The sequence below is a fragment of the Pinus tabuliformis genome, chromosome 8, assembly GCF_031772625.1.
Source record: "Pinus tabuliformis cultivar Carrire ecotype Pingquan chromosome 8, CPIR1, whole genome shotgun sequence".
In the NCBI taxonomy this organism is placed as follows: Eukaryota; Viridiplantae; Streptophyta; class Pinopsida; order Pinales; family Pinaceae; genus Pinus; species Pinus tabuliformis.
In genome coordinates this window covers 1,349,942,616-1,350,086,794 of record NC_142294.1, presented here as the reverse complement: position 1 = coordinate 1,350,086,794, position 144,179 = coordinate 1,349,942,616, and the positions used below count along the sequence as shown (strand labels likewise).

Genomic DNA, 144,179 nt, shown 5'->3' with positions numbered 1-144,179 from the left:
CAGATGCTCTGTCACTGAGTCTCCATCTTTCATCCTCAGGTTATACAGCTTTTTCCACAGGAACAGTTTTTTCACTAGAGACTTAGATTGGTACAAAGTCCCTAACTTGTCCCACAAAGCCTTCGCCGTAGCTTCCCCTGATACATTCAGCGATACTGAATCTGAGACACACAATCATAGTGTGCTCTTTGCCTTCCGATCCAACTTCTTCCATTCTTCATCAATCACTCTCGTTGATTTAGTACCCGAATCTACCACGATCCATTGATCTTTATCCACCAACAGATCCTTCATCTTGAGTTTCCACAACTCAAAACTCTGACCATTAAATTTCTCGATCTCTATCTTTCCACTGCTCGCCATCTTCTTTTACCACTAGAATCGGTCTCGCAGATCTCCCACTGAACATGGTCTACCACAGGGCTGAGCGAAACCCCTCAGCAACAAAGGCGTCCCCTTGAAGCCAAAATAGCTCTGATACCAAATGTAGGTTTTAACCCCGTACAGAACTTACCTGCATACGAATTCTAAAACACATAAAATAAACAATGCGGGAGCATAACACATAAAACACATATACACAGATATTTTCCACTGGATCCCAAAACCGGGACTACCAGCTTGATTTTTCATTATGTTCCTTTCAATGTTACAATACATATTTATACATGCTGAAGCATCCAATACCATGGACCGAAAAACCATCGCGTCCAAAACCATGGACCGAAAACCATAGGTAGGTTCGCCCAACCTAATATAGGGTCCAAAAAAAAATTTCCCAGGGCACTGCCCTAGACTCCGTAGAGGGGAGCTACCCGCCCCCCTCAAACCCCCCAAACAGGGGGGCTACTTCCCCCCTGTGACCCCCCTGCTACGCAATCCGCGCAACGAAGGGGGGGCTCTGCCCCCCCCCCCCCCCCCCCCCCCCAACCCCCTGGTTCACTATGTAGGTTATTCGTGGAAAGAATATAACACATTTCGCATTTATTTTCTTGGCAACAAGTAAAGGCATTACATTCACAAATGCACCAGAATCGACTAAACAATCATGCAAATTATAGTTAAAAATTCAAACATTCACAAAAATAGAGGGCAGAGAGTGTTGTTTTCTAGTGTCATAGCTACATATATAAGGGAACCGGAAGACTTACTTGACACCTTTTGAGAGAGATAATCTTTGTCATCTGGCGAAGGTTTTGAAAAGGCTTGGAGAATCAGCTCAGACTAGCTTGCTATCTTTGCAAGCTCATAGATGGAAATCTTGGCGCGATATCTCTTTAAATCTTCAACAATGTTATAATCAATGGTTTCACTTCTAGAAGGTTATGTTGAAGTGTCTGAAGGAGTAGCTTTGTTTGACACTTCTGAAGTGATTGAATTTCTTTTGCCCTTGGAGGAAGTGCTCTTGGAAGTGGTTGTATTTCCATACTTATTTTGTGCATTCTGAGAAGGGTTGACCTGTTGTGAGATCCTTCTTAAAATTTTCTCCTTTAATTTTTGTCTTGTCACCTCCTATTCAAAAATGAGCCCTTTTCTCCTTGAACTATATCGACCATTTTTCTTATGAGGGGGAATTTACTTTGTGGTGGTTCTTTAGAACTCTTCTTGTCATTGTTATAGATACAATAAAAAGTATTCACTACATGTCCAATACCAGTACTTTCTTCAACCATAGTAGGTTCTTTTGTTTCTTATGTTTGTTCCATCTGCTCATATGCTAATAAGGAATTGACAATGTGTTCAGTTGGAGCGTTTATGTTGTGGTTCCACTGTGGGCATGTCTTTTCTAAATGATATTCTTGATGGAAAGAACAATAGTTGTCCATACCTGTACTTTCTATATTCATCACAACATTCGAACTTTGGGCAAACTTGGCAGGCTTATTGTTGTTGTTATTATTACTATTCCTTTGAAAAGGGAAGGACTTGGGAGGCTATATGCTAGTAGAAGTCCCATTTGACCTTCTCTTCAATTATGTAATTTCATTGGTAAGCGCTTTCACTATTCGGGTAAATCTTTCAATATGTAATGAGTCCTTATCTTTATCCTTACTCAAAGAAGGCTAAGACTTCCTACTAGTTTCCTTTGATTATTTTGATTCATCGTCATCAGTCGTAACTCCAATAGCATGCAAATCCTTCTAGACGGTGATGGCTTCTATAAATTTTTGTGCCAGTGTTTCCTTTGCAGCTCTTTTAACAAATGAGGAAATGTTAGTGGGAAAGGAAGTTGTGTAATAATCAATAGTAATCAAATCATGTAGTTGCATGCCCAGGGGAAAATTGTTCAATATGCGGTTGAACTTTTGATTAAAATATTTTACTTTCTCCTTTTCCCCCATTTTACTATTTTTGAGCTCTTTCAGTATATGGTGGCAGTGTTGTTGTCAACAAATTTTTCCATAAATAAATTCTTAAACTCCCTCCAAATATGGTCTGAATTAACAGGCACACTATGGTACGATTTTGTTGCTCTAACTTCTAATGAAAAAGGAAAAATTTTGCAAGAAACATCATCGTACCTTACTTCCAACATCCATAGATGCATGTAGAAATCGTTGATGTGATCTTCTTCCTTTGTCTTCTTGTCTGGATCGAACTCTGATAATAGCTTGTTCGGGTGTCTAGGCATCATATGTGTTATTTTTTGTAGAATTGAATGTGTTCTAGCATTGAAATTTTGTGAAGAGGCTAGAATGCAAGATATCTCCAATACCCAGAAACCGTTTCTGGAAATTCCGCCTAGAAATGACTTAATTAATCGGAATTAATTAAGCTAAGGCGTGAATGTTCTAGAAACTAGCTCGAATTCAAGTTAATCCTAGCCATTAATTAAGATCTAATACTGGTCATTGAAGTCTCAATAGAGGATTATAAGAAGAATTCGATGGGGCTTGGATAAATAACTTGTCATGATCGATTTCATGAATAAATCGATTTTCCAGAGTAGCAGTAGTTAGTTGCCAGAGAGAGATTCAGTGAAGCCAGAGGAAGGATTCCAATTCCAATGAGTGCATTTATAGAGAGGCAACTGAGCCACAGTGAGGATGACGCAGAGCAACGTAGTAGCCTCTGGAGTCATTTTCAAAACTGCTGGGGAAAGTTGAGTTTCAGTGCCAAAAGTTGGGAAAAGGTTCCAGAGGACAGGAGATACATTTTCCTAGACAGCAGTAGACCAGACGGCTTGAGGAGAAGCTAGTTCGAGATGAGTGCAGAAGTGACTATGCTAGGGTGACCCAGTGACTGCACAGAGCCAGTTTGGACAGATCAATTTCAGCTAAGGTCAGAGCTTGGATTTTCCTGTGGAGTGAGGAAATTCCTCACTAGATTTTTCTTGCCATTTTTTCTCTGTAGGATTGCTAGTTTCAGCATCTAGTTTTACTCAAATTATTTCACTGTTGCATAATAATAAAACCTTAGTTGTTGCACTGGTTTTTCCAAGTTGGGTTTTTCCAGGGACTTTTGTCCAAAAATAAATGTGTCATTTTATGTGTATGTGTTAGCATTTCTTCCATCTTTTATTATTCCGTGGTTTATTTGTGTAGGTTGTAGTGTGATTGATTTAGTATTTTTTGTCGTAAACAGTAAATAAATTGTTAAAATTAATTGAACAATTAGGAGAATTACTTTCAGTTCCTGCAATAGGATTCAAGTTTTCGAATTTTCTCCTTATGAAGATTATCCAGAAGAGTGAGAGGCCCTTAGGCCATCCAAACTAAGTCCTAGTCGGTCATGTCTTCGTCTCTAGGTTCCTCCTTTTCATAATCTGAGGAGCCTTCTCCTTGAATTCAAAAACTCCGTTAGAAAGAAAAGTGTCTTCCCCGTACCCTTTGTTATGTTGAAAAATGCAACAAGAAAAATCCTAATTTAATTCGTCCTTGAATTAAATTAGGAATTAAATTGTAAACAAATTAAATTAGGAATTAAATTGTAATCATAATTCTCATAGTGACTTGTAATAGTTAACTAAGTTAAGTTGACTTATTTGGCTTAGTAAATTCGATTTGGGAGTCTATCTAGAGTCATGTAGAGTGATTCCTAAATTTTAGGGGCCCAACTTGAGTTCTTTTGAGATGTAATTATTTGATTCATTTTAACTAAGTTAAATTCAGTCTAACTAGTTCCAATTGATGGATGAATTAGTGGGAGATCCAGTAGTGGGGTGTAACCTATAGTAGTGGGGTGTAACCAACACTGCTCAACCAGTGAACTGGAGATTCACTCATAATTAACTCATTCATGTCAGATCATAGAAAAACCCAGTTGAGATTAGAGTTTAGGGATAGTGTACTATCGGTTGTAAATTTATCTAAATTAAACTGATGGTGCACGAAATCAGAGGAAGGCCTATTGATGGATTGCGCAATTATGGATGAGGGATTTCTTAATTAAATGCAGGTTAATTCCCTAGGAAACTGCACAAGGAAATAGGAGCTTGGAAGGTAGCATATTTGGCTAAGTATTGGTTGGAGCTTGTTTATGAAGTAGTGAGATAGATTGTGATAGTGCAGAGTTTGCTCGGGCTTGAGCAAAGCATTGTAATATTCTCTAATGTTTTGATTAATGAAATATACAAATAGCAAGGGTTTTTAGTTGTGGCTTTACCTAGAAAATTATATGTGTGATTGAATTCTTCCTTTTCTGCTTTGTGATTCATCGATCAATTTTTGTTTATATTGATGAGTAGAGTAGATTTGAGTCAATTGTTTTAGCATATTACAATTTGCAATTTGAATCTACAAGAAAATTCTACATGGTATCGGAGTTGAAATCACTATAGAAGAGGAGAATATGAGTTTGTGTTTGTGAGAGAATTAGAATTTGCAGTTCATACTTTAGAGCCAGCAGGATTTCTTTCTACGGATTGAGACTCGAGTATGCCCTTGAGGGTAGCTCAAATTACATTGCTTGGAATGACAAGATGGAGGCAGTGTTGGAAGACAACGGGCTTAAGGAATTCATAGACAATGATATTCCTAAGCCTCCAAAAACTAATACACAGGATCTGGAAGAATGGAGAAAGTGTGTGGGAAAGGTGAGAAGGATTATCCTAGAAGGAATTCGGGATCATATTGACTTGAATATCCACGATAAGGAAACTCCATTTGCAATGTGGAAGGCCTTGACGGACATGTTTCAAAACAAAAATGACCACAGGAAGCTGGCACTGAAGGACAAGTTCAAAAAATATCAAGATGGAGAGGGTGATACAATACCGAATTACTTGACCAAGTTCACCCAATGTCGGGATGAGCTTGGAAGTGTTTGTGTTATAGTTGTTGAAGATGATCTGGTGAGCCTAGCACTTATAGGACTTCCCAAGAGCTGGCACAGCTACCAGGACTCAGTTAATGGGAGGGAGAAACTACCAGAGTGGGAGCAATTGTGGTCCGACTTGGTACAGGAAGAGATTTGACAGAACACTAGAGATGGATCCTCATCTAAGCATGATGAGAAGGAGAATTGTGTGTTGGCTGGAAAGTTAAAGAAAGGGAAGGGTAATTCATCCCATTCCAAATTAGATTCCAGTCAAGGCGGAAAGAAGAAGGACATGTCAAAGATCAAATGTTTTCATTGTCATGAGCTGGCACACTATGCCACAAAGTGTCTACATAAGAAGGTTGGTAAGAAGCCCTCAGGAGGAGTGACAGGTGAAGCTCTTGCTTCACAATTCGAACTGGATTTCACCCTCATCTCTTGCATGGTGACATCGGTGATGGGTAGTGTGTGGTACCTGGATAGTGGAGCATCATTCCATATGACTGACAACAAAGAGTTCTTCAGTGACTTGGAGGAAAAGGACCTCCAAATACACATCGAGATGGGAGATGATGGGAGGTATAGCGTGACCGAAATTGGTACTATTATCTTTTAGAGGGAGTTTGGTTCTCCTCTCACATTAAAAGAAGTCATGTATGTTATGGGTTTAAAGAAGAACTTGGATTTTGTTGCCATGTTGGAAGACCATGGCTACAATGTGATATTTAGTAAGGGAAATGCTTTCCTTCGTCACATAGCCTTGGGATAGGTGAAGCGGATCAGGGTTCGAGTGAAGAACCTCTACAAATTAGATGTAGAATACTGTGTTTCTTTGAGCCCTAAACCTGAGAAGGTGCAGAGTCGAGACATCGGTGAGTTGTGGCATAGAAGATTGGGTCACTTGCACCATGGAGCTTTGAAGATCATGCAGCAAATTTCTACATGACTTCCCAAGGGTACACTAGAGCAGAGAGACACATGCAAAGGGTGTACATTGGTGAAGCACACCAAAGCTTCATTTCATGATAAAAACAGTCGAGCGTGTTGTACTCAAATTGTCACAGTTCCAAGGAAGCAGAAGTACCAACTTTTTCAACAAGGGTCAGATCACATATCAACATTCCATGTGTCATGGTCATCCCATTTTGCAAGTTATATATTGTAAATGATCTTAGTAAACCTTGAGTCTATGTAACAACCTAGGTAAGCCTATAATTTGATGACAAATTCCATCCTAGGAGGTTTTTTAACCTCACTGATTACCTGTATTTTTTGACAAGACTAATTAGAAGAGTTTTTTCCCTCCAACTTAAACCCCCAGATCTAGGGTGAAAATTATTGTCGGATTATTATGTGAATCCTAGTGTTTTAGTCGAGTCTGATGTAAAAGTGGTTTGGGAATAATTTAAGTTAATTGGCTATATTATTTTATTACAAATCACTTGGTTTACTTAGACTAGATCATATTTTGTCGCAGATGGGTTATGTGTCTTGAGTGTCTAAGACAAATGTGTATTCCCTCTTTGAGTCTTGTAAATGAAAAATCATATGTATTAGAGGGTTGAAAAAATAATTAATCCCCTCGTGTAAATTAATTATTTTTCTCGCAAAATAAAATTAAATCATAAGCCGGAAAATTAATTAATTAGAGTCAAGTTAAATTGTCTTAAGAAAATAAATTCTCCAAAAAGAAAAATTCATGGGTCTTAAAAGAATAAATTTTTAAAGATCCTCCACCAATGGAATATTATATTTTTCAAGAAACTTTGGACCCTTGGACCTTGGTGGTTAAGTCAAAGTCAATTTTTTTAGAAAATTAGCTCAAAATAATTAATTTTGAGCTAATTAAAATGGAATTAAATGATAAATTCAAAAATTCCTCAAAAATAAAAAATCAAGAGCCAAGATTAAAAGATCTTGAAGTGTTTATCAATGGCCAAAATTATTTTTACAACGATAAAAAAAAAACTAGCCGTTATTTTTCCATTTGGAGGATTTATCTGTAAATTTGAGAGTCATTTGAGTCTCTAGTCATCTTGATCTCTGACTAGAATTGTTGTTGAAGCATTTTGTAAACAATTGTCCCGTTGCAAACTATTTTTTCTACTATAATAAAATACATTGGGGTGCAACTCGAGTTGTTCTTGTCATTGATCAGTGGTATGTATGGACTACACGCTTCCTATGTGTTATTTTATATTGTTATTTTGAGATAATACATAGTGTGTGCAAGTACTCAATCCTTGGTCTCCAAGTTCACAGATTGTGGACAAGGGTTACTTTGGTTGGATCTGTAGTTTTTATATGGTGGATTAAATCTTTGCTTGGGCTATAGTGAGCATTAATTTTTCTAAAGCATTTTAGCCATTCTTTCAAGGAAAAAATATCATAAAAATTATTTTCTCAAAATCCATTTGAAAACCCATGTATATTTTGTAAATAATTTTGTAAACTTAAATTTGTAAATTATTTTTCTAATTTGGGTTGGGGTTTTAGTTTTATTTTTGTATATATTGGGATTTTGGTGTTTCTATTTTGATTTTTGTAGGTTAGATCGAGAAACCAAGTGGGAGAAGAGCTAGATCTAGGCCCTTGAGGGATTAAGGTCCCAAAATTATTATTTTTCAAGCAGCAAAGTGATCCCAAAGTTTCATCAATTTTCAACGGTGGGATATTCAAGGCCTTGGGCCTAGGTTTGACCTCTAAACCCTTGTTTTTCTTTAGTTTCATTACAACAGTTAAATCATTAATATCTAAGCCCTAAAATCATATTTTAATTAGTCAAAATCAATTAAAATTGCAAAATCTAAATTTTCACAAGTTTTGGCCACTTGGGGATCTCTAATTTGACCTAGATCTAACATTTTAACTTGTTGGAATTTACTACATAACTGTGAAATTCAAGTCTGAAATATTCTTGAAGCATATGCTTGAAAAGGACTAAAAAAATTGAAATTTCCATTTCCGGACAAAAAAAAAAAAAAAAAAAAAACCCCTTACTATTTTTAGACATTTGGGGTAGCATATTCAATATTTTTATCTTTTTGATTCGTGACTAACTTACTTCTATAATAAGTTTATCAGTTCTGAAATTTCTAAATCACATATCCTAAAAGCCCTAAAAATTGAGAATTTTGAGTTTAAGTGCATTTTTACTATTTTTGGGCACATTGACTATCTATTTTTGGCATCTTTAGCTTGTTGATCTGTGATTGTTCACTGCTGTAATTTTAAAATCAAATCTGAAATATCATTGAATACACCATCATAAACTATGCTAAAGAAGTTAATTTACATTGTTAGTCAAATTGTAAATTTTATGTTTCAATGTGTTGGGCAAGTTTCATCATTTGAAGTGGTTTATGCACTATTGTTACACATTGATAAAATCTAATTTTTCTGAAGTGGTATTGTTGGTATAAACTGTTATAAATTTGTGATCATCATCTTGATTGACTATTTTTAGCATTTGGCATCTTTGGTTACTTGCTATCTTTTGGAAAATTGTTGAAATTTGCACTTGTATCTATGTTCATTATTGTTAAGTACTCTTCAAAATATTCTAATTAAGTACTTAAACAACATAAGAAAATCTTAACTCAAGACAAATCTTAATAAGCATACTAAATCTAGACTTGCATTAATAATTCACCTCCTAACATAAGCTAGGTTGATAGAGATATAGGACAACCCTTCTTATCTAGCTTGAGGGGCCTCGACAACTCTTCAGTGGTTAAAACAGTTACATTGCATTCTTCAGAGCCATAGTCTCTACAACATTGGAGGCATCGGGTGATAGAAGACTAATAGAAGGCATCATTAATCATGTCCTAGCTTGTTTCCTAATAGCCTCCTTCCCACAACCTACCTTGGAGCCCAGCTTCAAAATAGTTAAGGGAAGGTTACACTTAGACTAGGCATTTACCTAGAGTTTATCAAGATCAATGCATCTCACATAGGTCCTGGGATTTGCATATCATATAGGTTAGTCAATTATTCAATCAGCGAGTGTCCATCTGGTCATTTGGTTCCAATTTATAAAAATCAAGAATTGTGACTCCATTAAGGGACTAGTCTCATAATAGAAAATCTAATCTAATCAATAATCTTGCTCAAATTTAACCAATTGGCTAAGCCACTCATCCGTGTCTCCCAAGTAAGTTGATTCTCAACTTTTTTTCATTCACTTCATTCCATAGGGACTACCCCCCATAGTCTGTTGTTGGGAGACAGCGAGAACGGAGTGGACAGAGATCAAAGTGACATCCCTTGTCCTGAGCATTGTCGCAGTGCCTGGACAATCTGGGCAAGAACAAAGAGCAAGCGATCTTTGATCGAGTTCACTCAGATGTGTGTGGACCATTCTCGACAGCATCCACAGCCAAGCACAAGTATTATGTAATGTTTGTTTATGGTTTTTCTCATAAATGTTGGATTTTCTTCATGCAAAAGAAATATCAGACGTTTGCTAAATTTTGTGAATTTAAAGCTCTTGTCGAGAAAGGTACTGGCAAGAAAGTTAAATCTCTCAAAAGCGATAACGATGGAGAATATGTGTTGAATGAATTAAAGAACTTTTGTGCTTCAGAAGGCATTCGACAGGAGTTAATAGCACCTCATAACCCACATCATAATGGGGTGGCTAAAAGGAAGAACAAAAGTTTTGTTGGAGCGACACGGGCGATGTTACATGATCAGGGCCTACCGGTGCACTTGTGGGCTGAAGAATGCAACATAGATGTTTATTTGCATAATATAAGCCCTCATCGAAATCTCGAGATGAGTACACTAGAAGAATCTTTTTTAGATAAGAAACTAGATGTGGCACACTTCAGGATCTTTGGTTCACCAGTCTATTGTCATGTTACCAAGGATACATGGAAAAAGCTAGAGCCAATAGCTGAGTTGGGTATATTTGTGGGGTACACTGATACACCTCACAACTATCGGGTGTACCTTCCATACAACAGGATGACAGTGGTTCGTAGAGATGTGAAGTTTGATGAAGAGAAGGCCATGAGATGTTCCCTTGAGAAGGAGCTTCAGTTACATGCAAATAAGGATATTTTAGCTCCAAAGCAGGAACCTTAGGATGATATGGAGTAGCCGCATGCAGAGGATCAAAGAGTGGAATCACCCACTCATTCAGATACTTCCAAAGATGAAAGGAAGTGCACCAGAAAGGTTGAAATATTGATGCATGATGTTAGAGAGAATGTGGGAGCACCCACATCACAGTGTAGGTAGAGGAGGTCACCAGATCGGTACACTAGCTACATGGCTCTAATGAGCGAGAGTGTAGAGGTTGAGCCATCCTCATTCGAGGAAGCAGTGAAACACCTAGTATGGGTTGATGCCATGGTTAAGGAGTATGACTCCATTATCAGAAACAATGTTTGGGAAGTGGTCTCAAGACCAAGAGAAAAGTTTGTGGTGAGTTCCAGACATCTTTACAAGGTAAAGCAAGCAGTAGATGGGATTTTGGTGGAACACAAGGCCAAATTTGTGGCCAGAGGATTCTCTCAGGCTAAGGGAATTGATTATCATGTGACCTTTGCTCCAGTAGCAAGGTACTCATCAATCAGATATATTCTACCACTATTAGTGCAAATGAGGTGAAAGATACATCAGATGGATGTGAAGAAAGCATTCTTCAATGGTATGATTGAGGAAGAGGTGTATATTGAGAAGCCAGAAGGAGTTGAGACCTTCAACAAAGATTCGCATGTGTGTAGACTCAAGTGAGCATTATATGTACTAAAACGATCACCCCATGCTTGGTACACTAGGATTAACAGTTATTTCAATGTGTTGGGCTTCACCAAAAGTGAAGCAGATGCGAACCTTTACCATATTGTGGTTGAAGGTAAATTGTTGATTATAGTATTATATGTCGATGATTTGATTCTAACAGATGATGAGAAACTAATAAAATATTGCAAAGAGGATCTTGTAAGAGAGTTTGAGATGAAGGAACTGGGGCTCATGCATTCTTTTCTTGGTATGGAAGTATGACAAGGAGATGAGAAACATTTTGTCTCTCAGAGCAAGTATGCAAATGAGATACCGAAGAAGTTCCGCATTTCGAGAAGCAAACCCATGGAGACTCCTGTATTAGGTAGCTCGAGGAAGGAGGATGCTACTTCATGTGAAGTAGTGGAGGCTACTATTTATATACAATTTGTGGGTTGACTTATGTATTTGGTGAACACACAACCGAACATGTGTTTTTCATTTTACCAACTTAGTCAAACCATGGTTAATCCAACCAAACTGTATTGGAAGGATGTTAAACATGTGTTGAGATACCTTAGAGGCACCACTCAGTTTGGTCTTTCGTGCAGACGGAAAAAGGGAGTGAAGCTTCAAGGACTCACAGATGCAAATTAGGCAGGGAGTCCATCCAACAGAAAGAGAACATAAGGGGGAATATTCAATATTGGGTTAGCATCAGTTTCTTGGTACAGCAGGAAGCAGATATTAGTTGCACTCAGTTCAGAAGAAGCAGAGTACATGGTTGCTAATCAAATAGCTTGTGATGTCATCTGGATGAGGAAGATCCTTGTTAGTTTATTTGGTCAGTAGATAGATCCTACAATTATTTACTCTGACAATCAGAGTCGTATCAAACTCTCTGAGAATGAAGTTTTTCATGATCAGTCCAAGCATATTGACATTTGGTATCCCCATCTACGAGATTGTGTGCAGAGGAGAATCATGTTGCTGGAATACATTCCTACAAAGGAGCAGGATGCAGATATTCTAACAAAGGCATTGTCAAGATGAAAATTCAAGTTTCATTGAGGCAGGATTCGGGTAGAATATAATCCCTTTCTTGTTGAGAGAGAGTGTTTAAAAATGCAACAAGAAAAATCCTAATTTAATTTGTCCTTGAATTAAATTAGGAATTAAATTGTAATTCCAATTCTCATAGCAAGTTGTAATAGTTAACTAAGTTAAGTTGACTTAGTTGTCTCAGTAAATTTGAGTTGGGAGTTTAGTTGGCTTAGTAAATTTGAGTTGGAGTTTATCTAGAGTCATGTAGAGTGGTTCCTAAATTTTAGGGGCCTAGGTTGAGTTTTTTTTATTTGTAATTATTTAATTCAGTTTAACTAAGTTAAATTCAGTTAAACTAGTTCCAAGTGATGGAGAAATTAGTGGGAGATCCAGTAGTGGGGTGTAACCTGCATTAGTGGGGTGTAACCAACACTGCTCAGTTAGTAAACTAAAGATTCACTCATAATTAACTCATGCATGTCATATCAGAGAAAGACCCAGTTAAGATTAGAGTTCAGGGATAGTGTCCTATCAGTTGTAAAATCATCTAAATTAAACTGATGGTGCATGCAATTAGAGGAAGGCCTATTGATGGGTTGTGCAGTTATGGATGAGGAATCTCCCAATTAAATATGAGTTAATTCCACAAGAAATTATGCAAGGAAATAGGAGCTTGGTAGGTAGCAGATTTGGCTAAGTATTGGTTGGATCTTGTTTGTGAAGCAGTGAGATATATTGTGATAATGCAAAGTTTGCTCGGGCTTGAGAAAAACATTGTAATCTTCTCTAACTTTGTGATTAATGAAATATACAAATAGCAGGGGTTTTTAGTTGTGGCTTTCCCTAGAAAATTATTGTGTTATGTGTGATTGAATTCTTTCTTTTCTGCTTCGTGATTTCATCGATCAATTTTTGTTTTTGCTGACCAGTAGGGTATATTCAAGTCAATTGTTTTAGCATAATACAATCTGTAGTTTGAATCTAAAAGAAAATTATATGTGTTAATGGGTGCAAGTGGATCTTTCCGCATTGTTTCTTCAGAGGATTCTGCTAACTCTTCAAGAGTGGAAAAAAAAACAAATCTTCCACTGTAGAAACTAATATACTGGTACAATTTGTTCATTTCTTCTTCAGGTAATGTGGTAAATTGTGTACAACTAGAAGTAAACCGATTTCCTTAGCGAACCGATGGGTTATAGTTCGAATTACTCAGATTTTTTCGTAGGTAACCTCATATGTCAACTTCAGGCTAGGATGAGAATACCCTCCTACTTCAGGAATAGGAGTTGGAATGGTGCTCAGAATGTTGCTACCTTTTCCAAGAGATGAATGGTTAGTGTGTGTGCATTTATCAGCCATAAAAAAATGGTGGCCCTCCTTCTAGTGCCATAATGTTGACAGTACTAGATACCACTAACATACAGGGGATCTCCCCAATATAAGGTCCCAATTAGACCTCACACCACTTGGTGTGGGAGTACCAATCAGAATACAGTCCGACAGTCATTTACTTAAAGATATTCCTTGGCTTTAGTAGTCAGCATGAGAGAGAAGCACATATGTGCTTTTAAATGAGCAAGTGAGTGTGCCTTGTCACTGTTCGATTGCGGACGTATCAATGTTCTCTTACTGCAAGGCGGGAAATAAAGTAAGCCTCAAACGGAGAAGTAATATCACTACCCTAATGGAGACGCACATTAATAAGAAAGGTTCGTCTAACATCAAGCAAAATAGTTCACATAGATGGGACGATCGTTATAAAAATTACAACACATTTCCAATAAGTTAAGCACTGAAGTCACTGAAATAGTTCAATTATTCCAATACAAGTGAAAGCAAACATGAATCATAAACATTCAAAGAATATTCTTAGAAACATTTACAATCCATGTGTGAAAATCTGTTTCCCTAGAAGGTTTCGATATTAAGAAAAAGCTCCAAGATACATAAATACAATGAACATCATTAGCTCTAATAGTGGAGCGTTAGAGTCACTACTTTCTCCCCAAAAGTATTAACTTTGTCTCTATAATGCCTTATGGGAGAAGCTAAGGCTAGAAGTCATTTACATGAGAAATGAGAATCATTTTATAACTTGAGTCATGACCTTTCACATCCCCATGACTCTTGACTTTCCAACTCCTAATGACCTTTGGACTTCTACAACCTTTTGTTAAAAATAATACTGAGAGGGGAGGGTGAATCAGTATTAGCAAATCAATAACTTTTTCATTTCCATTATCAAATTCATATATGCTACTTCAATTAAGGCAACCCACGTGTATACGCAACTTTGTTTAATGAAACTAGCATATATCCAACAAACTTATGATTCAGTTAGTTGATCTTTAATGAGTGCATCAGAACATTATTAACCATATAAACAGTAAACAGGTGTTGTAAAACAGAACAGATCATCACACATAAGAAGCACACATAAACACCATGATGTAAGGTGGAAACCCAATGCGGGACAAAAACCACCTGCTATTGTTTTCTTTAATATAAGAAAAACTTGTTTACAATCTTGTACCGGCGCAGACTCATACCAGTATGCAGGCACCCACCTGCAGAAGGCTATGACCTTCTCTCGTTCTCTAGCTACCACTAAAAGGGAGCTACAACCCCCTAGCTCTTGTACTAGCCCATATATTTACTAATACGTAGGTGTCGGCCTACAGAATGTTATCACCTTCTATTTTCTTCCATGGACCACGTTTCATAAATTTTCATACTCAATCCATCGATACAAAATCAATCACCATTGCAATACAACCATCAACTACATCTGCATCATCAATCTCTGAATCACCCAACAACTGAATCACTGAAACTTGTCATCAAAACACAGTCACCAAAACACAGAGCAGAACCCAAAACTCTGCAACAACCACTAGAATCAACAACAACCTCAAATATCAAATCTCATAGTGTATACGCTACTCTGATGAACCAAAACCGCGTGTATACGCTCTTTTACCGAAGCAAACCCACGTATAGATCTGCAAATATTTACTCATAACTTTTCAGCTAGCCCAGACATCAGACATACCTAGATATCATATATAAAGGATAAGACATATGTCAATATACAGATCTGAACTATTCATACCATATAAAGATAATGCATTTTAGTCTTCATGATCCTGGTTCATCATCCTTCATTCGCCACATAGCTGCATCCTTAGCAAAGCATCACAAACCCATAGCCTGCAGGTTGGACCTCACACTTCATCAGATATTCATCACTTGCACAGTTGCATTTTGGCCTAATGGTCTTCTCCTCCTTATATAGTTTTAGGCCTCTCTCAATACCATGGTCCAAAACCATGTAGGACCAATACCTTGGACCCAATACCTGGGGTCAATACCTTGGACCAAATACCATGGATCAAAATACCATGGACCAAATACCACGGACCAAAACTTAGTTTTCCAACATGTACGCGCCTTTCCTTTTGTGAAAGTGTGTGTGTATGCTATACGCTTCTTTTGGTCTGCTCACCCGCGTGTATACGCACCTTTGTCACGGTGAACGTGCGTATACCTTTTTCTGATCATTAATTATTTGCTATTGACCTACTGCACTATGATCTGTCATCTGAGTGAGTTGCCATCAAGGACAACACCTATATCATAATGCCAACAATCTCCCCCTTTGGACTTGATGGCAATAACCACACCAAGTCACTCTCCCCCTTTGACATCAAGGGCAAAGGGCGGACCAAGATATTCTCTCCCTTTGATATACATTATGTTGTCCATACTCCCCCTGAGTACATGCTGAAATCTCTGATTGAGCTCTCCCTTTGTACATGCTGAGATGTACCAATCTATCCATGCTCCCCCTAAGCACATGTTGAATTCTCTAATCGAACTCCCCCTTTGTACATGCCAAGATGTACCAATCTGTCCATGCTCCCCCTGAGCACATGCAGAGTCTGCAAAAATATTTTTCAAAAGAATAACATGACTCTACAACTCAACTAAGTGAGTATGACCTTCCTATCACCAATGACTCATACATACATCAATCTCCCAACCAAGTGGGGATACACCATTTTGACTCATCCACCCAACCAAGTGGGGATATACCAAATGTTTATACATGACTGAAATAGACATTATTACATCATCCTTCCCATGCAAAGTGGGGTTACAAATTAGGTCTTTTCATGACCTTTACATCAAATGACTCTTATGACAATGACCAGCAATCTAAACAAGACCATGATAGTCATCAGCAACTATCATACACCATATATGATCTGTACCATAAGCATTTTTCAACAGCATCCGGACCTGTAACCTACAATACCATTCTCTTTACCAACCAAAAATAAGTAGCAAGATGTATCATTTAGCCACATAAGAATCATCACCAAAGACTTCTAACCATAATGCCAACAATGCATTATTCGAAGCATATGCTCCCCCTGAACTTGTGCCAACTGTTCACTTTCAAATCTGATCATGCATATATCAGCAAGAAGTATCAAGGCATCATCATCATCAAGTTAGGATCAAAATAACTTCTAAACAACATCTTATGAGTACCAACACATTTCCACACATCATCAGCAGATATCAAACAGAGAAAATAATTGACTGGATCATAGCAGACCCTTTTTCTTGAGTCTGTCCCACTGCTTTTCCTCAAACCAACATATACACGACTATGCAGCTTCGAACTCTTGTATACACGCGACTTGCCTTTATGAAACTTGCGTATGAGATTTAGAACTCTGAGGTTCCACACTTTCAGCTCCCTCTGAGTCTGTCATGTCTGTATACTCTGCTATGCCACATCTTTCTGGTTGTACTTCCTTCTTCTTCCATATCTTCAATTGTGATGATGTTTTCTCATTTTGGTATGGTGCCCAAAATCTTCTCCTGTATTCCTTTGCTATATGTTCAAGCTTGTTACATGCATAACATCTTACATGTTTCATATTCCTTCTGTATCAATCAACAGCTTTGTGACCAAACATGTTGCAAGAAAAACAATACCCCTTAAAGTACCTGGAATGTGATGCTCTTTCTGTGTGATGGTCTTGAACCATTCTACTTCTGCATCTGGCTGCAACATGTCCAAGATTATGACATACATAACATTCAACATTATTCATCGGAGGAAATAACTGTCTATCACTTCCACAGTTAGGAGCAAAAGGTTTTCTTCGAAGAATTTCTTTCCTTGGTTGTTGATGGGGTTGACCTCTTATCTCCTTGTTGAGCATTTCTAGTTTTGCATTAGAGTCCTTGCCTCACCTTGTGAGCTAGATTCACCTTCAACAGATTCATAAAAACCAAGACCAGTTTTGATAGCAGGGGATCTTTTACTATTAAGAATAACATCCAAAATCTTAGTACTATCTTGAAATCGTAATAGTTTATCCTTTTCTTCTAATTTACCTTTCAAGATATTTACCTCAACTTGATATTGCTCTTCCTTTTCCAGATGTTTCTTCTTCAAGATTTTTGTAGCCTTTCTTCCTTCTTCCACTTGTTGCCTTAGTTTGAGAATCTCATTTTCTTGTTCTTTATCTGCTTCATTCTGCTTATTTTTTTAATGATATCACTTCATCCTACAGCATTTGACGTACTTTTAAGGCACACTCCAGCATAGCTTTTAGTATGGTAACTTCTTCTTTGAGGGCACACTCCCTTTTGTTAGATAGATCTTTTTGATCTATGATTTTATCTAATGCTTCATTCACTTGTTCATCTTGAATTTGAGGTGATTCAGAATCTGAATACTTGCTTCCACCTAATGGCAGGCTGTCACTGTTCCTTTGAGCTGTCTTCTGCTTCTGACGCGCTTTCTTTCCCATTGTTCTACGGATCTCCTTCAAGCGATAAAGCTTCTACCAAAGGACCTCCTCTGATACCAATTGTTGGAAACAATACTGAGAGGGGGGTGTGAATCAGCATTAGCAAATCAATAACTTTTTCATTTCCATTATCAAATTCATATACGCTACTTCAGTTAAGGCAACCTGCGTGTATACGCAACTATGTTTAATGAAACTAGAGTATATCCAGCAAACTTATGATTCAGTTAGTTGATCTTTAATGAGTGCATCAGAACATTATTAACCATATAAAAAGTAAACAGGTGCAGTAAAACAGAACAGATCATCACACATAAGAAGCACACATGAACACCATGATGTAAAGTGGAAACCCAATGCAGGACAAAAACCACCTGTTGTTGTTTTCTTTAATATAAGAAAAACTTGTTTACAATATTGTATTGGTGCAGACTCATACCAGTACGCAGGCACCCACCTGTAGAAGGCTACAACCTTCTCTCGTTCTCCAGCTACCACTGGAAGGGAGCTACAACCCCCTAGCTCTTGTACTAGCCGATATATTTACTAGTACGTAGGCGCCGACCTACAGAAGGCTATGACCTTCTCTTTTCTTCCACGGACCACGTTTCATAAATTTTCATACTGGATCCATCAATACAAAATCAATCACCACTGCAATACAACCATCAACTATATCTGAATCATCAATATTTGAATCACCCAACAACTGAATCACTGAAACATGTCATCAAAACACAGTCACCAGAACACAGAGTAGAACCCAGAACTCTGCAAAAACCACTAGAACCAACAGCAACCTCAAATATCAAATCTCATAGTGTATACGCTACTCTGATGAACCAAACCCGTGTGTATACGCACTTTTACCAAAGCGAACCCGCGTACAGATCTGCAAATATTTACTCATAACTCTGCAGCTACCCCAGACATCAGACATACCCAGATCATCATATATAAAGGATAAGACATACATCAGTATACATATCTGAAATATTCATACCATATAAAGATAATGCATTTTAGTCTTCATGATCCTGGTTCATCATCCTTCATTCGCCACATAGGTGCATCCTTAGCAAAGCATCACAAACCCATAACTTGCATACTGGACCTCACACTTCATCAGATATTCATCACTTGCACACTTGCACTTTGGCCTAATGGTCTTCTTCTCCTTATATAGTTTTAGGCCTCTCTCAATACCATGGTCCAAAACCACGTAGGACCAATACCTTGGACCCAAAACCTGGGGTCAATACCTCGGACCAAATACCATGGACCAATACCATGGATCAAAATACCATGGACCAAATACCACGGACCAAAACTTAGTTTTCCAACGTGTATGCCTCTTTCCTTCTGTGAAAGTGTGTGTACACTATACACTTCTTTTGGTCTGCTAACCCGCGTGTATATGCACCTTTGTTACAGTGAACCTGGGTATACCTCTTTCTGATCATTAATTCTTTGTTATTGACCTGTTGCACTATGATCTATCATCTGAGTGAGTTTCCATCAAGGACAACACCTGTATCATACATGTATCATAATGCTAACACCTTTTGACTTCCAAATGACTTTTGGAATTACATATGGCTTTTTCGTATTTCCATGACTCTTTTGTCCATACATGACTCTTGGACTTCCACTTATTTGTCTTTATAATTATTACAACATTACACCATGACTTCCACATCATTATGTGATGAAGATATGACATGTGTATATCTTTGGTGACTAAAACTAATAGTCACTGATGACGTGGACTTTTTTCAGTGGTGACATGGTTGGCACTTGTATCTTCATTCTTCATGTAACTTCTGATCATTGATGCCTTTACCCTCCAAAGGGTATTTGATCTTAGATTCATTAGGGTGCTTCAATCATCAAGCTTCCAATGTGTTATTAGTTATTCAATCCTTCCTTTGTTTGTATTCTTTGCCTGATCTTCCTCATGCATGCTTGCAATGTTGTTCTTGAGCTACCTGTGGCTACAATCACTCATGACAAGCAAGCATCAACCTAAAAATATCCTAGTTTAACATGTTTTATGCATATCTTTTTTTCATGCCTTTTCAGTGCACTTTGGAAAGAGAAAGATAGATTTTGGGTGCAATGTCACACTTGGAAAGGCTGAAGGGATGAAGGGGGGAGGCATCAGGGCTTCCGCATGCACTCATGCGCTCAAGAGGAAGAGACAATCAAGGCAGGGCGCATGGTGCAAGTCCAAAGGAAAAAGTGGAAGGCTTCGGGCTTCACAAGTGCGTTTTGAGCTCAAGTGAGAGAGGGAGGGTGCAAGGCACACTCCTGAAGGAAAAAGGACGAAGGCTTCAAACCTTCAGGGTGCACTCATGTGCTCAAGAGGCCTAGGAGGGAACATGGCGCAAGTTTGAAGGATGAATCTGCATGCCTTTAGAGTGTGTTCATGTGCTCAAAGGGTAAGGATGGTGAATGGGACATTGTGGAAGGCTAAAGCGTTGAGATTAAGCCCTTCAAGGTGCACTCATTCGCTCAAGGCGGGTGCACTTCTTCGAGTCGAAGGAGTGAGCTCAAAGGAAGACTTGGTTTCTTGAAAGACACAATTAGGAACAAGGAAGGGGAAAGGGCTTAGGGGGTGAACTTTACACTCTTAGAGGGCACATGGCACACTTCCGAACAACGAAGAATTCCAAATCAAGGCTTCAGAGTGCGCTCATGCACTCTTGGCCTTAATGGGTTCACTTTGAAACCAAAAATTGTCTAAGTTTGGAAGATAGGAAAAGGGGTGAACATGATGATTTTTAGACATAAAACCATGTGCGACACATACCAACTCATCGAGAAAAATTAGACAAGATTGAACAATGATAAGTATACATCAAAATGCCACTTTACATGCATTCCCCAAATACAAAGGGTGAAGTGTGTGCGACTGCAACCAAAAATTGTCGTTTTAAAACAAAAGATATCTTGTGACCGTGAAATGCACCAAATATGTTCTACTCAATACGATGACACTTGAGAACACTCAAGAACACTTGAAACATATAGTATTACATGAAATGACACTTGACGACCATTACAACACTTGACATGATGATAAAGCAGGCTGCAAAATTTGAATATAGTGAAATTTTGGAGGGTATTGTAGCAATGACAACACCCTCTTTTTGGGAGAATCTTCGGGCCACGAACCTTGCCTTATACTTTTTGATGCTTCCTTCGCTCCATACTTCTTGATGCTTCCATCACTCCATTTTTTATCTTGAATATCCATTATGAAGACATCATTGATTTTCCATTCTGTCTCAGCACAACATCCCATATGTCATTCTTAAAAATGTATTCATATTCTTTGGTCATATCATCCTTCTAGACTTGTTCTTTCATGGCTTCTTTAAAGTTGTGAGGCTCAACTTGAATCATATTTACTTATTGCTACAACATGTCCTTGATACATGCACTACTTCTTGCTTTCTCTAAAAGTCCCTTTGGCAGTAATGTGTCTCTTGGCATCCTATAATGTGTCAGAAATCCAAATTGGTCTCTTCCTAGTAGGGGGATCACGTGGAGGAGGATCCAAGGGGTCCATGGGCTCCATGGGATCATCAACAATGTCTCTCTCGGTTTCCAACATGGAAGGACCTTCTAGAATGTCCATATCATTACTTTTCTTCTCATAAGGAGGAGGTAGAGGAAGGTCCCTTGCTTTTCCAAGAGCGGCAGCTTCATAGAATGTTACATCCATGAAAACTTCAACCTTCCTTTAACTAGGAATATATATTCTAAATGTTTTGGAATCTTCATAATACCTAGCTAACATACATTTTCTTCCAATGGCTTCCATCTTGTTTCTTTTGTCTTTCAGCGCATGGAAATATATGGGGAATCCAAATATCTGGAGATGACTAACATTGGGCTTGATACCTATGAATACTTCTTTGGGAGTCTTGTTGTCCAATGCTTGATGAGGAACCATGTTTTGAACATATACCGATGCATTAATTGCTTCACCCCAAAAGTAACTTCAACAACTTTTGATCATGGAGCATAGCTCAGGAAGCTTCCACAATAGACCTCTTCTTTCTCTCAGCCTCTACATTTTGTTCGGGATTATAGGGCATAATAGTCTCCTTCTTGATACCTTCCTTATTAAAAAAATCTATGAACTCATTTGAAATGTATTCCCCATTGTTTTCAAACCTGAAGAACTTAATTTTATTCCCTGTTTGATTTTCAATCAAAGACTTAAGTTCCTTGAACATTTCAAAGGCCTCATCTTTGTGCTTCAAGTAATATATCCATGTCTTTCTTGAGAAATCATCGATGAAGGTTATGTAGTAGAGATGGCTACCAAGTGAATGTACAGGCATTGGATCACATATGTCAAAATGAATCAGATGGAGGAGGTCATTAGTCTTATTCTTGCTACAGGGGAATGATCCCCTTGTCTTATTTCCACTGGCACACATTGGACATACTCCATCACGTTGAGCTTGAACACCAGGGATCCCAGAGACCAATTTCTTTAATTTCGAAAGAGCTTCATAATGAATGGTTGTCAATCTTTGATTCCATAGCTCATTTTGATGATCAATGTTGTGTATCATTGCTAGAAGGGGTCTTCCAGTGACTCTATAAACTCCTTCAAATATAAATCCCAATGTGAAAGAATCTCTCATTGAAGATCCCGTAGGCCAAGTAAGTACTTTTCCTTTGATGAAAGTAATCCTCATTCCTTTTTCCTCCAAGACAGATGTAGATACTAAATTATTCTTCAAACTCAACACATATATCACATCATGGAGCAAAACAAATTCCCTAGAGTCCAAATGAAATTCAACATAACCAAAGCCCTTAATAGGACAAGTGGAGTTATCTCCAAGAATAATTTTCAAACTTTAATCCTCTCTACCAAATTAAGAGAGAATTTCCTTATACCTAGAGAAATTATGAGAGGTCCCACTATCAACCAACCAAATATCCCAAGTATCTGGAAGAGAGGAACTAGAAAGTGTAGAAATAAGGATATATTAAGATTGACTAGTAGCAGCATTACTTTCATACCTGAAATTTCTTGAATTCTTTTGAAGACAGTCGTCTTCATCGCGATCATTTGGAGCATCTCTTATTCTCCTTCCATCTCTTCCATTATGATCATTCCTTCGATCATCTCTCCCTCTTTAATTATTGAACCCGCTATTGTTGTTTAAAGTGTTGTATCTTGGAGCATTGTTCTTCTCAAGGAAATCTCAAGCATAGTGACCCTTGTGAAAATTATAGCATTCAATGTGTGATGATTCCTTTTCTCTTACATTCCTCCTATTTGAATTTTGAGGAGTAGGCTTCCTTGAACTTGATGAGCCTCCATTTCCCTTATTTTTCTTGTTATGAGTAATGAAAGCAACGGGCTCTCCTTCTTCATGTTTTTGTAACTTGCCTCTTGAGATCATCATGGATTCTTCTTGAGTGATTTTTTCAATGAGCTCATCAAATGAAGGGAAACTATTCTGGTTGCTTATGGTGATAATGAAGATTTCCCAAATAGGATAGAGACCTCTGATGGTTACCAACACCAACCCCTTGTCAAGCACAATTTCCCCAACTCTCTACAATTGATATCTAAGATGAGATATCCTCATAATATAGGATTGTAGATTCTCCTTTATTCATCTTCATATCTTTGAGTTGATCATTCAATGAGATAATTTCATTCAAATTGGTAACTTCATACATGCCATTCAGCTTATCATTCATGTCCTTAGACTTCTTCAAATTCCTAACATAGGAAAGTAAATGATCTTGTAAACCATCAGCTATAATTTTATTTACTTTTAACTCACCTTTCTTGTACTTGTTCTTGGTGGCAACGGGAGAACTTTTCGGAGGTTCGGAAACTTTTCCTTGTATGTACTCCAAAACATCATTGTCCTCCAATATTATTTCCAACCTAATCTTCCAAGAAGCAAAGTTAAATGAGTCACCTAGCTTCTCATTTCCCTTGAAGTAAGAGGTAGACAGCTTGACTTAATTAGATAGGCTCCTTAAACTTTTTCCAAAGATGATTGCTTTAGCTCTTGCCTCCTTTGGGTTTGTCCTTCACCTTGGCTCTAACACCATGTTAATTTTTGCACTACTTTATCATATATCAATTACGTTAGCCCAATTCAAGTCTTCAATTAGAAATATTTACAACAATTATTAAGTATTCAAATCATTAATAGTAATTGAAGATAAAACAGTAAATGCAATGGCAATAGGAGACAATCAGAACATCATAAAGGGAGACCGATTTGGTCAGCGACCAAGGAAATACCCCACAAAGGGGAAAACCCTGAGAAATTCTTCTTCTATTAGATTATATTCAAATGTTCAGTAGAGAGTATAATGACCCAAATCCATAAACAATAATCAAAGTCAAAATTTGACTTATCAACAAATCAACCAACCAAAATTCCAAAATATGTGCCAATAGTCAAATTTGGTCAACTGTCATAATCTGCAATTTTGTTAAGTCAACAATAGTCAAGGTGTTCCCTAACCAGTCCATCATTCAATGGTCAAAATTCCTTCCAAAATCTTGGTCAACAGTTCTCCAATTCGGCCTCAAATGTTGGTCAAAGTTAGCCCAAAAGAGTCCAAAATTATCCACTCAAAGGAGAGAGAAAATTTTGTGGTCAAGTTTGCGATTTCCCCTATGGTTAACCCAAGGAAAGCACCCAGTTTTTGTGCAAAAAAGTGTGGCCTTCCCAAACAAAAATTCCCTCAAAAGATTGAACCAAAAATCAACCCAGAAAGTCAAATTCAACATTAGTCAAAGTTGCAAAACAACTTCAGGTTTCATCCACTTGTAAATTTTGTCCTCCTTCCCTTTGCATGTGTGAGAGAAACCCTGCAAATTTTAGATGTATCAAACCCAAGAAGAGATGATGTGATGATGGTGTCCAAATGAGGCTCCTTGACTTGTATTTATAGGCATTGGAGGAGGAGCAATTTGTCCTCTAGGCCAACTTGATCAAATGAGATGTTGTGGGCTTCACTTCAAAAATACACTTTCCCTTATCCGAATCCAGTGCTTCAAAGGTAAAATTTGGTCCTCTTGGAAAGAGGAATCCAGTGTAATGATTGGAATTTGTCATTGAGCTATGAAATGAACAATCAGTGCTAATTTTATTGATGAAGTAGAACTAGATGTAATTCCCCTTGATATATGTGGAGTGGTGTTTGGAAGTCCATACATGTACATGTGAGATGTGATGTTTATGTGGAAATCCAACTAGTACCAACTCAGCAAGGATGGAAAATCATTTACCATCAATGCACACAAAGGAAAGCCAAAAAAATTATTGGTAAGTGCCAACCAAAACAAGAAACTAGTCAGTTTAGCAAGAAGTTTGTTGTATTGTTTTTAGGAGAAAATCATTGTGTCGAAGAGTCAGTAAGAGAAAAATAGTCCTTGGAGGTGTGTACTAAGAAACAAAAACAACAACTAGAAGAGTTGCTACAGGAATACATGAATGTTTTCAAGGAGCCTAAAGGGTCACCACCCAAAGAGAAGTGGAGCATGAGATCCAACTCTTTCCAAACTCCCCATTGCTAAACATTGGGTTGTACAAGCAATCTTTTATAGAAGAAAATGACGTGAAGAAACAATTGCAACAACTACTAGAATAGGTTGTCATTCAATCGAGTACATTACCATGTGGATAACCCATCATCATTGTGCCAAATAAGGATGGGAATTTGAGAATGTGTATAAATTACAGGGAGTTGAACACAATTATGCTCAAGAACAAGTACTTCTTGCTCATAACAAATGATGTGTTAAATCAATTGCAAAAAGTGAAATAGTTTACCAAGCTAGACTTAAAGTCTGGATATCACTAGGTTTGAGTTAGAGAAGAAGATCCCTAGAAGACCAACTTCAAAACCACGAAAGGTTTCTATGAGTGGTTAGTCATTTCAAGTGGCCTATGCAATGCACCAACTACATTTATGAGGTTAATGAATGATATATTGTGTCCTTTTATAGATTCCTTTGTAATTGTTTATTTGAATGATATGTTGGTATATAATGCTAACTGGGAGGAGCACATCCCACATTTGACGCAGGTGTTGGAGACATTAAAGAAGCACCAACTGCTAGCAAATCTCAAAAAGTGTGAGTTTTCACATAGTCTTTGGTGTATCTGGGGTATGTGATAGGCGAAGGAGAGCTGAAAATAGATCCTACCAAGATGGAAGCCATCATGAAATTTCCAGTGCCTACTAATGTTTATGAGGTTATGAGTTTCATTAGGGAATCACAATACCTCAGAAAATTCATAGCCTCATTTTTAGCAGTAGTAGCACCACTCCACAACATAACATCAAATGAAAAGAGTTTCCATTAGGGAAAGGATTAGTGGAGGGTCTTTTAGGAGCTAAAGAAGAAGATCAGTCAAACACCAATTCTTGGATTACCAAACTTGCAGCAACCCTTTAGAGTGGAGACAAATGCGAATGGGTATGTTATGAGAGCAGTGCAGGATGGCCTGCGTGCTACCATTTAGAAGTATTTCATGGGAAAGTTCTTAAATACCCTACCTACAACAAGGAGTTATATGCCCTAGTGCAAGCGATGAATAGTTTGAAGCACTGTCTGATGGCGACGGAGACAATAATCCACAAAAAATATCGACTACTATAGTACCTATAGGCCCATGATAATATAAATTAGACCACGAATTACAAGTGGATGGGGTTTCTATAGTTGTTTATTTAGTGATCAAGTATAAGAAGGGAAACACAAACAACTTGGTTGACATGCTTTCAAAGCCACCCACATAAAATATCAAAACTTTGGGAACTGTGATGCATATGGAGCCATTCATCCATGATATATACAAAGAAGCATATTTAGAAGATGAGGACTTGAAGGAGGTGTTTCAACAGTTGCAGATGCAAATTCATGTGCACGATGGTGACAGCATCGTTGATTACCATCTCCAGGACAAGTTACTCTACAAGTTGGATAAGTTATGTGTTCCTAAAGGTGAGCAATTGTAGTTAATCAGAGAGACTCACGCCTCCAAGATTGCAGGGCACTTTGGTGCAAGGAAGATAGTGGCCAACTTATATAGGTATGTGTATTAGCCCAAGATGCAAGAACAGGTAGCTAGGTTCGAAATATGATGCATTACTTTGTTGTACTATCAAACCTAGTAATAGGAAACATGGACTATATAATCCCTTCCATATACCCACGCATCCCTAGGAAAGAATTTCCATGGACTTTGTGGGAGATTTACCAACAACCAATAAGTGACATGACTACATGTTCGTCGAAATTGATAGGTTCAGCAAGGTGTGTATTTTGATGCCCTATAAAAATACCATCAATAGGTAAGAAGAAGTGAACGTATTCTTTGGAGAGGTTTGGGTGCACTTTGGGATACCAAGGAGCATTGTTTCAGACAAGGACACAAGATTTCTCATTGCTTTTTGGACTACATTGAGGGAGAAGAAAGACACAAAGTTAAAAAGGACTACAACATTCCATCATCAGACAAATAGGCAGAGAGCAATAGTCAATAGGACTTTGGTGCAACTTTTGAAGGGTTACAATCAGAAGCATCCAAAGACACGAGACAAAAATATGGTATATATACCACATTCTCATAACAGAGCAATGCACACTTCTATTATTAAGTCCCCATTTGAAACTTGTTTTTGATATTTTCCACCTTCACCTTTGGATATTGCATATGAGCAGCAAAGAGGAGGAAGGGAGGATATTATAGGGGATGCCTTGAGGGCTGAAAATTTTGTATAAATGATCAAGTAAATCCATATAAATATATAAGAGACATTATAGGAGTCACAAGAAAAATACAAGGCCAATCATGACGAACACAAAACAGAGAAGTCAATCAAGGTGGGAGACAGAGTATGGTTACAGTGGAACAAGGAGATGTTAAATTGGAAACTAGGGCCAAACTCCATGTGGGTCGGCTTATTTATGGCAGCTGATATTTTTATTGGATCCCTCTCGTCAAGAGGTGTAGGATTGATCCAAATATCATCCGATTCCGATAAGTATTTATGGAGATATGAATTTATTTTGTTTATGAAATTATTATCAAGCCGACCAACTATTATGTAGGCTCTAGAAGCCCAACCGACGTGTCTATTCATCATCCACCTTTAGTATAAATAAGAGAGGATTTGGAGTCATTAACACAATGCATACTTCAAGTGATCTCCTCTCCACGTCTTGAGTTTTTGGAGAAGGAGATACACACTAAATTACGTCGGCCTAGTATGATGCCCTGACGGAGAACGCAGTCATGAACTTATACGTTGTTCTAAGCAGCCCTAAACGCAGTCAATGGATGCCTTTATATCGCTATACATAGAGGATCATATACGTTGTTCATAAAGGATTATATACGTTGTTTTCAAAGCACAGTTCATAGAGTATCTTACACGCAAATAATGGTGACACGCAGCCATACGCTGGGAACGCAATATACATATGCTTCACGCTGTAGAAATATTATGGAACACAATATATATATATACACAGAGGTCCTGTACACATCGCAGAGGTTATATATATACACGCAGAGGTCCTGTACACATCGCGGAGGTTATATATATACACAGAGGTCCTGTACACATCGCGGAGGTTATATATATACACGCAGAGGTCTTGTACACATCGCAGAGGTTATATATATACATAGAGGTCCTATACACATCGCAGAGGTTATATATACACAGAGGTCCTGTACACATCGCGGAGGTTATATATATACACGCAGAGGTCCTGTACACATCGCAGAGGTTATATATATACACAGAGGTCCTGTACACATCGCAGAGGTTATATATATACACGTAGAGGATGCCAAAGACTCTTATATATACTCACAGATGTCTCTTATGTATATTCGCTGAAGCCGCAGAGGTTTTTCGCTTTGGTATATGGTCTCGCATTCGTCTCTCTAATGTGGTATGGCATTCACATGATATCCCTGGTTATAATGGCATATGATTACATCCCTCAATGGCATATGATCACAATACTGTGATGGTATATGATATTGCTCTGGTGTGAAAACTGATACAAAGATGTATGGCATCAACGTTATATGACAGGGTCTCGATATGTATGATCTTGCTCCAGTTGTATATAGGGTCTTAATATGTATGTGGTCTTGATATGTATGGTCTTTATATATACGTTGGACTGTACATATGATGGGCAGTAATCGCTGGACAATATACGCTACAGTACATAAGTTATATATATATATATATACGTTGGACACATATATATAACGGAGTCTTGGGCAGCAACATGATATATTGTGGATGGGCTGTGCAACGAATACATGGAGCATGGGCAGCAACATGATGGGCAGCGTTATGAGATCATGTGCATGGGTAGCACAACGATACATTAGCAGGGGCAGTAGCGTGATGATGATGCATTATGATGGATAAGATCATGGACATGGGCAACATGATAATCATGATTAGTGCAACATGATGCAGTATGCAGTGGTGTAGCTTGAGAACCTGATGTAGGATGATGATAGGTGAAGGAGTCACCTTGGAGGATCAGTTGAAGCAAAATGTCTTCAACTGATCTCATCGTTATAGAAGATGATCTATGCTCAGATCTAGACAAGTCAAAGTGTTGACTTTTGTTGTAAATGTACTCTCTCTCTCTTTCTCTGCTGAACTTTGAAGATAAAAGAAGAATTGATCAAGGGTTTCCCCACACATTGTGGGGTTTGTCCCTGGCTCGCGCCATATCTTGTGTCCTCTTGTCTTGGCTTGTCTTCTGCGATTTTATATTTATGTTCTATCTGCAGTTTATTGTAATGTTGATGTGATTGCTAACTGTGAAAATTTAAATAAATTTCTCTTGCATAGAACATACCTAAACTTAACATGGTATCAGAGTTGAGGTGAAGACAATGCCCAAGCAAGAGTGAAAGAGAAATCACCGAAGATAGTTGGGACAAGACAGAAGGATCAATGGGTTCCTCATAATTGACCTAGGGTGAAGTCAAAGCAGAGAATGTTATCAGAATGGCGCAGCGGAAGATTCTGATGGTCCATCTTAAGATCACGTCATTGGGAAGTTCGGATCTAAGGGTGGAAGGAAAGGCGGGTGCCTTGTTGAAATAAGTTCGGTTGTTATGTGAAGGAGTGTCCGAATGGTAGAGACACATCTCTTGATGAAGATAACAATCATTCCTGGGACATCTTCAATGATCAAAAGAATCACTGGTAATGCAGGTCATCAAGGAAATGGTCGACTCTTCCACGAAAGCAAGGAACCCCAAAATCTCTTTTATGTACCTGATTGAACCTGATGTCCATCTTGGAAACGGAAGTCAAAGGTTACAGGGTGGCACTTATCGATGGAAATGTACGTGTATGAAAATAGATCTTTTAATGATGTTTTTGAGTTCAGGGTTGTATCAAGTTGCAGGAAGTCCACTGGGGACCATGTCCATTGACTCAACTCCGGAGGTCTTTGAGTCAGATGGTGAATAGGATGCATGAATTCAAAAAGAAGCATGAAGGTACATGTCTGAAATGTGCTGAAGGAAAATATTATAAGGGGACCATTCCCCTCTTGCAGCAGGTCCACGGGCTTGGAACAACCCAAGGAGTTTGAGACTCATGATCAGGAATCTCATGTATATAGGTGGAAGAAATCCCTCTATGGCTTGAAGAAAAACACCTCGGGCATAGTATGAGAGGATTGATAGTTGTCTAATGCAGCTGAGATTCACTAGGAGTGAAACCAATCCAAACCATTACTCGAAGGTTGTGGATGATAAACCTCTCGTACCGGCACCTATGTCTGACAAGTCCAGACCCTCTCATTTATAGGAGACAGAGGGAGTTGGATTCTGAATGTGGGAAGATAAGCTATAAGCTTGTGACTGCCTCGAGGATCTTAACTTTCAGAAGTTATATGGTAATGATGTCGGACCAGATTTGGGAAATGCCTTTGAGTTTCATAAACTCATTCGCGTTGATGTTCTTGGAGAACCTCCGTCCGGACATCTGTGTTACAGTTAGCATGGTGAGCTCATATTTGGTTGAGCCTCACTAGATTGGTGCCAAGAATCTTCTAAGATATCTTTAAGGCACAATCTCTCATGAATTGAGATACACTGCCGGAAATATGAAACCACATGATTATTCGAATGATGAGTGGACAGGCAGTATGGAGGATCACTAGAGCACTTTTCAATGTTTTTTCTCTTTGGAATCTGCCTCGATATCTTGGATGAGCAGGAAGCAGAATTCGGTGACTCTGAGCACCACCAAGGCAGAATACATTGTTGATAGTATGGCCTTCTGTGAGGCAGTCTGGTTGCTGAAGCTCTTCAGTGAGTTGTTTGTACACATGATGAATACCACTGTGATTCTCTGTGACAACCTTAGATGGATTCGATTATTGAGGAGTCCCATATTTGACAATTGCTCCAGTAGATAGACATCAAATACTGCCTTATCTGGGATATGGTAAGTCAATGATCAAGGAGGCTCCATCGCACTGAGATGATGAACAGGATAGAGCCCTGAGGAAAGATCAAATTTGTGATTTTCCCAAACGACTTGGAGTCGTCGAGAGACCTTTGTAAAAGGGTCCTGCATGTTGCATACATTGAGCTCTGGGAGCTTTGGTGGGCTTGCAGTTCTATTGGAGCAACAGACGACCACAGGGTGACTCACCCTCCCCTGGTGGTGCGCACTGGAACAAGATGATTCGCTCTCTTGTGGGACAAGATGATTCGCTCTCTTGTGTAGCAGGATGATTAGTTCTCCTATGAGGCCTGGATTGATGTGTTCTCCATGGTGATTGTAGCAGGATTGGTGTGTTCTCCTGTGAGGACAGGATTGATTAAGGTCTCATGTCGAGGAATCCTACCCATGCAGTCTGGGACTCATCGGAAGTACCTCTCATCTGATCAATGAGCAGGGAAATGAAGTTAGGGACCATAGTAATACCGATGGACGCATCGTTGTATCTACCGTTCTCCCTACGCTAGGATGTCCTCCATTGATCTGGGATCAATGATACTGGTCTGGGACCAGTGGTAGGAGTTGTACATACTATGGCGCTGACTTCGGGTTGGCTGAGACTGGTCTAGGACCAGTGGTACATACTCTGAGACTGACTTCGTGTCAGTGCAGGACTGGTCTGGGACCAGTGAGAGTCGTACATACTATGACGCTGACTTCGGGTCGGTTGACAATGGTCTGGGACCAGTAGTACATTCTCTGAGCCTGTGATACTGGTCTAGGACTAGTGGTAGGAGTTGTACATGCTATGACCTGACTTCAGGTCGGCTGAGACTGGTCTGGGACCAGTGGTACATACTCCGAGACTGACTTCGTGTCAGTGCAGGACTAGTCTGGGACCAGTGAGTGTCGTACATACTATGACGTTGACTTCGAGTTAGTTGAGACTGGTCTAGGACCAGTAGTACACTCTCTGAGCCTGCGATACTGGTCTGGGACCAGTGGTAGGAGTTGTACATACTATGATGCTGACTTCGGGTCGGCTGAGACTGGTCTGGGACCAATGGTACATACTCCGAGACTGACTTTGTGTCAATGCAGTACTGGTCTAGGACCAGTGAGAGTGGTACATTCTATGACGCTGACTTCGGGTCCGTTGAGACTGGTCTGGGACTAGTGGTACACTCTCTGAGACTGCGATACTGGTCTGGGACTAGTAGTAGGAGTGGTACCTACTATGACGCTGACTTTGGGTCGGTTGAGACTGGTCTGGGACCAGTGGTACGCACTCTGAGTCTGACTTCGGGTCAGTGGAGAATGGTATGAGACATTCTCGATCAATTCTTCTTCTTCATAGTTCAGCAGAGCTGAGCAGAGCAAAGCTAACAGAGCCAGCAAAGCTGAGCAGAGCAGAGCTAGCAGAGCCAGCAGCGCTGAGCAGAGCAGAGCAGAGCTAGCAGAGCCAGCAGCGCTAAGCAGAGCAGAGTTAGCTGAGCTGAGCAGAGCTAGCAGAGCCAGCAGAGCTAGCAAAGCCAGCATAGCTTAGCAAAGCAGAGCTAGCAGAGCCAGCAGCGCTGAGCAGAGCAGAGCTAGCAGAGCCAGCAGAGCTGAGCACAGCAGAGCTAGCAGAGCCAGCAGAGCTGAGCAGAGCACAACAGAGCCAGCACAGCTAAGCAGAGCAGAGCAAAGCCAGCAGAGCTGAGCAGAGTAGAGCAGAGCCAGCAGAGTTGGGCAGAATAATGCAGGGCACTGATGGCAGAGATAGTACAGTCGGACTTATGGATCAATGGATGGAGTTCTCCCTAGTTGAGAGGGAGTGTTAAATTGGCAACTAGGGCCAAACTCCATGTGGGTCAGCTTATTTATGGCAGTTGATATTTTTATTGGATCCCTCTCGTCAAGAGGTGTAGGATTGATCCAAAGATCATCCGATTCCGATAAGTATTTATGGAGATATGAATTTATTTTGTTTATGAAATTATTATCAAGCTGACCAACTATTATGTAGGCTCTAGAAGCCCAACCGACGTGTCTATTCATCATCCACCTTTAGTATAAATAAGAGAGGTTTTGGAGTCATTAACACAATGCATACTTCAAGTGATCTCCTCTCCACGTCTTGGGTTTTTGGAGAAGGAGATACACACTAAATTACGCCGGCCTAGTATGATGCCCTGACGGAGAACGCAGTCATGAACTTATACGTTGTTCTAAGCAGCCCTAAACGCAGTCAATGGATGCCTTTATATCGTTGTACATAGAGGATCATATACGTTGTTCATAAAGGATTATATACGCTGTTGTCAAAGCGCAGTTCATAGAGTATCTTACACGCAAATAATGGTGACACGCAGCCATACGCTGGGAACGCAATATACATATGCTTCACGCTGTAGAAATATTATGGAACACAATATATATATATACACAGAGGTCCTGTACACATCGCAGAGGTTATATATATACACGCAGAGGTCTTGTACACATCGCGGAGGTTATATATATACACAGAGGTCCTGTACACATCGCGGAGGTTATATATATACACGCAGAGGTCCTGTACACATCGCAGAGGTTATATATATACACAGAGGTCCTATACACATCGCAGAGGTTATATATATACACAGAGGTCCTGTACACATCGCGGAGGTTATATATATACACGCAGAGGTCTTGTACACATCGCAGAGGTTATATATACATAGAGGTCCTGTACACATCGCAGAGGTTATATATATACACATAGAGGATGCCAAAGACTCTTATATATACTCACAGATGTCTCTTATGTATATTCGCTAAAGTCGCAGAGGTTTTTCGCTTTGGTATATGGTCTCGCATTCGCATGATATCCCTGGTTATAATGGCATATGATTACATCCCTCAATGGCATATGATCACAATACTGTGATGTTATATGATATTGCTCTGGTGTGAAAACTAAGATGTATGGCATCAACGTTATATGACAGGGTCTTGATATGTATGATCTTGCTCCAATTTTATATAGGGTCTTAATATGTATGTGGTCTAGATATGTATGGTCTTTATATATACGCTGGACTGTACATACGATGGGCAGTAATCGCTGGACAATATACGCTACAGTACATAAGTTATATATATACGTTGGACACATATATATAATGGAGTCTTGGGCAGCAACATGATATATTGTGGATGGGTTGTGCAACAAATACATGGAGCATGGGCAGCAGCATGATGGGCAGCGTTATGAGATCATGTGCATGGGTAGCACAACGATACATTAGCAGGGGCAGTAGCGTGATGATGATGCATTATGATGGATAAGATCATGGACATGGGCAGCATGATAATCATGATTAGTGCAACATGATGCAGTATGCAGTGGTGTAGCTTGAGAACCTGATGTAGGATGATGATAGGTGAAGGAGTCACCTTGGAGGATCAGTTGAAGCAGAATGTCTTCAACTAATCTCATCGTTATAGAAGATGATCTATGCTCAGATCTAGACAAGTCAAAGTGTTGACTTCTGTTGTAAATGTACTCTCTCTCTCTCTTTCTCTGCTGAACTTTGAAGATAAAAGAAGAATTGATCAAGGGTTTCCCCACACATTGTGGGGTTTGTCCCTGGCTCGCACCATATCTTGTGTCCTCTTGTCTTGGCTTGTCTTCTACGATTTTATATTTATGTTCTATCTGCAGTTTATTGTAATGTTGATCTGATTGTTAACTGTGAAAATTTAAATAAATTGCTCTAGCATAGAACATACCTAAACTTAACAGGAGAGGATACAGTGTCCTTGTAAGAAAATCAAGGCTCTGCGATATGTTCCCTTTGAGATATAGGAAAAGGTGGGAGATAATGCGTATAGACTCATTATGCCCCCATACATGCGCATTTACTCAGTTGTGAATGTAGAGAATCTGAAACTCTATGAGCTTCCATTCTAGATTAGGAAAAGGAACGGGTCCTACCTTCTATGCAAGATTTGGCACTAGATGCTCAATCAAAGTTGAAAAAAGATACAATTTTGCATAAAAGGTCCAGAACTACAATACAGGGGAAACATAACCTTTGATAGATTGGGTTGAAAGGACAGATACCAAGCAAGGCTAAATGGTACACCCGAGAAAAGGTGGATGAAAAGTTTTCTCACCTCACTCAATAGAAGCTTTTAGGGAGAAAAAACATCCCAAAATGGGGAGTTGTGATCTAGATAGAATCAAGGTATTTTTTTTCATCCATCTTGATACTTTCAAAGAGGAAAAAGTGGAGGAATCATCTCACAGAACCATTTTTACCGATGGGACCCAGTTTGGAAAATTGGTGTCTGAAACCTTCCGGAAACATTTCGAAGCATCAAATATATTTTTTTTAGGGGAAAAAGTTTGTCGCTTTAGTGTAGCACCATTTTCTCCTATTCTAAACATATAGACCTTTCCAATAGCACAAGAATCACCTCAATTGGAATCTATATGAAAAAGTTATTGTTGAAAATAATAGAGAGAAAGCATTCGTTGATTTGTGCCTTAATCAAAGGGGCCACAACGAGTTTTTATTTAACATGCTAAAGTTCCTATAAGTTAGGAACCAATTCCTATAAGGTAGTAGCTAATTCCTATAAGTTAATATGAACTTCTAAAATTTAGGATGAGTTACTACAAATTAGGACAAGTTCCTAAAATTTAGGGTCAGTTCCTAAACATTAGGAGGAGATATGAAGCAGTTAACTGATGTGTTAAAGTGGAAGGTTGAGTTATTAGTCTTCTAGTGTGAGCTAATTGAGGAAAATAATGTATGTTTGAGTCTCAAGTCCTTGATTTGAGATATGATGAGTTGGATGAGTAGTCAACTCATGCTAAATCAATCAATCACAAAAGCAAACTCCTTAATTAGAAACTCACCAAACTTAGCCATTCCAATTTCTTTAAAAGGAAGAACGGATGGAGAATTTGATCATTGTCTTGTGAGCACGAGATGGTGAGAAAGATAATATAGCTCACGAGTTTGTGAGAAGGTTGCACAGGATTATGTGTGGAGCTTGTGAGAGAAAGGTATGCCAAGAGAAGCATGTGCACATAAATCTAGTAGGAAGGGATCAACATTGTTGCAAGGATTTCAAGCATGGTTCAATGCAGGAAAACAAGGTTGTTTTCAGATTGAAACAAGTTTTATTTGTAAGAGATCTATTTCTTAGTTTTTATCAATAATCAAACAGAGGGTTTTCCCAGTTAGGTTCCCTAGACAATTTCGTGTTTTTGAATTGTGTGACTCTGATTTTATTTATGTTCCTATTATGTTGCATCTAGTAGAGAAATTTTGTGTTTATATGAAAAGAAATTTTATTTCAGATTGCTCATATTAGCATATTAGAACTTTGTGGATTTTCTACATGATATCAGAGCATGGATCAGAATGAAGATAGCACATTCAAGAGAAAATTCCTCATAATGAGTGGGCATATGGTCTGCGATAGTTGCAACACTTAAGGAGCTAGTTCAGGTGGAGTGAATAAGAAAGGTAAGACATACCTCTAGCACATAGCTTCTGGATGTAAGAAGCAGATAGGTGTGAGGGTGAAGAATCTCTACAGAGACAGGTGCAGCCTTGCGCCGCAAGGCAGGGAGTGCACAGAGTAGAGAAGTGGAGGTTGAGCGAGATTAAGATAGAGCTCTCAAGATGGAGCCTCAGCCAATATCTCAGTTTGAGTCTAAGCTAGTTGGTCATTGGGCTGATCAGCAGGATGATGAGGACCATATCCCAGGGCGAGTGGAGGCAGCCACTCAGTTAGATACTTCCAGTGTAGTGAGATTTTGAGCCAAGTGGGTAGAGGATTTGGTTAAGGGAGATCATAAGAGAATTGAGTCTCCCAGCATCAAGAAGAAAACATAAAGGTACACAAGGTACATGGCACTTATGACTAAAGAGGTGACTCATAGAGTATGGTGGCAAAGAACAAGTTTTCAAAGCAGGTTCCGCAAAAGAAAGTAGGGAAGCCTTCTAGTTCAGAGGGAGCAGTTGCGGTAGCAGAGAAAATTGTAGTGTTGGAGACAAATCTAAGTGGACGGTGTTCTTCTAGGAACATCTTTCTCGGTAAGAGGGAGTGTTGAAAATAATATCAACATTTCCTTGATTTGTGCCTTAATCAAAGGGACCACAACGAGTTCTTCTTTATCATGTTGAAGTTCTTATAAGTTAGGAGCCAATTCCTAAAAGTTAGGAGCTAATTCCTTAAGTTAGGATGAATTCCTAAGATTTAAGATGAGTCCATACAAATTAGGATGAGCTTTTATGATTTAGGATCAATTCCTAAAAGTTAGGAGGAGTTCTGAAACAGTTCACTGATGTGTTAAAGTGGAAGGTCAAGTTATTAGTCTTATAGGGAGAGTTAATTGAGGAAAAGAACATGTGTTTGAGTCTCAAGTCCTTGAAGTTGCATGAGTAGTTAACTCATGCTAACTCAATCAATCACAAAAGAAAACTCCTTAGAAACTCACTAAGCTTAACCATTCCAATTGCTTTAAAAGGAGGAACAAAGGAACATTTTGATCATTGTCTTGTGAGCATGAATTGGTGAGACAAGATAATAAAGCTCGCGAGTTTCTGAGAAGGTTGCATAGGTTTATGTGTGGAGCTTGTAAGAGAAATCTGTACCAAGAGAAGCTTGTGCACATAAATATAGGAGGAAAGGATCAACATTCTTGCAAGGGTTTCATCCCAGGTTGAAGGTAGGAAAACAAGGTTCTTTTCATATTGAAACAAGTTGTATTTGTAAGACATGTATTGCTCAGTTTCAATTAATAATCAAGTGGAGGATTTTCCCAGTTGGGTTCCCTAGAAAAATTGTGTTGTTCTAGTGTGTGATTGTGTATTTATTTATGTTCCTATTCCACTGCAAATTTTAGTAGAGAATGTTTATATGAAAATAAAATATATTTCAGATTGTTCATATTAGCATATTAGAATTTCGTGGATTTTCTACGGTTATGCCACTCAGAAGTTGACTTTCCTATTTTGTCCACCATAATTCGAGACGATGCCATGTCAACCCCCATTACTCGATGAAATGGGGCTAGTCATGTGATCATGATGAAAAAGAATCTAAAAGCGTCCATCTTGTAACTATGGTTAAGAGTTGGAGTCAAACCTAACCACTAGTAAGATATCGAACTATGTTATAACTGGGCCACTAGGAAGAAAAGGGGTTCCATTCTTTTTGAGTGCATTTGTTCCATAGATGAGAAGAGTAGCTGAGAGGAATAAGGAGAGCACACAGAGAGGATTTGTGCATTGTATTAGCCCACAGGCCACAAGCCTTACTTCTTTGTACTCGTAGCCATTTTCTATTTAGAGAAAGAGAACAAAGCAACCTCTCCTTCTAGCTAGGTTTCTCCCGAAAGGATTTCCCAAGCTATAGCTTGTGTCAAAATCGTGGTTTATGAGTTTTTATTTTATTGCTCCCTATTTTTGCATAATTACAACTTGCATGCATACATAATAAACAGTGATTTAAAAATCCAAAAATCTAAAGAGAAATAAACCCTTATAGTGTAGATTCTAGATTTTTAAGTATAATTTATTATATTGTTGTGATGAACTATCCAATGGAATATCCATGGTATTTTATGGTTAAATAGGTAAAAGGATGACCAAAATGGCGTAGCCCTTCTCGAGGAGTGATAGTAAAGCAACATTAACAATAGTAGTCCAAAACCACAAGCCAACATTTAAAACTAATGTCAATTCAATTTCCAAGATGCCTCCAATCCAATTTATGGTCCCAAATAAAATAAAATTTATGCCAGAAAAAATAGTATGCCCTCGTAAATGCTCACAAGAAACCCTTATGAATATAACCATCGCACATGAGAGAGTAGACCAAGCAATAGAAGCATTTGTGCAATCAATTTCCTCCCACTACCTTGTATTATGGGAGTGAATATTTTCTATGGCTTGATTCATCAAAATTTGACTTCATTTTCACACAAAATAGTGGAGTACTATGAAGGATAAGCTATCTTCGATTCAGACTACTTTCCTTTTGATTTGGCTAAGCTTAAATTTGAAGTCTTAAGTTTCTTCTTGTGTTTTATTAATTGTACCCTACAATGATCACTATGAATTTTGTGAAAATTAAGGAGAATATGAAGTAATGCAATGCATAGTAGTTAATAATCAGCTTTACTTTGCGAGGAAAAGAAGAATGCAAACATCAATAACTATGCTAATGGTATCTCTTAACAAATCCCATGCATTTTCCAACCATTGCATTTTCTTGATGGGTTGGCAATGATTCGTTGCACAAGGATTGTTGGGTCTATGGGTTTTATGTGCTGATAATGAACCAATATGTTGACATGCTCATAAGAACAAAGAAACAAATGTTATGCAAAGATCTCAATTGATGGGTATGAATTATTCATTTACTTGAAATGATGATCCCTCTCTACGATGATCAAGCGGGGTGAGATAAAATGATTTGGGAACAGATCCTAGAGTTATCAAAAATTCACTAATCTCTAATGCCATTAACAAACTAGGGATTGAACAACTCCATGCATTAACATTTTTATTTAGAGAACTAGATATTTATACACAGAGATGACCTTTGGTTTCATCTTCCCATTGGTTAGGTGGTTGTTCCTATTCACGCATGATTCTTGATTTCCTCCTATATCAAATATTTACAATACCATAATCTTGAGGATTAGGTATCTAACAAATTGGAATATTGGAACATGAAAGAAGACAATGGTATTATGTTGACTCTACAAGCTTCTTACCTTTGGGATCTTCTTGATCAACATTGTTTTCTCCATGCTCAGTCTTTGTTGAGTGTCCTTCCTCATTCTTCAACGCCAAAAAATATGTTACTGTCTATATCAAAGCAGTGATACTCTACTCCAATTGACTAAACCTAGCTTTTGATCTTCTTTGTCATGTTCTTCATGAGAAATCCCTGACATTATTGGTTTTATACTCCATCCTAAGCCTTGCAACAATGCTTGTTCATTATCTCGATATCTTATATAGGTGTTTAAAAAATAGGTTCTTCACCAAGTGTTTTTGAACATGTGCTCTGATGCCATATGCTCCATAAACAAGAGGCTTATAACTTGTCTATGTCACCAATATAGATCTTTACTATGAAAATAAAAGTGTAATGACTTTGCAATTCACAAACAAGATGAGATTATACTTCTTATTCTCCATTCATGTTAGGTTTCAATGCTTGATTTTTTCATTTATAATGTTTAGATGAAGGTCCAATAAAGGATTCTAATGTACTCAATCTCTATCTTCACCATTATTAGGTATCTAACAAATTGGAATATTGGAACATAAAAGAAGACAATGGTGTTACGTTGACTCTCCAAGCTTCTTGCCTTTAGGATCTTCTTGATCAACATTGTTTTCTCCATGTTGAGTCTTTTTCGAGTGTCCTTCCTTATTCTTCATCGCCAAAAATTATTTTATTGTCTACATCAATGCAGCGATACTCTACTCCAATTGACTAAACCTAGATTTTGATCTTCTTTGTCATGTTCTTCATGAGAAATCACTGACATTATTGGTTTTATACTCCATCCTAAGCCTTGCAACAATGCTTGTTCAATATCTCGAGATCTTGTATAGGTGTTTAAAAATAGGTTCTTCACCAAGTGTCTTCGACCATGTGCTCTGATACCATCTGCTCCATAAACAAGAGGCTTATAACTTGTCTATGTCACCAACATAGATCTTTGCTATGAAAATAAAAGTGTAATGACTTTGCAATTCACAAACAAGATGAGAATATACTTCTTATTCTCGATTCATGTTAGGTTTCAATGCTTGATTTTTTCATTTATAATGCTTAGATCAAGGTCCAACAAAGGATTCTAATGCACTCAATCTCTATCTTCACCATTATTAGGTATCTAAAAAATTGGAATATTGGAACATAAAAGAAGACAATGGTGTTATGTTGACTCTCCAAGCTTCTTACCTTTGGGATCTTCTTGATCAACATTGTTTTCTCCATGCTCAGCCTTTGTTGAGTGTCCTTCCTTATTCTTCATCGCCAAAAATTATGTTACTGTCTATATCAATGCAGCAATACTCTAATCCAATTGACTAAACCTAGCTTTCGATGTTCTTTCTCATGTTCTTCATGAGAAATCCCTGACATTATTTGTTTTATACTCCATCCTAAGCCTTGCAACAATGCTTGTTCATTATCTCGAGATCTTGTATAGGTGTTTAAAAAATAGGTTCTTCACAAGTGTCTTGGAACATGTGCTTTGATACCATATGCTCCATAAACAAGAGGTTTATAACTTGTCTATGTCACCTGTTAGCGCTTGAAATTTCACCTCAGGCTGAAAAAGGTAAACTCCAAGGCAACATCAAACCACTTAGCCTCGTAGCTAGCCCTATGGGGCAGGAGAGGGCTCTCTCCGGTCTATCTCGGCAAAGATCTTCAACAGGCAGAGATAACCAATAAAGAACACTGATTTTAGGCTAGTAAACTGATAAAAAGGTTTGATTTGGGATTTTTAGGGTTTTGGTGGAAAATTGGGGAAAGGCAATTCTGGGTGCGGGGATTGGACACAGTTTTTGCAGGGGGTTCTTTGGGGCAATGTAGGAGACTGTACTAATGCCTTTGAATTAAGTGAATGGATAGGAATGACCGGTGAGGAGCTAAAGAGAGCAAGAAACCTTCAAGAGTTCTCTTTAGACAGATGAAAACATAAATATTAAGCAAACTTAAAAGCAGAGCATGGCAATCATGAATTCTACGTTAACACTTCATTTGCCTAATTTGCAGAAGGAAAAGTGAGAAAATGAATCACATAACAAACTTACAAGTACAAAGAGAAACACACCATCAATACATGTAACCACAGGAATCCCAAAAATGACTGCAAAACCCTGGTCTTTCTTCCTTTGCCAAAATTGCAGAGATACAATGAGTAATACAATAGAAGCTTTCTCCCTCAAAAGTCCAACCTTCCAACCTCTGAAAATGACTAAGAAAATACATAATATAGGCAAGCTAACACCTTTCCTTGCCTCTAGGGGTCGAGCTCATCCTTCTAGGAGCTGTTTCAACCAATTCTAAACTGAGCACTAAAATCTAGGCAGTCAAAACAACTTGCCTCTACAAGCTAGGAAACCAATTCATTCATTAAATTTTTGCCTATCACATGAATGAATCTTCTATAATAGGTAAATAAGTGTCATGTCAACATGAAAATACATTAATTACATCAAAGATGGTGAAAAATCCCATCACAAGTCAAAACTGGTCAAAGCTGGGCGAATTCCTGAGCTGTAGATGAAAAATTGGCAAACTTTCCCAACAGGTCGCGCCCTGATCCTGAACAGGTCGCGCGCCTTTGGAGCTGCTTTTGAGGCACTTCCGGGTGTCCAAATGAGGCAAAAGTGGGCTTGTTGGAAAGGTCTGGATGTCTACTTTCCAACCCAAGTGGAATTTCTGAATTTGGTGGCCATTTGCCCCTCCAAAATTGCAATCTCCCAAGACTGCTTCCTGTGTGTCAAAAAGGTGGCAGAAAGTCATTTTTTGCATTTTTTTGACCTTCTGGAGGCTCAAAACTTGATGAAATCTCTTGGTAATTGTTGAGCAGGTGTATATTTGCATGAAAAATCCAAAAATGCTGAGTTTTCCCGAAATGGAGTTGCCCATCGAATAGGTCGCGTGCGGCGCGCGACCTGTTGGTGAGGAAAACCTGTGTTTGGCACAAAAAATTCACAATTGACAAAATTTTCTCCAAATTTCTTGAAATTTGGGCTGGGAGTCCCTAATCAAATACCATGCTTAGTCAAAGAGGCTTTGGCCAAAATTTGGAGTGGATCGGGCCTTTTCCGTCGTTTTAGTGCCTTGGCCAACCTCCTTGGATCTGGCGATTGCAATTTTGACATTTCTCTAAAACCATGACACCTGTGCAAAAAGTGAAGGAGGTTTTTCTTCTTTGGCATGTTATGGACAAAAACCTCTCTCAGTTTTCCAAAATTCATCTTTGATTGCTCTGAAACGGCTTTTGAGTGAAACTTATCCCGATGTGTGGAACAAGGGATTTTGTCGAAATGAAGCGAAATGAAGGGGATAAGAGGCTTCTAAATTCTTGGGGAAATTTTTGGAAGTAGGGAGGGATGTTAGGAAGCAGGGGAAAGTGGAATCTCAGAGATTGAGTGAGGGGAAGGGGTCCAAAAGGGCAAAACACAGGCCCAACCTAGAAAATTGTCAGGTTGTAGCTAGAAACTAGGGTTTGTGCAAAAATGAGGATTTTGGGGGATCTCAGTGATGGAAAGTGTTTGATAAGGTACATGAAGGATAGGGGAAGGTGTATGAACATCTGGATACAAGTTTTGCTAATGATTTGACCATCCAAGAGAAATTAGCTTCAAAACCCTAGGAGAGGAAAATGACCTTACCTAGGCGCAACTGAAGCATGGATAAGCTGTAAAATGACCCTATGGAACTTGACATGATAATGACAACCCTCTGAATGATGATACACTCAGCTGAAAGATGACATGGACTGCCATTTGGACAACTTTGAAAAGAGTGAAAACAAACCCTAGACCTAATGCCTAGTGACCAAATTTTGCTTGAAAACTCTTTGAAATGACAAAATTTGACCTTGACACTCTGAGACCACTTTGTAAGAGCATATTTGATCACTGGAGGAAGGCTGGAAAGACTGACACTAACATTGGCTCCAATGGGGATGGTAGCTCCTTGGAGGTGCCAAGAACCTCAGACCTCTGGGAGAGCAGACCAGTGCTTTTAACCATTGGGCGATGGAGTCATTATTTCGGCAAACAACACAAGACTTTGACTCATTTATTGACTGAAACCTGACTCAAGCAGACACAATAATGAAACCAACATGACTAAAAACTGACTCACAAATTACTCATGACTGACTTAACTAAAACAAGAACTTACAAAGCTTATTGAAGGGCAGCAGTCCATCAAGATTTGAAATCATGATGACAACCACCTGTGTTTCTTACAAGATAATATACCATCAAACTATATCAAAATGCCAATGCAACCAATCAAGCAGATGCCTTCTTGATTGATTCGCCTGATTAGATCTTCTGGTCAACAATACAAACCTATCACTGGGCATCCAAAAACATAGTTGACCATGATCTCCTTCATCACTGAACACAACAATAATCACTTGCACTGCTGACTGTAACAAATCTGCCATTGGATCCTGGAAAACATGAAGACTTGACATTGCCACCTCCTGCTGAAAGAACAAGGTATCCTTTGTTTCAAATTCTGATCTGCCTTCATCATGTGCTTCAGTAAAAGTATGCTCATAAGCTTCAAAAAACTCTGAACAGGTAGATGAGCAGATCTCCTCTTGTAAAAACATTTCAACACATGAGACATATGAAGAAGAATCTGAAATGGAATCCTGAATGGTCTGATCTTTTGTAGTTTGAATATATGGTAAGTCAACCTCATATGCTATGATAGCCAAATTCTCATTACATTCATCAATCATGAGAAAAGAAATTTCAGATGTTTCTTGAAACCCAACACTAACATTTCTATCAGCTATCATAGATTCATCCAGAGAAACCTTTTCACTTACTTGAACGAAGATCTTGTCTTGTTTTTCACAGAGACAATGAACTACCTCCTCATGAAGATCTAGTACTGGTGAGATGAGAGCATTTAGGTCTGCTACTCCATTTTCTTCATTTGAGGCAGCCGCGACAATACAACTCTCTTTTATGAGATCCGGAACAACATGTTTTGCCTCATCACAATTTATCTCCCGATCTGATTTATCATCATCACTTTCTGAGATTGGAACATTACTTTCCTACGTTACCTGCATGCTGTCTTCTTCTATGGACAGATCTGAAACAACATTTGTTCTTTCCTCATTTTCAACCACATGGAAATCTTCAGCCTGCTGATCTTGACAAGTATCCTCTAAGATTTTTGTGTGCTGCTGAAATGGATTCTCATACAGAGCCTCCATAATCTCAACGTCCATAAAATTATCATCTTCATAAAACTTCTCAAGGCTTTCAATAAAAGTTGAAGCATGTTTGCAACAGTCATGAACCAAATTTAATGATGGATAAGAGTCCTTATATCGTTCAATGAACATAGCATGAAAATCCTTTAAATAGTAAATACAAGCAGGCGGCAAACTTTCATACCATGATTGGGCTTTACCTTCCAGAATGGCCAGGAATATCTTCATCAAGCAATCTTCAGGAAAATCAACCTTCAACTTGCGAATATGCATGTGAAATCTAACCAGATGTAGAGCAACATCCTTCTTACCATCATCTTTAAATGTAGGCAGATTCCTTGACCAATCTACCTTCGGAATTTTATTTGGAAAACCAGGGATGTGATCTCGGCTCAAGGGAGCATATCTTCTTGCAATCCGATCCATCTTGAAAATCTCAAAGCTACTAATCTCTCTGCAGTGAAGTCACCATGAAGCATTGATCTCTGGAGTTTTCAGTGAAGGAGTCACTAGTGAATGATTTCAGCCTTGAAAATCCTTTAAATAGTAAATACAAGCAAGCGGCAAACTTTCATACCATGATTGGGCTTTACCTTCCAGAGTGGCCAGGAATATCTTCATCAAGCAATCTTCAGGAAAATCAACCTTCAACTTGCGAATATGCATGTGAAATCTAACCAGATGTAGAGCAGCATCCTTCTTACCATCATCTTTAAATGTAGGCAGATTCCTTGACCAATCTACCTTCGGAATTTTATTTGGAAAACCAGGGATGTGATCTCGGCTCAAGGGAGCATATCTTCTTGCAATCCGATCCATCTTGAAAATCTCAAAGCTACTAATCTCTCTGCAGTGAAGTCACCATGAAGCATTGATCTCTGGAGTTTTCAGTGAAGGAGTCACTAGTGAATGATTTCAGCCTTGAAAACTCTCAACTTATCATCGAAAGTTTCAGAGTTTACAAATGTACTGAGGTAGAATGCAAATGAAGTGCTATATTTCACAAGCTCACGGAGATAGACTGAAGCAGCGTTTATCTACTTCCGCTTATGCAAAGCAAAAGCGTTTCGAAGGCTACCTGGCATAACTTCAGGCTCCGTCTAAGACTTATGAAACAAACACATCAATCCACAGAGAAATTTTTTCTCCCCAGTATGGTCGCCAATATGTTAGCGCTTGAAATTTCACCTCAGGCTGAGAAAGGCAAACTTCAAGGCAACATCAAACCACTTAGACTCGTAGCTAGCCCTACGGGGCAGGAGAGAGCTCTCTCCGATCTATCTCGGTAAAGATCTTCAATGGGCGAGATAACCAATAAGGAAACACTGATTTTAGGCTAGTAAACTGATAAAAAGGTTTGATTTGGGATTTTTAGGGTTTTGGTGGAAAATTGGGGAAAGGCAATTCTAGGTGCGGGGATTGGACACAGTTTTTGCAGGGGGTTCTTTGGGGCAAGGTAGGAGACTGTACTGATGCCTTTGAATTAAGTGAATGGATAGGAATGACCGGTGAGAAGCTAAAGAGAGCAAGAAACCTTCAAGAGTTCTCTTTAGACAGATGAAAACATAAATATTAAGCAAACTTAAAAGCAGAGCATGGCAATCATGAATTCTACTTTAACACTTCATTTGCCTAATTTGCAGAAGGAAAAGTGAGAAGATGAATCACATAACAAACTTACAAGTACAAAGAGAAACACACCATCAATACATGTAACCACAAGAATCCCAAAAAGGACTGCAAAACCCTGGTCTTTCTTCCTTTGCCAAAATTGCAGAGATACAATGAGTAATACAATAGAAGCTTTCTCCCTCAAAAGTCCAACCTTCCAACCTCTGAAAATGACTAAGAAAATACATAATATAGGCAAGCTAACACCTTTCCTTGCCTCTAGGGGTCGAGCTCATCCTTCTAGGAGCTATTTCAACCAATTCTAAACTGAGCACTAAAATCTAGGCAGTCAAAACAACTTGCCTCTATAAGCTAGGAAACCAATTCATTCATTAAATTTTTGCCTATCACATGAATGAATCTTCTAGAATAGGTAAATAAATGTCATGTCAACATGAAAATACATTAATTACATCAAAGAGGGTGAAAAATCCCATCACAAGTCAAAACTGGTCAAAGCTGGGCGAATTCCTGAGCTGTAGATGAAAAATTGGCAAACTTTCCCAACAGGTCGCGCCCTGATCCTGAACAGGTCGCGCGCCTTTGGAGCTGCTTTTGAGGCACTTCCAGGTGTCCAAATGAGGCAAAAGTGGGCTTGTTGGAAAGGTCTAGATGTCTACTTTCCAACCCAAGTGGAATTTCTGAATTTGGTGGTCATTTGCCCCTCCAAAATTGCAATCTCCCAAGACTGCTTCCTGTGTGTCAAAAAGGTGGCAGAAAGTCATTTTTTGCATTTTTTTGACCTTCTGGAGGCTCAAAACTTGATGAAATCTCTTGGTAATTGTTGAGCAGGTGTATATTTGCATGAAAAATCCAAAAATGCTGAGTTTTCCCGAAATGGAGTTGCCCATCGAATAGGTCGCGCGCGGCGCGCGACCTGTTGGTGAGGAAAACCTGTGTTTGGCACAAAAAATTCACAATTGACAAAATTTTCTCCAAATTTCTTGAAATTTGGGCTGGGAGTCCCTAATCAAATACCATGCTTAGTCAAAGAGGCTTTGGCCAAAATTTGGAGTGGATCGGGCCTTTTCCGTCGTTTTAGTGCCTTGGCCAACCTCCTTGGATCTGGCGATTGCAATTTTGACATTTCTCTAAAACCATGACACCTGTGCAAAAAGTGAAGGAGGTTTTTCTTCTTTGGCATGTTATGGACAAAAACCTCTCTCAGTTTTCCAAAATTCATCTTTGATTGCTCTGAAACGGCTTTTGAGTGAAACTTATCCCGATGTGTGGAACAAGGGATTTTGTCGAAATGAAGGGGATAAGAGGCTTCTAAATTCTTGGGGAAATTTTTGGAAGTAGGGAGGGATGTTAGGAAGCAGGGGAAAGTGGAATCTCAGAGATTGAGTGAGGGGAAGGGGTCCAAAAAGGCAAAACACAGGCCCAACCTAGAAAATTGCCAGGTTGTAGCTAGAAACTAGGGTTTGTGCAAAAATGAGGATTTTGGGGGATCTCAGTGATGGAAAGTGTTTGATAAGGTACATGAAGGATAGGGGAAGGTGTATGAACATCTGGATACAAGTTTTGCTAATGATTTGACCATCCAAGAGAAATTAGCTTCAAAACCCTAGGAGAGGAAAATGACCTTACCTAGGCGCAACTGCAGCATGGATAAGCTGTAAAATGACCCTATGGAACTTGACATGATGATGACAACCCTCTGAATGATGATACACTCAGCTGAAAGATGACATGGACTGCCATTTGGACAATTTTGAAAAGAGTGAAAACAAACCCTAGACCTAATGCCTAGTGACCAAATTTTGCTTGAAAACTCTTTGAAATGACAACATTTGACCTTGACACTCTGAGACCACTTTGTAAGAGAATATTTGATCACTGGAGGAAGGTTGGAAAGACTGACACTAACATCACCAACATAGATCTTTACTATGAAAATAAAAGTGTAATGACTCTGCAATTCACAAACAAGATGAGATTATACTTCTTATTCTCCATTCATGTTAGGTTTCAACTTGATTTTTTCATTTATAATGTTTAGATCAAGATCCAACAAAGGATTCCCTGCAAGGAAAGATGGGTGGAGAAATATGGGTGGGTAAAGCCAGCCACCGAAGGTCGTGGGTGAAGGTCTGGTGGGGCCGGTCTGGTTGGAATATGATCTGTAATTACTAGCAGGAAGGATTTTGTATACTACTTCACTTGACCGAAGGGCTAAAGGAGATGTTACTGGAAAGAGAGTTGACAAGCCATCACTGGCTGGAAAGAGAGTGATTATCAGTGGGCCATAAACAGGAAAGAGATTCTTTTCGGGCCTGCGCTGGTGACCGAAGATAAGGGAGCAGGGGTGTTGCCACTCAATCTCTATCTTCACCATTCTACCTCCACAATTTTGGTATGCCAATGACAAAACTTACTCCACATATCTAAATTATTCAACCCAACACATGAGAATTCAACTAACCTTCAATGCATATATACATATGCAATGCCCCACACCATCAAGCACACACTAAATCATATATATACGCATTCCCAATTTAATTAAGCAATGAACAAAGTACCTCATATTGTTCTTGTTATGCTTTCACAATAGCATGAGATGTTAAATATAAATATAAATATGAGATTTCATAACCATTACACATAAATATATGTACGAGATTTCATAACCATTCCATATGTGTAGCTATAAGGGATCCCACACATTGAATGGAGAGTATGATGCAACACCAAGTGAAGGGAGATAGACACAAAGTACAAGGGATCCCACACATTGAATGGAGAGTATGATGCAACACCAAGTGAAGGGAGATAAACACAAAGTACAAATAGTGCATTCCAGCTAGTTTATAAATAAAGAAATGGTAAAGTTGTAGTTTGTCCATGATGCACCAAAGGGAGAGAGTTAATGTTGAGTTAATACATAGATCAAATAGAGTTCACAATGTAAATATAAAGTTGTATCAATGTAAATATAAATTTGTATCATGTGGTTGATAGGGCAATTGAACACACAAAACATTAGCTGCAAATTTACATTAGAGAAATTGTGAAGGCTTAACAAGTCAACTAAGGTAAACAATAAAAAAAAGCAAATTCACATTAGAGAAATTGTGAACGCTTAACAAGTCAACTAAGGTAAACAATAAAAACAATAAAACATTAGCAAATTTACATTAGAGAAATTGTGAAGGCTTAACAAGTCAACTAAGGTAAACAATAAAAAAAACCAAATTCACATTAGAGAAATTGTGAACGCTTAACAAGTCAACTAAGGTAAACAATAAAAACAATAAAAAAAGAGATGTGAATTTTCAAAGAAAGAAAGTTATTTTTTTGTTGTATTTTTGATATATTTTCTTTTATGTTTACTCAAATTTAAAGTATAGGAACTCATTTCATCCAAATGAAAACCAACTTCACATTGTTTTTATGGACCCTATCTCACGTTTTTTCCATGTATTTCTAGTTCATTGGGCCTATAAAAAACATGCAGTGTAAACGCATTGGATGCAAAATTTAACTTTGCATCCAATAAATGCTTACATTTGAAATTTGAATAAAATTGGACAAGTCAAAAAAGTGATTAAAAAAAGTTTTCTTTCATTCCCCCAAAACTATTCACCTTCTTGTTAAGATCATCTTCTTGTTAAGAGCATGCACTTGAATCCTCTTAGTTCTTTTCAAGTTGTTGTTGAGAGCACATTTTCTAAGCCTATTTTTAACCTCAAAATTTTTCCCCAATGTGAGGAACCAAGCAATCAATCGACACATCTTTGAATTCCACCCAAATATCTTTGTAAGCAAGGTTGTAGGTAATCGATTGGCTAAAACAATTGTAAAGGTGCTTTATAGAATTAAAATCCAAATGAATTGCTAAAGCGGTGTTATAAACAAATAAAAATCATGTTAATACATAGGAAGAGAAATGTGTATGTTTTTTCTCCAAGCTTCAACTAGTATAGGGGATCGCATGTTGATTTCCAAGAACCAAAACTAGAGATTCAATCCAAGTTAGCCACCATAGAAAAAAAATACTTTAATTGTAGCCATTGATTTCCTCAATCGGTTGTTCTAAGGTAGCTCGTTGTTGTGTCGTGGCCAACACAATGTGGCAAATTCGATTTCATGTAGTGATTGACATCACTACACTATAATTTCCAAAAAAAATACACTTGAACAAAAACACACAACCAAAAAAAACAAAGATTACCCTAGAGAGAACCCAAAGGTAAAACTTCAGCATTGAATAGTATTGAAAAAACTTATAGGGAAAATTGACTTGTAGTGCCTAGCAAGACTGCAAGGCATTCCCAACTCTTCATCTCCCCAAACTCCAATGTTTCCCTCTCCTTTGTCCTTTTGTTATCTCCCCAAACTCCAATGTTTCCCTCTCCTTTGTCCTTTTGTTGAGAGCATTTTATTGCATTGAGGAGCTCAAGGACATATTCTGTCTAGGTCAAAAACCCTGGAATATAACTTTTAAGGCTCATAATCAAAGGATTTTTTATTCTAGTCTATTATTGTGTTATTGTGGTTTTAAGGATATGACACAAAGTTCCACTATAAGTCTTCTTCATTCCCATGCATTAATAAAACCATATAAAGCAATTCAACAACTATGCATATCCTTTTGAATTAGGATGGATGAGGATCAATCACTGCACTTTAACATTAACCAAAGTTTTATCAAGTTATTTTTAAAGACATGGATCCTAAGCTAATCTCAAGGTACAAGTCTATCACCTTGTTAAATACATCTTACAAAATTATGGCCAAGGCATTATTCCCATACATTAAGCATATATTTTGCAAAATAATTCTATAAGAGTAGATGAGGTTTTATCCAGGATTGATAAATTCTTGATAACGTCATTACTATCTCAAACGATAAATTCTTGATAACGTCATTACTATCTCAAAGGTTATGGAATGGGATCATACAGTGGGTCTAAATTCTCTATTTACCAATAATGACTTTGAAAAAGCATGATGGGATCATACAGTGGGTCTAAATGCTCTATTTACCAATAATGACTTTGAAAAAACATAGCACAAATTTGGGGCACTTGAACATTGTTGACTAATATATGTGTTTCCTTGTCCATAAAGTAAATTTACCATTGAGTAGGTTGGTCTTTTCCATTCCATTAACTAGGAGTGCACATTTGCAACTACATTACATGTGAGGATTGTTGAAGCCTTGGGCTAGTTACTAAGAAACTACTAAGAAACAGAATGGATTGGGCCTTATCAAGTGTGTTTCCCTCCCAGAACTCAGGTTGATCTTTTCCATTCCATCAACAACCGGTGCTAAAATATTTTCCAATCCATCAACAAGGGGTGCACATTAGCACCTACACTGCATGTGAGGATTGTTGAAGCCTTAGGCTAATTGCTAAGAAACAAAATGAGATTGAGGGTTGTTGAAGCCTTAGTTACTAAAAACACAAAGAAAAATATTGATAAATGGGTTATGAAGCCCTTGGCCATAGCATCTAAGCTCCAAATTTGTACCCAGGTGAGTTGTATCTATCTGAATCTCCTCGCTGCAAATAGGCTAAATAAGGTTTAAGCACATATCAGCCTGAAATTCAAAACCAATATCGAGACGGAAGAAGTGTTTGTCCTTGCAAAGTATAAAATTGAAGTATTATTAAGACTAACAAAAATTCATTTAAATTGAACATGCATGTGCAAAACTGCAGAGGCCATACCTGAAAATGGCAAGATGAAAGAGAAGATACAAATCCATCTAAATTGGGCAATATGAACATATGCCATATAGCCAAGAAAACAACTTGGAAATAGCAAGTGCCAGAAAACAAAAAGTCTACGCAACGTAATACACTTCATCCCCAATAACTTGAATGTAACCCAACTTCATTTTTCCAATATTTTCAACGTTCATTTACATGTGCAGAAACAGTTTTGACAAAGAAACCCATAAAACTTAAATAAGAAATCACACTTTCTATTATTGCTTGGAGAAAAATAACGCAAATATGATGCTTAATCCTAATTAATAATCATTTGGAAAATTAACAATCAAAAGCCATCCCAACGGACCACAATTCACAGTGGGGCACGCAATTCACAATTCTGAGAAAACAACCGATAAAGCTAATGTGATGCCCTTCGTGAAAATGAATAATTATTTCCAAAATTAGCAATCAATTAGCCATCCCAGGAGGCCACACCATTGGCAGCGCATGCAAGTTACAGAAGACAGATAACCAATAACATTCATTAAGCATAATGTAAAGTTTTAACTAGGATATTGCATACATCAAGCATAATGTTAAGTTTTAACTAGGGTATTGCAACTTGGTTTTATCAACTCCAGTTTATGCAGGCTTGAGGATTCCACCAATTACCACTATTGAGTGTTCTTATTACTCATTCCTGCTGAGTGTTCGTATTTTCCAATTTTGGGAGGGACAAGCAAAAATAACCCACGGTATGAAATAAAAATATATGAAAGAGTTTTAAGTGTTTGAGATGTGAATGTTAACATTCTATAAATAACAAACCAGTCTAGTTAACTTAATTTGAATGAACTGTTTCAAGTCTAGAGTCATTGTGAGGTTTCTGATTCTAGTTTAGTTAATATTACCCACAATTACAATTACTATGGTTTACTGTTGAGTCGCATCTAAATATTTCAGCGAAAAAAGGATTCCATGAGATTTTTCTTGGGGAAAAAGAAAAGACCAAAGATGGCTTACAAAGCACAACATCAAAATTGCCAATGATGTTAATACCAAAGTGAAAAGGATGCTATCACGGTAACCCATGTTAATACCAAAGTGAAAAGGATGCTATCACGGTAACCCAAGGTTACCGTACTACAAAGCCAACTTCTTTAGTGAGAAAAATCTTGAAACAGATAATATCTTATAAACTATTTCCATCTCACAATTGTTACGTAGGATGATATCATAATTTACAATGCAGGTAGAATTAAAAGGAGAAAATAAAGTGAAATGAAATCCCCACCTTAAAGATACAAATAAAGATATACTACTGTAATAATGTCATAAGACAAAAAAAAAATGGAAGATGGCATTGCTCACATGCTACATGGAATACCTAGAGACAAAAAAAAATGGAAGAGGGCATTGCTCATAGTGGTGGCGTAAAAACTGATTTCAAATTGTTAACAAAATCAGAGGAAGAAGAAAAATTCTAACCCACAAAAGTGTTTCACACCAACAGCTACCTAGTACCTTCTACTAAATCAAACACCATGAAGTTTGAAATTTCAAATTAGCCTTCCCTTGTGGCTGCAGCGAGAGAGGATTAAAAATAATGGGAGCCCTTAACATTTACAAAAATGAAAAACAGATGAAACAGTGATATGTGTCCAGGCTGCTCTGGCGGGATAGGAAATTGAGAAGTAAGAAGCCCTTCTACATAAGACTAAAGACTTATATGATATGTAAGGCACACTGCCAACATTGTCCCTCACTAGAACAAGAGCGAGGGTGAGGCATCATGTGGCGTGCTGGTTGAGGAGACGTTGGTCTATCTAGTAAACACATTCTTCTTTAAGCACAAAGTTTGAGGGTTGGTTCCTGCCCCATCACGGATTCAGTGTCAAAAGTAGTGGAGGGTGGCTATTCCTCCATGAAGGATTGGCTGTCAAGAGTAGGACAGTGTGATAGATGCTAGCGTGTTTTGTTTAGCAGAGATGAAATAATCGAGCATGGTTTTTGGAGATGTAGCGCTGTTCAAGTGCTGTGAACAGGGTTTCTGGCTGAGTTTCACTTATTCACTCTGGGAGACAAGATTCACTATTAGGGACAGTTGTAAATTTCTATGGAACTCTGTACAGTTGCTTGGTATTGGCTTTCTGTAAGAGTTTTGATGTAATCAATAAAGTTTCTTGCTATTGGCTTTCCATGCAAGCATTGATGTAAAATCAACTTTTAGGAAGACCCCTTCCTTCCCTTTAGTCCAGGGCAATTGATAAGCTTTAAACAGGAGTTGACTTTGCTTATCTGAGTCAAACTCAATTGATTTTCGTAAGTGCCTCTCTCTTGGTGCACAAACGCATATGCTTGCTTTTTTAACCATGTCAGAGAGGGTTTTTTAAGCAAGAGTTGGCTTGCTTGTGAAAGTCAAATTCTTTGTTTTCCGTTGTGATGCAGAGCCCCTTTCTCTTGGTGCAGATACACATATGCTTGCTTTTCTTGCCTTGGTTTTCCTGGATACCCCTGTTGTTAAGGGTGATATAATTTCTACTCCATCATGTACCTATTTGTTTTATTATGTAATATATGCTGGGAATTTCAAAGGCAAAAAACAGCTTAAGTATCCAGACAGCAGTAACATTTTAAATAAACTGCCCAAATGCCAGCAAGATTTGAAATGTTGGCCAGTGAAAGACTCTGGCCCTATCATAACTTGCATCCCTATAAGCAGAAAAGCAACATTAATGAAATTTATAACATGAGCCTCATCGCTCACTCTCACGGTGAGTTTCGAAAATGTAAACTTTTTACGCTTTATGAATAAGTGCAGTTAAATTCACTACATTCTATTTTATCACTAAAGCTTCCTCTAAGTTCTGTGATTAAGTGCAGTTAAATTCACTACATTCTACTTTATCGCTAAACCTTCCTCTCTTGGACATGAAGAAGGAATTATGTACCAAAGAGAAAGAGACCGCACTATAAAGTAGAACTGTAGACCTTTTATGAAGTCAGATTGCAAGATAAAATTTGACATCAAAATAGATGCCAGAGATGCCAATAATTGATAGACTCGAAACTAGGCATATGCCTCACCAATAAGAATCTCTCCTAAAAGAGGACGTCATTTAACTCCAACTACAACTTTGAGAAACTCAAGCTTCTCCTTTGCTTTGACCATATCAAAGGTATCCTTAAGAGATCCAGGGGGTTCAACACCTGTGAAAACATAAAGTGTCTTTATCTCCTCAGCATAAGAAGGGTGTGGATCTTCTGTGTATCCCACAATCTTTCTAACTGCATGAATTTCTTCCCATATTTTTTCAACGCAATCAAAATCCTGCAAAACATCAACCAGCTGCAATTATTTTCAATCCTCGTCTCCAGTTAAATTCAAAATAGTTGATCAAACACTTCAAAACCCTAACTTCCTTCAGCATTTTAAGACATGAAAAAAGAACATTTTGATAACCACTAATAAAGGCAAAAAATATAAATATTCGTTGAATCTATTGTTTCAGTATCATGCTAAAAGTGCATGATCGAACTACAACAGTGATTTGGAAAAGCAATCCATTCTAAATGTTTATGAATATGGTCAGAACAAATATATGATTTAGTTGGAGAAGCCCACCCAACCAATCTCAGTAAAGAATGCCAAATAGCTAAAACCAAGTGCAAAAGATTTTCCTATTGTTTCAATATCATGCCAAAAAATGCATGATCAAACTACATGAGTGATTTGGAAAAGCAATCCATTGTAGAATGCTCATGAATATGGTCAAAACAAATAACAAATATGTGATTTAGTTGGAGAAGGCTTCCCAACCATTCACAGTAAACGATGCCAAATAGCTGAAACCAAGTAGGAAAAGAGAGGAAAAGGTTATCTGATAAGAACAGATATCAAACACAAACAAAAAACGAACTCTTGTCTAAAACTAGCATAGATTGGAATAGACCCATCTTAACCACATTCTATTGTGTCAAGAGGGATCAAAGAAATCCATGTGCAAAACCCCTATCTTCAAATAAAATAAAAAACAAACAAATCTCTGAAATTAACATAGATCTATTAAGCATTGAAAGAAATTAAAAAAAAAACAGATGAAAACCTCCTACCCCTATTTCGGATTAAAAAATCTGGGTTAAAATGGGTCTATGCTAGCTTTTTTTTTGTTATGGTAATCAATTAGAAGAAATTAAAGATCACTTTTCTTTTGTTATGGTAATCAATTAGAAGAAATTAAAGATCACTTTTCTTGACATTATGACAATGAAAGAAAGGATTCACATCAATTTTAATTCATTTTATTTTACCAGTGCTACACACACGTAATATGAAACAGAGATCTCTTTCACCCAAGGGAAAAAACTTATACCCGATGCAAACATAGAGTCATCTTAACCCCAGATCTACTGAGCACCGAGAAGGGTTAAAAAACCTGGCTCAAACCTCTTTTACTTAAAAGATCTGAAATTAAGATGGATTTATCCTCTTTTTTTATGTTCTGGTAATTAATTAGAAAAACAAAAGCTTGGGTATTCTTTTTCTTTTCTCAACATAATGATAATTATAAATAAAAAACAACAAAGGTCACCATTCTTTTTCATTTCATTATTTATATTATTGTTGCACATGCATAGCGTAACCCAAGGATCTATCCCACGCCAAGAAGAGAGAGCACCTTAGAGATTTCTCCCACCCTGACCTGTAAATCCAACTTGCTTCTACATAAGGTGACATGGAGATCTCTCCTACCCCTTAACGTTGAAGCACCTAGGAGATCTCTCCAACCACAGGCTGTTCTACATAAGGTGACATGGAGATCTCTCCTACCCCTGAACGTTGAAGCACCTAGGAGATCTCTCCAACCACAGGCTGTAAGAGCATCTTGCATCTCCCTGCGCAATGACCAAGCATTTTAAAAGAAAGAAAAACATACAATTTTCGAAGTTATTAATTTGGAGAAGCCTCCAAACCAATCTCAACACAGAATGCCAAATAGCTAAAACCAAGTAAGAAAAGACAGAAAAAGGTTATCTGATGAGAACAAATATCAAAGTTAAAAGCAAACAAAAAATAAACACACATGGCGTGAAACTAACATAGATCCATCCTGACCACAGATCTATTGATTAAATGGGGATTAAAAAAACAGATGCAAACCTCAAAAAGTTCAAATACAAAAAAAAAACACATTGGTCTGAAACTAGCATCGATCCATCTTAACTCGAGATCTATTAAACCACTGAGAGAAATTTCTAAGAAGAACTTTGAAAAAAAAACACAACTCCAGATCTATTAAACCACTAAGAGAAATTTCTAAGAAGAACTTTGAAAAAAAACACTGGAACTGGATCTATGCAAGCTTATTTTAAAGTTTTGGTTATTAATTAAAAAAAATAAAGACACTTTTCTTGATATAGTGATAATGAAAAAAGTTTGATGCTTACCAACTTTATTTTTCATTTTATTTTATTAGTGTTACACATGCAATATGAAACGGAGATATTTTTCACCCCAAGGACAAAAACATGTGGCCTGAAACTAGCATACAGCAATCTTAACCCTGAATCTATTAAACACCAAGAGTGATTAAACCATCTAGGTGAAAACTTCTTTCAGCTTTAAAGATCTGAGGTTAAGATGGATATAGCTACTTCTTTTGTTATGTTTGTTGGATTTTAAGCACAATCACTGTTGATTTTCCCTGGCACTCCAAAATCAAGTGTATGTCTAAAACACGATCATAAACACACCAAAATTGCCACCACACACTTTGCACAGCAGAAAATATACATCAGTGAATCAATGTAGTACACAAGAATTTTTGCAAACCCAAAACTTGTTATATTACACCTTTAGTACAACAAACACAGGGCTCCGGTACCAAGGATCATGGCCCTTACAATTAGCATGGATACAAGAACAACTAGGGCTTGATGTTTGTTGTCGCCCGGATTGTACAGGCACTGCGACAACGCTCAGGCCAGGGTTTGTCACTCTGAACCCTGCCCACTAGATTCTAGTTGTCTCCCAACAGTAGGCTATGGGGGGTAGTCCCTATGGAATGAGGTGAAGGGAAACATGTTGGAAACTTATTGATTATATTAGATTTTAAAGTATGAGACTAGTGCCTTAATGGAGTCACAAATTCTTGCTTATAATAGATTGGAACCAAAAAATGACCAGACGGACACTCGTTGCTTAAGATGATTGACTAACATAAATGATATGCAAACCTACGACTTACGTGTGATGCATAGATCTTGACTATTTTTAGTTAAACACCTAATCTAGATGTAACCTTCCCTTAACTATTTTGAAGTTGGGCTCCAAGGTAGGTTGTGGGAAAGAGGCCAACAGGAAGCAGGCTAGGGCCTGATTAATGATACCATCTGTTGTGCTCCTATCACCCGATGCCTTCGGTGCTGCAGACACTGTGGCTCTGATGACTGCAAGGTCACCGTGTTAACCACCGAAGAGTTGTCGAGGCCCTCAAGCCAGTGAGAAGGGCTTTCCTATGCTTCTATCAACCTAGCTTGTGCTAGGAGGTAAATTAGTAGTGCAATCTAGACTTAGTATGCTAGTGCAAGAGATTATGAGTGAGATTTGTCTTGAGTTAAGATTGTTTGAGTTATTTAAGTACTTAGTGAGAATCTTCTTATAGCACGAGTACTCAACAATATTAAAATGACAATCCTTAAACGAGACAAGTGTAAACTTCAACAATATTCCACAAGATGCTTAATCAATTAAATCAACTTATCCACTTATTAATCAAGATGTCAATCACAGTTCAACAAGATTATACGTGATAATGCCAAAGAGATGTGAAACTTAAATTCTCAAGAAACCAACAATGTTAGTCACTTTAATCATGTAAATGCTAGGAACAAGTAACAAGATATGAAAACACTTAGGCACTTTATGTTCCAATGATCCTTTTTATGAGCAGTAAGTGACTAATATGACAACAGTAAATAAATGCTACTTCAATGATGCCTATGCTTACTCAATGCTGCAAAATGTGCCCAATTGCCAAGTAAACTGAGAAATCAGATGTATTAGGGCCTTTAAGGTATGTTTTCAGCGATTTTTTCTAGATCTGAAATATTTATAACAGCAATAAATAAATCGCAGATCAACAAGCTAATGAGGCCCAAGACAATGCCCAAGATGTCCAAAAATAGTAAAATTTTGCCAAACTTGAAAAAATCAATTTTTTGAGTTATTTAGAAGATGTGATTCAGAAATTTCAGAACTGATATGTTTATTATAGCAGTGAAACAGTGACAAATCAGCACCCAATAATACTTGAGACAATCGTAAAATTTTGTTGTAAATTGAAAATTTGAAATTTTTGGTCCTTTTTTTGTGTTTGATTCAGAATTTTACGCAAAAAATTCCAGCAAGCAAAAAATTAGATCTAGGCCAAATTCAAGATGCCCAAGTGGCCAAAACTTGTGAAAATTTAGATTTTACAATTCTAAGTGATTTTGACCATTTAAAATGTGATTTTAGGGCTTAAAGATTATTGATTTGACTGTTGTAGTAAAACTGAAGCAAAACAAGGGTTTAGAGGTCAAACCCTAAGCCCAATGCCTTGGAGATCCCATGGTTGAAATTTGTTGAAACTTTGGGATCAAATTTCCGCTTGAAAAATATGAATTTTGATACCTTAAGCTTGCAAATCTGCCAAGTGTTTAGCCTTAAAACTTTAGATTAGGGTTTCAGGTCAATTTAGGGCAAAAAAGGCCAAGAAAAGGGAGAACAATGTTAAGGAAGACAAATTTGCGAGGATAAAAAGGCTAGGATGATAGATCGGGGCCCAAGGATGAAGGATATGGCCACAAAGAGCCAACGTTATGCCTAATGAGGCTAGCGTTGGGGATGAAGAGGGCTTAGAGGCCTAGGGAAAGGCCTAAGGCTTATGGCCTATGCCCTAAAGACCAAAAAAGGGAGAGCCACAAGCCATTAGAGGGTTGCGGCTTAGGGAAAGAGGGAGAGGAGGCCGAGGAGGGAGGTCGAGGGAGGACAAAGGAGGGAGGAAGGCCTAACGGAGGGGCTGAGGGAGGAGGAAGGCCGAAAGAGAGGGAATGGAGGACGACGGAGGGCCAAGGAGGCCGAGGGGAGCTGGACGAAGGGAGGTCGAGGTGACAGAGGGCCGAGGAGGAGAGGAGAAAGGAGTAGGAAGGAGGATGAGGACTCAAAACCCCAGTACAAGGCTAAAAAATGCCCCTAAACCAAGACACAAAGGTCAAAAGGAGTGACGTTGAGGCTTAGGAGGGAGAAACAGAGGTTGGAAGCCCTAAAAAGTTTGAAACCCTTGCTCAAAAATTTTTATGCTTCAACTCTTTGATTTTCTGAAAATTTCTCCAGGGGAAATTCTACAAAAATTTCCAAGAGACTAGATCTTACCCTCAAGGGCCTAGATCTAGCTCTTCTCCCACTTGATTTCTTGATCCAACCTACAAAAATGGAAATAAAAACACCCAAACCCCAAATATATACAAAATAAATCTAAAAACCCAACCCAAGTTAGAAGAATAATTCACAAATAAAATTACAAAATTATTTACAAATTATAAAAGGGTTTTTTTTAAAAAGATTTTTTTTGTATGCTTGGCAGGACTATATCTTCATCATCATGTCCAATATATCACCTCAATCAAGGCGAGGAATTGGGGAATTGAACCGATGACTTAACATCAAGGAGTGCCTTAACAGAGCACCCGATCACTGTCTATGCCTCTACCAATGCTACTCACAAGGTCCTCTACCACTTCCGATTCACTTGCACACCTAGCTCTTCAATCTGCTTTCTATCAATCCTTTAGCTGCTCCAAAGGTGACTGAACATAAGGTCTTCTTCAAGCTACCTTCTTATAGACCTCTTGCTACTCCAAAATGTTTGATCATAGGCTTCAAGGACAACCCTTCCAATTGTCTTCTTGTTGCTTCAAGACAAGAGTACTTCAGGCACACTTGGCAACCCTCACATTATGATTCAACATCTCATGAGTGATAGTACTTAGGGCATCTCAAAGCTGCCCACTCACATCCTCTTTACACCACTAAAGATGACTGATCTAGGGCACAAAAACTTGTTGTCCAAAACCCTTATGGACAGACCTACCATACACAGCAAACCCTCAACCTTAAGACAACAACCATACCTCTTTAGGAACTCGGCATAGCTCCTAACAATCCACGGTTCTAGGTACCACTTTGACTAGAATTTTCAGCCTTGATGACACTCCTCTGTGGCCACCTCAGACCCTATAGCTTCCATCAAACCTGCACCCACCTCGGTCACACTTGCGTTACCTCACTTATAGCCCTAGAAACATCTACATTGTTCCTTGATGGGACTCGGCCCTCACTGAGTCTTGTCTTCCTCCACAAATAGGGGTCGTTTCCCTCCTTTAATGCACAGATCTCAGGCTCGGGTGTCACAGAGATAGTACAGAAACAAACAAACCAAACTATGCTCAGAACACCCAACCAGCCCACCTAAACTCATCCTTGTAGAAGGGTTGTGGGGGAGCGCCCCCCCCCACGAATCCTCTCCCAAATCATGCTACAAGTGGGAGTGACCCCGAGAGCACGCTCTCTAAAAAAATTGCACTCCCGACCAATTCGGAAGCAATAGAGGGAGCTAATTGGAAACAAGATTTTTTTTAGTGGGGCAGCCTAATATTCAAGCCTATGGCCCTAGTATTGATATGCAATCCATGGTATTGATATCATCCTGTTACTTAAATTTTTAACATTGCCATAAAATGACTCAAGATGTTTGAAAGTGGTTCCGACCTCATTGGATTTCATATGAAGAAAGTAGAATTTTAGATCTCACTCAAAATCCAGCAAAGTTATCAGTTTTGTCAGGATTTCAGGATTGGGTTGATTGCATGTTTCCATTGTATTATGTCATGTACTAGGTTATGGAACTCGTATTTAATCAAGGGCACCAAGCCCTCTATGTACCTTGATGTTAATGACATTGGTTGTCAAACTCCTCTATCATGACCCTACTAAAAATGTACCCATCACTCAAACAAAATCTCGATTTGACATGCTATGTTTTCTCTTTTTTATGTTAATGCTTAGAGGGTGATATTAATGACAAAGATCTGATGATAGGCAATAATTTTGATGATATGTAGGTATTTATTATAGCATCATTTTTTTGGATGCTCGAGGCCATCTAGATCCTATTTTTTTATGTATTTTCAATTCAAAGATGGATTGCACTCGATGTTATTTTGGTTATGTGCACCCTTGCATGCTATATAAATGAGAACTTGTAATTTGTTTGTGGACCTGTTGTTGATGAAGATTATTACTAGATGAAGGATGTTATATGGTTTAATCCATGTTTCTATGGTTTTTTATCACTAATTCATCATTCTACATGTTTTTCTTGACATATATGCATCAAAATATATAAAAATATATATACAATATAAAAATCACTCCCAATATCGCTCCAGACCCAAGAGCTTTTGGAAATGTCGCTCCCCAATCCCGCTTCTGGTCCCAAGTAGCATTTGTCCAAAACACAAGAAAAAACAAAACCAAACTTGTCCCTCTTCTTCTCTCCAACTAGGGTCCTTGAAGCCCAAGAGCTTTTGGAAATGTCGCTCCCCAATCCCGCTTCTGGTCCCAAGTAGCATTTGCCCAAAACATAAGAAAAAACAGAACCAAACTTGTCCCTCTTCTTCTCTCCAACTAGGCTCCTTGAAGTCTGCGGCTACTTTAGGCTAGTCTTCTTGTGATGATTACACTTGTGGATAATCCCAAATGGACTCCATTTCACCTCTACTTATAGTAGTCTTATGTGGTATCATTCTCCACCAAGGGTCATGTCTTGTCTTGTAGACCAAGCTAACATGAGCCTACACTCTCTCCAACTAGGCTCCTTGAAGTCTGCGGCTACTTTAGGTTAGTCTTCTTGTGATGATTACACTTGTGGATAATCCCAAGTGGACTCCATTTCACCTCTACTTATAGTAGTCTTATGTGGTATCATTCTCCACCAAGGGTCATGTCTTGTAGACCAAGCTAACATGAGCCTACACATAAAAACCTGACTAACATTAGAGATAAAATTCTTTCCATTTTATTTTCACCACATCATTGAAGCCCTAGGTGCCCCTTAGTCCTCCAAAGGTGCCCTTCATGCATCCAATGAATAAACAATTAATTTTCCACCTTGGTCTTGTGCCCACAACTTTGGGTACAAAGCCCACTGCTTGGGTATATTACCCACAAGCCACATTTTTTGGGTCAACTCCTCACAAACCGGTACCCTAGGGGTTGTGGGAGTACCTCCCAAGATATACTTTTCAATACTCCCTCTTAGCAAGGAAGGTACTTCCACCACTCGGAAGTATCTCTTCATTGTCAGCGACACTAGCCCAATATTTGGCATCCACCACTACAACATACCCTATAAAATAAACCACACTATCCTCGGTAGTGTCTCTAGCACCAGAAGCTTCCCACTTCTTCTTCTCCTTAATTGCTTTCAGGCCATTCCACGGTTCCTTTTTTCCAGCAGAAGTCCCCTTGCTCCCTACACTCTTCTATGGTTGTGGATTCTCCCTCTGAACCTGCATACTCCAGCTCGATCTTGACTCACTCTAAGTCTCATAAACTTGCTTCTTCCCTTGATCTATAGGCTTGCCCGTCAACCGATATGGACCATGCTCCCTGTTATCGCTCAAACTAGCAGTGGATTCCTAAAGGGTCAAATGCTAGACCAAGGGCAACTAATGGAGACTTAGCCCATTGTTACCTCAGCTAAGGCTCCCTACTATTTACGAACTTTCACCGATGGGAGCAGACCCGGTATATATAGAGTCATAAATGAAGGATAAATCAACAAATGGATATAAAGTGACCCAAACAATCCCTTTCCAGAAGAGGGTCAAGAATGGAGCTTGCTTGCTTTCTAAGCAAGGTACAATGTCTTCTAGGAGAAGGATGTGGGGATTTGAGGGTTAGGTTTAGGAATATAACTTGTGAAAGATTTTCCCAATCCTTAACATCCTTATTGAAATTAGTATCCCAGATGGTTCTTGAAGAATTGTCTTTTCAAAGGAGTGGGACCACACGGGACCAAGTGGACCCAGCCTAGGTTAAGAGGAAAGAATTTAGCAACCAATGATGTTCTTAACCCAAACAAGGAGGGGGAAAGAATCAAAGCAAGAATTTTCACTTAAAGGTGTCAAATTGATCCTATGAAGCACTAGCCTTGGGGATACGAAGGAAAAGTTTGATCTGGAAGTTAGGGCTTGGGTTATCTCACAATTCCACTGTCGGAATGGCTTCAAAATTGGAGGAGGCCTTGAGGACACACAAACATAGGAGAGGCTAGGAGATTGAAATTTTTGGAGGGCTACTTTTTCATGAAAATGAGGCACTAGGTGACCCAACTTGGCTAGACCTAGAAGAAGGTGAAAAAGAGTTACTTTTTGAGTGACCACCTCTTGGTAGATCAGTGCCTTAGTCTTGGGAGAATAGAGTCTAGACTAAATATGAATGAGGATCTTGTTTCTTAGTCAAAGAGGCCTTAAGACTACCTCGCTTGCCTTCTAGGGAAAAGGGAAGCAACCTTACAGCTTTATACTTCGACTTGCAAAAGGTGATGGCTTATCAAGATGAATTCGTTGATAGAATTATCCCTACAAAATTTCATTCAAAATTACATGGCCCATACATTGAGAGATGTTATAAAGAAACAATATTCCACAATTTAAGTAGTAAATTCATGCAGCAATTAGCCCTAAAAATAGCGAAATTCCCAATCCAATGTATATGACAAAGTAAAACAAAACAGCATTAAAAGCATGTACTTACATGTAATAGAAAATATCCAACTATCCACAATTTGACAATAGAGAAGCTCCAAGATCAGATAAACCAAATCCAAACATCAAAATTCATTCATAAAGCTCCAATTCATCCTCCAAGAAAAAGTGTGAAATTCTCAAGAGAGAAAAGATCCAATCCAAAGCAATGTTATCAGAACTGAATCGGTGATCGAACCGAAAAAGTTAAAAACCTTGTGGACCGGGAACCTGTCGAAACTGGTAAAAAGTCGGAAACAAAAAACCGGTTTACCAGAAACACATAAAATATTCATATTAAAAAAAAAACAGTGTTCCACAAGGACGCATCCCCAAGGGTCGGGTGCATGCACCCCACGCACCCAGGACGGGGTTTCCCCACGTCCCTCTTTTGGGGAGACGCATGGGTGGATGTTTCCCCAGTGTGGGGGACGCGACTCCCCAAAAGGGGGACGCCGGGGAGTCCCCCCTCAAAATGGGCTACGCGTCCCTCCTTAAATTTTCTTGTAAACAATGATTTATGACAGGGGAAACCTAGTATTGGACCATATTGTCATACTAATGCTATGCAATTCATGGTAATGTTAAATTCTTAAAGTAAAAGCTAAGTCACATGACACGAGGACACGAGACACGGAGGACACATAATTACGAGTATTCGACACGAGACACAATGACCCCGGAAACAGGACACGAGGGACACACACACACACACATATATATATATATATATATTTTCCCCACGTCCCTCTTTTGGGGAGACGCATGGGGGGACGTTTCCCCAGTGTGGGGGACGCGACTCCCCAAAAGGGGGACACCGGGGAGTCCCCCCTCAAAATGGGCTATGCGTCCCTCCTTAAATTTTCTTGTAAACAATGATTTATGACAGGGGAAACCTAGTATTGGACCATATTGCCATACTAATGCTATGCAATTCATGGTAATGTTAAATTCTTAAAGTAAAAGCTAAGTCACATGACACGAGACACGGAGGACACGTAATTACGAGTATTCGACACGAGACACAATGACCCCGGAAACAGGACACGAGGGACACATTTATATATATATATATATAACACTGAAATATAGTTCCTGATCCATATTAAGTTACTGAAATATAATATTAGTTTATTAATTTACTACATCAATGATGTTCATTACTCACAGTTCAATGTTCATTCTTGAATTTTCATGTTATTAACTTATTAAATAGATTGAGAACCAAATCGAGGATCTCAACAGGGGCATTCTGCGTATTGCACATATGAAATCAGACACTGATATTTTCTTTCTAGACATTTCTAGCTCTCTTGTTGACTAGCATATGAATATGACTTACTCAAGTTGCACATCCTGGAAAATGTGGGCAATTGCAAGACAGACTCAATTAGGTAGAGCCCTATATATTTAAGTCAACTCTCTGTAGCCATTGAAATTTGCAATTAAAACAATACAATGGCTATATATGCATGCTTTCTTCATTGGTCAAACTTGGAGATATGCAGGGAGTCGAAAAATGTTTTGAAGAGTGGGAATTTGATGGCCTAAGTTATGATATCAGAGTGCCCAATGTACTAATTGATGCCTATATCACAAAAGGAATGATTGAAAAGGCAAGCCACAAAGTCTTTCTTGAACATGTTTTAGAAAAAGGAGGAAAACCAAATTTCAAAACATGGGAAATGTTTGTGGATGGATATTTAGAGAACAAGCAAATGAATCGAGCTATAGAGACCATGAAGAAAGCTATTTCAAAAGTTAAAAATTGTGAATGGCAACCGACACCTGAAAAGGCTCTTGAATACATTGATACAAATTATATAGGTATGGGCGTATGGAATACAAGAAAATGCCGACCTGGCCCCCATGCACTCAAAAACAAAAAATTTAAGCCCCAAACCACGAGCTCCAAACCATGAACGTTATTACCCAGGACCCAGGTCGATGTGAAGTTGACAGTTGGGAATTCCTAAAGGAACTTCCAACACAACACAATAATGACTCCAACGAGCAAACAATGACCAAGTTCCAACACAACAACGACTCCAACGAGCTTCAACAGCAAAAAATGACCGAAAAAAAAAAACAAAAAAAAAATGAACCATGTGCAGGCTTTATGAGTGACTTTATGTGAGACACGTGTCCTAAGGGGCAAAAATGTTAGGGCACGTTTTTGCCACGTCGAAAACGCATCACGGTTGGAGGGCACGAAAAAAAAAACGTTTTGGACACATTTTAGGTCATATTTCATGTCCGACATGTGAAATACGGGACACGTGACCCTGAGGGATGTGTCATGTGACTTAGAGTAAAAGTGATTTAAATTTTTAACATTACCATGAAATGACTCGGGATGTTTGAGAGTGGTTCCGACCTCATTGGATTTCATATGGAGAAAGTAGAATTTTAGATCTCACTCAAAATCTAGCAGAATTAACATTTTTTCAAGAATTCAGAATTCGATGGATTGCAATGTTTCCATTGCATTTTGTCATGTACAAGGGTATGGAATTAGTATTTAATCAAGAGCACCAAGCCCTCTGTGTACTTTAGAGTGACTTTTAGACTCATCACTCCACTATTTTTGAGTTTTAGTTATATCAATTTACTATTCCAGTCTTTAGATTTCAGTATCTATTATAGTCTATTTTGCTTAGTACTAATTAGATTCTAGAATGATGAATGATGAATTTTAATTTTAAATCAATTTAGAATCTAGAATGATGAATGATGAATTTAATTTTTAAATCAATGTAGATTCTAGAATGGTGAATAATGAATGATGAATATGGATCAGAGTATTTCATTATTGAATCTCGTGGTCTATGGATGAATCATGTATGTATTAGTAAGGATGATGAGTATGGATCAATGTATTTCATTATTTAATTCAATTATGTATGTATCATTGTATTTATGCTTTCATTATTGAATATGAATTTGAAATATATATATATATATATATACATATTAAAAAAGGAGGAGGATATTATACCCCGACGACCCCCCGTCCCCCCTAAAATTCCCTAAAATTTGAGGGTACTCCCACACCCCCCCCCTTGTGCATCTCCCTGCACCGGCGTCTCCCCGTCTCGGAGTCTTGGTGGAACATTGAAAAAAAACATATATATTCATGTGCATCCATATGAATCCAAATCATTTATGCACAAATATGCAAAAGTTCTCATTTACAAAACATGTAAGGGTGCATATAACCAAAATAACATCAAGTGCAATACATCTCTGAACCGAAAATACATCAACAAATAGCCTCTAGATGGCCTTTAGCATCCAAAAAAATCATGCTACAACAAATGCGTACATATCATCAAAACCATTGCCTATATTGGGGTCTTCGCCATCAATATAACCATTTAGGCAATAAATACGATAGAAAAAACGTAACATGTCATGTCAAGATTTTGTTTGTGTGATGGGTACATTTTAGTGGAGTCATGATAGAGCAGTTCGACAACCAATGCCGCTAACATCAAGGTACATAGAGGGCTTGGTGCTCTTTATTAAATACTAGTTCCATACCCTCATACATGACAAAATCCAATGGAAACGTTGCAATCCCCCCAATGTTGAAATTCTGAAAAGCTGTTTAAGTCTGCTGGATTTTGAGTGAAATCTAAAATTCTACTTTATTCATATGAAATTCAATAAGGTTGGAACCACTCTCAAACATCCTGAGTCATTTCATGGTAATGTTAAAAGTTTAAGTAAAAGGATTCCTTTTAAAATTACCATGAATTGCATAGCAATGTTAGGGCCATAAGCTTGATTATTAGGCTAAGATCCATAGGCTTGAATATTAGGCTAGTTCTAAGGGAGAGAAAAAGTGGGCCAGCCAACTAAAAAAATAAAAAAAGGCAATTTTTTTCTACACGGAACCAGTCCTGAACCCGCTGGTTCAGTACCGAACCCGCCAGTTCCATCACAAAACCGGCCTATTTCAGTTCAGACTGGTTTTAGGCCAAAAACAGTCCGACTGGTCGATTCCACCAATTCCGGTCCGGTTCTAATAACACTGATCCAAAGTGATGATGAGCAAATAAACTCATCTCACTTGTATTTATACACTAAAGTCAACAGGAAAGTAAATCAAGTCAAGTAATTGAGATGAAGTCAAAATCAAAGGAGTCTTTGAATATTTCAGTTATTCCGGAAAGTAGATTGTTAATACCTATCAGATGTATTGAACAAAGTTCTATAAACACTGTTTTCAAAGATGTTTCTGAATCACTAACTCATGATTCTTCGTGGAAAGAATCCAATTGCCATGTTGATAACAGGTTGTTTGCCCATCGTCGCAAGTTGGCCATACTACGAATGGAAGAAACAGGTCACCGAATCAAAATGTATCATGGTCAGCATCATCAGGGTCATCACATGCAGATGATTGATATTGGTACATCGTCAGGTCAATATGGAAAGAGAGGGAATTCTACCCTCATCGACTATTTAATTAGTCGAACTTTTGTGGTCCAAAAGCTTTCAAGTGGAGAGGAATGATCCAGGAGGATCCATCGATCCGATTGTACAAATGTCCAAAGTGTCGTCATCAGTGTTCATGGGTGTCGTTCAGTGTCATCATCATTTCAGTTCAGTTTCGACAGTGTTGGCTATGATCAGGTTGTTCAGGTAATGTTCGTAGGTTTTCATGGCGTTCAGTTGATGTGGTGTCGTACCTGGTTGTCGACTCCAGTGCATCGACAGTTCCCCAGAGTTGGTCGACGACATGTGTTTTGTCGTTCGACAAGCAGGTTTGAAGTGTCTACATGGTTTTCATCGTGGCAGAGGTTCGTTGTCCGGGTTTTCGTTGCAAAGACAACTGGGGTCGATGATGTGCATGGGTTTTGTCGTCGCAAGTGATTTTACATCATATAGTGACGAAAGGTTGTAAAGGGTTTTTAAAATTCTAGACCTAAACCCTAATCCTACATCTAAAGTCCTAAAGACTAAAACTAAACCTAAAACCATAATCCTATGCTAAACCATGTGTAAATCAATCAAATCCTTATTCAAACCCTAATACAAAACCATGTATTAGACCTAAATTCTAAGCTCTAAACCTATGCTACCTATCGCATATCCCTATGTATCAAAAAATACATCAAAAAACCTAATTGTATTACCCTCGGCCTAATCCAAATGTTTAAAAAATATAAAACATTGTTAAAAAACCTTAACACTGTCTAAACCGCGGGGTAGCCAAACTGCATCGGAACCGGGTGCATGTGAACGGTTACAAGTTAGCCGTCGGGGTTAACATCACAGTCAGGCCCTAACATCAGCCTTGACCGCGTCGGAAAAAGGTTGCATGTGAACATTGTTCGTTAACCATCGGGGCGTAGTCAGAGTTAGTTCAAAGGTTAACCGTAGCGGTCGGAGAATGCGGTCACATGAACCGTCAGTCCGCGCTGTCAACTGGAACCGCCCGCACTTAAACCGCGGTTCTAAAACACCTGTGCACTTGCGTTGTTAGCATGCCTCCCCTTGGTTAGCTAACAGTTAACGGCTTTCAGGGCTCCATATGGTATTTTTGGGTTTTGTAATGTATTTTTGACATGAAACTAATTCGAGGACCAACCAATTTACCTTAGGTGGCAAAACAAACCCTAAATCAACCTTGGAGTCAACACATTCATGCCTAATTGAGTCTAAGGAGGTTATTATGCATTTGCAGGCCTATAAAGGCAGTTTTTCTCCATTGAAGACATTAGAGTGGAATTTCACTTTTCATGTGCAGGTTCTAGAGGTTAGAGGCGGATTTTGTTTTCTGAGTTTCGGGAGCATCGGGAGTCGGATTTGGAAACCGTAAGCAGCGTTGGAAAGCTAGTTCAAAGAGCTATCTGATGACAAAGGTCAGAATTGCCTGTGTGCAAGTTCAGTCTGACTAGATCACTATGTAATCCACTTCTTCTTTCTCGTTCAAAATAAAACGGTCGCCCATCTTGAAAGCGGACCCGGAGACTAGTCCATCAGGGACGAACTCCGTAATCAATATCGTTGTCTGGTATATCTGTGTTTTTGTTGTTTTCATTTCAGATTTACATCTTTCTTATGGTTTATCAGCGGTCGTAATGTGTTCTGCTCCAGCAGTATTCCTCGTTTTCCGTGCTTTCAGTTTTCATTCAATTCAATAATGGCTAATCAACTCTACATCATTGCTTAATATATGATCATATCATATCAAAAACTTTATGAGCTTTGTGACCTTTTTGGCTTGGAGTGTTGGGATGGGTCATTTTTCAGGACACTTTGGAGATTTTGAGAGACCGCTTCAATTCCATGACTACAAACCCATCATGGCAGGTATCATTTTTCACTGGCATATAGGTTAGGGGATATCATTTTCCATTGCATTTTGCATACTAGCCTCCATACTGCGATATCTTGGCCATAGGGTCGACCCCATCATGTCTTGGTTCTTAAACCATTTTCACTCGCCAACTTATAAAATCATGACATGATGGTAGAGCCAACCTTTACATGGGCATCTTAGTTAGATTCTTGCTAGCATATGTTGCCCATGCTACTATACTGCGTAGGCTTGGGAGTCCTCTTTAGTCTTGCCATGACTTGTGCGTTGAAGCTTCATTCTCTTACTTCTTCGCTATTTTTCTAGCTTTATACCCTAGAGGCTCCTTTGTGTTGAGTTGTACCACTGCATTGCATGTTGACTATTTGCCTCTTTTTGGCCTTAAGCCGGCTTCACTTGGACTCGTGTATAAGCCACTTTTTGACCATGTCTTTCTGCAAAATCAACCTTGCAATCACTTAGCCTCTGCAACTTGACACCTTTTTCCCATGGAAAGAACATTCCTTTGAGTGTCATTGACCAGTTTCGTCACCTTGCATTGAGCATAGGAATGTTCCCCTCCCAAGAACTAGTGCATTTGTATCTGGACACTCGTTCTTTCCATTGTACCATAGGCATTCTTTTATTCTTTTTCAGGCTTTCTAAATATGAAAAAGACAAAAAAAAAATTAAATATTCCAAAAAGAGCGGGAACGGGACATTATTTCCATGATTGATGGCAACTAGAGTCAATTGTGTCGCCCTTGAACAAAACACTCAAAATTAAGTCTTTCCTCCATTGGGATGGGCTTTAGTTTGACTTAGGAGAGCCTTAACCTTGTTATTGAGTCAGTACTCCTCCAGTTGGTTATCTCTTCCAATCATATGGAGAGTTTGTTTGTGCCTCTTGCATGACAAACTTATACAAAGTTATCATATGCTGCCATATTGTCACATTTGAGTCGTGCTTTTGTTCAAGGAACTTGAGTCGGCCTTTCTACGGTGTCTCTTGCTTTATTTTCAGTCAGCCATCTCCTTGGGGTTTGCAGTCATCAGTGGCAGATTCCTTCGCTATCAACAGTGGGAATACATCATTGTCTCCTGATTGATAGATTCTTCCAAGTGTTCGACTTCAAATCATTTATTCGCACTTGTTAGATTATACTAGGTACCTTGGCTCTCATCATCATTATCGGTGAGTAGTCTCGCGTTTGTTAACGGTATACATCAATGACCGGTAATCAAACGATTTCTCACATGGTCGACTTCAGATCATTTATTCCCATTGTGTAGAAATGTACCACGGCGGTCAGTGAAGACCTCGGGTTTGCATCAGCATTTGTTGGTTCACTTGCCAGTTCCTCCTGTTTCTACTAGTGACACCATCTACCTTATATGTTGCAGTTCATCACAGCGACATCCTATATGTTGGCACCCGAGTTGCATGCAGTACCATTTGTTCCACTATTTGACTTGGTACTTTTTGGATCAGCTTTATGACTTCAGTGATCAGCTTTCTACTTCAGCATCATTGATCAGTTCTTTATATGTGATATTGTGACATGTACTTCTATGGATATGATCAGATGATCCACTATGTATTTTTAGTTTTTTTATACTTGTATACATATTGGGTCCGCTTTTGTATTTGATATGCGGACACCACGCAGAAGACCACAGACTTCTTTAGGGAGCTATCATCAGCGCAGGGCGCCGAAAGAACCATTGATCGGCCCACAGCCACTGAATCGGTGAGGTCCCGGGGGAGCCGACCCACCAGACTGCACCAACGCTCCAAGATTGGATCCACCCCTGGGAGGCGCCCTAGAACCTCCAAGCGACTACAGCAACAGCCCAGCATGCCCACAGGACAACAGACTTTGACAAGCTTTTCTCAGTTTTCTTCTCTCGACCTCGGATGTTAGGAGTAGGAACTGGATAGGAGGCTTTTTCTCTCCTTCTCCTTCTCCGCTTCATCGCAGAGCTTTGTTCCGAAGCAGAGAGCTTCTAGCTCCTACATTTACATTTACTTAGATTATAGATGTATTTTCTACTCTTTAAATAGAAATGTTAAAGGGGATCGTTTGGTCCACCGGCTTGGCAGGATATAATCATTGTAACCGACAATCCCGTTGGCCTATTATGGTCATTTGTTGGACCTTAATAAAATTATCTTATCTTATCTTATCTTATCTAAGCATGGATACGCCCGCCAGACAACAACTTACTTTCTGATCTCTTCCACTGGCTTGGCAGGCTGAAATCTGGTGAACTCCTAGCATGATTCTTTCTATACACTTAATACATTTCGGCCATCATGTATCCCTTCTGACCTCATATACTAGGGGGCATCTATTATAGCACCATTTACCACCCTTGGTAGATTTGATGCTTTATGATATGGCCTAGGGCAACCCTTCCCTACCAGACTTGGTCCATTTTCTAAAAAACAATGTTTTAAATCCCATACGCAATTTTGCCCTATCAAAAGCCCGTGTACACGCGGGTCAGTCTATACCCATCCTGCGTATATGAGTTAAAACATTAAAAATTATATAATCTCCCTTAATTCGAGTGGAGTTTACGGGTTTGACCTGATACACACCTACTATAGCCTGTGGCCTCACTGTTTCCCAACTGAAAAAGCTAATTTGGAGAAGTATAAATACATCTCCACGGGAAGGCCCAAGGGGGGAGAAAAGATTAGATATTGATATTATAGTTGATTACATCCCTAATCAAGTTTGAAGATATCCATGTGCCTTCTACACTCCTAAGTCATAGGAAACCCCTGTTTCCTTCTTGAGATGTTCATCATCCCTTCATGACATCCTTGTGTATACTTATGGAGGAAGATTGTTGAGGCCTGGGCAAGACGAATCCGGAGGACTGTTTCGCTTGGAGCCAACGGACGACTCACGTTGTAGTTCTTCCGTATTTTCTTTAGCTTACATTAATAAAGAGGCGATGTCTCGTTCTTGATGATTATGGTCTTTATACATTAATTTATGTCATGATTTGCTTATAAAATCTCATGTTAATGCTAATTTTCTTATATGCTTATATGATCTAACACTTATATCATGAACATGCTTTCTATTACTGTTGTTGTATATGTTTTGCTTGAATGAGTTACAGGTTTTAAGCGCAAGGAAGAAGCAGAGGGTTTGAACCCTACGGGAACGACCTCAAACGTAGGACCTCCGGGTAATACTTCTTCCTACTTCAGTAGTTTAAGCATTAGGACTGCTTGTTTGTGTGTCTCTTTATGCTGTATGCCCTCCGCTATGTTGGGGTTCTCAACCCAAGACCCTAGGGTGATTATACTTGAAACAATAGGCAAACTACAAAACTCAATTACCAAATGACAAGGCATACCTTTAGGTTCGGGAGGCCCACCTTCAAACATACGATCATGGCAGATGGGCGAGGGACCACATGGCTGGCTCAGGTGGCAGAGAAATGGCACAATGAGCTAGCTGGTGGCTGCAAGGGGTTGTTGGCTATCGGCTGAGGACCATCTTGGAGAAAAAAATTATCCTAAGGATATCACCCACAAAATATTGGGTAACATTTGGCTCCAACTGGGACGTGATCTCTCGAAGAAGTGGGCGAAGTTACTCGAACGGGAGGTCACGAGATATCCAGCAATCTCTTGGTTACTGTAGACCTGTTATTTGCACATTTAATGGATGAAGAACACGGGGCAGCATTCTTTCGCGGCGTCTCATGGTCGCACATGCTTAATGTTAGGCCATAAAATCAACTGAAAATAATGCAAATTTAATCTAAGTGCATCTAATCTACCATGAGAAATATCATATGATGTTAGTTCTAATGAGAAAATGAACATGCAATGCATCCTATCCTAACATGCATGTAGTAAGGCTAACACTAAATGTAATCATAAAGCCAGTGCAACCAACATATCATCAAGTCAATATAAATATGTCTGTCATGCAGCAAATCCCAAAGTGAATGCAAACCCAAACACATGGAGGATGTTGTGGGCAGGAGGTGGGAAAATATGATGCCCACACATGGATGATTATGTGAGAAGCGGTGAGAAAAGGGTGTAATCTAGTCCGTGAGATCTTCTCTTGCAACCAAAATATAGAGATGTCAACAACCAAGCTCATAAACTTTTGATGGATTGCAACCTCTCATATCACTTCCACCATTTTCCTTATTATTTACGTCATGGCTTATGGCCTTCATTGGGTTATGATTAGTAGGAAAGGGAGGCCGACGAGATGGAGAAACACAAGTAGGTTACACATGATGATTACACTGGAGAGGGGAGACTATGGAGTGATCAAAACCTTGAGGGTACATCCAAGGAGGAAAAATATAATCAATGAAGGGCTTCTCCTTGACACTATACTCGAGAGGGGGGAACGGCTCACAGTTACATGAGATCATATGACCAGGGTAAGGGAATCACTTGATGAAGACTCAAGAAGATTACCAATAGGAAAAAGGGAGAAAGAAATATTATATTCAATGAGTTGTGCTTTCCTAAAATCATAATCTAAAGGCACAAGTGATTTGAACATAGAATCATACTCAAGAGAAGTGGGAGCCTTATCAATTTCCTTAGTATCAAAGATTGGGTCTCTCCTAAAAGGAAACTTGATCACTTCCAACTGCCCCTCTTTATGCAAAGGAAAATGAAGATACTCCTTCCCAATAGTTACAATGGGTATGTCATCATAAATAGTGCCTGAGGGGAAGGGAAGACCAATCTCATAATTTTCATCATGTGGACCCCAAGAGGACTCGTCTTCTTGCTCATTACCTAGATTTTTAATGTTTTGATGATGCTCAATGAAGGCTTCCTCTTGGATGCTTAATGCAAGGTGTACTTGAAAATGTCTATGAAAGTCGTCAACGAACTCTTCAATAGATGAGATGCTCCAAGGTTCATGATCATGCAGCCATGAGTTATGACCACCAAGAGATCCCATGAACAATAACATAAGGACATCTCGGTGGACAACCCTCTCCCTTGAAGCATGTGCATTAAATCTTTCTACGTGGTCAATTACGAAGAGTGGATTACCATCAAACATGGGCACCCCACGTACCATCCTTCCCGTGACATGATTAGGATGCCCGGGGATGCTAGTAATGTCCAAAAGCGGGAAATTTATCAAAGAATGACAACCTATTTGAGGTATACATGAAAAATATGTAGGAGTCGCCAGGGTGAAATTAAAGATGCCTAGAAAAATGCTTTCTTCACCCTACAAGCATCGACCTTAAAGTTCAATTAAGAACTAGGGTTTCCTTCTTCCAATGGAGTCACCAATAATGATATGTTAATATGTCATGTGGGAACAAAACACACATTTCATGTCCCCGAAAACGGCGCCAAAATGTTACCGCTCAAACTAGCAGGGGACCTAAAGGGGCAAATGCTAGACCGAGGGCAACAAATGGAGACTTAGCCCACTATCACCTCAACTAAGGCTCCCTACTATTTACGGACTTTCACCGATGGGAGGAGACCCGGTATATATGGAGTCACAAATGAAGGATAAATCAACAAATGCATATAGGGTGACCCAAATAATCCATTTCCATAAGAGGTTGAAGAATAGAGCTTGCTTGCTTTCTAAGCAAGGTACAATGTCTTCTAGGAGAAGGATGGGAGGATTTAAGGGTTAGATTTAGGGAATATGACTTGTGAAAGAGTTTCCCAATCCCTAAAATCCTTGTTGAAATTGGTATCCCAGGTGGTTCTTGAATAATTGTCTTTTCAAATAAATGGGACCACACAGGACCAAGTAGACCCATGCTAGGTTAGGAGGTAAGAGTTTAGCAACTAATGATGTTCTTAACCCCAACAAGGAAGGGGAAAGGATCAAAGAAAGAATATTCACTTAAAGGTGTTGAATTAATCCTATGAGGCACTAGCCTTGGGGATACTAGGGCAAAGTTTGATCTCGAAGCTAGGGCTCGGCTTTTCTCACAACTCCACCATCGGAATGGCTTCAAAATTTGAGGCCTTGAGGAAACACCAGCGCAAGAGAGGCCAGGAGATCGAACTTTTTGGAGGGCTATCTTGTCCAGAAAATGATGCCCTAGGTGACCCAACTTGGCTAGACCTAGGAAAAGGTGAAAAAGAATTGATTTTAGGCGACCACCTCTTGGTAGCTCAGTGTCGTAGTCTTGGGAGAATCGAGTCTATGATAAATATGAATGGAGACCTTGGTTCTTAATCAAGGATGCGTCAAGACTACCTCGCTAGCCTTCTAGGGCAAAGAGAGGCAATCTTGCAACTTTTATACTTTGATGTGCAAAAGGTGATGGCTTACCAAGATGAATTCATTGATAGAATTATCCCTAGGAGATTTCATTCAAATTACCTGGCCATACATTGAGAGATGCTATATAGATACAAAACTCTACAATTTAAGCAGTAAATGCATGTAGCAATTAGCCCTAAAAAATAGCGAAAATCCCAATCCAATGTATATGACAAAGTAAAACAAGAATAGCATTAAAAGCATGTACTTACATGTAATAGAACATATCCAACCATCCACAATTTGACAATAGAGAAGCTCCAAGATAAGATAAACCAAATCCACACATCAAAATTCATCCATAAAGCTCCAATTCATCCTCCAAGAAAAAGTGTGAAATTCTCAATAGAGAGAAGAGATCCAATCCAAAGTGATGATGAGAAAATGAACTCATCTCAATTGTATTTATACACTAATGAGGAGTTTGAATTAGTCTCCTTGGCCTACATAAGCCCCAAAAATAAAATAATGTGCTAATAATCTAACTTTTGGTGACAAGCCCACCAAACTAGCTCACAAATGAAAGAATAAGCCTCTTAAGAGGTCAGATGATGAATAATACATGTCATAGGGCCCTCCAAGGGGCTTGATGAGGTCCATAGATGCCATAATGAAGAATAGAACCCTCAAAAGTGATGGACAAGGGGTTGGCCCCTTATTCTCCAAACAATAAACCTGTGGTGCTCTCAGTGGGTGTGGGGGCACAATAACAACCTCATGGGTCTCCAAATGAGTCGAAGATGCCTGTAGATCATCTGCAAGGGCTCTGATGATGGTGTAGGTGATGCCACATCATCCTACAAGTCCTGGGTCAGCTGCCAAGTGTATGGTACATCTGTGAGGCTCGCTGGGCAAAAGTGAACCAAGTGCATCTTCCTCGTCCAATAGGTGAATCTCGAGCAATCTCTGAACATCCTTAGGGATCCATGGAGTATTTTCTACTACTGTGGAGGCCCATAGCTCTCAACACACACCCTACATATGCCAATGTAACCCTCTGGAGGATTAGGACCCCGTATAGGGAAGCCAAAGCCAAGATGGAGACCATCTACAATTTTACATAAGATCCAAAGTGTACCCTAGCCTTCCAATACAACAAGTCACTAGAGAAATCGAGTAAATGAGCTTACTAACCATGGACCACAGGTGGGGACTTCATAATGGTTTGCCCTTCCATAATGGGCTTTGGGATGTGCCAATGTCTCCTAAACTCCAAATGGGGTTAACCAAGTATCCTATTACGTGGTTTCCACTTCTAAAGGGGATAATATGTTCAAGGTACATCCTTCAAAAGGTGGTGGCATGTGAAAGATAGGTGAATGAAGCAGGGATGAGTAGGGGCAGCCTTGGGCCACATGGTAGGGTACAAAGGTAGCTAAAAAAAGGAAGCCCACACTTGGGTTTATAATGTATAGGAGGGAGCAATCGTGGTGCATGAGGTGTCCCGACCTTCATTTTTCCACCCTTCTTTATATGCCTTTTGCCTATTTATGATTTTCTTTGATTAATTGCTCGATGCTCAAGGGGTAAAAGCATGATGTATGAGATATAGCAGTGGATACCCCCTTTTAGGGTAGGGCAGTTCATTGCCCAACAGGGGGTTGAGATAATCATGGGTTCCTATATGATGAAGAAGGCTCATAGAACCTGTAGGAACCAGGGTGATGGCCATGATGATGGGGTAGAGCTCATGTATTGGCTTTTGTCCACGTGCTGAATGTGTTTGTCCCGACCATCTCTTGCATTTTGTGGTACATTTTCCTATTGAATGTGGCCAAATATGCTTTTATCTTTCTTTTTAGCTGCATCAACCTCATAGGCATCATTCCAAGCCTAACCCAAGGTGTGGGCAAGGGGAAGAGGTCAACTAGCCCATGTGGACCCAATGGAGGAATGTGGACCCAAGTGGGAGAAATGATGAATGGGGTAATAATGAGTGGAAAGGGGGTAATATATGCGGATAAGGGAGCGGGACCGCGTAACCAAAATCAGGGTTTCCCATGAAATACCATCCCTAAAGCCAAATGGTCAATAAAAGAGATCCCACGGGACTAGAATCCAAGGTTAATATCCAAAAGGGGTCTAGGGGACAAGAGCACAGACCTAGCCGATTCTTTTCACCGAACCCCCCCATTAATCCATGCCCAAAAGTGTCCATGATAAGCAAACTGCAATACTCAATCACCAAATGACAAGTCATACCTTTAGGTTCAAGAGGCCCACCTTCAAACATACAATCAGGGCAGATGGGCGAGGGACCACATTGTTGGCTCAGGTGGTAGAGAAATGGCACAATGAGTTAGCTGGTCACTGCAAGGGGCTATTGGCTATCGGATGAGGATCATCTTGGAAAAACAAATTCTCCTAGGGATATCACCCACAAAATGGTGGGTAACAGGTCTACTAGGGACTCTTTGTGATCACGCAACCTTGTCACTCCAATTTCACAAGGATTGCTTAGAAACCTTATTCCTCTAGGACTCTTAGGTCTAGGGAACTTCTTACCAAGAGATACTCCTCAACCCTAGGTCTATGTCTCCTTCTAGCCCTTCTTGGAGAGCCATCTTGTGATATTCCTAATTAGCTATGGCTAATTGGAATATTCGATTTTGTTCAATTTTTGCCTTCTATAGTTATTTGTAAATAAAAAGTGAGGAAGGGGGACATAATTCACTTTCGAATAAAAAGTCACTTCCTAGGTAGCACAACATTGTGACTTAAAGGGAGAGCCAAGGGGGCCAAAAGGGGGATGCAGAAATGAAACCCATGCAGACACATGGAGGGACTGCGCAGGAGGGGAGGAACACGTGGCAAAAGGGGAATCACGTAGGAGAAGGTGAGCATTGGGATTAAGAGAGGCAGAAGCTATAAAAGAGAGAGGAGCCCCATCATTTTGATCATTCAGTTATGTGCATTTTGAGCTAGTCGTTTCGACTCCTGAACACGTTCGCTGTTTAGCTAGTTTGCAGCACTGTTTAGTGCATCGAGTGTCTTCGTTCGGAGATCTCACCCTTAGCCCCGGGGGACTTCGAGTGCCTGCTCGAGCAAGGTATTTCCTTTGGTGTTTCAGCAGTAGTTTCATCAGCGTTTCATCCGTAGTTTTGGCAGCGTTTTGGAGGACTGCGCAGCACTGGGAGAGCGACGCAGTTCATTCTGGCAGTTGTTGGGGGCTGGGGTTTGCAGGAGGTTTTATGTTGTATGAGCGAGCAGGGGACCAGCCCTTGCCTATTGGTGGATTTTGGCAGATTTTTCAGGTGGAGTTCCAGGCAAAGTTTAGAGGGGTTTTCAGAGGAAGCGCAGAGCTTTGGAGGAACTGCGCAGATCCCCAGGAGGGTTATTTTCGGGGGTCGGCCATTTCCGGAAAGCTTTCTGGGTTTTTCTGGGTTTCTCGAGTAGAGCCCGAATCCAGAGTTTCAGCTTTTTCCGACGAGGGGAGCAGCCCCAAATTATTATTTGTTTCCTAGCAGCAGCAGCAGCACAACAGCAGCATCCACGCAGAGAGGCCATTCTTGTCATTCTGAGAGTATTTCTTCACTTGCCAGGTGCAAGTCGAGGTGCCATCTGTCTGATCACTTCTTGTACTCATTTTATTGCTCAGTATAATAAAATGGCTTAGTATTTTCTCGCTGCATTTCTTGTATCTGCTTATATTTCTAGTTTACATTATTATATGTTGTTCCATTGTTATTTTATCACTTCTGGGTTATTATATCATTTGCACATATTTGGTTGGAGTTTTTGCTGGGGTTTGTGGTTCATTCCGAGTTAGGAATATTACAGTGGTATCAGAGCATAGATCTAGCTCAGCCTGTGGAGCTAGCAATCTGTGACACCAGGGGAAAAACCCTACATTTGTTACAGAGGTAGGAGGTACAGAGATACTGGACGTAGGTTGAAGAATACCTACGGGGAGGGAGACTGTGTTCCTGTGGTGGACGCAGAACAGGTGGAGCTTGTGGTAGACGCAGAACAGAGAGAGCCAGTAGTGGACGCAGCACAGATGGTCGACGAGGACGAGAAGAGATTTGCGGATATGCTCCTCAAACCAGTGCAGGATCTGTCGAGGCAGATTGAGGTGATGGGGCAGAGATTCACAGCAGTAGAGGCCAGACAGCGTGAGAGCCCACGAGTTTTTCAGATTGGTGAGGGATTAGGTGCATCCCACCATTTGCCAGAGCAGCGTGATACTGCGCAGCAGGTGGCCTCACATGCCCCTACACGCTCTACCATGCCCACTTTCTTAGGAGCAGACACGGGGGCCGTAGCCCAGCAGGAGGCAGAGCCTGGACACATGGGTGATTATTTTGCAGAGTACCAGGCCTATGGGCAGGAGTTCAGGGAAGCCCTCTCATTCCGTGATTTTGTTCAGCTCCAGCAGGATAGTAGACCCCGCGACCATCACAGAGGGTACCGACATTATCATGATGGTGACACCCACCGTGCAGCGAGTAGATTCCACTTGCCTACATTTGATGGCTCATCAAACAGTTCGGCAAGGTCTTGGGTGGAGAAGCTGGACATTTATTTCCAGCTTAACCAGATGTCGGAGACAGAGGCCATCAAGGTGGCAACATTGCATTTGGATGGTGAGGCCCAGGATTGGTGGTTTCATGGGATGGTTACACTAGGACACTCCATGGTGACGACATATGCCGAGTTCACCAGGAGATTGATGGAGCGATTTGATCGGAGGGATCCAGAGCAGCATTTTGTTGAGCTGACAAGGCTCAAACAGACAGGGAGCCCAGAGACCTACATTGTAGATTTCTTGAGGGTCTCAGTGATGGTGCCAGATCTATCCACGACACGGAGGATCTATATGTATGTTGAGGGGTTAGCAAAGCCACTTCGAGGTCTAGTCAGATCCGCTAGACCGACCACCCTTCAGGATGCTATCAGCAGGACTCGGGACCTACAAGATGTCTTACCCAGGACCAGGACACCTTACCCCAAGAGACAGACTTTCCAGTCTAAGGGGAAGGATGTGAGGATTCCACCTCACAAGGGGAATCCAGGACGAGTGCAGATTGACGATGGTGTCAAGAGGGAGTTGAAGAAGAAGCAGTTGTGCTTCACATGTCAGGAGCCATGGGCACCAGGACATAGATGTGCTGCTGGCAAGGCATATTTCATTGAGGTTTTCTCCAAGAGCAGTGGAGAAGAGGATGACGAGGATGGTGTGGAGGCAGGAGATAGCCATGATGGACAGGGGCCTTTGCCACCTCCACCGCCAGTAGCAGGTGGTGCATCTTTTGCACCCAGCGGAGGGGCCCTTGCCGCATTGCGAGGAGTTCCCAAATATCTGGCGCTACGCGTACGAGGGACGGTACGTGGCCAGCGAGTGTCAGTTTTGGTTGACAGTGGGGCGACCCACAACTTCATCGATGCACAAATGGTTGAGCGGAGAGGCATACAGACAGAGAGCTTCGATGGGTTTTCAGTCTTGGTCCCAGAAGATCAGACTATGACGTGTGCTCGATATGTTCCAGAGCTTTTAGTGACGATGGGCACCTACACATTGACTGACCACTTTTTCATGGTCGATATTCCAGACACCAACATGATACTGGGTGTTCAATGGCTCATCACTCTAGGGAAGGTCACGACAGATTGGAAGACCCTAGAGATGGAGTGGGATGATGAGAAGACAGGGAGGCATGAGAAGATACGGGGATAGCATACGTATCGGCCTCAGACTGTTTCGGCTCATTGGATGGAGGCAGCCTTCCGGAAGGGAGACATAGAGCAGTAGAGATGCGTGCATCGGAGGCAAGGACTACAGGGCAGACAGTGCACCCGGAGATACAGTCCATCCTTGACCGGTATGCCATAGTATTTGGGGAGATTCCACCTGGTCAACCACCAGACCGGGGGTTTGAGCACACTATTGAGCTTGAGCAGGGCATACAGGCAGTGATTACTACCCCCTATAGGAATCCCAAGGCCTATCGGGACGAGATAGAGTGGGCCATTCAGGAGTTGATGGCTCTTGGGCACATCCGACCGAGCACGAGTCTTTTTGCTTCTTCTGTGGTGTTGGTGAAGAAAAAGGACGGTACATTGAGGATGTGCATTGACTACAGGGCACTGAATAAGAGGACACTGAAGAACAGGTACCCCATACCCAGGATCGATGAGTTGAGAAGAGCACGGTTCTTCTCAAAGCTTGATTTGAGATCAGGGTACCATCAGATTCGCGTGAGGGAGCAGGACATTCCCAAGACCGCCTTCAGATGTCACTATGGGCACTTTGAGTTTTTGGTGATGCCCTTTGGGCTAACCAACGCCCCAGCTACATTCCAGTCTTGCATGAATCACATCTTCCGTAGTCACTTGAGGAAGTTTGTGTTGGTGTTCTTTGATGATATACTCATTTACAATAGGACGTGGGAGGAGCATCTCCAGCGTATTGAGACAGTATTACGCATCTTGGAGGAGCAGCAGTTCTATGCCAAGCTCTCCAAATGTGAGTTCGGGTTGACGGAGATGTTATACTTGGGACACATCATTGGAGTGGATGGAGTGAGGGTCCACGAGGAGAAGATTAGGGCCATCAGAGATTGGCCGGAGCCGAGAAATGTGACAGAACTTCGAGGATTCATTGGCATTTGTACTTACTACCGGAAGTTCGTCAAAGGTTTCTCACAGCTTGCTGCACCCCTGACAGATTTGACGAGGAAGGGGGCATTCAGTTGGTCGGATACAACGCAGCGAGCCTTTGACAGGCTCAAGGAGGTTATGAGCAGCTACCCAGTGCTTGCATTGCCAGATTTTACGCAGCCATTTGTTTTGGAGTGTGATGCGTCGGGAGAGGGGATCGACGCAGTATTGATGCAAGGAGGTCACCCTATAGCCTTTGAGAGCCGGAAGCTCCTTCCGCACGAGAGGTTGTATTCTATATACGACAAGGAGATGTTGGCCATCATGCATGCATTGGCTAAGTACCGGCAGTATTTGGTGGGGAACAGGTTCAGGGTGAGGACTGATCACAACAGCCTCAAGTTCTTTTTGGAGCAGAAGCAGTTGCAGGAGAGGCAGCAGAAGTGGATCAGTAAGATCCAAGCATATGACTTTGACATTGAGTATGTCAAGGGTAAGAACAACGTGGTAGCAGATGCCCTTTCACGTAGACCAGCCACGTTGTCTCTTATGAGCTTGGATACACACTTGAGGGCTCGACTCTTAGTAGAGTACTCCAAAGACAGGTTTGCATGTGAGATTCTGGACGGGCAGGTGGTAGATGACAGGTTCAGGGTAATCGATGAGATAATCTATTACAGGGATTGGATCTTCTTGACTGAGGGGTCTCAGCTCAAAAAGAAGATACTCCAGGCATCACATGATTCACCATTGGCAGGTCATCAGGGGTTTACCAAAACCTACAGGGCCATTAGAGAGAGGTTCTCCTGGAAGGGCCTCAAGGAGGATGTACTCCGGCATATCAGGGAGTGCAATGTTTGCCAGCAGAACAAGGGAGAGATGAGCCATCCCGTGGGTTTATTGCAGCCGCTACCCATTCCGAAGGGGAAATGGGAGAGCATTTCGATGGACTTCATCACGGGATTGCCCACGATACAGGGCAAGGATTGTATCTTTGTCGTCGTTGACCAACTGACAAAGTACGCGCATTTCTTTTCCATATCCGCCACATTTCAGCTCCCTCTCTTGGCAATTACCCTCATGCCACAATTCCCCTTTGCCTGTAAACCTGTTTCATCATAGTTCCATATATGGTCTGCTCCATAAGAATGTTTATCGTATGCACTAGAAAGTGTGTCATAGAACTTTTGCACAACTGAAGGGCGCAAATTTAATGCTCTATCTCTGTCAAGGCCCCCAGTAGTATGCAATACAGGTTCTAGATGCCTTTTTTAAACCCAAACCACCATGATTTGCTAGGAAACCCAACTTTGAATGGGTTTGGCCTCCCTTGACAGATTAGAGCAACTGTGGATTTGAGTTGTATCAACTCTAGCCCATGTCCCAATTGGGCCATCTCTTTACACCACTCAACCACCCCGGCCTCCTCCTCCTCAGTCATAACTGTAAGAGGCCCTCTACATTTTGTATGAGTCAGTCCATTTATCCAATAATGTATTGATCAGGGAGGAATACCATGCTTTTTTGCAGATGCCCGAACTGAGTATCCATTAAACTCTATGTCATCAATTGCAACAAAAATTTGTTCTTTTATCCATCCTCTTATAGCACTGATCTTTTTAGTTGAACTTGCCCCTTGGACTGTTATTGACGGTGGTTTTGTCACTGATGGTGTGTTAACACCAGTTGTCATCACATGGTCATCCTCAACAATGTTCCCTAGGGCATTGTTGACATTTACATCAGCTGTCCTGTCTTCATCAGACAATGTGCATCGTAGATGTGCACCCATTGTCACTTTCCTACCACTTCTCCTTGTACGAGTAGCATAACTTCCTTTTTCCATAGATGCAACAACCTGTAAAATTATTGCATGCATTTAGACATCAGAATATTTGTAAATTATGCTTTCATACAAGGTAAATATACTTCTGCTTTATTACAGGAAATTATGAACATGTATGTTAGTATCCTTGAAAAATCAAATATACAGAATCATTTTGTTGTATGTCTTCAAATTATCAGTGATTGTTGTTTTGATAACTTGTCTTTACAATTAAAATACAATGACTGTATTGATCAGTTATGTTATGCATTTCCCAACAGAGCTCTTGTTCGGTTTGACTACTTACAATATTGTTTTGTTGTTTGTTGTTTTTTGTTGTTTTGTTGTTTTTTGTTTTCTGTAAGTAATTGGCTAACATTGGAATATGTATTATTACAGAAGTCGAAGATTACAAATAGATTTCTTGCCTCCGCATCCCTTTCTCCAAACCTGTCCTTTGACCACATCCCTACATCTACACTACAGTGATGTAACTGGATGGAAATGGAAGAAAACTTAGATTTTTAGTAACAACATTTACCGAGTTCGACATGAAGCTATTGTTCCCTAAGCACTTGCAATAAAAGCCTGATATGATCATTATGTTCTCCTCTGAACTTAAAAGTCGTCAAAGTATTATCAAGGAAAAACGAGTAAAAATTTGCTCAATGATTTGCTAATATAGTGTCCATCCAGAAGATAAATGATAAAAGTAACTAGGGCATTTGTTGCTCATAGTAGCATCTTGTTCGGTATGCTACTATGTTATCTTGTATATTTATTCGTATTTGATTTGGTGATGCCAACACTAGAGGACACACCTACCTATTACAATCTCAGTCACTTTAGCACAACCTCCACTGAAAGCTCAAATACACAAACGAGCATGCACAAAAACAGGCAAAAAGAAATAAACCACACTAGGATTTCCTATGCATTAATCTATCTTGGTAATTGAAATTACAGGGCTTGCTGTGTGAAAGGTTTTTGGTGCTATAACAATTAAAACTTAAAACCACATCACAATAAACAACCACAGGGCCAACCCCTTCTATACAGGTTGTTACCCCTCATGTTACATGAGGTTTGCACTTGTGATTTTCATCACAACACTAGTGAATTTTCGTCACAAGGATTAAGCTTGCAAGATCACATTGGTAGATGTTTTGATGGACAGGGGGTGCATTTGTGTTTTGGCTTATAAATGGTGCTATCTTGGGTTGAAATTATTGCCACAATGGTTGTTGGTGAGTGTGGGATGGGATGTTCTAGCATGTTAGTGGTCGCCTAATTTATGAGTTAGGATGTGCCTAATGGTTTAAACTCTTGATGTTCTGGTGCACCCTCGTTCTTTGGCAGTGTTGGCGTGTTTGGGTTGTCTCATCTTAGCAACTATTAAACACTTCATGCATTTCATGTAGTGGGAACCCGTCAACTTAGGGTCTCCCTAAGTTTCAAGTGTTAATAATTTGCTTCTTGGTATGATGGGTAAATTAAGGGTGCTTCAACATGGTTTGGTTGTGATTAATATTCATTAATATGGAGCACCCTAGCACTTTGGATTCTGAATTTCTTATGGTTTGCAATTTTGGAGATCATTCTTATTGAGGGCACTAGCTTACTTTCTCGTTGTTCGCATTGTCTAGATATTTCGGGTTTGAAGTCTCCTAGTTAGAATGTCCTAGGAGATATGAGGGAATTACACACATGAACCACTTTGTTATGATGTGTCCAACATCCCTTAACGGAGCACTAGCCTTATTGCATGCATTTTTATGGTGATTTTACACTATGTTAACCACTTGAAACCTTATTAAGGTAGTTCCCTAGCTCATTAACATGATTTCACACTTGGGTGGGGCTTATTTTGACATATCTTATGGTGGCCACAACAACAGTGAGAGGATACATTGTTGGTGGCCACAACTCGTATGAGTGGAGGTCCATATCTGTGTGTTGGGATACTAATTCATATGTGAGGAATGCATTTCATAGTGATAGCCCGGGTGATAGCTGAATCTGATGAGGTGAGGGGCCTTGATTCTTATTGATTCTGATCATTCATAATACCAATCATAGATTCTGATGACTAGTGCCTCAGGATGGATCATCATTATAAATGTTGTTCTGGGGACTATATTTTCCTTACTGTATGTTTTCATCTAAACAGACAATAGTATTTTCCTTACTATATATTTTCATCTTATAACTTCGTTCCCCTTAATAGTTTTTTCGTTACTGTCTATTTTTGTCATATCCTTGTGGTTATATCTCGGTGCTCCTTAACAGTGTTTTCCTTACATTTTGTTTTCACCTGATCCTCCTGGTTATATGTTAGCTCTTCTTAAGTAGTAGTCATTTGATTATGCTTTTCAATAAAATCTTGTTGGGCACATCAATACGTCTATAAGTCTGAACATAGAAATAGAAATAGGTGAATTGTGAAATAGAACTATAGGTTGTGTGTTTATTTTCATTAGAGTGAAACTGAATCTGTAAGAAGGTGAATTGTGAACACAGCGGCACAAGTGGCCGAGCTGTTCTTCAGGGAGATCTTTAGGCTACATGGTCTTCCTAAGACCATCGTTAGTGACAGGGACAGTCGTTTCATGGGCGGGTTTTGGCAGGAGCTTTTCCGGTTGGTGGGGACAGATTTGACTCCGAGTACCAGTTATCACCCACAGACGGATGGGCAAACAGAGATAGTTAACAAGTGGCTGGAGGGCTACTTGCATAACTATGTCAGTGGGCAGCAGCGAGCATGGTTGAAGTAGCTGCATCTGGGGGAGTATTGCTACAATACTTCACATCACATATCCATTGGTATGTCACAATTCTATGCCTTATATGGGTATCATCCTTTATCTTTTGTTGACGTGATGTTTGGTGACAGCAGGGCTCCTAGAGCCAAGATTTGGATCCAAGAGAGTCAGGATATCCTCCGAGCTCTCAAGGATAACATGGCTACAGCGCAGAACCAACAGAAGTTGTATGCCGACAAGGGTCGGGTAGAGAGGCAGTTCGAGGTGGGGGACATGGTCTACCCACGATTACAACCATACCGACAGTGGTCACTGAAGCAGAAGGGGGCTAAAAAGCTCAAGCCCTGCTTTTATGGGCCATACAGGGTGATACGTAGGATTGGACAGGTTGCATATGAGTTGGAGCTGCCCCAAGGCAACAAGATTCATAACATTTTTCATGTATCATGCCTGAAAAAGGCATTGGGGCAGCAGGTGACAGTGATAGATGAGCTACCACCCATGGATGACGAGGAGCATTTGGTATTGCAACTGGAGGCTATCATTGATACCAAGGAGAGGCAGCTGCGGAGCAGGACGATCCGGGAATTCTTGGTGAGGTGGAAGAATTTGCCGGATGAGGATGCCACTTGGGAGAGTGAGAGGATCTTGCAGCATCCATCACTTCAGTTGCTTGAAGACAAGCAACATTTTGCCGGGGGAGACTGTGATATTCCTAATTAGCTATGGCTAATTGGAATATTCGATTTTGTTCGATTTTTGCCTTCTATAGTTATTTGTAAATAAAAAGTGAGGAAGGGGGACATAACTCACTTTAGAATAAAAAGTCACTTCCTAGGTAGCACAACGTTGTGACTTAAAGGGACAGCCAAGGGGGCCAAAAGGGGGACGCAGAAATGGAGCCCATGCAGACACATGGAGGGACTGCGCAGGAGGGGAGGAACACATGGCAAAAGGGGAATCATGCAGGAGAAGGTGAGCATTGGGATTGAGAGAGGCAGAAGCTATAAAAGAGAGAGGAGCCCCATCATTTTGATCATTCAGTTATGTGCATTTTGAGCTAGTCGTTTTGACTCCTGAGTATGCTGGCTGTTTAGCTAGTCTGCAGCACTGTTTAGTGCATCGAGTGTCTTCGTTCGGAGATCTCGCCCTTAGCCCCAGGGGACTTTGAGTGCCTACTCGGGCAAGGTATTTCCTTTGGTGTTTCAGCAGTGGTTTCATCAGCATTCCAGCCGTAGTTTTGGCAGCGTTTTGGAGGACTGCGCAGCACTGGGAGAGCGACGCAGTTCATTCTGGCAGTTGTTGGGGGCTGGGGTTTGCAGGAGGTTTTATGTTGTATGAGCGAGCAGGGGACCAGCCCTTGCCTATTGGTGGATTTTGGCAGATTTTTCAGGTGGAGTTCCAGGCAAAGTTTAGAGGGGTTTTCAGAGGAAGCGCAGAGCTTTGGAGGAACTGCGCAGATCCCCAGGAGGGTTATTTTTGGGGGTCGGCCATTTCCGGAAAGCTTTCTGGGTTTTTCTGGGTTTCTCGAGTAGAGCCCGAATCCAGAGTTTCAGCTTTTTCCGACGAGGGGAGCAGCCCCAAATTATTATTTGTTTCCTAGCAGCAGCAGCAGCACAACAGCAGCATCCACGCAGAGAGGCCATTCTTGTCATTCTGAGAGTATTTCTTCACTTGCCAGGTGCAAGTCGAGGTGCCATCTGTCTGATCACCTCTTGTACTCATTTTATTGCTCAGTATAATAAAATGGCTTAGTATTTTCTCGCTACATTTCTTTTATCTGCTTATATTTCCGGTTTACATTATTATATGTTGTTCCATTGCTATTTTATCACTTCTGGGTTATTATATCATTTGCACATATTTGGTTGGAGTTTTTGCTAGGGTTTGTGGTTCATTCCGAGTTAGGAATATTACACATTCATCTTGCTTCTAAAGCAAGCAATCCCTATCATCAGAGTCTCTCCTTTGAATAGGCTCTTGGAATCATAGTTTTAAAATTCGGCCGATTCGAAACGGAAACGGCCGAGTTGATCCGTTTCATTGCCCAAAAATGTGACTCGGTAGAGGAAACGGTTCAGTAGGCCGAGTCATGGCTGACTCGGCCCACTCGGCCGTTTCTGTATTGACTCGGCCGGGTCATAACCAGTGGCCTGTAACCCCATCAAAACAACGATTTGACATTTTTTCAATGACATTTTGAAGTGTTTGCTGATTGGTTTGAACTCCAATGTGTTTTATGAATTAGTTAAATATTATTTTGGGTCCATTTCCCCCTCCCAAACCCTATATAACACACTCAAATGCTCTCTGCTAGTGATATGCTATTCAAATTTCATGGTAATGTTAAATTCTTAAAGTAAAAGTGACATTCTCCTTAATCTTCATTTTCATCCTTTTACTTAAATTTTTAACATTACCATGAAATGACTCAGGGTGTTTGAGAGTGGTTTCAGCCTCATTGGATTTCATATGGAGAAAGTAGAATTTTAGATTTCATTCAAAATCCAGCAGACTTATCAGTTTTTCAGGATTTCAAGATTGGAGGATTGCAATGTTTCCATTGAATTTTGTCATGTATTAGGGTATGGAACTCGTATTTAATCAAGAGCACCAATCCCTCTATGTACCTTGATGTTAGTGACATTGGTTGTCGAACTCCTCTGGGATTCGCTCCCAAACCAGGAGCTTCTAAAAATGTCGCTCTTGCTCCCAAGTAACACAAAGAAGAGAAACCATTTGGATCAAAAACGGTTAAATGATCTAGATTATGTCCAATACAACCTCTGGCTCAGACGAAACCATTTGCTGAACAAAAGACCTGATTTAGATCCCATTGTGTTGGAAGACATTGATCCAACATCAAATTGGGTAGTGGAGAGTCGTCCAGCAGAGTTTGATGTTGATGAGGATCTTGATTTAGATTTAGATATTGAGACATCAGTTGAACTTGAACATGTTGTTCAGTTGAATGCAGATCCCAATCCACCAGCCTCAGTCTCACAGCTAGCAAGGACTCCAGTTGTAGGTGCTTCCTCTGCTCAGCCACGACAGAAGCGCAACCGCATATCTACTCTATCTCAGCTTGCATCTGTTGCAGTTGCACAGCCTACTAGTGGTACCACTTCTACAACTGCAGTTGGAGATGATGATGAGGAGGAGGAGCCATGGGGCCCCCTATCTGACTCTGATGATGATCCAGAGATTGATCGACATGATCTTGGCTCCTCTAGCAATAGCTACTAGCCAGTAGCTGTAGTACTAGTTCTGGAGTCTGGTCACAGTTTACTTTTGTTGTAGAGGCCATTTCTAGCCTCCTTGGTTATGTGTTTTTTGTTTTGAGTTTTTGATCATGTATGACAGTTGACTATGTATTGCCATTGGGTACCATTTTGATATAATGGATTGGTTCATGAGCCTACTTTGATCATATGTTGTCTTCCATCTATATTATAATGTTGTGTGTTTGGAAACATGAATGAAAATCTTTAAAATTATGTTTAAAATCTTTAAAATTATGTTTTTTTATAAAAGAAAAAAATATTTAATGTATTTTTTACAACAACCGAGTCACTGAAATCGAGCCGGTCGAGTCATTACCGTTTCGGAGTCGGAGTCGGAGTCGATCCTCGGCCGAGTCGGAGTCGGAGTCGGAGTTTTAAAACTATGCTTGGAATCACTACCTTTACACCATTGATATATTTCTCCAAGTGATTTCCCTAAGACCAGGACTCCTCCCATCGATGAAAGTCCATAAAAAGCAAGGAGCTTTAGCTGAGGTGACAGTGGGCTATTGCTCCATTATTGCCACTTGACCTATAATTTTCTCTATAGGAACCCCTCCTAGGACCCCTGCTAGTTTGAGCAGTAACATTTTGGTGTTGTTGTCGGGGAGACGAGACGTGTGCCTTGTACCCCCATACGACAATATAGACATATCGTTCTGGGCGACTCCATTGGAAAAACGAAGCCCTAGTTCTTCATTGAGCTTTAAAGATTAATTGCTTGTAGGGTGAAGCAAGCATCTATTAAGGCACTAAGATTCACCCCGGCGACTCCATTTTGGTTTTATAAGAAAAATCATGTAAAATGGTAGATCGTGAAAGTATCCATGACATTAGCCCTAAAGATGTCCAAAGGATGAGCTTTGTGACCATCTGATAGAGCATGAGAATGAAGACTTCATACTCAATTTCTACAACAAAAGCAAGTTAAACCTCCACAACATAAAGCAAGAGTATGAAGAAAGCCTTGCAGATTATGTCTTCTCTGAGCTTGCTTATTATACTAGTGCATTCAATTCCTTGTCTCACAAGATCAAAGAAAAATATGGCTCATTACCCATGAGGATTTGGATGACCAAGATTATCAAGAAATCAAGGATAATGAGGAAATGTCAATTGTAGAATTGGAAGCCAATATCAATGAGTTTGGAAACATCTCCTATGAGGAGGATGAAAAAGAGTTTGATCCTGAAAGACATCGGATCCTACAAGAAAGAAAGGACGAATATAGTAGGTTATTCAAGGAGTTAGTAAGTTAGTAGGGGAATATATTGTTAAGGACTTATTCTTCCATTTACACAAACAAGAGGAGAAGCTCTATAAAATGAAATGTGAATATAACAAGAGCCCTATTGATGCTCTCCTCCTAGAAGCAATATACCAAACTCATGTAACGAATACCTTAGCTACTATTATTCAAGAGAAGAGGGAAGAAGAAGAGTCCTACTTGCCTAGCAATAAGGATGATTTTGAGGAAAATCAAAATGACCGAGCAAGTGAAGAACTTTTTAAGGATCCTGAATTGGGAAGAGATTGAATGAAGACCCCATTGAAATCAACAAAGATGAACATAATGATGTAGGGCCTCTCATGCAAGAAAGGACACTAGAGAATATGGTTATTGCGGATCCATGTGATATCAACATTTTTGAATTCTTCCATATAAATGAGGGAAAATGGGATATCAACCATCATTTTGACAATGACCCTATTTATGATACTGACAAGGAAAATGAGGCTGAAATTGATTCCCCTTTTCTCTAGGATATTACTCATAATGATATATCTATTCACACCGTTGAAAGGATCACTATTTTCCCATGCATGAAGAAGGTTTATTGGAAGTAGCAGGCCCCATTTATGACACTGATGATGACACTGTCAAAATCCTTACTTTCCCATGCCTTCTCCAAGATCCCAATGGCAAAGTTACATTATCCATAAGCCCTTGTCTTGCCCATTCTCATACCATCACTAGCACTGATGAACCCTTCCCCCCTCCTGAGTATGATGTTGAGGAAGAGCCTCTCATTAGGTATATTTTCCCTTCCCAGACGTACCCTTAGGATTATGAGCACACAATCATTGCCCCTCTCTAATGTGACCATCACATTGAGGACCCTGTTTGTTGTGCCCCTCCTTTTCCTCAATCCCCTTTCTCTTCCCATCATGACCTTGTGGCATCCACAAAGCATAACATTATGAACAATGATTGTGATAGGGAGTTCTTGGGTTTGATCATTCAATCCTCCATCATGTGCTTAGAAGAAAGGCTCTGCACTTCTAGATTGACATACTTTTCCTCATTTAGGACTCCTTTCTACATCAAATGGGTATCATATTTTCCCACATCCCACCTGCATCATCCTCCATGTGATTATGTTTGTGTTAGCTTTTGGACCTATTTCACGAGTAATCATATAAACATGCATGCTTTTATTGATCTAATGTGATGTTGGTTGCACGGGCTCTATGATTACACTTGATATTTGACTGAAATAATATGCATGTTAGGGTAGGATGCATTGCATGTTGATTTTCTCATTAGAACTAACATCATAAGATATTATCATGCTCGAATAGCTGCACTTAAATTAGAACTGCATTTAGGGTAAATTTTATTTCTTGTTGATTTTATGGCCTAATATTAAGTATGGGTGATCATAAGACACCACAAAAACATGTTGCCCCATGTGCTTGGTCTTTGATATGTACAAGTAATAAGTCTACAATACCAATAGATTGCCAGTGTCCTCATGACCTCCCCATTTGAGTATGTTTGTGCACTCTTTTGAGTGATCATGTCCCAGTTGGAGCCAAATTTTACCTACCACCTGTGGGTAGTATCCATAGGAGAAAAAAAAATCTCCTAGATGGTCCTCAATCGGCTGCCAACAGCCCCTTGTAGCCACCAAATAGCTCGATGTGCCACTTTCTCCACCACCTGAGCCAGCCATATGCTCCCTCACCCATCTGCCATGATCGTATGTTTGAAGGTGGGTCTTCCAACCCCGAGGGTATGGTTTTTCATTGTGTAGTTGGGTAATTTTGTTTGCTTATCATGGATACTTTGGGGCATGGATTAGTGGGGGGATTCGGCAGAAAGAGTGGGCTTCGTTTGTACTCCTGTCTCCTCTATCCAATTTGATGGTTAACCTTCTATCCTAGTCTGGTGTGATCTCCTTTATTGGCTATTAGTGTTACCGGGGGCACTGCTTCGGAAACCCTAATTTTGGTTGCATGGTCCCACTCCCCAACACCATATACATCACTCCCCTCCGCTTATTATATCCCCATTCACCATATTTCCCATCCCGGTATACATTTTTCCATTGGGTCCACAAAGAGTTAGCCTCCCCCTCCACTTGTCCACACCTTAGGTCGAGGTTGGAACGATGCCCCAGAGGTTGATACAGCTAAAAGAAAAGAAAAACATAATTTGGCCTCTCTAAATAGGAAATGTACCATAAAATGCAAAAGATGGTTGGGACATACAAATTCAACACATCGGCAAAAGCCAAACATGAGCTCTACCCCTATCATTATGGCCATCACCTTAGTTCCTAGGTCCCCTCATATCAGCCCCTTACATCATTAAGGAAAGCAAAGCATGATTGTCCCAACCCCTGGTGGACAATGAATTGTCCCACCTTAAGGGGATATTCACTTTTATATCTTACATATCATGCACTCATCCCCTGGAGCCCTAAGCAGTTACAAAAGAAATATCTATAAAAGGAAAAAGGCATATGAAGGGTGGAAAAACAAATGGTCAGGGTAACTCATGTACCACGATTGCTCCCTCCTACATTCATATACCCAAGGGTGGGCTTCCCTTATTTTAGCTACCCTTGTACTGTGGCAAGTGGCTTGGAGCCTTCCCCTAATACCCCAACTCCATTCCATCATTATTTCACACACCACCTGCCATTTGATGGATGTACCATGGAAATGTCACCCCCTTAAAAGCTTAAACCACCTAATAGGGTCCTTGGTTAACCTGCTTCTTGAACTTGGAGACACTTGTATATGATCTGAAGCCCATTATAAAAGGGGATGCCACTATGAAGTGTTCACTTGGTTCCATGATTTGTAAGCTCATTTACTCAATTGCATTAATGTTTGGTTATACCAGCAAGTGAGGGGATGCATTGGATCTTATAGAGGATTGCATGTGGGTATTTGTCTGAAGTTTGGTCTCCCTATACGGGGTCCAAGCCCTCCAGGGGGTCATATTGGCATTTGTAGGGTGAACGTTTAGAGCCACGGGTCTCCACCATAGCATAGAGCGGATTTCTACTTCATGGGATCCTTCATTTTCACTCATTGCTTGTTCGTGTTCCACCTATTGGACGATGATGATGCACTTGGACCACCTTGCCCAACCGGCTTCACTCTTGCACCACACACTTGGCAGTTGATCTAGGGCCCAGATGAGGATGTGTCTCATCATGGGAGACAATGGGAGGGCTTGCATCATTCTTCCAACCCTTACAAATGGGATACAGGCTTGTTTGATCCATTTAAAGACCCATGAGGATGTTTTGTGCCCCCATAGCCACTTGGGGACACCACAGTTTATTTACTTGGATATCAAGGGGGCCACCCTCTTTATCACTATGTTTGGAGCCCATTTATTCATCTTGGCACACATTGGACTCCACTAGGCTTCCTCAGTGGCCCTTCGACCTATTGAATCTATTATTTTGCCATATTGGGAGGCTTATTTTGTATTGTGGAGCTATCTTGGTGGGCTTGTCACCAAGGAATGTTATTTTTGCACATTATTTTATTAGTTGTGGCATTATTAGGCCTTATTAGGAAAATCGAACCCCTTAGGGAGGATATATATTGATGTGATGATCATTTCATTCGATCATCACTTGGTTTTGGACTTGTATCTCTTCTTGAGAATTACGCTATCCTTATTGATTGATGAATTGGAATCTTGATGTATTTTGATATCTGGAAGAGCTTATCTTTTATGTTGGAGCTTCGATTTTTGTCTATTGATGATTGGAAGATTTTATCTATACTTGTAAGTGTGTTTTTCATGGTATATTTCTCATTTTGTCACTTGTATAATGTATGAAGAAATTTTGCTCATGAAGTTGGTGAAGCTACATTAATGAAATGTGAATTTGTTGATCTTGTCTTTGTGAGGGCTCTTTCATATGTTTTATGCAAAGTATAGTGAATAAATATCCTAGGGGTATATGATTGTTCATAATCACCTTGATAAGTCATCAATTGCAGCATCAAAGAAGTATAAATTTCCCTAGTAACCTAGTTGTTGCCTCTAGGGCCATGCGAAGTTGCTAGGGAACTCCTTGATTGGGTATAAGCATCTCTAAACATTGAATCATATTGACTCCATTCTCCCGATAGGCTAGGCACTGGTCTAGTCCTAGGTGATTACCAAACGAATATCTTTCTCACCTCCTTTCTCCTCTTTCTAAGCCCTAACCCTAGTAGGCTTCCTAGGGCATCACACAAAATCAATTGTAGCCATCCAAAATTGATGAAACTTTGTCAAGGGCTACGTTGGTATGTCCCTGAGAGGTCCTCCAATTTCAAGCCATTCCAAAGGTGGAATCTCGAGTTTTCCCAAGCCCTAGCTCAAGAACTGTTTCTCCCTAGGCTTCCTTTGGTTAGTGGCTTCATTAAGGATCATTGCATTGAAAATCCAAGTAAAATCTTATCTCTTTGATCCTTTTCTCCTCCTTCACTTGGTTAGGTCCCTTTGTTTGAAGTTTCACCCCAAACCCTTGACCTCATTTGGGTCCACTAGGGCTTCTTTGTGGTCCCGCAACCTTGTCACTCCAATTTCACAAGGATTGCTTAGAAACCCTATTCCTCTAAGATTCTTAGGTCTAGGGCACTTCTTACCAAGAGATACTCCTCAACCCTAGGTTTAGGTATTCTTCTCGCCCTTCTTGGAGAGCCATTCATCTTCCTTCTAAAGCAAGCAATCCTTATCATTAGAGTCTCTCCTTTGAATAGGCTTTTGGAATCACTACCTTTACACCATTGACATATTTCTCCTAGTGATTTCCCTAATAATGGGACTCCTCCCATCGGTGAAAGTTCGTAAAAAGCAAGGATCTTTAGCTAAGGTGACAGTGGGCTATTGCTCCATTGTTGCCACTTGACCTAATAGTTGTTCTATAGGAACCCCTCTTAGGACCCCTACCAGTTTGAGCGGTAACATTTTGGCGTCGTTGTCGGGGAAACAAGACGTGCCTTGTCCCCCCATACGACAATATAGACATATCATTCTGGGCGAATCCATTGGAAGAACGAAGCCCTAGTTCTTCTTTGAGCTTTAAAGATTAATGCTTGTAGGGTTAAGCAAGCATCTATCAAGGCACTTAGATTCACCCTGGCGACTCCATTTTGGTTTTATATGCAAAATCATGAAAAACAGTTGATTGTGAAAGTATCCATGACATTAGCCCCGAAGATGTACAAACCTGTGGGACAAATTGGATTTGTGGGTTGAGTTTTGTGACCATCTGATAGAGCATGAGAATGAAGAATTCATACTCAATTTCTATAACAAAAGTTGGTTAAACCTCCACAGCGTAAAGCAGGAGTATGAAGCAAGCCCTACAAATTGTCTCACAAGATCAAAGAAAAATATGGCTCATTACCTGATGAGGATTTGGATGACCAAGATGATCAAGAAATCAAGGATAATGAGGAAATGTCAATTGTAGAATTGGAAGCCAATGGCAATGAGGTGGGAAACATATCCTCCGAGGAGGATGACAAAGAGTTTGATCCTGAAAGCCACTAGATCCTACAAGAAAGAATGGACGAATATAGTAGGTCATGCAGGGAGTTAGTAGGGGAATATAATGTTAAGGGCTTATTCTTCCATTTACACAAACAAGAGGAGAAGCTCTATAAAATGAAATGTGAATATAACAAGAACCCTATTGATGCTCTCCTCCTAGAAGCATTATGTTAAACTCATGTAACGAATACCTTAGCTATTGTTCTTCAAGAGAAGAGGGAATGGAAGAGTCCTACTTGTCGAGCAATAAGGATTACTTTGAGGAAAATCAAGATGACGAAGCAAGTGAAGAATTTTTTAAGGATCCTAACTTGGGAATTGGTATGAATGAAGACTCCATTGAAATCCACAAAGATGAACGTGATGATGTAGGGCCTCTCATTCGAGAAAGGACACTAGAGGATATGGTTATTGTGGATCCCTGTGATATCAACATTTCTGAATTCTTCCATATAAACGAGGGAAAATGGGATATCAACCATCATTTCGACAATGACCCTATTTATGACACTGACAAGGAAAATGAGGTTGAAATTGATTCCCCTTTTCTCCAAGACATTACTCATAATGATATATCTACTCACACCATTGAAAGGAAGGATCACTATTTTCCCATGCATGAAGAAGGTTTTTGGGAAGTAGTAGACCCCATTTATGATATCGATGATGACACTGACGAAAGCCTTACCTTCCCATGTCTTCTCCAGAATCCTAATCACATAGTTACATTATCCATGAGCCCTTGTCTTGCTCGTTTTCATACCATCACTAGCATTGATGAACCCTTCCCCCCACTTAAGTATGATGTCGAGGAAGAGCCTCTCATTAGATATATTTTTCCTTCCTAGACGTACCCTCAGTATTATGAGCACACAATCATTGCCCCTCTCCAATGTGACCATCACATTGAGCAACATGTTTGTTGTGCCCCTCCTTTTCCTCAATCGCCTTTCCCTTCCCATCATGACCTTGTGGCATCCACAAAGCATAACATTATGAACAATGTTTATGATAGGGGGTTCTTAGGTTTGGTCATTCAATCCTCCATCTTGTGCTTAGAAGAAAGGCTTCGCACTTATAGATTGGCATATTTTTCCTCATCTAGGACTCCTTTCTACATCAAATGGGTATCATATTTTCTCGCCACCTACCTGCATCATCCTCCATGTGATTGTGTGTATGTTGGCTTTTGGACCTATTTCACGAGGAATCATATAGACATGCATGCTTCTACTGACCTAATGATATGTCAGTTACATTGGTTCTATGATTACAATTAGTATTTGACTGAAATAATATGCATGTTAGAGTAGGATGAATTGCAGGCTGATTTTTCTCATTAGAACTAACATCATAAGATATTATCATGCTTGAATAGTTGCACGTAGATTAGAACTGCATTTAAAGTAAATTTTATTTGTCCTTGATTTTATGGCCTAATATTAAGCATGGGTGATCATAAGACACCACAAAAACATGTTGCCCCGTGTGCTTGGTCTTTGATATGTGCTGGTAATAGGTTTGCGGTCCCAAGAGATTGTTGGTGTTCTCATAACCTCCCTGTTCAAGTATGTTTGTGCACTCTTCTGAGATATCATGTCCTAGTTGGAGCCAGATGTTACCTACCACATGTAGGTAGTATCGAGAGGAGAAAAAAAATCTCCTAAATGGTCCTCAGTCGACAGCTAGCAGCCCCTTGCAGCCACCAAATAGCTCGATGTGCCACTTTCTCCACCACCTGAGCCAGCCATATGCTCCCTCGCCCATCTACCATGATCATATGTTTGAAGGTGGGTCTTCCAACCCCGAAGGTATGCTTTTTCATTGTGTAGTTGGGTAATTTTGTTTACTTATCATGCACACTTTGGTACATGGATTAGTGGGGGGATTTGGCAGAAAGAGTGGGCTTGGTTTGTACTCTTGTCTCCTCTATCCAATTTGATAGTTAACCTTATATCCTAGTCCCGTGGGATTTCTTTTATTGGCTATTAGCTTTAGGGGTAGCATTACATGGGAAACCCTGATTTTGGTTGCATGGTCCCACTCCCCGACACCATATACATCACTCCCCTCCGCTTATTGTGGCCCCATTCACCATATTTCCCATCCGGGTCCACATTTGTCCATTGGGTCCACAAGGAGTTAGCCTCCCCCTCCTACATTCATATACCCAAGTGTGGGCTTCCCTTATTTCAGCTACCCTTGTATTGTGGCATGTGGCTTGGAGCCTTCCCCTAATGCCCCACTCCATTCCATCATTATTTCACATACCACCTGCCATTTGATGGATGTACCATGGACATGTCGCCCCCTTAGAGGCTAAAACCACCTAATAGGGTCCTTGGTCAACCTGTTTCTTGAACTTGGAGACACCTATACGATCTGAAGCCCATTATGGAAGGGCATGCCACTATTAAGTGTCCACTTGGTTTTGTGATCTGTAAGCTCATTTACTCAAATGCACTAATGTTTGGTTATACTAGAAGGTGAGGGGACGCATTGGATCTTATACAGGATTGCAGGTGGGTCTTCGTCTGGGGTTTGGTCTCCCTATACAGGGTCCAAGCCCTCCAGGGGGTCATATTGGCATTTGTAGGGTGAGTGTTAAGAGCCACAGGTCTCCACCATAGCAGAGAGTTGATTGCTACTTCATGGGACCCTTCAATTTCACTCATTGCTTGCTCGTGTTCCACCTATTGGACGATGATGTTACACCTGGACCACCTTGCCCAGTGGGCTTCACTCCTACATCACACACTTGGCATCTTATCCAAGACCAAGATGAGGATGTGTCTCGTCATGGGAGACAATGGGATGTATTGCATCATTCTTCCAGTCCTTACAGATGGGATACAGGCTTGTTCGATCCATTTGGAGACCCATGAGGATGTTTTGTGCTCCCAAAGCTACTTGGGGACACAACAAGTTATTTGCTTGAATATCAAGGGGGCCACCCCCTTTATCACTATGTTTGGAGCCCATTCATTCATCTTGGCACACATTGGACTCCACTAGGCCTCCTCAATGGCCCTTCAACCTATTGTATCTATTATTTTTCCCACTTGGGAGGCTTATTTTTTATTATGGGGCTATCTTGGTGGGCTTCTCACCAAGGAATGTTACTTTTGCACATTATTTTATTAGTTGGGGCATTATTAGGCCTTATTAGGCAAATCGAACCCCTTAGGGAGGATATATATTGATGTGATGATCATTTCATTTTATCATCACTTGGTTTTGGACTTGTATCTCTTCTTGAGAATTTCGCTAGCCTTTTTTATGGACAAATTGGAATCTTGATGCATTTCGATATCTGGAAGAGTTTATCTTTTATCTTGGAACTTTCATTTTTGTCTATTGATGATTGGAAGATTTTCTCTATACTTGTAAGTGTGTTTTTCATGGTATATTTCTCATTTTGTCACTTGTATAATGTATGAAGAAATTTCACTCGTGACGCTAGCGAACTTGCATTAATGAAATGTGAATTTGTTGATCTAATCTTTGTGAGGGCTCTTTCATATGTTCTATGGAAAGTATAGTGAATAAATATCCCAAGGGTATACGATTGTTCATAATCACCTTGACAAGTCATTAATTGCAGCATTAAAGAACTATAAATTTCCCTAGTAACCTAGTTGTTGCCTCTAGGGCCATGCGAAGTTGTTGGGGAACACTTTGATTGGGTATAAGCATCTCTAAACATTGAATCATATTGACTCCATTCTCCCAATAGGCTAGGCACTGGTCTAGTCCTAGGTGATCACCAAACGAATATCTTTCTCACCTCCTTTCTCCTTTTTCTAAGCCCTAACCCTAGTAGGTTTCCTAGGGCATCACACAATCAATTGTAGCCATACAAAATTGAAAAAACTTGGTCAAGGGTTGTGCTAGTGTGTCCTTGAGAGGTCCTCCAATTTTCAAGTCCTTCCAACTATGGAATCTCAAGTTATCCCAAGCCCTAGCTCAAAAACTGTTTCTCCCTACGGTTCCTTTGGTTAGTGGCTTCATTAAGGATCATTGCATTAAAAATCCAAGTCAAACCCTATCTCTTTGATCCTTTTCTCCTCCCTCACTTGGTGAGGTCCTTTTGTTTCAAGTTTCACCCCAAACCCTTGACCTCGTTTGGGTCCACTAGGGTTTCTTTATGGTCCTGCAATCTTGTCACTCCAATTTCAGAAGGATTGCTTCGAAACCCTATTCCTCTAGGATTCTTAGGTCTAGGGAACTTCTTACCAAGAGATACTCCTCAACCCTAGGTCTAGGTCTCCGAGCCCTTCTTGTAGAGCCATTCATCTTGATTGTAAAGCAAGCAAGCCCTATCATTAAAGTCTATCCTTTGAATAGGCTCTTGGAATCACACCTTTACACCATTGATATAGTTCTCCTAGTGATTTCCCTAATACCAGGACGACTCCTATCGGTGAAAGTCCATAAAAAGCAGGGAGTTTTATCTAAGGTGGTAGTGGACTATTGCTCCATTGTTGCCACTTGACCTAATAGTTGCTCTATAGGAAGCCCTCCTAGGACCCCTGCTAGTTTGAGCAGTAACAGGGTGATCACCGTAGCCAACATAGATGCTCACACGACTATTGTCAGGTCATCCCCCAAGCAATCGTTGGAAAATTAAGATGTGGATGCGGATATGTACTATACAATTAATTCTTAACAAAGTCGGACATCACCTCTATTGAAAATTGGCAGCTCAAGGATGAATTTTCTTAAATAAAATCTCATTTCTGACAATTATGGAGTGACTTTCTAAAAATAGAAAGTTATGTCTAGCATCTTAAGTATGACATTCCAAAAATATTAAATCACCTTGCATCAATTGGTAATAAAGTATAGTTGAAGGAAAATAACTTAACTTATCATCAATCAATCCTAATAGTTCAATCTCGACATAATCAACGATATTGTTATTATTATTATTATTATGCTATGATATTATTATTAAAAGGAATTACTAGTCACCTTACCTTCATCACCTCAATAACTTCGCACCTCTCTCCTTGATGACTCACATGGCACTACGTAACTCTCTCTCTTAATGATACATTACACTTTCTCTTATGCACTCATTAAAGACATGGCATATTCCTCTTACACTCATCAAAGACATGTCATAAAATATTCCTCTTGTGCTCTCTTTAATTCATATGTTACAATTTCCGTAACTAAGGCATGCGTTCTTCTCTTAATGGCATAAGTTACTAAGGCATGCGTTTCTCTCCTTAATGGCATGAGTTACACTCCCTAAATGGCATATGTTACTCTTTCTCAAGGCATGTGTATTGCTCCTTTATGACAATAATTCGTTGCTCCTATATATGTATCTCATATCATCTCTTCTCCTCAGTACTTGTGCATTGTGAAAGAAGAATTTGAACTTGAGAGAGAGAGAGTTGGAGAGACTTGAAGAAGGTTGTGAGAGAGAAAAACTAGGAGAGTAAGAGCAAAACTTGGTGAGCCAAGGTTGATTTAGTGCTTCAGTATTTCAGTGTTGATTCAGTTGCAGGGAAGGCTGATTCAGTGTTTGCATCTACTGCTACTACCAGTGATCTTCATGCTACCACTTATTCAGATTTGGGTGAACTTACTCATTCTCTTGATCTCTCATTGTACTTTATATCTCTATTGAACAATTGATATCTAATAGAAGAAAAACTTGGTTGGGTTTTTCCCTTGTGGGTTTTGCCCTCGTCATTGAACCTAAATTCTTTGTGTCTCATTTTGTTTTTGGTTGTCTTCTATTGTGCATTTGGTTAATGTTCTATTTACAATTGTTTAACTAATATTACAGCAAAAAGAAGTTTTTGAAATAAGTAATTGTTTCAGCATAGAGCATTAAAATTTCAAAATTACAACATGGTATCAGAGCTTTGGTGAAGATAAGAGCTATCACTCTTTTGCACAAATTTTACTTCAAAGAGATCTTACTGCTGAAATTTGTTTGATTTGATCAAGATGTCCTCTTCTTACTTCAAGAATGAAGAGAAGTTGAATGATGCTTCGAATTTTGGTACATGAAAGGCAAGATTGGATATTACTCTTGAAGAACATGATGTATTGGAATATGTGGAAGGCTAGCACAACCACCAGAAAATTCGAATGTTGTTTTCAAGGCCAGATTCCAAAAGGGAGAAGTCAAGGTTAAGAAGATTATCCTTGATTCTTTTGGAGACCATCTCATCACCTATGTCTCCAAGTTGAAGAAATCAAAGGAAATATATGACAAGTTGATTGGAATGTATCAAGTAAACAACTTGAGTCAAATCTTTGCTTTGAAAAATCAACTCAAGGACAATAAGATGAACAGAGGAGAGACCATTCAAGCATACTTCATGAGGATATCAAAAATCAAGGGTCAATTGTCAACTACTGATGAAATTGTATCTGATAAAGAGTTAGTGTTGATTACGTTTGGAGGTCTTTCTCCAACTTGGGAAACTTTTATTACTACCATTAGCAACAATGAAAACTTTCCCACATTTGATGAGCTCCTGGAAAAGTGCAGTCAAGAAGAGGCCCAAATGATTTTCAAAGGAAGAATTCCCAAGCATGAAGAGGGAGAACCTACTGCCTTTGTTGTCCAAAGCAAGAAGCAAAAAGGAAAAAGAGGTCATCACTTTTCAAGAATGTCTGCTCCTAGTTCCTATAAATGGAACGGGGACTTATCAAAAGTTCAATGCTACAACTACCATAAGCATGGCCACTATGATCGTGACTGTCCAGAAGATAGAAGAGCACCAAGATCCAACTACAAAAATTGTAGCAACAACTTTGTATCTGATTATGCAAGAAGAAGAGAAGCTCCTACTATTCGTAAAGAAAACTATCGTTCTTCCAAGACTTCAAGGAACCCAAGAGATGATAATAATGCAGTTGAAACACAATCGCAGTACTTGATCATTTATGTTCTTTCTAGTTCCTCTCCCGCAGATTCTTGTAAAAGTTGATAACTCTACATATCCTATAAAGGGATCTAGTTCTATTTATTTTTATCTAAATCAAGGTAAAATTATATCTCTTCAAGAAGTTTTGTATGTACCTAGTTTGAAAAAGAATCTTGTATCTATATCTGCCTTAGAAGACAAAGGAATGAAAGTTTTTTTCATAAATGGAAAAGTTCTCACTTGGCCAATGAGATCTCGCATGAGAGATGCCTTCACTATGGGATTGAGATTTGAATGTCTTTATAAAGTCAATGGAAGACCAATCCATGATTTGATTCATGATATTAATCATCAATGTGAACTTTGGCATTGAAGGTTAGCTCATTTGCACTATAAAGCATTGCCTCATGTGAGAAAGATGGTTTCCGAAATGCCTGAAATTAGAGTGGATCATGATTGGGTCTGCCAAGGGCGTGCAAGTGGAAAACATGTGAAGTGACCATTCCCTTTAAGGAAAATCAAAACCAGCCAGATACTTCTTCTTATACATTTTGATTTATGTGTACCTATGTTGGTGGCTACATGTATTATATAATCTTTGTGGATGATTTTTCTCGCAAGACATGGATTTTCTTTTTGAAAAACAAAAGTCAAGCATTTAACATGTTCAAAGACTTCAAAACTTTGGTAGAAAAGCAAATTGGAAAGCATATTAAAGTCTTCAGAGCTAACAATGGAGAGAGTTCACTTCAAATGATTTCATTGACTTCTGCAAAGAAGTTGGAATCAGGAAAGAGACCACCTAAGAAACTGGATTCGTGCCTAGGCCCCCTCATGTCCCGAATCAGGTGAATCAGACACGATTCGGTGGGACACGTGTCCTCCGGATCATGTCCCGATTTTTGGACTATTGTGCTGTCGTAAAAGGCGGATTTGGGCCATTCTAACATCACATTTCTCATTTTCTCTTGTTGTGGGTTTGTTGTGGGTGTGTGAGAGCGAAGAGAAAAGGTTGTGGGAGCATTTTGGAGGCGATTCAAGCAACAGGTAAGTGCATTTTGTCTCTATTTTTTTTGAATTTTTATTACATCAATCTGCATGTGCATTTTTTTTTATACAGCATTCATGGCTCAATCAAGGGAAGCAAGGAAGGGCCAAAGGAAGGGGAAGAATGTCCCCATTAAAGATGCCCCTCCTGTTCCAATTTCATCAAGGTCTGCAAGTGTTCCCTCTATTGGAAGTGGGGCTGCGACAGTAGCTTCAAATGTTGAGGGACGACAACAGCCTCAGGATAACAAATATCTCTTGTGGAAATATGTCACATGAGAGCAAGGGCTAGGCAGCAAGATGAAGGGAGGAGGCAATGTTGCTTGGAAATAAAACTATTGCAACAATCATTTCATGAGCATATATTACCATGTGAAAGCTCATTTGTTGGCTTTACCAAATTGTGGAATTGTGGCATGTACACAGATGTCTTTAGCTAAGAGAAAAGAAATGGAAAAAGAGACCAATATTGGTATGGCAAAGGTGGCTGCAACATCTTAAAAAACAAGAATGATGATCCCCTTCCATTCTCGAGGAAAAGAAGCAATAAATTTCCATTTGAGAGTTCTGGTGGGGGACAAGCAGCAAAAAGAAAGGCAATGGCACTTGGTCCAATGGACAAGATTTTTCAGAAAGAGAAACGAGAAGAGCTTGATCTCACCATTGCATTTTTTTCTATCAGAACTTCATATCCTTTAATGTTGCACGCTCACCTTTATTTATTGAGATGTGTCGAGCTCTAACTCAAGGGGATCCATCAGGGTATGTGCTTCCTGGGTTAGAGAAGCTTAGAACCACATTGTTGACAAAAGCAAAAAAAGAGGTGGACAAAATGCTTGAGCCTATTAAATCAGCATGGCCAACATCTGGGGTTAGCATTGTTTCTGATGGATGGACAGATTCAGCGTGACGTCGTGTCTTCCTTGAATGGTCTAGTTTCCTTGAAATTAATGGATGCACTTGGACAATACAAGGATGCACAATATATGGGTGAGTTGTTTATTAAAGTTATTGAAGATATAGGTGTTGATTCTTGAGTGCAAATCATTATAGATAATGCACATGTTTGCAAGGTTGTTGGCATGATTGTGGAAGCTAAATATCCACAAATATTTTGGACACCTTGCATTGTCCATTCTTTGAATTTAGCACTTAAATCTATTGCTTCTGATGTGCTTTGGACTGGAAGCATTATTGAGGATGCACAGCATATCCGCAACTTTGTACAAAATCATACAAACGCCCTCACTATCTACAAGGAGTACACCAATCTATCACTGTTTAAGATTACGGATACACGGTTTACCTCTTCATTCATTATGTTGAAGAGGTTGAGGGAGGTCAAGGCCGCTCTTAGGGCCATAGTTATTTCAAAGTTTTGGTCTTTTTGGAGAAAGACAAATCAAGCAGTCTCAAAAAGAGTGAAGGACGCAGTGTTAGATGATGCTTCGTGGGAGAGGGTAGATCTACTTATTCAGATTATGGACCCTATCATTTCTTTGCTTCGAATTGCAGATACAGACCAACCCATCCTAGGAGAGGTTTATGAGAGATGGGATTCCATGATTGAGTCTGTGAGGAGCATTATTTTACAGAGTAAGTGCCCTGAGTATGAGACATCATCAGAGGCCTTCTTCACCACCATACAGGATATTCTTGTCAGCGGATGGGGCAAGAATTGCACATCTTTACATTGTTTGGCTCACTCATTGAACCCAAAATACTATAGCCATGAGTGGCTGAATGGTGGACCTTCCCGTAGATTCCCTCCCCACATGAATGGTGAAGTTTCACAGGGGAGGAAAGATGCATTGAGGCAGATTTTTTAGGATAGAGCTTCTCTTGATGAGGTGGAGGATGCCTTTGCAAAGTTTTCCACTCGCACTGGTCGATTTGCAGGATATGATGTGATTAGAGACAAGGGACCTAAGAAGCCCTATTCTTGGTGGGCAACTCATGGGGCAACAAGACCTCCTCTACAACAGTTAGCCATGAGGATCCACTCTCAGGTGACTTCATCCTCTTGTTGCGAGAGGAATTGGAGCACATATGGGAATTTGTATAGTGTCAAGAAGAGCAGGCTTGAGCAGTCCAGGGCAAAGACAATGGTGTATGTGCACCAACCTTCGTCTTATTTACAGGTAGAGGGATGAGTGGTTGAAGGGAAAGACAAAGATGTGGGATGTCTTTCGTGATGATATGGGTTTGGACAGCAGTGTTGAGTTGACATTGGCCAACTTGGATCTTAATGAGCTAGTGCTAAAGCCTATCACTTTTAATGATGGTGATACTGTAGAGGGGTCATCCTCCACACCAGCAAATGCAGAGATGACAATGGCTAAAGAAGAGGAGGATGCAGCAAAGGAGAGTAGTGGTGACCATGATGATGAGTACAATGATGTTGATTTTGAAAATGAGGATTGATGACTCATGAGCTACCTATTGCCTTGAGGCTTGTAGTTGTTTTGTATTTGCTATTTCTATTTGCCATTGGCATTGCTACTACCTATGTAACACATTTTGATTTTGATGACTTAATGAGAAAACTATAGTATCTTGTCTTTCTCCTATTGGATCATCGATGAAATGTATTGTCACAATTGTATATATATATATATATAATTATATATATATATATATTTTAAATATATATATATATAATAAAATAATATATAACGTGTCTGTGTCCAACACTCGAATACTCATGTCCCGTGTCCCCGTGCGAAGTGACTTAGAAGACCACCATACCATATAACCCAGAACAAAATGGTGTACGGAAAGAAATAACGGAACTATCATGGAAGCAATCAAAGCTATGTTGCATGATCAAAAGCTACCCAACTTTATATGGGGAGAAGTTGCTAACACTATTGTCTATGTCCAAAATAGATCTTCACACCAAGCCTTAAATAACAAGACTCCTAAAGAAGTCTTCAATGATGAAAAGCCCAAGGTTGGGCAATTGAGGATTTTTGGTTGCCCTGTATACTTTCATGTGCCAAAGGAAAAGAGGAACAAGCTAGAAGCTTCAGGTAAGAAAGGTGTGTTTGTTGGTTATTGTGAAAATTCTAAAGCTCACAGAATATACGTACCTGGTCAAAGAAATATAGAATTTAAAGAAGATGTAATATTTGATGAAGATGCAGCTCTTGGAAAGGTAAGAGACACTCCGTCTTCCTCCTGCTAATGTTGATAGGAAAGATGATGCCTTTGAAATTCAAGAAGATCCTAAACCTAACCCTAATCTTGTTGATGAACCCATGGAAACCTTGGATCCTCCTCCATGTGATCCTCCTGCTAGAAAGAGACCATTATGGCTTCATGACACTTTACAGGATGTCGATAGACATGATGCCCCCAGAGGAACCTTCAAAGAAAACAAGAAACCATGTTGGTTCCAACGACACGTAGCCATGAGCAACATTATTCAGGCTGAACCATGGACTTTTGAAGAAGCAACGAAATATCAAGTATGGAAAGATGCAACGACAAAGAATATGAGTCCATCATACATAATGATGTATGGGAAGTAGTTCCAAGACCCAAAGGTAAGTCTATTGTGACTTCTAAATGGTTGTATAAAATTAAACATGGTGCAGATGGCAGTATTGAAAAATATAAAGCTAGATTTGTGGCTAGAAGTTTCTCTCAGAAAGAGGGAATAGACTATGATGGTATTTTTGCACCTGTTGCCTGATATACTACCATCCGATCTATTGTGGCTCTAGTTGCTAGCTAAGGATGGACACTTCACCAAATGGATGTGAAAACTGTTTTTCTACATGGCTTCCTCAAGGAGTAAGTATTTGTGGAGCAACCACAAGGCTTTGAAGTACATGACCCAAAAACTCGTGTGAGTAGAGTCTAGACTAAAGAAAGCTATTTATGGATTGAAGCAAGCCCCAAGATCTTGGTGTGCCCGCATTGATAGCTTCTTGAAGAATCTTGGTTTTTTCAGAAGCAATCCTAATCCAAATCTCTATTTCAAAACGGTCCAAGGTATTTCTTTTGTTTTGATGACTTATTCTTGATAGGTGGAGAACCTCTTATCCTCCAGTGTAAGAGGGAGTTAGATTCTGAATTTCAAATGAAAGATATATTGAGAAACATAGGGGCAACAAGATTAGGTGATTTCTCTTTCTTTGATAACTACTTGTCGTATATTTTTACTTAACTTGAATAGCTTCTTCTTTCAATTGATTATTATTAGTGTTTTCTTCAACAAACAGCTACCAAACCATAAAAAACAATAAGACAAAGGACACAAGATATAGGTGATCAGCCAGGGCCAAAACCTCTCCAACTGAGAGGAAAACCCACAAGAATTCTTCTCTTCTTATAGAACTTCAATTGACGAATTCCAAGACCTAAACCCTCGACCAAGGTCCAAGACTCCTCCAAGACCAAGTCAACCTTCCTTCTTGATTTGCACAAACTCACAAGAATTCTTCTCTTCTTATAGAACCTCAATTGACGAATTCCAAGATCTAAACCCTTGACCAAGACTCCTCCAAGAACAAGTCAACCTTCCTTCTTGATTTGCACAACTTCCAGCAACAAACTTCAACTTTCCAGCAACTTTGACCCTAGCGACAATTTCTGCAACTTCGGCCTAGTAGATTCACAACTTCGACCTTGATTCAGATTCATAACTTCTACCTTGCATCTTCACAGCTTCGACCTAGAAGCAGCTTTACAACTTCGACATCGTAGCTTCACAGCTTCGACCTAGAAGTAGCTTCACAGCTTCGATGTAGCTTCAGAATTTTATCTTATCCAATAATTGTAGAAACCCTAACAAAAGAGAGAGAGAGAGAGACCCAAAACTTCGATCTTGTTCTTCTTCTTCGTCCTTTTCCAGCTTCTATCTTGAGGAGATCGAATTTGCTTGAGTGTGTGTCCAAATGAGGTCGATTTCCTTCTTATATATAGGCTTTTGAGGGGTACGAATTGCTATCTCTAGGCCGACTTGATCTTTGTGCCATGACGAGGTCTTAGAGGATCTTTTGACTATTTTGACTCAAATGAATTTTCTTTACAATATGTAACATGCCCAAATGGGTCTTCAATACATGACAATGACTTAATTGACTTTATGACAAAGTTACAAACCTAGAAGCACTCAATGGGTGCTTGATCTAGAAATAAATTTCCCTTGAGCATGAAACCCATGCCTCAAGAATAACAATAATAAATTTATGTTTCTAATTTCATTAAATACATAAAATCATGATTACATATGACATTATGAAGACCGAACCTAGTTACATATTTCAATAAGATCATTTAATGCAATACTTTTTGGGCCTAGATGTATGGCAAAGACCTAGTGAGATTCTCCTTTCTAAAGGAAAATATGTTAAGCTACTGGAAAGATTTGGTACGACAAAATGTAGGTCCATGAATACACCAATGGAAATGAATTTCAAGAAGTTATGTGGTGACGTTGCAAGCCTTGATTTGACAAATCCTTCTTAGTATCGACAACTGATTGGGGCACTGATGTGCTTAGTGAACACTAGACCGGACATAAGTTTGTGGTCAATACTATGAGCCAATATATGATTAATCCATCACATGCACACTGGATTGTTGCAAAGCAAATGTTAAGATACCTGCATGGGACGATCAATCTTAGATTGAGATATATTGCTGAAAATGTGAGACTACATGGGTACTCTGATGTTGATTGGGCTAGCAACTCTACTGACAGAAAGAGCACATCTAGATGTTGCTTTAGCTTGGGATCTGCCATGATATCTTGGATGAGCAGAAAATAGAAGTTTGTAGCCCTTAGCACAGTTGAAGTTGAGTACATTGTTGCTAGCATGGCTAGCTGTGAGGAAGTATGGAAGAGAAATCTATTTGGAGAGTTGTTTGACAATAATATACTATGACAATAAGAGTGGGATTCGACTTGCAGAAAATCATGTGTTCCATGACAAGTCCAAGAAAATTGAGATTAAATATCACAATATCTGGAATATGGCACATAGAGACTCCATCATATTGTGGTTGATGATCAGATAGTTGACATACTTACCAAGCCTTTGTCGAAAGGGAAGTTCTTGGTATTCAAAGAGCAGCTTAGACTGACAGATGTGACCCTTCCTAATGGGGGCAGTGATGGATGATCAAGAACACTAAGCCATGCTCTTCCTCTTGTTTGAGCTCCCAAGTTGGGAATGGAGCTAGGAGAGCTTCTAGGGTTGAGGGAACTCTTGACTGTAGGTTGTGCCCGATCCTTGTCATGTGTTAACAAGTGGTAATCGCCCCTTCCATCAATTTTGGGACTTTCCAAGAGTGTACCCCAGTATGCATCCTACCCACAAGTTGGGCTTGTTGGGATTGCCACCCATCTGGCCAATGGGTATGGTAAAGCTTGGTTATGCGCGATCCTTGTCATGTGTTGACAAGTGGTAATCCCCCCAAGCAGAGATGAGACTTGGTTGTGCATGATCCTTGTCATGTGTTGACAAGGGGTAACAGTAAATACCCCCAAGTAGAGATGAGACTTGGTTGTGCGTGATCCTTGTCATGTGTTGACAAGTGATAATCCCCCCAAGTTTGTGTCAAGGTGGGAAGATCAGTGGATATAGGGTGATAGATGAATCTCCCCTATGATGATTCTTCTTCATTAGATTGAGACATCATTTCTCCATAGCAAAGATGAATAGAGATAAGCAGAGAAAGTAGAGATCCTTGTTGCAGAAAGAAATTCCTCCCTAGCTAAGAGGGAGTATTGAAAATTGGCAGCTCAAGCATGAATTTCCTTAAATAAAATCTCATTTCTGACAATTCTGGAGTTACTTTCTAAAAATAGAACGTGTCTAGCATCTCAAGTATGACTTTACAAAAATAGTAAATCGCCTTGCATCAATTGGTAATCAAGTATAGTTGAAGGAAAACCACTTAACTTATCAATAATCAATCCTAATAGTTCAATCTTGATTTAATCATCAATATTATTATTATTATTATTTATGATACCATGATATTATTATTATTATTATCGTTTATGATACCATGATATTATTATTAAAGGAATTACTAGTCACCTTACCTTCATCACCTCAATCACTTCGCACCTCTCTCCTTGATGACCCGCATGGCACTACGTAACTCTCTCTCTCTTAATGATACGTTACACTCTCTCTTACGCACTCATTAAAGACATGGCCTATTCTTCTTACACTCATTAAAGGCATGTCATAAAATATTCCTCTTACACTCTCTTTAATGCATATGTTACAATCCCCTTAACTAAGGCATGTGTTCCTCTCTTAATGGCATAAGTTAATAAGGCATGTATTTCTCTCTGTGAAAATTCTATCACTGCAGCAACTGATTTACTTTTCCTACTTATTTCACCACAAGTTATTCATGAAATTACTTCAACAAATATTAAAATAAATATTGTTGCAGATATCACACTGTAATACACAAACAAACATAATAATCAACACATTGACACAGTTATTTTGGACTAATGTCCCCGGAAAAACCCAATGTGGGAAAACCGATGTAGCAAGGGAGGATTTTATTATTCAGCAATTTTCTAGTACAACAGGGTGCCAAACTGGCTTACCCACAGATAGACAAATTTTCCAACACTTCTTCTAAACCTAGTGTCGGCCTTACTAACCTTTGCGTGACCTGAAACCCTCTGCGTCAAACTGTTGAGACTCTGCGCAGCCTCTCTGGCCCTCTACGTCACTCCTACAACCTCTGCGTGGATGACGCAGGCCTTGTTGGCTCTGCGCAATCTCTATTGCCTCTACGTGGCTTCCTTTGGCCCTGCATCTGCTTCTTCTGCCTCTGTGTTGATCTCTCGTCTCTCTATTCTGTACTTGCTGCCTTCTGACTGCTCTCCAGACCACTGGTTCAATTTCTCAGCTAACCCCGCTCCAGAAATTGAACTGACTGGTTTCCCTCGGTATGCTCTCCAAGTGACCCTCAAGCCTCCTCTTATACTTTTCTCGTTGACAAATCAACAGCCAAGATTAAGTCCCTAATCAACAGTTAAGATTAGATTTGGCTTGATCCATGACTTTTGGACCATTCTAACACAGTTTTATATTAATACACATTAATATTTTATTTTCCCTAAGTTTAGACTTAGGGACTCCATTAAAAATATTAATTATTTTAATATCTCTCAAACTTATTAGAATCTACCCAAACCCTTTCTGGGTATTGGAGATCTCATGTGCTTTAGCCTCTCCACCAATTTTCGTGGCCAAAGCACATTTGATGCTACCCCAAATCAACACTCTCGTTAATCGCATGAGTTACACTCCCCTAAATAGCATATGTTACTCTTCCTCAAGGCATGCGTAATGCTCCTCCTTTATGACAAAAATCCATTGCTTCTCCTATATATGTATCTCATATCATCTCTTCTCCTCACTACTTGTGTGCATTGTGAAAGAGGAATTTGAACTTGAGGGAGAGAGTTGGAGAGACTTGAAGAAGGTTATGAGAGAGATAGAGACTTGGAGAGTAAGAACAGAACTTGCTGAGCCAACGCTGATTCAGTGCTTCAACGTTTCAATGTTGATTCAGTTGATGGGAAGGTTGATTCAATGTTTGCATCTGTTGCTGCTATCAGTTATCTTCATGCTACAGCTTGTTCAAATTTGGATGAACTTACTCATTCTCTTGATCTCTCATTGTACTTTGTATCTTTGTTGAACAATTGATATCGAATAGAAGAAGAATCTGGTTGGGTTTTCCCTTTGTGAGTTTTGCCCTGATTATTGGACCTAAATTCTTTGTCTCTCATTTTGTTCTTGGTTGTCTTCTATTGTGCATTTGGTTTATGTTTTATCTACAATTGTTTAACTAATATTCGGCAGAAAGAAGTTTTTGAAATAAGTAATTGTTTCAACATAAAACATCAAAATTTCAACAACCTCAACCAGCACCATCACCATGTAATGAATGCTCTAGTTACAGGCACTCATTACATTTCAGTTATGGGTTGTCCAACAGGGATCCTCCTTGGGCAATTCATTCCTTGGTTCACGTACATTATCATGGAGTCTCTATATCCTGCATCAATGTGGCATCTTGCTCCCTGGCATGTTTAACTTTGCATTATGTCTCTTTTGAATTTCAAAGGCATGGTTTCCATTTCCTCCTCTTGATTTATCCCTTTATCCAACAGAGTTGACAGCAATCCTACTGCAACTCTGAGTCATTATCTCTAGCCACCTCTGCATTTCTTCGACTCCCTTGCCAATTTTCTCCTCCTCCATTCCTATTGTGATGTCACTCTGGTTTATCTCCCCCTCATCTATGTCCTAAGCTCAAAATTGCCTTTTGGCCCCTCTTTGTCCCAACTCATCCCATTTTCGCGTACCTCTTCCCCTTTGCTCTACTCTATTTCGTAGTGTTTCTCCCTCCCATAGCTCCTGAAGCTCCCAAATCCATATCACAATAGTCACCATGTCTCGTAGGGCCACCAATCCTCCGAGTCAAAGCTCTGGCAGAAGATTCCCTCCACCTTGCACTCATGCTTAGGGAAGCACTAAAGTTGCAGCTAAAAGATACATATACCTCACTCCACGTTCGGTTCACGAAGAGATAGAAGATGTCGAGCGAGAAGCTCGAATTAAGCGAAGATTTCTCTCGAGTATTCAAGTGGAGGAAGATGTTGGCCAATGGGTTCCTAACACTTTGTAATATTCCTAATTGGAATTTAATAGCTAAAACCAAGCAATGCACTAAGAAAAATAAATAAACTAGAACTCATACACAATAATTAAAACACCAAAATGTCCAGCAACACAATCTGAGCCATTTTATTAATTTTATGATAAAAGAGTACATAAAATGAGCTGAAGTTTTGGAACCTGGGCTTGCTATGCAAGTTATGCAAACCCCATGTAGTACAACTATAATCTCAAGGAAATACTAGCCCAAACTGGTACTGTGCACTACCCAGAAAATTGATGTTGCTGCTGCTGGAATGGAATTGAAGATTCTGCCCTAAAGAATACTCGGATCACCTTGAAATTGCAGCTGCAGATTCCCCTCCAAAACCCCAGAAATACCCAGAAATGGTTTGGCCTAACTCCAAGCCAAAACTAAGCCCACCAAGTGATGCAAACTCCTCAGCTAACTAACAATTCGCCCTTCTATAAGAATGAGTATTTCAAGCCCGAATATTGCCCAAAAAATTCTATAAAATTAGTCGCAGACTCCTCTCAATAAACCCACAAAAACCCAGAAAGGGTTTGGGTTGAATCCAACGTGCCTCGGTGACCCCAAGAAATGTGTATGGTTCTAACTAGTTGGAAAAACGCCATGTAGAAATAATTCTGCTATACATGGCCAATCAATTACTATAAAAATCTCCTACAGGCCCTGCAAATCACTCCAAGCCTCTTATTTCTCCTTAGCCCAAACTTCCCAAATCTCCTTGTCAAAATGTATGCGTAGTAGTTGTCCAGAAACCCTAGAAATAGATAAATTCGGCCCTCCAAAATGTAGCACTCTCGGCCCTGCAAATCACCAAAGAAAAACTTGCCCTCCCAATGGATAAATCTCTGCAAATTCTTCAGCCAAACTCCACTATTTGCTAGCTTCTCTCAGCCCCTTTGAATTTCCTTTTGCACCCTAAGAGAAGCACGCTCCAGCTGGAAATGGTCTGCAATGTAGCTCCTAGAGAAGCCCTGAGATGGACTCCTTCTTACTCCCCTAGGGTGACACTCGAAGTTCATCGAAGGTAGAGGTGGAATTCTCGCTCGGAAATTCCTTGTGTTGAACAGCACGGTTGTCTTGGCTAAGCATCTCAAGAGAACTAATGTTGAAATTGTAAAATGACTAAAGATTCCCCAAATGAGAGCCTCCTTTCTCTATTATAATTGTTGGCCTCTCTCTCTCTTGTGGCCCCCACTTTCCAATAAGCTGCAATCTTGCCTTTTCACCCAAGCTCCTCAAGCCGAAATCATATCTAAAACTCGAACTACAAAATTGTGCTATGCCAGCACCTCCCCAATAAACTTCACTAATCTCCTCAAATGAAAATCAAAATTGGGGATATTACACACTTGCAACACTCGCACCAAGAACACTCAATATGTGCAAACCATGGATCTGTATTCGCAGTTGAAGACCATTATGGGAAAGGTTCTCATTGAAAGAAACAAATTTAATGAAGAAATCATCCTCTGCATTGATTCCCTACAACAAGTTAACAAAATGGACCACAAGCTCAACAAGTTTGACAAAAAAATTAGCTAATTTGGACCTTCAAAGTAGCAAGGAGGACATGGCCCCAGCGCCTATCCAGGTCGACTCTCCCAATAGTGATGATGTTTATCTTTAGTTTTTTGTTCTGAGGAACTTACAGTGGCTTTCCTAGATCAGGGAATAGATTTTTAGTTCTCTTGTTAGTATAGTTACTCTCAGATATGTACTCAATTCTTTAGTTATGTTTTATTATGTTTAAGACGTCCTTTGAAAACTTCAGACATGATTTTATATTTCCAATCTGGATTCCGTAGCGGCAAACCAGAAATACAATTTTTGTGTGTATGTGTATATATATATATATATGAAGGCCTAATTTACCAAATAAAAAATAAGATCAACAACCAAAATTATCAAAAAAGGCCACACCCCTTGCAAAGATTTGTAACTTGTTATACGTGGAGGTATTTGTACAATAATGTGCATAGGAGATTTAAGTTAAATAAACATCATGAAAGAGAAATCCTTTCCATTTAACAAAAATGTTTAAGGATTATATATCTTCGCATATAAAAATATGCCAAGTCAACTCTAGTGCATCAAATTTTATCATGTTCTATGCATGATGAATAAGCAAGTGAATTACTTGTAAATTTAGAATGGATTTAAAGCTAGGTGAACTTCAAATCACAAGGTCAATTCATCATGGTTTATTAGCAAGCTAATAAGGATGAGAGAAATGTTTAGAAGAGCAATAAGTAGGCAAAATAAGGCCCACTCTAAGAAGTGTGAAGCTAGAAGTCTCTGCCCTATATCAAAAGCCTACAAGCAAACTCACCTACTTTATGAAAACAAGTGTTGCCTTTTATACCTAAGTTATCTAACAACAATGGCTCCAAGGACATCTGACACTCAACTTTGCGTTCGAAATGAGATTCTACAATTAAAAATTATGTTGAAAATGTGTGTAATCTTCACTTGTAGTCACATGTTAGCTTACTACCTAGGTAATTGAGGCCCTTAATGGACCAACCTTTAGATAGTTAAACACACTTACTATATTTTATTGTGTTTTATGGTTGGGGTGTGTGCCCTTGTTTTCCAGGCCCATAACCCCCTTTTCAAGGGACAACTCACTTGAGTTGTGTATATATACACACCTCAAGCTCTCATTTGTATCTTCTCATTCAAGTATATTCATTCATTATTTTTCCTTAGGGAACCTATACTATTTTCCTTTGCTTGTGGTCCCTCTCTATTGGTTATGGTAAGATTATCTTGATCAAGTCATGGTATATAAACATTTTCTTGTGATCTATGTCAAGAGTTGTTACATTTTTAACATTTCTTCTTGTTGGATTAGGGTTTGTTATAAACATCACCATAGATCTACTATCTCTTATGATCTCAACAAGATTTGCGAAAACAGGATGAGATTTCATAGTCATAAAAACTATTCCACAACACCACAAGAGAGACTTATCTAACTATTATTACTAGTAGTTTTGTTATTCACATAACAAGGGAGGGGAAGGTTGAGCAAGAAAAATTTTAAATAAGCCATGACGTAGTGATCCAAATCCTCTAAGACAAAATTCGCAAAGTCCAACACCAATATTTTTTTAAGAGGTTGAAGACCGCCAATCATTGCAAGAAGATTAGGGAATATTTCAGAAAAAGGCTATATGGTGTGAACAGCATGTAGACAAGATCAAGACAAGAGACAACTTCTTGGAGGATGTCGATTAGATCAACTAGATCCAGGCATGCCCCCCAACTTCGATGAGTTGTTGCATTTCCTATAAATCCTTCAACAACACGAAAAAGTGGGGATGACACAACCAACTCAAACTAGCAAATACAACCAACAATTCAAAGTTAATGCATTACTTGCAATCTAACATTTGAAGGTCTACCAAATGCTACCCTACCTTATTTTAGTATTAACATGTCAAAATAATGAAATTATGTGGCCTTGTGATTTTGGTTTTTGTTCTCCACATTTTAATAATGCGCAACTATATCTTGGTTGCCATGGTGACTCCAAGGTCTTACAAGGAAAAGAAAGTAAAATCACTTTGAAGAGGAATTCACACTTTATGTAAAGGTAAATGTTATCAATTATTGTTAAAAGATGTTATAAAGAGTATGAGCATCTCGAATATAGTTAGGGTTCATAATCCTTTTGTATATTTAATAAAAAAGATTTACTTCTATTTACAAATTTGTGTACTCACTAACTACACACACTCAATCAAGTTCACGACTATGCACTTATATCCCATGCCCAAGTGCAAGATTGTGCATCCCAAGCTCTTTCCTCACATCTACCTCGAATTTTGGGTGCTCCCTCTATCAAGGACATCTCCAGATTATCATAGGTGTGTCGGCCCCATAATTTTTGACAAATCTACCTATCATTATGTGTAACAACCCCCCTGACAAGGGTTATAAGGCCATTCCTCATGGTATTAGAGATACCTCCATATAGACTGTAATCACATGAGGAAACCTCATAATAGGTTGTTACAAGGTCATCTCTTGTGTTTACAAGTAGAGACAGTTGTAACAATAGGATTGAAGTTCAACCTTCATAACTACTTTACAACCCTTAACTCCAAAATGGTATGATAATAAGCAAACAAAGAAGAGGCCTCCTTCAAGTGATAAATAGGTCATGAACATATGCATAACAACAATAAAGAAGGTTTATAATCTAGATTTAGAAGAAGCACCGTCATCCAAAAACTCAAATTGCCTAATTTTCACATGGGCAGCGTTTGCTTATCACAATTGAAGCTTTGTGTGATAGAGGCATTGTAGCAAATAACTAATAAACTAGTTGGAAATTCATGGTGTACATGATCTAGAGCTATAAACATTTGCTATATGGTTACTCTTGCAAGTGGCCAATTCCTCAACCTAGAAGAAGAGTCAAAGTCCTTACAATTTTATTCATTCAAAGAATAGAAACTAATTTGGATCTAAGTTGCTATTATTTTATTTTACACCCATAGTGCTTATCACCTTATTACTTGGAAAGTCCCAAGATAAAAGGAAGCTCATTCTAATAGATGGGACCACCTTATAAATGGCCTTGTGGAAGACGAGATCCAACTAAATAGCCTTATGGAGCTACCTAAAGTTACAAAGCCAATAAATGAGCCACGGCTTGATAAAATAAGATAAGATAATTTATTAATGTCCAACAAATGACAATTGAAGTAGGTTAATAAGACTAAAAGATACATCTAGTATGAATACAATGCAGAAGTGCAGAAGCAACTCCTTGGTAATGCTGAAAGTAATAGAAAGAAAGAAGAAGAAAAAGTGCAACATAGATAACAGTCTATCTAAGCTAATCACTAGGTCTACCCAAAAGATATATAACAATATCATAGGTGCAATGATATAGCGTGAGAATACAAAACTAGAAATCAAGACACCTTGATGATAATCAAGATAGAAAAAGAGAGAAGTGGAACATGTCACGCTCTCCTAGTCCTAATGATTAAAGGCAAGGGGGCAACCGAGGTACTAGTTTGTTGTCAAAGTCATTAGGCATCATAAGAGAATCCTATTGTACAATCCTAGGGGTGACATAGGAGTGAGGGAGCCCTGCTCTCCTTCCATCTCATGTTGAAAGAAAGAAGCTCCACATAGAACCTTAAGCCACTTTGTTGAAGCTAAGGGGTGGTTAAATGGGTGGGAGGTGCCCTGCTCTAGATCCATCTCGAACTTGTCTATTTGTCAATATGATAATGTGTGGTTTGTGGCCTAGTTTGCCACCTCGAGATGAGCCTCAAGGATGTTGATTAATGGCCAAGAGGGGAAACCTGAGATCTCACAACACTAAGGTCTAGAATACTTTGAAAATATGCTAGTTGTTTGTTGCATGTACTTGAAAACAACAAGTACATGCACAATATCTTCATTGAGGATCTAGATGATTTAGAATATGAATAAACTCAGTTGTCAACATTACTAACTAGTGCCTAGTCAATAATAATTTATCTCAAGAGTAAATATCATTGAGCATATGCTGCAATTATATAAATCTATGTTGCACTGGTTTTCGGGATGAGGGGATGCGTCCCCGGGAAGATTAGAGCACACCCAAATTTTTCAAGGGATGGCAGGTTGGGACAGGAATAATAATAATAATAATAATAATGTTAAAAAAAAGATTAAAAAAATAATATTCACCAAAGACATTTATAGTTGCTTCAAGCTTGGAAGCATAACAAACAATACTATATAATATTATGCGCAGCCCTTGCACTTGTTGAATCTAAAAAGCTCGAGCAATTTCGAGAAGGTCTGAGTGGCATTCCATTATTGGCCACTAGACATGAGCAAAATATAGTTTAAAACCTTAACTTTAGAAAACTAAAGTGTAACTATTTTCAATTTGCAATAAGGACCATGAAGAATCTATGAGACAAAGAACTGCCTTTGTAGCAATTTTCTTCCTCATATTTCTAGTTAATGATTATTATGTTAAAACATAGGAGGCATTCCTTGTCAATAGGTTTTGCACATTTTTACAACTTTCTTGAAAACCACTATAGAACACTTTGGTTCTGTAAACAGATTAAATTCGTATTTCAAATTAAGAATGTGATAAATAGAAATTTATTGAAACATTTAGTACCCAATTCAAGTCACTACTATCTGACTGTTTTCACAATGCTTGAGGTTGGGATGGTGGAAGCACTAGACTTGAAAGACTCCTGAAGAACCCATGTCCAATATGTGAACACTGAGATGACCCGAACAATGAGAAGAACAAGAGTAATAACTACAAGCACCAGCCCTTTGAAATCACCAACAACCCAATGCGGTACAAAAATAATGAATGGGAAAAATGATCATATTGTCCAGTCATCAATGTCCATGATTGTCAAAATTGAAGATATATGTCCAGAATATCCATAAAATCTGCCCAGAACAGCCCTGAAACCAGTCTAGAATGTCCTTGAAATCTGCTAGAAGACCTTGGGGATGGCCAACAAATCCCCAAATCCCCAGTACCCATTTTTTTTTGGGGAGGAGGGGTGGTAGTTTCGGGTCCCAATGCTACGCAGCTATAAATCTAAAATAATGATGGAAGCGTTGAAATTTGAAACACAGAATCTGAAATTTTGAGCAAAAAAAAATAGCAGTGTTAAACTACATCGGCCAGGAGTCGGACCATTATATATTTGAATTATACTCATTCTTAGAACACAGTGAAAGTATGTTGGAATGAGCTGGCATAAACAATGTAGGAAGACATGTGGAAATACTTAATACTTAAGACTTCGCACTCGAATTAGAATTGTGACATTGTCATTGTCATTAGTTAATATATTTTTTACATTTCAATTTGAACTATTACATTTATAAGTTCTTAGATCTATATTTTACTATTTTCCAATTTCATCTTTTCAAACCCATTTAAATACTTACATATATTTATGCATATGTAAAACTTTATAAGCGACTCACGCATCTATGCACCAAACTTATAAAAGAATAAAATATATAAATTGAATATTAATTGGGTCCATTGGAACTTAGGACAAGGCATTATGGGTGTATCTCCACAATAAAGCAGGGCAAAGCTAATGGTTACAATGTCATTCCCATTTAAGTCATTTTTATACAGCTTGAGTGGGCCTAATGGTTAATGATTAAGAGTATGTGTTTCCTCCTAAGAGGTCACAGGTTCAAAACCAGAGGGGTAGAGTATGTATGCCTTCGTACACATAGCAGTTATGGGTGTATCTCCACAATAAAGCAGGTCAAAGCTAATGGTTACAATGTCATTCCCATTTAAGTCATTTTCATACAGCTTGAGTGGGCCTAATGGTTAATGATTAAGAGTATGTGTTTCCTAAGAGGTCAGAGGTTCAAAACCAGAGGGGTAGACTATGTATGCCTTCGTACACATAGCAGTCAAATCGTTGTGGGAAGCAGTGTTTTTAAAACCAGAACCGGTGACCGGACCGGTCCACCTAATGAACCGGTTTACCGACCGGAACCGGTCTAACCGGGACTGGTTTGGTCTAAACGAACCGGTTTTTAAAAAATACATTAAATAATTAATTTTTAATGAAACAAAACTATTTTTAAGATGTAAAACCATGATTCCAAGCCAATAGAGACAAAATATGCAAAGTTTGCTCATTTATATACCATGCAAAGGTGAATATATCAAAATGGCACCGAGTGCAATACATATCATCGACCGAAGTGAAAAGCTTCAAATGATGCTAGCACTGTAACATATGAGAATATGGCAGTATTGTGCCATAAGTGTTTTACACCTTGCTACACAAAAGACTCAATGATCAACTTGATGTTAGTTCATGAATTATCACAAGAGTGTAGATAATTGCTTCAGGTTTTGTGTAGATCTGAGAAAAGGTTAACTATACCACACATAACTTTTTGTCAAGGATCAAATAGCTACATAAGTGAGCTTTTTCAACGATGCCAAGTATTGATGAACCTTAACCTCTAGATAGTGCTCAACATTGTTGCTTCTAGGTTTGTTAGGCTTTGAATTGACTTATATATTGCCTTATCAATGACTGCGAGTCGTTCTCAGGATTATTCAAGACCAATGCCACAACAATTAAGCTTCAGAGAATCTAGCAATCAAAAGACTCATAGATATGTCACAAAAACAATAAAACAGAGTCAACGAATCCCCTTCTGATTTACATTAAAAATCTTCAACTGACACTATCACTGCAAGAAATCCGAGCTCAAGACATTTCCTCAAGACGCCAAACACATGTCACAAAAATTGTCTTTCAACAAGCAAAATTTTCGAAGGTATGACAAGGGAATAGACTGTAATATGTGCTTCTTCAAGCCACCTGCGATACCCTTGTCAACCATTTTAAAAGAAAATAGCCCAATGCAAAATACAATCTCCAAGAAGATAGACGAGATCAAGGTTTGTTGAGATGTATGGTTATTGGAAACCCTAACTACAGTCACAGTTTAGTTTTGAATACGTCACAGGTCTTCACAAGATAGATGAATTGAGGTAACGTCCAAAAATTATTACAGTGAGCAATCTTGTTTTATGGTAAGGTTAACGTTCTTTTGAAGTGAGGCTGAGGAGACTTTGTGGATTAACTTCAGCTAAGCCCTAACCAAATCTCAGAGCCAAAGACAAAAAGAAACTCGCATCCACAGGAGACCATAAACCGGCGGGCTGTCCATAAACCGGTCGGTTTAGGGCGGAACCTTTGTGGATTAACTTCAGCTATGCCCTAACCAAATCTCAGAGCCGACGAAACTCGCATTCACAGGAGACCATAAACCGGCGGGCTGTCCATAAACCGGTCGGTTTAGGACGGAACCGGCCGGTTCCGCCCTAAACCGGCCGGTTTTGACCGGTTAGGGCAGTTTTTTGGGCAAATGAGGTGGCTAACCGGGTTTTATAGGCCGGTTCGGACCGGCCAGGCATCCAACCGGCCGGTTAGACCGGTTACCGGTTTTTGTGGCCGGTTTTTAAAACTATGGGGGAAGTGGGCTTCTTGTCCCACAAACAAACAAAGGGTCTCATACTCTGGCTTGGAGGTGACTTTAAAATTGGATAATAATAAAATAATAATATTCCCGTCTCCCCTTTTACTTCGTACACTTAGCAGTCCGATCGTTGTGCGGATCATTGTGCAGAAGTGGGTCCCTTGTCCCACAAACAAGGGGTCTCATACACCAATCTTGCTTGGCCGTGACCTTAAAATTGGATAATAATAAAATAATAATATTCCCCTCCCCTAAATGGGATTACTTATCAAAAAAAAATCAGGAACTTAATCACCTCACCAAGGGAGATGTTTAGATTTTTGCAAATACACTGCAAAATTTAGACATCAACCAATGGCAAAATCTTACATGATAAGCTCTTTCTTGAGAATCAAATAAAAATTATGCAAATTAAGTAAATAATAATAATAATAATCTAATTATAAGGTCAACGGGAGAAGGAACTATTTAGGAAGACATGCAAATTTGAACCAGTATTGAAAAAAGGTGGAAACTCAAACTACTACCAAAACAACTAAAAGAACACAAAATGAACTAAAAAGCAACTCTTACCTCTTCAAAAGTGCCTTCTGATACAGAATTAGAGGAGTCTGAAGAAACATGCACTTCAAGACTTGGAGTATTGCTATTCCCTGTTGCTTCATTAGCTCTTTCAGCATCATACTCGGAACCCGAAAACGATGACGTATCAGGGGGGCTGTCAGCTGGGATACCCTCTTCTGCTGAGTAACTCGGTATTTCTAGAGTCTGAGAATTTCCAACTCCATTGTTCTCGTTAAATTGTGGTGCTGATTGCGCAGAATCAGACTCCTCGTGTTCTTCGTGCCGAGACCTCTTAAAGGGGATTTCACGAATCTCATCGGACACTTCCTCTTCCTTCACTTCTCCTTCATCCCTTTTATGCTTTGTTTCAACGCGCGAAGTGTTTTCAATAGGGTTAGCAAGCAGTTCCTCGGAATTCAACTGGTTTTCACTTTCAAGAGCTTCCTCTTCATTCTCCATATTCAACTGGGTTTCACTTTCTAGGGGTTTCTCTTCGAATTGGGTTGCTCTTTCAAGGGCCTCCTCTTCATTCTTCCTAATCCATTGAGTTTCTTCTCCAGATGCTTTGTCTTCTTCAGGGGACTTCTCCATTGGGATAGTATGTGGATCTGATTGCATCTGGGTCTCCACTTCATGGGGTTTTAATTCACAGGGATTTTCTTCTTCATGGGGTTTTGGTTTTAAATCAGATGGTTCTTCTTCTTCATGGGGTTTTCCATTATGAATCTCCCTTTCATGGAGATTTTCTTCATCCTCAGAAGTTTCACCATGAATATTGTTTTTTTGAAGGGGATATTCTTCAGGTTGAAGTTCCTCGAAAGGTCTCTCCATACTTTCATTCTCAGCATTTTCTGCACTGAAATCACTAATATCCACCTCAATAGAAGGGAGCTCGGGTATAGCTGGTTCGGAATTTTCCATCACAGATGTTCTCTTGAAGCCCACAAGCGTCTTCTGGTACAATAAAGTATAGAATTTCCTCAAACAAATAAAGCTGCCCACCAGACAGCCCAAAGGAACAAAAAATGCAACACTGAGCGCCGATAAACACATTAAAGGAAGGAACAGAAATGGCAAGGCAGAAGCCAACGCTCCCCATAGCGTTAACTTCTTGCCAACTCTCCACAGTTTGTTGGCCATGTCTTTCACTCCCAAGCCTAAAACTTCAGTACCCAACTATCCATTTCATTGGACCTTGCATTCAAAACTTCAAAATGCTGACACTGTTACCTTACCTGACTCAAATTCTTGGAACCAGGACTGGAACTGGGCCACTATATGCATGATACTCTGGGCTTCCCAAGCGATACAAAGCATTTGTGCATCATAAAATGCTTTACAAAATCCCAAGACTGAAATTCTGATAATTCAATGGGGGTAAAGATTATTGTGGTTTTACTACTGTTAAGAATGGTCTTGAAAATATTGTATGTATTTCAATTGCAGCCGACTCTTCTGCAGACGTTATGCTCCTCGATTGACACTTCATCTGTGGTCATCAGTTACGTGGCTGGCCCACAATTAAATCAATAAAATATACCAAATCTTCTTTTTACGTTGAAAGACGGTTTCTATGACGTCATATCGATCATGTCCCCATTTGGACTAATTTGATTTATCCGATAAAAAGATGAGTCGCAATCCATGATGGAATTTGACGGCTATATATATATATATTTGTCTTTTCCGTGTGAAGTTTCATAATTTTTTTGACAAACTCCTCGCTAAATAGATTATCCTAAGAGTTAGCTACTAAAATATTTGCATAAATTTCTTTGTTGTCTTTGAAGGTCTCACATTCTAAAATGAAATGCTTTTATGTTTCCACTTTTCCTGAAGAACAAAACATACATACTCTTTCCTCCCACACTTCTTTTGGCATTTCCCAACGTTGTGTTTGATAACAAAGTTGATGAGAATTAGTCCTTAACTGAGCAATAAGAATGTTGGCTCTAAAAGAAATATTGGTCTCTATGTATGTTTTTTGTAGATGATTATGAGTGGGAGTTGATGAGAATTAGTCCTTAACTGAGCAATAAGAATGTTGGCTCTAAAAGAAATATTGGTCTTTATGCATGTTTTTTGTAGATGATTATGAGTGGGATTAAACACTTCAATATAGTACTTTTTCTTTCTCCGTGGCTCCTTATCCCAAATACGCTTGTGGAACTTATCGATAACAAAAGTTTTTATCTCTTTACTGTTTATGGGACATGTGTTCAAGCAAATACCTCATTCACTGAACCATTTGTTATTTTGTTGCATTAAGTCTTCTTTCTTTTGCACAATATGTCATTAAAGACAACCTTAGGTCATTTGCCCTCCTCCATTTGCTCAATTTTTTTTAAATACCTTATGACTCGCACCATAGCAATTGCTTCAATAGGAGTAGCCCATGTTTCGCTTAACAAGAAATAAATACCTTATGACTCGCACCATAGCAATTGCTTCAATAGGAGTAGCCCATGTTTCGCTTAACAAGAAAGCATAAGGAACTGCACTTTTAATTTTGAATTCGTTTGTAATTAAACACTTCTGAATTTTCTCAATCTTTCCACTGCATGTCGAATGCACTGTTGGCCCATAGTTTACAACCATAGAGAATCATCGAAATTACTAGAAGCCCAAAAAGGGTGTGAGTGGTTTTCCAATCCCATAACTCTGCCTCTCTACACCTATTTTCAAAAGCATAAAATGTTTTCCAACCCCCCAAAGTTCTTTTCTTTCTACAACCATTCCAGCTTCGATTTTTGTTGAAGTCAATTCTGAGGTATTTGTAATCCGCTTCTTCTTCCAGAATGTTCCCTTCAAAGTAGAACTTATGTTGGTTATGTTTTCTTTTTTTAGAGAAAACCACTACTTTCATTTTGCTAATATTTACTTGCATCCCCACACTTTTACAAAAATGTTCAAGGGATAGTAAGTGCTCTTGCAAACCAAGAGCAGAATTAGCAATCAGAATAAGGTCATTTGCATACAAAAGAAGCCTTATAACAAACTTGCCCAAATGGATACCATTGACCCCTTGTGAATTTAACCACTCCTCAAGCTTGTCGATATATAAACCAAAAAGGGTAGGAGACAATGGGCAACCTTGCTTGACCCCAATATCGCTTTTAAAACTTTCAGAAATCCCTATTGAAGTTCTAATTTTGACTTTCACCTCTTTATACAGCCTATGCACAGCTGCTCTCAAATGTTTAAGAACCCCAACTTTCTTCATTTTGTGCCACAGCGTATCCCTAGGAACCATGTCAAACGCTTTTTTGAAATCAACAAAGCAACAAAATGTTTCTTCATTTTCCTCCCAAACATTTTCAATGTTGTGCCTTAAAGTTATATAATGATCAACTGTGGAACGTTTTTTTGAAATCAACAAAATGTTTCTTCATTTTTCTCCCAAACTTTTCCAATGATGTGCCTTAAAGCTATACAATAATCAATTGTGGAATTTCATTTTTCTCCCAAACTTTTTCAATAATGTGCATTAAAGTTATGCAATGATCAATTATGGAATGTTTAAGTCTAAAACCAGCTTGCCTTTTAATATTTTGTGTTAAAATTGATGTCATAAAATTGAAAAACTATCAAAATTAACAAATATTTCAGATTTGAAATTCTTATATTATTGGCAAAAAAGTACAACAACTACTTTAATTAAATTCCCCCTGTAATATATTTATTTAACATACAGTATACCAACTTTATATTTTATATTTTATTTTTTATTTTTTATTTATCAATATAATATAAATTCAAATAAATCTTATATTTTTAATTCAAAATCTATTTTCAATATATAAAGGAATGCAATATTATAAAATAAAATTGATAAAAATATTAAAAATATATATATATTACAACTCTATTTTACCGTTAAAAAATCTATTTACAAAATTTATGGAGTGATTCACATATTATAAGTACTGTGATTCCCACATTAAAAAATAATATTTTTTATTTAAGTTGCAACCGTATATTTTATCATGAATGAAATATATGTACAAAATTTATGTCGTGGCTCACATATTATTAAGTATTGTGAAATTTATATTGTAATTCGCACATTGGAAAATGAATATTTCAAGATATTTATCTTGGAAGTATCTCTTATTTCTGAGGAGATTATGATGCCCCTGACGTCTCTTTCCTCGAAAAGTTCGAAAGAAATGGATGACCAAAGCAACCAGTTTTGTGACGCGTCGCAGACTCGCATGTAAGATAACGTCAAAAACATGTTTTTCTCAATTTGGTGAAGGTCACAGTTTTGAGTTAAGGTTTTAAGAAGCTTTTTAGGCGGCCCTGATACAAATGGCGATCTATAAATCTTTCATTAATGTTATAGTTTTATTAAAGAGTTGTCTATAATGTGATTTTTTTGGAGATTTTGGTGATGAAATTCAGCGAAAAAAATTGAGGTTAAATTTTGATTTGTTGCAGTTAAAATGGTTTTTTAACTGTATATTTAGATTCAGCACCCTGGAAAACCACTGGGACGCTTTGATTGTGCAGAAACTAGCTATCAAACTTGCGATTCTAATAAATTACTACCGAATTTTGACCGAAAAAAACCCACCAAAAAAACTTCCAAAAAATCGCATTACCGACAACTGCTTTCGTTAATAGTGTATCGGTACATTAATGACACATATATGTAAATATGGTATACTAGTACAGCAATGATACATGAATTAATAAGAATAGTTTACCGATACATTAATGATACATGTATATGTAAATATGGATTGTTAAGATTTCGTGGTTAATTACCTCGTACTTGAAGAGGGACTAGCGAAAAACTGAGCGGGAAGAGCGAAGCGTGGAGACTCCAGGTGAAGAGATTCATGGCATCAGACCCGGTCTCCGAAGGTCCAAGGCCTGATGGCCCCCTCCCCCGCCCTCGAAGTTCTGCTGACGGCTCGAACGGCCTTCGATGCGTTTTCAACGGAGTCGCAAGATGGATACCGCATGGTTCTTCACTGTCCGCCAACCCTTTTGGCCTGCAGGCTCATGCAGGCTCGAAGGGGCTTTGGAAGAAAGCCATTGCGGATCACAGCGGAAAACCTGTGATGGTCTCTGCCTCGTGGAGGTTGAAGAAAGGAGCGGCAGGCGATTCACTGGGTAGAGCCATCCCGTGCATAAGGGCAGATCTGCTCATTCGAAGCTGTTCAGATCCGACTATTGAAACCCCGGTTGGAATTGCCACCATCAGGGTCCACAAAGAAAGAAGATGGAGAGTGGGGGTTCTTAGGAGCTTGGAAATCCATTACCAGCTTCGGCAACCTCTTCAGTCCGGAACCACTAAGGGTGCGGGGCAAGTGTTTGACAAAATGCACTTCCCAGATTTATTTCTAAACAGGGGCCTGTTCTCCATCTCAGCCCAAAAGGAATGTGCTGGAAAGGTTGCAGGTCTCCGACATAACTTACAAGGCTCTGTGGAGGACTGGCGTGAGCATGATCTTCCAGATCTAACAACCGTGAGTTGTAGGAGGGCTGCTCGCCCAAGCAAGATAAATTCTGAGAGATTTTTTGACTGCTCTTTTGTACAGGAACCAACAGAACCAGTACAGAGTGCGCCATCAGACAGATATGCGTGCACCAGTCTTCTCTGCAATCAGGGTCACAGCGGCAAGCAGAGAACAGAAATCTCAGAACCATTTCAGATCCTGATCGTACTCCTCTCCGGCAAATCTTTGCTGCATTGGGTGAGATCCTCCGATCTAGTACAGAACATCAAGCTATTCCTGGAAAGTAAAATGGGTGTTCCAACAGCCCTTCAGCGTCTCCTTTTCGAAGGTAAACAACTGGAGGATTCCTGTCCCCTGTCTTGTTATAATATTCATAGAAATGCATCCATCACTCTTTCCCTGCGTCTGAGAGGGGAAGCTGGTGGACAGTCATCTTCAGCTGCAGCATCTTCTTACAAAGATGTTGTCCATGCTCAGACGTCCAAGAAAACAGTACCACCAGCCCAGGCTCCAAAACCTTTTGTGGTGGACAGACTGGAGGAAACCCCATCTATTGAAATTATGCATCCTTTGATGGACTTGCAATACCAACTGTTTGCAGAAACTGGGATCATCTGCAGGTTCAATGGGCTATGGCCACGCACAGCAGATCTTTTCCAATGGATTCACTCTAACTGGACCAAAAAGTGCAAGGTCCTTCTCTGCTCAAAAGGTTTCTTCATGGTGTTGTTTGCTTGTAGTGAGGACTACCAAAAAGCACTAACTGAAGGACCATGGTTTTGGGACTCAGCGGGTTTATTCCTAACCCCCTGGTTCCCAGATTTTGATCCGTCTACAGCAATTATTACCAAACTCCCCATCTGGGTCAGACTTCCCAACCTCCCGGCGCATTTATGGCACTCTGTTGTGTTTCAAGCAATAGGTAATTCACTAGGACGCTACCTCGATATAGACACTTCCAATGGGGAAAAGAGTATATACACCTGCGCCAGAATCTGCGCAGAAATTGATATCAGCAAAGGTCTCCCTGAGCAGATTATTCTCAAAATGGGAGATTTCCATTGGACTCAGACTCTGGATTTCGAGAATACAGCCTTTCGCTGCCGAAACTGCCATCTCACAGGGCACCTTCAGAGTTTGTGCCCTTCGATGCCTGCCAAGAATAAGAAAGATAATTCTAAGCCAAAATCCAAAAGCTGGAAACCACATGCACCTCCCCCAATTGTTGCTTCGGCTTCCAGCTCAGATGAAGAGAATGAGGAGGAGGATAAGGAAGATATGGACGCAACGTTAGCACAGGATCCGCCATCGACTGGTCTTGAGGTATCCAAGGTCCCTCCTAGTTCACAGAAAAGGACTCATGAGTCATCTCCTTCGGATTCAGACAAGGAGATCTCTCCTTCAGCCCAGCTCAGTTTACAAATGGTGCCAGCCCAACAGAGTAATCTGGGTTGGGTAAAAGTTGGTAATAAGAAAGGAAAAAAAGGTCGAACCATTGCTTCTACCCCCGGTGAGTAGTATCCGTGGCTCGGCTCATGCTTTTCTGCCCGTCTGGTTTCTTCTTGCTTAGTTCTGCACTCTTCTGAACCTCTCTTCGGGACCGAGGTGGACTGTCTATCCTTTCCGGCTGCCCGTTTTCTTTTCAGGGGTTCTGAAGGTGTTCTTGTTAGCTTGTAGTGTCTTCTGTCAGGCATCACTATGTTTTTGTCCCTCTGACAGTTCTGGTTTTCTACCGCCCTGCGCGGTGTGCTGTTCTTAGTTTTCAGGTGCTCTGTTGTTTCATTGCAGTCTCCTGTTGTCAGGCCTGCTGTTTAGCGGTTGTTTCTCTGCAGATGCAGAAGTTTGTACTATATTTTTCTTTTGTTAATATCAAAATCTGACTTACACAAAAAAAAAAATACATGTATATGTAAATATAATAGTATATGTAAATATGGTGTATCAGTACAACAATGATACATGAGTAAGTAAGACTTCCTGTGTTTACCTACATACCAAGCACCATTATTAAGATTAAAGAATATCCAATAAAATATAAATGCTCCAAAAATAACATTAAATATTATTATTTTAATATTAATATTAATATAAAGTGTCAAAAATATTTATAAAAAAATATTTAATATAATAAATAATTAAAAATTAGTAAATATGTTTCGTTTATGTTAATTCAAATAATTTTAATGGTTAAGACAATATAATTTTTTAATTAAAATAATGAAGATTTTATTTTTTGTTGTTATTGTAAATCTTGACTTATTGTTGTCTTAGCTTCTTCAAAGGCTTTGGCTTCTAAGGGATCTTCCCTCTCTTTTTTTAAGATATTTTGGCTTTTCGTGAGTGGTGGTTTTTATCAACTAAATTGTGAAGCCTCCTCCCTCAAAATTCATTATGAATCTTGATGACATCCCCAGTGTTCTTGTGTATTTGGTTTCCTCCCATAATTTTGCCCTTCACTTTGTTGATAGGGGTTTGATAGGCCAATTCACAAGGATCTAGCCTTTTCCCAAATTTCTAGTTGTTTGGGCCGAGAAAACCTGGAAACCCCTCATCAAAGGACAACTCTCCTTTAGCCTCTATGATAGGTGTTTTTTTGTATTCTTATTCGAGGAAAGGAAGATAGAGACCTCATCTTCCGTAATGGTCCATAATTCAAGGGCTCCCATGAAATGTATCTCAACAGATGGACATCAAATTTCAACCAAGAGCATGACATCCCCTCAACAATTCTTGTGTGGGTGCACTTCCATCATCTCTATTGTTGAATGAATGAAACAATTTGCAATATTGGCAACTCCTTGTGGAAATTCATAGATTGAGCATACCAAAAGGATAGATTACAAGCATGTGCTCGTAGTTGTGTGGAAGTACACCTCAAAAAGGATATCCTTGAGGCATTTTAACTTGCCCTATATAATTGGTCCTATATCCAACAAGTGGACTACAAATAACTCCCCTTTAAGTGCAAGGGTTGCTACAAATATGGACACTTTACCACGCGTTGTCTAGAGCTCACTCTTGAACAATACCCTAGCGATGAGACAAAATAGTGGCAACAATCAAAGCATAAAAGTTTTCCCCTCGAGCAAGGGGCCTTCTCCCAACAAGCAACTATGTCTTCAAATCCATCCTTGAAAGTTCAGTGAGACAGTGTGCTCAAATCAACATCTCCCTCCAGATATCATGGAAACCCCTTGAAAGACATGGAACACTCTAAAAACAAGATGGCCTCTGTTGAATTTAGATGAACCACTGATAAAAATATTGACCCTTCTAACCCTCATCTCAAATCTAGCCATGTCACTCTTTTCGTCTTTTCTAGAGTTCCCCCCAATTAATCTCTCCCTTTTAATTCAAGAAGTCACTCCCACCTCCCCCAAACCCATCTCCTTAAATCTCTCCCTAAAAGAAGGTTCCCTATAGGAATCTTAAGACAAAGAGACTAACAAATAAATTATTTAGGATAAGTCATTGAGGAAATCAAGAAGAAAGTCAAATAAACACGGGGAAGGAAACAACAGATAAATAGAAAACTTAGGCACCCAATCCACAATTGACCATGTAGTAATTACAAAAGGAAAGATTGTGAAATACTAGACATACCCAAACCCAACTAAAGAGGAATCTCACAAAGCCATACCTAAATGATGAAGATAATATCATGGAATTGCAAAGGACTAGGAAGTAGGCCTAAAGTGGTCATGGTTAAGAAATGGTTAAAGCGAAGAAGCCCCAAATTATCTTGCTGCAGGAGACAAAACTGAAGGATATTGAGATCCTTCGAGAAAGTACAAAATTCTAGCAATTAAACAAAGGACGAGCTATAAGTTTACAAGGAGCCTCAAGAGGCTTGTACACTTTATGGAACTCGAACATTTTCCAATTCACTAGTAATATCTACACTCCTCATTGGATCCTAGTAAGCCTTTCTTATCTTAGCGCGGGAAATTTCATTCATATAGTTAACATATATATGCTCATGGCATTTCCAGATAAAATTACTTGCTGACATTCCTTGATTTATTTAAGGGAGAGTTCTGTTGGGATTAAATTCATCACTGCTAGTGATTTTAACACCATTCTCTCTCAAAAAGAGAAAAGTTGGGTTGGGGGTCCTTAGTTTAGTCCAAGACCCTTATAAATAACTTATGGAAGACCTAATCTCTTCCTTAGACCTGCTTGACATTAAACCAACAAATGATTATTAAACCTGAACCAATAAAAGGTTAAGCATTGGTCATCTTGAGGCCAAACTTGACAAGTTCCTTGTTTTAGGATATTTCTTTGATGCTCCCTTCTCCATATCTTCCTTGATTCTCCCCTAGTCTAGTTCCAATTATCACCCTATGACATTTCTCCTCCTAAGCTCCCTGGCCCTTGGACCTATCCCTTTTAGGTTCAACTCACTTTGGTGCCAAGACCCTTCTTTTTTCTCTATGGTTTCCTCTGCTTAGAGTCATTGGATCTCCATTTCACCCATTTTTATATGGGAACAAAAGTTGAATTCCATCAAAGTTGTTATGCAACCAGCTCACAAAATAGAAGAAAAGATAGATCAACGCCTTGAAAATCAACGTTTTCAAGGGGGAAACCTCCTTTACATTACATAAATGAACAATTCTTGGATGCCACAAATGACAAAACCTCCTTTATATGTATAGGATTCTAAGGGGTCACAATATAATCAAAGCCGACATAACAATAATAATATAAGGGCACAACAATAACAATAGTGGGTTTCTACGGGGCACAATAATAACAATATGGGGACAATAGGGACACAACAATAACAATAAGGGCTACAATGACAATAGTAATGGGGGAATCACTAGTATTATAGGGACCTAACATGTCCCTCTCCTTCAAAAAAGTGTTGTCCTCAACGCTTGAGTAGTTCTGGATGCTTCTATATAAAATTCTCATCCTCCCATGTGGAATCTTCAGTGGGTAAGTTCTTCCACTTGACAAGATACTCTGAAATTGATTGATTTCGTAGCTGTCGAGTTCTTCTTTCTATGACTGCTTCAGGTTCCAATATGATTTTTCCTTCTTTGTCAAGTTCTGGCAATATTGTTTGAACTGGGAGCTTGTCACCAATAACCTTCTTTAAGCATGAAACGTGGAAAACTAGGTGCACTCGGGAAGCTGCAGGAAGCTCCAATTTGTATGCCATAGTACCAATCTTTTGCAACACCTTGTACAAACCATAATACTTTGGTGATAATTTATTATCCTTCTTAGCTTGCTTGAGGGACATTTGTTTATATGGTTGTAGCCGTAGAAATACCCAGTCACCTATATCAAAACTTCTTTCGCTACGATGTTGATCTGCCTGTTGTTTCATTCTATTTTGTGCCAAAGTTAGGTTATCCTTTAAGAGTTGGAGAACTTGTTGTTGATGCTCGATGTGATCTTCCACTGCTTGAACCTTAGAATTTTCTCTTAAATATGATGTGATGGATGGTGGGTGATATCCATAAAGTGCCATAAATGGGGTCATTTTTGCTGCAGTATGGAAGGAAGTGTTATACCACCATTCAGCCAAAGGCAACCATTTGAACCATTGTGTTTGTTTATCAGATAGAAAGCAACGAAGATATCCTTCCACACATTTGTCTACTATCTTAGTTTTCCCATCAGAAAGAGGATGATAAGATGAGCTATGAGCTAAATGAGTACCAAGACAAGAAAATAATTTTGTCCAAAAATTTCCAGTGAAAATGGGATCTCTGTCGCTTACAATAATATTTGGGTTTCGCTATAGCTTTTGAATTGTTTCTATAAATGCAATAGAAATTGTACTAGCTTTAAATGGATGAGATAATGCACAAAAGTGTGCATACTTAGTAAGTTTGTCAACTACCACCATGATGAGACTCTTTCCTTCGGACTTGGGTAAATATTTGATAAAATCCATTGAAACCTCCTCCTAATGTTGACTTGGAATGGATAAAGGTTGTAATAGACCTAGGGTCTTAATTGTTTCAACTTTATTTTGTTGGAAAACCGAACATTCTGCCACAAACTTTTGAATATCATATTTAAGGTCATCCCAAAAAAAATCCTTCTTAACCCTGTGGTAAGTTTTTAAAAATCCTGAGTGCCCTCCTAAGGGAGAGGCGTTCAATTCCATAAGAATCTTTTGTTTGAGTTTGGAATTCTGACATAGGTATAAGCGATCTGCGTACCATAACGAACCATTTTTCCAGCTAAATGTATCAAATGTACTGGGATCTTGTTGTAACTTTTGAATGAGTGCCCACACTTCTTCATCATTCTTCCATTCACCCCTTGCTTCGTTTATCCAATCTAGTTGGATAATACAAATTACACAAAGCAATGCTTCCACATCCTCATCCTTTCTTGAGAGTGCATCTGCCACAACATTTTGCTTCCCTTTTTTGTGTATGATTTCAAAGTCATAACCCAACATCTTTGTGACCCATTTTTGCTGCTCTTATGAAGATAATCTTTGTTCTAAAAAGTATTTAAGACTATCATGATCAGTTTTCACCTTGAAGTGTCTTCCCATTAGGTAGGGTCACCATTTCTTAAGTGCATGTAGTATTGCCAACATTTCCTTCTCATAAATAGCTTTGTGTAAATACCTTCCTTTGATTGGATGACTTTCGAAGGCAATGGGTCTTTCTTCATGCATTAAAATAACACCAATTCCATTTCCTAAGGCATCACATTCCACAATAAATATTTTTGTGAAGTCCCGCGTACCTAAGATCAGTGCTTGGCATATTGCCTCTTTAATATGTTCAAAAGCCTTCGTTGCTTCTGGAGTCCATAAAAATGCTTCTTTCTTCAATAATGTTGTTAGAGGTGCTGCCATTCTCCCATAATTCTTAACAAACTTTCTATAATACCCTGTCAACCAGAGAAATCCTCGCAGATGCTTTATGGATGTGGAGATTTTCCATTCCTTAATGGCTTTAATTTTTATAGGGTCTACCTTAACACCTTCATGAGATACAATATGACCCAGATATTCCACCTCTTGTACTCCAAAAAAACATTTGGAGCTTTTTGCATATAATTGTTTCTCCTCCAATAGTTTGAGCACCCTGTCAACATGTTCAACATGATCCTTCCAAGACTTGCTATAGATTAGTATATCATCAAAAAATACTAACACAAATTTTCTAAGGAAGGGTTTGAAAATGGAATTCATCAAACCTTGAAATGTAGAAGGTGCATTGGTAAGGCCAAAAGGCATGACCAAAAATTCATAATGACCCTCATGATTTCTAAATGTTGTTTTCAGAATGTCTTCAGTCTTCATTCTGATTTGATGATATCCTGAACGAAGATCCAACTTGGTGAAGTAAACTGATCCATGCAATTCATCCAATAGTTCATCAATGACGAGAATGGGAAATTTATCTTTAATAGTGAGCTTTCTGAGCTCCCTATAATCCGAACACATGCGCCATGATCCATCCTTCTTGTGCACCAATACTACTGGAGTAGAGAAAGAACTTTGATTAGGTTGAATTATACCAAACTCTAGCATTTCTACAACCATACGATCAATTTCACTCTTTTGGGCATAGGGATATCTGTAAGGCCTGATGTTTGGAGGAACACTTCCTGGAAAATGATAGCATGATCATGATCACAAATAGGTGGGAGACCTTTGGGAGTCTCAAATACCTTGGAATGATTGTCCAAGACTTTTTGGAGATATGGAGAAATAGATGATTCCGATGTGGGAACCTCTAGCGAACATAATTGTGCAATTACGCCTCATTGTTATTTCTTTAGAAGCTTTGTCATTCCATTAGAGCTAGTTATCTTTCTTGGTTTCCCTGTGATACCTCTTAATTCAACTTCCTTTCATTCCGAAGAAAATTTCATGAAAAGTTCTTGAAAATTAAAAGCTATTGTACCCAAGGATTGTAGCCATTAGACTCCTGGTACAACATCAACACCATCCATTGGAATGGAAAGCATTGGGCTATTCAATACATATTCTCCCATGGATAGCTTGATATTATGGAACTTTCCAGAGAAATTTATGGTTCCTCCACTTGCAACCATCACTTGACACTCGGGTGTTGGATATAAGAAGAAATTCAATTCCTTGGCTATCTTACAATGAATAAAATTATGGGTACTGCCTGAATCAATCAACACTATTACCTTTTTCTTCTTGATATGTCCTTCTATCTTGATAGTTTGAGGAGTGGTAATTCCGACCAATGCATTAAAAGATATGGTCGAATTCATTTCTTCTTTCTCTAGGGTTTTTTCCTAGTGTATATCCTCTTATTTTGACGTTTCTTGTTCATTTTCTTCCTCCTCTTCACAATCTATGTAAAATAATTTCTTCTCAGCACACTTATGACCTTTAGTGTATTTGTTATCACAACTGTAACAAAGCCATTTTGCTCTTTTTTCTTCCAATTGTTGGGGTTTCAACCTTGTAGGTTGTGGAATCCTATGGGAAACAACACTTCCGTCCTTATGGTTGTGAGTGGTAGGCTTCCTTGTTGCCATAATTTTGCTTTCCATTTTTCTTGCCAACCTGAATGCCTTCTCCAATGAGTCAGGTTCCCAAAGGTGAACCTCATGTTGGATGTTATCCTTTAAAGTCCCTATGAACACATCAATCCTATGCTCCTATGGAATATTTTTTACCCTTATATTCAATTTTTGGAAGTCCTCAATGTGCTCCATCATTGAACCCTTTTGTTTGAGGTTTATCAATTGGCTAAAAAAAGTGTTGATTTTTGTATCCTCATAATGTGCTATCATTTCTTTCGTAAAATTGCCCAAGTGAAAATTTGTTTACGAGAGCAAAGCCATCGATACCATACAAACTGATTGGGTTCTAAATATAAAGTTGCAATGCGTACCTTTTGTGTGTTTTGCACATTATGGAGATCGAAATATTGCTCCATCTGTAGTATCCATGTTATGGGATCCTTGCCATCAAACTTCCTCATATCGATCTTTGGAACATGGTGGGTCTTCAATCCAACATTAGATTCTATGGAATCATGATTAACGTTTCTTTTGTTCTCATCATGAGTTTCCTCTACTACCTTTTCGCCATTAGGAAGCATTTCTTGAAGCAACTTTGCCCCTTTCAAACCTTCCATGTCTTTCTTCAAATCTTCAATGTTTACTTCTAAACCATCCATCTTAGATTCCACGCCATCCATCTTAACTTGCACGCCATTCATATTATCTTCCACGCCATTCATCTTAGCTTCCATGCCTTTCTTTAAACCATCAATCTTAGCTTATGTTACCTTTTGTGAGAGTGAAATTTGTTGCACTTGCTCTCGTAATTTTGATATATCATGTTGCATTTCTTCCTCTTCTTCATGAGTCATGCTAGAGCTTTCAGGTTGCTTACTAGGTGTTTCCATTTTCTTTCTTCGAGGCATAAATTAATGATAATTATGCTTCACTATGCCCTTTGAACTTCAAACTAATTTTTCAACCCAAACTTATGCAAAATTTTAAAAAGACTACACACATTTTTTCACTTTGTAGAAGCTCGATATTGAATATGTTGTATCTCTGTAATTACGGATCTCCAAGGTCTGAAATTGCTTCCTACGGTAGCCCTCTGAGTCCTCTTTCCAATGCCACCAGTCTGATCAAAATTGGATTCTCCAAGAAATAGTTATGCCCAATCTCCCAAGATGACTTGATTATATAATTTTTCAGTAGAGCAAACTTGTACGACGTTCCACGTGTCACTATTTTAACCTTCGGATTTGAAAAAGATACATAGAAAACTACAGTCTGTCCTCTTTATGTAACTTCTTACAAAATTTCAATCTGATGCTCAGAGAGAAAGTTATGACGATTTTCCCAAGGTCACCTGTTTGGAATGTAATTCGGGAGTTTGCAAAAACCCTAACTTCCTCAGATCATATCTCCGAAAATATAACGAGACAAGATCTGAAATTTGGTCCGAGCTTCAAAATAATTGCGGCTCAAATGGGCTGTTTTTTTAGCTTCTGAAACGTCATAGAAAAAATTTATAGTGAAAATTCCACGATGACCTGTTTGGAGCAGCGAAACCCTAGAATCCAAAGCTCTGATACCAAATGTTATGCAACCAGCTCACAAAATAGAAGAAAAGATAGATCAACGCCTTGAAAATCAGCCTCTTCGAGGGGGAAACCTCCTTTACATTACACAAATGAACAATTCTTGGATGCCACAAATGACAAAACCTCTTTTCTATATATAGGAGTCTAAGGGGTCACAATATAATCAAAGCCGACATAACAATAATAATATAAGGGCACAACAATAACAATAGTGGGCTTCTATGGGGCACAATAATAACAATATGGGGACAATAGGGGCACAAAAATAACAATAAGGGCTACAATGACAATAGTAATGGGGGAATCACTAGTATTATAGGGACCTAACAAAAGTAGCCCTCAAATATTGGGCCAAATCTATTTTCCACTCCCCTGAGCTTCAAATCAATCAACTTGGTTCTAGACTAGAGGATATTTAAACAAAATGGAAAGGGAAAAATATGCTCATGATCTAATGTTGGAAAAGCATGATGTATTTTCACAATATCATAAAGATTTAAGGGCAAAAGAAGAAATATTGAGACTCAAATTAAGAAATCTATGGCTCAAGGGTGGCGACAAAAACACCAATTTTTTCCATAGACAATCTAAAGCCAAACTATGGAAAAAAAATTCAATGAGATTAGAATTGAAGATGGAGAAGTGATTACCTCCTTTAACAAAATCAAAGAAGTGGCTTCTCATAATTATGAAGAACTCTACATAGAAGTAAGGCATGCATAGCAAGATAAGATTAAAGCCATGTTGGAACACATACCCTCTAAAATTTCCCAAGAGGACGGTGAAAGTGTAGCGCATCCGAATTCTAAAGATGAAGTTCTTAAGGTTATAAATCACTTTGATCTTGACAAAGCCCAAGGCCCAATGGTTTTATGGCCCATTTTTATAAGTATTACTATCACATTATTAAATTTGTTTAAATGAGGATGTTGCAATATGTTCACCATTCAATGCATCTTATTGAGGTGGTGGGGAGGGAGAAAAAACTCAACCTTCCTCGCCCTCATCCCAAAATAGGTGAACTCCACCTCCATTTCCAAATTTGTTCCAATCTAGCTTTTTAATGTTTCACACAAAATCATCTCCAACAAGCTCAAGCCTCTCCTCCCCAAGATAATGTCAACCAACCAAGGAGAATTTGTGAAAAAGAGATAGACTATAGATATTGTCATTTTTCTCCAAGAAATTATGCACTCTAGTAAATCTCAAGGTGAGAAAGGAATGATCATCAAGATTGATATGGCAAATGTGTTTGACCGGGTAAGGCACAAATTTCTATTTGAAGTCCTTCTAAATTTGGAATTGCATCTCAATTTATTAATTGGATTTCTACTTGCATTTCTAACCCTTCGGTGGCCCCTCTTATGAGCAGTCACCCCCACCTTTCAAAACTACCCAAGGCAAACAAACATGTTTGCTCTCTTTGTTATTATATAGTGTTATGGATAACTCACTAAGCAGGAAATTGAGAAGAACATAAATCAAAGAATAATTCAGCTATTCATATAATCAAAGGTGTTAAAAAGATTAAGCATTCGCAATTTGTGGATAAAACCTTGTTAGTTGAAGGAGTTTTTACAATTATCACCACTTTCAAAGCCATAATGGTTTTACATGCTTGAGTTTCTAAGGAAGTCATCAAAGGTACAAAAAATTAGCTTTATGCTTGGAATATAAGGCCCACACTACACACGGCATTATCAAAATTCTCAACTTTAAAGTCCAAGAAAGTTGGAAGTCATTCCAATATTTAGGCATCCCTATATGCCTTCATCTTCCCTCTTCGACAACCTGGCAGCATATTTTGGAGAAAATTAAAAGAAAATTTCATCACTAGGGGAATTCATGTCTTAACCTGATGGAGAGGGTAGCCCTCATCGAGTCTATTCTCTCAACATTGTTAGGTCCCTATGA

General features: G+C 39.3%; 1 protein-coding gene across 1 annotated transcript; it reads right to left on the bottom strand.

Moving 5' to 3' along the window:
* Window positions 1-55,511: 55,511 nt before the first annotated feature.
* Window positions 55,512-128,154, bottom strand: LOC149240502 (uncharacterized). The gene is made up of 2 exons (XM_089373732.1): window positions 126,725-128,154; window positions 55,512-56,067 (listed from the first exon to the last, which is right to left on the bottom strand). The coding sequence occupies exons 1-2, from the start codon at window positions 127,853-127,855 to the stop codon at window positions 55,852-55,854; spliced, it is 1,347 nt and encodes a 448-aa protein (XP_089229858.1). The 5' UTR covers window positions 127,856-128,154; the 3' UTR covers window positions 55,512-55,851.
* Window positions 128,155-144,179: the final 16,025 nt, after the last annotated feature.

Coding starts and splice junctions, on each gene's coding strand:
- LOC149240502 (XM_089373732.1), bottom strand. CDS start 127,855: ATGGCCAACAAACTGTGGAGAGTTGGCAAGAAGTTAACGCTATGGGGA. Junction 56,068..126,724: donor CAGAAGGCACTTTTGAAGAG/GTAAGAGTTGCT, acceptor GATGTTTTGCAG/GATTTTGATTGCGTTGAAAA.